This window comes from Thamnophis sirtalis, unplaced genomic scaffold (assembly GCF_051295495.1).
Source record: "Thamnophis sirtalis isolate CommonGarterSnake01/CBP01778 unplaced genomic scaffold, rThaSir2_p1.2 scaffold_3, whole genome shotgun sequence".
Lineage (NCBI taxonomy): Eukaryota > Metazoa > Chordata > Lepidosauria > Squamata > Natricidae > Thamnophis > Thamnophis sirtalis.
In genome coordinates this window covers 90,625,348-90,769,526 of record NW_028261383.1, presented here as the reverse complement: position 1 = coordinate 90,769,526, position 144,179 = coordinate 90,625,348, and the positions used below count along the sequence as shown (strand labels likewise).

The 144,179-nt window shown below is 37.7% G+C and overlaps 3 protein-coding genes and 1 long non-coding RNA gene across 10 annotated transcripts in view; 2 read left to right on the top strand and 2 right to left on the bottom strand.

Moving 5' to 3' along the window:
• Positions 1 to 32,416: 32,416 nt before the first annotated feature.
• Positions 32,417 to 83,423, top strand: CNOT6 (CCR4-NOT transcription complex subunit 6). Of its 4 annotated transcripts, none has more exons than XM_087709485.1 (12): positions 32,417 to 32,561; positions 50,589 to 50,702; positions 55,865 to 56,051; positions 57,906 to 57,991; positions 58,418 to 58,522; positions 58,610 to 58,678; positions 59,502 to 59,659; positions 69,510 to 69,664; positions 72,176 to 72,330; positions 74,056 to 74,286; positions 75,837 to 76,039; positions 79,451 to 83,423. In XM_087709485.1, exons 2-12 carry the CDS (start codon positions 50,591 to 50,593, stop codon positions 79,661 to 79,663), a joined length of 1,674 nt encoding a protein of 557 aa, XP_087565611.1. In that variant the 5' UTR covers positions 32,417 to 32,561; positions 50,589 to 50,590; the 3' UTR covers positions 79,664 to 83,423. The 4 variants fall into 4 exon arrangements, with proteins under 4 accessions (XP_087565611.1, XP_087565613.1, XP_087565610.1 ...); XM_087709487.1 differs by lacking the exon at positions 32,417 to 32,561 and adding an exon at positions 32,673 to 32,751; XM_087709484.1 differs by lacking the exon at positions 32,417 to 32,561 and adding an exon at positions 33,003 to 33,027.
• A 17,160-nt stretch (positions 83,424 to 100,583) lies between these two features.
• On the bottom strand, positions 100,584 to 111,162 carry LOC148048061 (uncharacterized). Of its 3 annotated transcripts, XR_015695955.1 has the most exons (4): positions 111,066 to 111,162; positions 105,060 to 106,853; positions 102,137 to 102,262; positions 100,584 to 101,667 (listed from the first exon to the last, which is right to left on the bottom strand). XR_015695955.1 is itself a non-coding variant. In XM_087709483.1 (2 exons), the coding sequence occupies exon 2, from the start codon at positions 106,849 to 106,851 to the stop codon at positions 105,907 to 105,909; it is 945 nt and encodes a 314-aa protein (XP_087565609.1). In that variant the 5' UTR covers positions 106,852 to 106,853; positions 111,066 to 111,162; the 3' UTR covers positions 104,886 to 105,906. The 3 variants fall into 3 exon arrangements, 1 of the variants encoding a protein (XP_087565609.1); XR_015695954.1 differs by having other exon boundaries at positions 100,586 to 102,262; XM_087709483.1 differs by lacking the exons at positions 100,584 to 101,667; positions 102,137 to 102,262 and having other exon boundaries at positions 104,886 to 106,853.
• LOC148048060 (uncharacterized) lies at positions 106,209 to 119,004 on the top strand. The gene is made up of 3 exons (XR_015695956.1): positions 106,209 to 106,328; positions 114,969 to 115,034; positions 115,386 to 119,004. It is a non-coding gene; the product is annotated as an uncharacterized LOC148048060 (long non-coding RNA).
• A 19,403-nt stretch (positions 119,005 to 138,407) lies between these two features.
• ADAMTS2 (ADAM metallopeptidase with thrombospondin type 1 motif 2) overlaps positions 138,408 to 144,179 on the bottom strand; it is a 262,418-nt gene continuing 256,646 nt past the window's right edge. Inside the window, exon 22 of one of the 2 annotated variants that reach the window (XM_087709481.1) lies at positions 138,408 to 142,321. In XM_087709481.1, coding sequence (XP_087565607.1) covers positions 141,876 to 142,321 — 446 coding nt within the window. In that variant the 3' untranslated portion in view covers positions 138,408 to 141,875. The remainder of the gene's footprint in view (positions 142,322 to 144,179) is intronic. The other variant, XM_087709482.1, reaches the window with a different exon arrangement.

Here is a 144,179-nt window from a genome sequence, read left to right as displayed (position 1 = left end):
AATTTTGTAGACTTTCCATCAAGAAATTTAGACAGTTGCTTAAAACTACAAAGCCTGATTAAGAACTTCCATGGTGGGTCAACATAAGCTAATATTACAATATTTCAAATTTCTGGCACAACATTAAATATTTTTTAACTAAAAGCTTTTAAACAAAATCAATTTTAAAATGTACTTAATGGCTTTATAATAATTCATTGTTGCAAAAGCAGAAATTTTCCTGGTAACAATTATTGTTAATTTCCTAAGATTCTAAAGCCTTTATAATATATTTTTCCATGAATTATAGTATTATCAATTTAATTAACTTAGCTACAATACATATGTAGCCAAATAGCATAAGCCAGACACTTGACAAAGATCAACTAACTTGCAAAAATTCGGTCGTTTGCTGAAGTACAAAACTCTTTCCTAAAATCTCTGGAATGAAAGAATCTCATGGAACAGTTCAGTATAGTATTGACATTAAATACTAAACAGAAATACTGAAAATAAAAATGAAGAGAGAAGAGATGGATTGGCTGGAATCAAAACCACAAGCATTTTTTCCTTTGCAACATTTAATTGCAGCTCTCATTTATATATATTATGGATGGATGGATACATAGTGGTCTTATAAATAAACATTAGTTGAAGTTTCACATCAGATCAAAAGATCTCAGAGTGAGATTGTTGAATTCTTATGTTTCAGTTATCTTTAGCAAGATTAAATTTTGTAAAAATGAGAAAAAAATGTGCAGTGGGACATTACAATTCAAATGCCATACCTGTTACAACATCACAATGCAAATACAAAATAGAATTTGTGTTGCAATACATTCTTCATTTGTCTGCCTGCAGATGTCTGTGGCATTGAGAAAAAATGTCATGGTTTGTCAACTCCTAGTATATATTTTATAGTAAACTCGGTTCTTACAGCCACAGTTCTTACCAGGGGTGGGTTCTGGTAGGCACTACTGCCAGTTTGTTCATGTGCACGCTGTGCATGCGCTTGATATGCACTGCACGCACATGCACAGTACAATTAAAATTGTTCTGCGCATCACAGAACTGAAAAACAAAATGATGGCGCCTATGGTGCAGCCCGGAGAACCAGTTCAGGGGCGTCGCAGGCTTGGGTCACTGCCGGTTCCAGTGACCCAGGCTGCCATATCACCACCAGTTTGGCTGAACCGGTAGGAACCCACCACTAGCTCTTATTTAACTATTCATTCAAAGGAGAGTTACCACTGGATTACAGAAAATATTTAGAAGAAATTCTGAGAGAATGTTGTGCATTCTCATATAGTTCTCTCAGAACTATATCCAGCAAACACAAGATTGTTGGGAGGATTATATAAGAAAGTCAAGGGATGGTACAGAAATTATTTCAGTATATGATTTTTTAATCTTTTTATTGCTAATAAGTCAGGGCTAGAGGTTTAATGTCAGATGAGGCATCTCTGGCATTTCAAACTCCAAGCACCTACTACAAAACAGAAGGCAGAGATAGAGTGTGAAGAACCAGAAAGAGTCTGGAAGATGGAGGCAAAGCATTTAAAAATACGTTTCTATTTTATTAACCCACTTATTGTTCAATGTTGCTTGAGGATACAATAAATTTTAACTAGATACTGTAGCAGATTCTAAGTTCTGATTTTTTCCAGAATTAATTTTTTATAAGTGCAGACCTAATTCAATCATACTGATACGATTACTACAGTATTCAGATATCATTCATAGTTACACAGACACCATTTGATCATTTTGGAAACTTTTTTTAAAAATCAAGAAGTTAAGACTTTTTAAAAAGTGGATTTCATTCATATCTTAATGAATAAATAAACAAAACAAACAGATTTTCATTAGAATCATATTCAGTAAAACCTGAATTCATTAGGATTATATTCACTGAAACTTGAATTTAGTTACAGTGAAGCAATGTAAGTAAATGTTTCCATAAATGAAGATATAATTCATAAAGATCAGTTCTGAATTTTGTGAATATTTTCTTTCATAGTAACTGGTAGCCTAGTATTAGAAATGGAGTAAGCAGACTTGTGATGAAAAAATAGGAGATACAAAAAAATTGACAATATTTTTATCTCAGCCTTATATAATCTGAATTTTTCTTTTATTTATGATGTTACGTATGGGTGGTAGATAGGAATTTAGCCATGCCAAAATTGATTCCTCCAATTGAACAGAGAGCATCTGAGCCATTTGCTTGTAAGAAAAAATGCAGGCACATGAATAAGTATGTAATATGGTTCCAAATGGCATTACAGTCTAAAGTCTGGTTAGATATTTTCAGTTGGAGTAGTACCTTGAATCTCCTAAGCATGATTTTAAGAAAGGTAGATGTTACCACAGGGAGCGGGGAGGGGGAGGGGGGGTTGCCTAGAACAGGTCTTCTTTTGTTATCAAAAAACCACCAGAGGAACCTGTTGTACATATTTTTCCTTAATAGATTTTTGTTAAAAAGAAATATTATGGTTTCTAGGTGACTTTCTTGCCAGACAAAATGGGTGGAGTTTGTGGCTGGGAAATGAGATTTCAGGGTTTTGGGAATGGAGATGAATCATACTCTATTGCATAACAAATCATTTAGATTGAAAAAAATTGGAACCATCACATATTTTAGGACATGGAATATGGCAAAGTTCAGAAAAATTAGAGATGTTTAACCTGATGATAAATATTTTGCTCTCATATAAAAAAGGAAAAGTTGCCAGTGCACATACTTATTTATAGTGGCATAGTCTAATGTATATATGAATGAACAAATCCTTTAATCACTGATAACAAGGGAGATAATCAATCCATGTATGCTTATGTCTATTGTCTATACAGAGAGATACTTGAATGGCATGCACAGTGAAGACCCACTTGAAATTAGGCATATATTTCACACCAGGAAAAGAGCCCTCCTGGGCTTTTCAGAACATGTCCAATCTCACTCCTCATATTGGGAGTCCTTATAGCAAGATACCAGAATATGTGACTCTCATTTAATTGCCTCTTTAAGATTTTATTACTTTATTTAATGTCTACTCAAATGAGTTCCTGGGAAATTTGACCACTTCTTAGATACATTTCTATCAGATATTCAAAGTTTTGAGGCAGTTTTCAGAGTAGCTGCCATCCTTATGCTTACTTCGATGTCCTCTCAAAATAATGAGGGTGTCTACTTGAGGAGATCTCAGAGCAAAACATGTTTTTGTTTTGCTCTGAGGAGGTCTAGCTGGAAAGTCAGAAGAATCAAGGAATTAGTCTTTTTCCTATATCCTTTCTAAGGTAGATAATTTAATCTGCCTGGTGTGCAGATTGGTCCTAATTCATTTTGTTTTATAGAGGAAAATTAGTGGGTGTTCAAGATATTAGATTTACAGCTAATCGGCCGTTCCCCAAAAGTGATCATGGAATAGTATTGCTTGGCCCCATTGGACAGTAGCATTCTTGGGGCTTTGTATTCAATTCTTATGGTTTTAATAAAATTATACGAAACTGCTAGGAAATATCATCCAGTGTTATAAAACTGTATTTTAGGGTGTAGCACCGTCCCTCTCCTAAAAAAATGAAATATCTTGGGAAATATTAAGAAGGCAAAATACTATATTTCCCCGGATCAGAAATGGAGAAACATGTTTTAGGCAGGAAACAGACTCACTCTTAATACCCCTCACTTTCCTTAATGGGCCATTACAATGCCCAAGCCAGGCTATTCTACAGAACAAAGAGTTTCCCACTTTAGCTGCAGTGTGATGGGATTAAGGCATGATAGTATTAGCCCTCTACCCATCTCACCACAGGACACCTGGGAAAAAGCAATGTTCAACCAAACTTGGACTCCAAACAGCCTAGAGAGTTGCCCCTGCATGGCCCCATGGGACTCTGACAATCAATCAGAATACATTTCTTACACAGGAACAGGAAACAGAGAGGTGGGGCCAAACAGACTATTAAAAAACCCAGCAAGCCTCTTCTCGCTCTTTTCTTCTTCTTCACCCAACATCTTGAAGCATGTGATCACCTTTTTCTCCAGGACCTCAAGCCATGTGGTCCTGTCCACCATTAAACCATCTTTCCAAACAGCCTCCATGTTTCCAGTATCTTTTTCACAATTGGAGCTGAACCTAGGAGGACATTTCTTTCAACAAGGGGAAAGATATATAATTCAAGATCTTTTGCAATCCTGAGCCATTGTCTGGATCAGTGGTGGGTTTCCAACATTTTTAGAACCTCTTCTGTAGGTGTGGCCTGCTTTGTGGGAGTGGCTTGCCTGCCATGTGACTGGGTGGGAGTAGCTTGCCAGCCATGTGACTGGGTGGGCGTGGCCAACTTGTAAAATGTGGTGAAACTCACTTAACAACACTCTTGCTTAGCAACCAAAATGTTGGCTCAGGAACTCTGGCATTGAAGTGTGCAAGGCTTAAAGCTGTCAAGTTACAAGACCCCAGGGGTGTTTAAACTTGACAGCTTTAATACTTGTGGACTTCAACTCCCAGAATTCCTCCTCTCGCTCTTCATCTTGATGATGTGCAGATGGGCGGGGGGAGGGAGCTGGAATCAGTTCTAACCGGCACTGTAGATTTGTGGAACCTCTTCTATAGAAGAGGTTAGAACTGGCAGGAACCCCTGGTCTGGATATAGCTAACAATTAGAGACAGATGAATACAATGGGGTTGAACAAGATGTCTTTCAGGATAGGCCTACACAGGACTGGAAGTTGAGACTAAATCCAGAAAGTTGGTTTTTTTTCTTGAGGAATCAAGAACTTTGTGAAATTCAGTTCTGATATGGAATGGTCAGATGGCAATGAGAATCAGGCCAGTATATGCTCAGCTTCAATTTTTCCACCAACTGCATCCCTGCCTATCAAATTAAGATCTGGTCCCAATTCTATTGCATTTACATTACTGGAATACAGGGTCTGCCCTTGAAAAGCATTAAAAAACACAAGTCCAGATGTGGCGGTCAGTTTATCTATTATGTCACTTGAAATACTGCACTTCAAATTTCTTTTAAGCTTAAATCAAGGAGATCCTAGAAGATTAACAGTGAGCATTTGAAAATCTGCCTTCTGTTTAATGTCTAGCATCTGAGGCACAGGGTGGGGTTGATGAGTGTTCAGGCCATAGTCTATGTAGTAATAGCTCAGTAAGTTGTCTCTTTATTGTCTTTCAGATAATATTGTTCCATGATCAATGCTGCTATTTGGAATTCATATCTCCATAAAGTCAGGGTGGGAAGGAAAATCTGAAGCTATTTATTATTTTGCAATTTTTAATGTTTAATTCTTTTTGTTCATTTATTTGTCCTTCTCAAGAATTCATTGAATGGAGGGGTGATCCTATTCCTCACAATGTACAAAATGATGCTTTAGAAAAAATAACTACGATGAAGAGTAGTCTGAACTTTATATTCTTATATTATGGCCAGCAGCTTCATTAGTGTGGCCAATTGACATTTTATGCCCAATGATTGAGGCAAGATTGTCAAAAGGCTTCTTTTCAAAGATACTTTGAAACAGGAATAAAATATTTAGAGGAAGTTCCAAAACTTTTTGTCTTCAGAATTCATGTCAATATGGAGTGACTCTATAATGAGACAGCAATTGCTTCCAGATGCTGAACTTCCTGAAGCCTCTGTCTCTTTCTCCCTCTCCCTCTTTTCCTTTTACTCTCTTGCACACACTTGGAAATTGCTCAGTAATAAATGTCTAACCATAATCACAGATTATTATAAACGCCTACAGATGTTAATAAACCCATTCTATTTCACAGGGCTTATGAGAAGCATTATTCCATGTCTAGGGTCAACTGCATCCCTTCACCTCCTCCCACCACTTAATGAAAGGTGCGTAAGGGGTAAAACTAAGAATAAGACAAATGTAAACATTTTCATTACTGTAAATTCACTCAAGATCTGTTTCAGATTATAAGAATTGTTCCTTTTACTGACTATGTTCAGTTCTTCACTGATTCAATTCACTCCAGATGTGTTGGGTCTACATTTCCCAGCCAGCATGACACTTAAGAGCACTAGTGAGGAAAGGCTGAAGGACAAATTCCTAGGAGCAAGTGTCATCTGGTCTCCTTAATCTGAAAGGGAAAACTAGAGAGGAAACTGTAGCCCTTAATAAAGGAAATATAACCATTCTATGTTCTCCTTTCACTCACTCCATACTTTATTACCATAGCCATATCTAGAATGGAAGAATATTTAACATAATGTTTATGAATCTCAGGCTGGAATATTAAGTCTCTGAGTTAATCCTCTACCATTTGAAGATTTTACAATACAGACTTCAGCAACACATGAAATGCAAACTGCTAGATATATAAGCTGGATTCAGAAGAGGATGGGACACCTAAGTTCATACAAGCATCTGGTGGACAACAGAAAAGCCAAGATAGTTCCAAAAAGATGTCTATGTTTGCTTATATTAAGCTTGTTGGCTGTATAGATTGCAATGCTTTTTTAAATGGATATGCCTTAAAGCCTAGGTATATTGAGTTATCTTTTCTATTGAAGAAAACAGCAGTTAGAGTGATATGTGGAACAATTAAATTGTTTAAAACTGGAAAAAGAGAATGCCAGAGTTGCAAACTATTTCTCTTATTAAATGTATAACTATTAGAAATTGGAATTGTTGGGGAAAGCAATCTCATAATGCTAGTGATAATACTTCAATGTTTAGAAGAAGCATGTAAGATTTAAGCTGAGACTGCAAAAGCCAGTTTGTTGCTCAATATTTTAAAAAATAGTAATGATATGTCAAGAGACAATGTAAACCCAATGCAAATAGGCCAAGAAAAAAATTGAGAGAGCAAGACTTTATTTTCAAAGAAGAAAGGTTGAATAAAGGGGGAAAAAACCTATGTATTTTAATGCTGGATAAAATTATTCAGAATACCCTGGAACCCTATCCCATTTCTTCAAATTAATTGTTCAGTTGTAGATAAAATGAAACCAGACTGCTCACTGGTAGCCAAAGTTAAATATTTTGGACATATAATGCAAAGACAAGAATCAGTGGAAAAGACCCTGATGGTTGGAAAAGATGAAGGCAACTGAAAAAGTAGTCAGCAGAGGACAAGGTGATTACTATCACTAATAACACAAAGCAAGAGCTAACAATAACTCATAAACTCAGTTAATGACATTCCTGGCACCATGATGTCTACTTGGTCATAAAAAGTTAGAGGTGACTGAAGAATAACAATCTTGAAAGTACAGATCAATCATGTGCCAAATTTTCTCTCTCCTCAAATCCTTAGCACCTCTTTCTGTCCCAATGCATCCTTTGTTTGAAGAGAGAATGGAAATTCATAATGGTACATAATTCATAATGGTTCAATTTTTTTTTACTACTGGTTCTCTGGGTGTGGCTTGGTGGGTGTGGCAGGGGAAAGTTACTGCAAAATCTCCATTCTCTTCCCATTCCAGGGGAGGGATACTGTAAAATTTCTCCATTTCTTTCCCACTCCAGGGGAAGGATATTGCAAAATCTCCATTTCCACCTCCCAGAGGTGGTATTTGCCGGTTCTCTGAACTACTCAAAATTTCCGCTCCTGGTTCTCCGGAACCTCTTAGAACCTGCTGAATTTCACCATGGTACGGGGTATAAATTATAACTCTGACACCATTCCAAGTATGTATGCTTTGCAAATTTAAAACAGTGAGGATTTCATTGGGAAGAGGGAGGTGGAGGGGAGTGAAATAGACCAGATAACTTTAAAATTAAATCATCTCTGGTTTACGCATTTCTACATAATTGGCAACAAAAGTCAGAAACTAACGTTCAATTGGCCAGATGCACCAAGATTACAAAGAATGTAAAAAGAGCCTTATACTGGATCAAAGAAATATATATTTAATCCAGCAACCTTCTCCCACAATGAGTAACAGAAGGACCAGAAACCTATACTAAGAGCAATAGCACAATCAACGAATAGTTGCAGGAAACTAGGTTTTTTTTAAAGGCAATTCATTTAAACATTTGATTATACATTTTATTTACTTTTAAAAAATAAATATTTTATTTATTCAACCAGATTGTACATCTGAACCAAACCTGGATCTTCTTTTGCACTGGATAATCACTGCTAGCTTCAGATAAGATATACATTTTAAAAATGTGCCTTTAAGGTTAACAAACGGTTAATAAAAATCAGTTAAAGTAGGCACTGTCCAAATTGGAATATATAAAATACATTCTTTATTTTGGATGTGATCACACATTACTAGAATGAGACATTATGCTGCATGAATAGACAGACATGGTTAGTTCAAATCCTTGACTAAACACTGTGTCATCCAGCATGCTTGTAAATGTATCCATCCTTTAAGGAAACTCTATTTGTGGTTTTGTAAGGACACTATGAATAGTTGGCAGCAAAGCACTTGTTTGGGAAACTTGCATCGTTAATTCTGGGATTTAGCTGGTATTATGGATGCAAAGCCTATTGCCAAATGTTCCACATGAAAGAGTCTGTGAATGAGGAAACAAAATACAATAGATGTGAAGGGCAGAAGCAAAACCAGATTGGAATAGCTTTGAGATGAATTTCTTGCACACAAAAGAAGAGTCAACCACAAATAAGAACAGTTAGGGTTCATAATGCATCCTCAATACCACCTCCCTTCACCCTGTAATCTTGGACTATCTAGCACAAGATAGGCAATACAGGTAGTCCTCAACGTAGGACCACAATTTATGTTGCTAAGTGAGAAATTGGTTAAGTGAGTTTTGTTCCATTTTACGACTTTTCCTGCCACATTTGTTAAGTGGATTGCTCTAGTTTTCAAATCAGTAACACAGTGGTAAAGTGAATCTGGCATCCCCATTCACTTTGCTTTGTCAGAAGGTTGCAAAAGGTGATCACATGGCCCCAGGACACTGCAGCCACCATATATTATGAGTCAGTTGTCAAACATCCAAATGACCATAGGGATGCTGCCATGGTCATAAATCACTTTTTTCAGTGCCATTGTAACTTTGACCAGTCACTAAGTGAACTGTTGTAAGTCAAGAGCTAGCAATAGCAATAGCAGTTAGACTTATATACCGCTTCATAGGGCTTTCAGCCCTCTCTAAGCGGTTTACAGAGTCAGCATGTCGCCCCCCACAGTCTGGGTCCTCATTTCACCCACCTCGGAAGGATGGAAGGCTGAGTCAAGCTTGAGCCGGTGAGATTAGAACCGCTGAACTTCAGATAACAGTCAGCTGAAGTGGCCTGCAGTACTGTACCCTAACCACTGCGCCACCTCGGCTCTACCTGTATAGGACTGCCATATGCCATTAACCCTCCCACATGACTTTTTAAAAATTATAATTATTATTTTTAGTGCCTCCACTTTGCTGTAGTCCTTTTGAGAAAGTGCATATACCATCCTTTACAAATATCAAATATGTCCATAGAAACATAAAATTAGTTTATATTGAATAAACTAATATGCCTATTCCTAATCAAGTGCTAAATGCACACTCAATTCTCATTTCTGTTTTATGCAATACAGGTTAAAATTTACGTATCGCTAACGCTGAATTGTCTTGAATCTTTTGAAAAAATGGATTCTAAAGTTTTTTAAAATTAAAAATGATAATTAAGTATAATTAAAATAAGTACAATGTGGAAGAAGCTGTTTAGAAATATACATACAGGTAATCCTTGACTTACAACCATTCATTTAATGACCGTTCAATGTTGCAATAGCACTGAAAATGTCAGCCTCCGCTTTGCTGCTGCTTCGGCTGCCATTGAAACGGGGGAGGCATGGTATTTGGGAGGGGACTCATTGTTGTGCTGGAGGAAGATTCTAGATTTTGAACTGTCCACCTTACTGCGCATGTGGAGGAGGAGTGTTTCCCGCCAAAGCCAACGGACCAGCATTCCATCCTGGTGATGCCTTTCGAAGTTATCTCACACCTGACATTTGGGAGAATTATGATTGGACTGTACACGGGATGCCAAGGGGAGGGGAATGAATTATACAATATATTATTCGCTTTCTCGCCTAAATAATCAGACTTAGCTTCGCTTCGCTTCTATTTATTATTAATTAGTAAAAGTACACTTGATTTCTACCAATGGAGTCCTGTGGTCTTCTTTCCTGATTTTTGAATGAAGAAGGGCTGACAGAAAAAGTCACTTAGGACTGTTTTTCACATGACCATTGCAGCATACCAAAATTTGGATGTTTGGTAATTGGCATGTATTCTTGAAGGTTGTGATATCCTGGAATCACTTTCTGACAAGCAAAGTCAATGGGGAAGCCAGATTCACTTCACAACCATGTTACTAACTTAACTGCAATGCATTTAACAACTGAGGCAAATCATAAGATGGGACAAAACTCAACAACTGTCTTTCTCAGCAATAGAAAGTTGGATCTCAATTATGCTGTAAGTCAAAGACTATATAATAAGCGAATAACAGTTTAATTTTCATAGGTCTACAAAATTGAAACGGAATCATATTATCATAGCAAAGCTATTAAAACCTGGCTTTTCCGGCAAGCCTGGGGCCGTTGACCTCTTGATTGAGGTCTGGCCTCTCTCTGATTGGGTGTATGTTGTGCTTTTTCTTAACTTTGTTGTGTCTCATTGTTTTAATTCTTTTTTAATAATTTTCATTTCTGTAAGCCGCCCGGAGTCCTTCGGGATTGGGTGGCCTAGAAATTCAATGAATGAATGAATGAATGAAATGAATGAATCAGATACTGGTGATAAATTCAGAAAATGACATCTATCAGATGTTCTATGAGACAAAATATGCACATGAATTTTGGTAACCATCTCCCCACTTTTTACTAGGGTTGTTTGTGCATTTCCAGTCTGACGTACAGTAAGACAAAAAAAATCATAGAATTCATAACTTTTTTGTTGTATTATGATATTGGATATTTCTTTGGCTGTCATTGTTAAATTTTGCTTCTCCTGTAAAGATCAAAATTAAAATATGTTGTATTCTTTAAAGTTCAATAGCTCTATCTATTAAAAATGTAAAAAGAAATTAAATTGATAGTTTCATAATTATCAGAATAAACTAATAAATATTTTAAATGTATAGCTTCAAACATTTTTATAACCATACTACACATAATCCATTTAATAAACTAACCAAATGACTTTCTATTGTAAAATGTGTTAAAACTAACATAGATATTTCAAGTGTCTCCTCTCTAAAAAATGCAAGAAAAATTGAATTATTTTTGTTGCTACAAAATTCTCACTTTTACTTACAACAATATGAAACCTCAATTATAGTCATTATCATTTTTCAATAAGTGTTCTAATTACATAGGCTATTCAGGACATCCATAAGTACATTATTATATTCACATTTTCCTAATAATGTAATGGCAAGATACAGATACATCAGCAGGAAGCATGAGGAATTGATGAGTATAAGGTATAAAGTATAAGAAAAGGAAAATGTAATGTTATTAAGAATAGAAAGCCAGTAGTGATTAATTTAAAATCTCAATTTCAGAATATCTGGTTTGGTTCTCGTAAAAAGCAAAATAGACAGGAAGGGAAAGTCTGGACAGAACCTGGGCAAACAGACAGGCTCTGGGTTAGTAAAGTAGCATGTTTCATAGGCTTATTAATTCAATTTATATGCTGAACATATACAGGTAATCCTCGACTTATGACCATTTAACCCAAAATTTCTGTGACTAAGCGAGATAGTTGTTAAATTGCTAACATAGTTATTAAGTGAATATGGCTTCCGCATTGACAGCTTGTTGAGTTACAAAAGATTATCACATGACCCCAGGACACTGCAACCATCATGAGTCAGTTTCCAAGTGTCTGAATTTTGAATACATTTGATCAAGACAAATTCCTTGTGTGTCCAATCACATTTGGCCAATAAAGAATTCTATTCTATTCTATTCTATTCTATTCTATTCTATTCTATTCTATGACCCTGAGGATGTTGCAATGTTGGTTAAGTAGGAAAAATGACCATGTCATGTATTTGAAGCAGGCTTTACCTTTACTGCATAATATAAATGATACTATTGTTGCAGAATAACAATTATTATGTACAAAAGCAAATAATGTATAGTTTCCGTTTGTTGTGAATATGACAAATTTTATCTTTAGCCTTTTAGCAGCAGCATTCTATCTGAGTGTTGGGAGAAAAAAGGGGTGTGGTGAAAGCTGCAAGGATGAAGTCAGCAGCTGTCAACCATGTTTTTTGTTTAATATGTTTGTCCATGCAAACTTAGCCAAGATACATACAAGGCAGTCAGGATTGTGCCAAGCATCACATCAGTGCAGATAATCCTTCAATGAGAGTTTGAACCCTGGCCCATAGGGAGAAATCCCAGAAGATTCCAATGAAATCAACTGGCCCATTAACCAGACTTAGGGTAGGCACTGCTTTTCAGTCTACAGAGATAAATTATGTCTGTGAATGAAATGTTTCTTTCAAAAATCAAATTTTACGACAAGAAATCACATACGATTTCTTGGATGTAACCCTATAATTCACATTGGAAACACTGGGATTAAGACGGAGAGGCTAAAATTTAAATCCCAGTTCAGTTCTCTAGTTTGCTAAAAGACTTTTGGTCAGCAAATAACAGTAGCCTAGCTTATTTCTTAAACCTTTGATGAAAAGAAATGGATAAATGAAACTATGAAGTGTGAGAAAAACTTTATTTACTGTTTCAGTAAAACTACAAGAGAAATTTAAAACCATATACTACAGAAAATAAAATCCAACACAGAACAATTGATAAAGCAGTAGAAAGCACCAATTCAAAGCAACTCTAAGACAGTGGTCGGAATCCACTCTCCAGTTTAATAAATAAAAGGATCTTTGACCAATTGGCACCTTGAAAGAACCTCTGGGAAAGGCTTTCACAGCTGCTATCACAGCTGAGAAAGTATTTTTCTTCTATCTGATCTGAGAATTTTCAGGAATATTGGGTTTTTTGAATTATGCCTAGGAACAACAGAGAGCCTAGTTTTTGTTGACATTTCCAAAAGCATATTCTCAATTAATAAATTAAGAGCAGTATTACTGATGAACAGAGCATTTAAGAAAGTCAGCTAAGGCAACTTCACATACTGTATATTCCACAAAACAACTAGTTGAGAACACCTAGTAAGTTTTTGAGTAATACAATATTTTACCAGGAATTTCCTACTTGTACTATATTGTTATCTAAGTACACTTTCCAATGCAATGCAAATCATTGTGGCTAATGAAAGAGTGGAATTCTGTAGCAGGAGAGAACAAGAGAACAACTTCTTCTTGGGTTGAGTCCTGAGACCAGCATCAGATGGCCCTTGGCATATAATCCTGTGCATCATTTAACATAGAATACTATGTAGGATTATGTGTTTAGTAAACAGTAAAATATACACAGTAATATGAGACAGATGCTTCTTTCTGTCAGGCAGCAATTTGTAATGACAGAATATGTTCCTCTTTGAAATAAGGAACACCCCTGTGACTAAGGACACATGTCTGGCACACAGATCTTAGAATATTTTTTAAAAAAAACAATTAATCTTGTCTTTTCACTGCCATGATTCCTCAGAATTCACTTTCCCAATGCATACAACTCTATGTAGAAGCTTGTGTTTTTCAATGTTTCTTTTACACTGGTGTTTTATATAAAACAGACCCATAACACTCTGAAATAGGACTGCCCTCCCTTAATAGGAGGAAAGTTGGTGGAGTCTCATCTGTCTCCCGCTTTCCCCATACCAGCCTTCCTTTGGTGGAGAAATTCCAGGGATCTTTCTGAACCACTTCTGTTTCTGAAACAAGTCTTTCCAAGCCACGCCAGTCCTCAACATTGTTGTAACTAGATTCCTACAAATAGTTTCTTAGGCATTACTTAGGAATACTTTCTGCTCTGTTTCAGGATCTCCTCTCCTGCTTTCTTCAGGGCTGGAAATTCCCCCCCCCCCACATTTGATAGTGAGTATCTTAAATCAAATTGGTCTTTTTCCCCCTCTCCTCAGAGTTTCAGTTTGAAAAAGACTAATTTGAAAAAGACTAACCCAACCCCTCAACAAAAAAAGTAAAAGCTACAAACTCCCACAAAGCATGTCAAGTTTTAAAATGTATGTAAATAAAGTCTTCCTGAATTGAACTCAGTTTTAGTGATCACAGGGACATGCAGATTTGTGGCATGAATATGTAAGTGATTTGCCATTCTTTTATTGTTATTTTTATCAGCTGAGCTTATAGATATGAGTCCTGAAATACGAGGAAATCAAACAGCAATCTTATTTTTTTTTAAAAAGCTGAATTAATCCAACACGCATAGAAAACAACTATGTCAGATGAAATTGCTCGTATTGCTGATTTTTGTGTTTATTGGATCCATAAATAATGTGCATTCCTCCAATTAATGAACGCCAATTCAGAAGTTCAGCAATATCTGGAGGGCTGCCTGTTGTGCACCCGTCACCTTAAGAGATGAAGGAGTCATTCAGAATCTTAAAATTATATGGTTTTCTTCCAAGACAATGTGAGATATTAAACTAATTAACTGCTGTAATTGGCAAATATATTTAAACTATGTAACTATGCCCATGCATACTGTACATTCACATCACATTATTCCTATTTGGGTTAAGCAGCATGATGCAGAAGCAAAAGAGAAGTAACAAATACTGTGAGAAATCTACTGCAGCTGTACCATTCTTTTATTTATTTTCATATTTTTTTCTTGGACTCTAACATTTATAACATTTGCCAGAATTATATTCTTCAATGTATCAATGTCATTCCCATACAAATCTCCAAAACACTCTTTCTAGCTTCGTTTTCTTTCCAAATAATTTCATCACTTTTGTTTTTAATTAAGCTCACTCTGCTGGAGACTCCATGGTTAGCCCACTTTACCACTTCCATGTATTTTTTAAATTTAAATATAAACCTCAAAGTCACTCTGTATTTTTTCTGCATCTTTTAATCTTAAATATTTCTTGCTGTTTGATGACATTGTTTAACATTCTTCTATACACAGTATCTTATTTAAATTTGTTTTTTACCATTCTTTTAAATGCATTTTAAAAAATCTGAACCATTCACCATCCCATTATTTCACCAAAAATAAATTTTGTACCATCCATTAGTGAAACGCCATAAACTTCTGTGATACTCTGTAATACATTTTATTCTGTTTTACGCAGCTTCCACATGACTTTTACTTATGTTTATTTTTCATTCATTTTGTAGAAATGGAATCTATTTTTGAATACCTTTTTTTCTAGCTGGTATTTTAATTTTATCTAGTTTTTCTTCACTATCATTTTCTTGCCTGTCCACTTTTCAAAGATTTCACCTTGACTCTATCAAACCTCATAAAGCATGTATTTTACCCTAATTCTTTCAGTTTTTCATGAAAAACCATCAAATTACAATAAGTGATTTTAAATTTCTATTCATCACATTGTCATTGAATAACACGCTACCTAGAAGTACTGTTGTGACATAAATTCTTCAAATAAAATAGAATACAATAGAGTCAATTCGAGTCGAGTCAAGTCAAATAGAATAGAATAGAAATCTTGTCAACAGCTATTCTCATTCATTCTCAGGTCTCCAAATGGCTCAATGGTTTTTAAAAACTCTTCTTGTTTCCACTAATGGATCAATTCTTGACACCTATTCTTGCAGAATAAATTCTTCCCCAGTTCATACTCAGAATGGTGTAGTTTTTCCCAAAACTACACCATTGTTATCCACTATTCACTGTAGTGTAACATGCAGCTATCACCAACAAACATACTCCATTTTCGTAAGTACCCACAGCTTAGATGAAAATGGTTATCATCTCTGACATAAAATTCACCCTTTTATTAATAATTATACCTATTTTTAGATCGCTTTATTCATTTTTCAATCTCAGTCCACAAATCTGAAATACTGCACAGCCCTAGTACAAATAGGTCTCATCTAAAACACCATATAGCTATTGCCCAAGAAACATTACGTACGTATCCTAAATGATGCTACCAACTATAGTTTTTAAGTATGATTTTATTACAAATTGCAAGCAAATTAATTGCAAGTAAAAAGTGGAAGATCGTTTTCAAAACAAACACATTTTGTTCTTGCTAAATAGCAAGAAATGCTTCTTTGCTAAATATCTCCCAATTTTTTATTGACTGTACTCAGTTCAAAAAACATTTGAATTACAGCTGTGTTTTGGATTTAGTTGAATCTTGGATCTTGTCCTGAGGTAAAGTGTGTAATTCAGAACATATTTTCATTCTCCAAGGCAGGGCAGATAGAATTTCTGTTTTGATACATGACCTTAAAAAAGTTTCTAGCCCAAATTCTGTTTTTTTAGAGGCACCAGTCTGCAGAGGCAGGAGACGTGGGGGGAGTGGAGGATTGAACATTTACATAAACCTGAAGGAAAAGGGAGTTAAGTATTGAATTCCACAATTTCTCACAAAGTGGAAGCAGGTAGAGGATCAGAATGATTCTTATGTTTCAGCCAATGTTGGCCAACTCAATCTGAGCATACAGACAGTCCTCAACTTACATTTCATTTAATGACTGTTCAATGTTTCAGCAGCACTGAAAAAGTGACTTATGATGTTTTTACAGTTATGACCTTTGCAGTGTCTCCTGATAAAAATTCAGATGCTTGGCAACTGGTTCATATTTATGACCACTACTGTGCCCTGGGATCATGTGACCATCCTTTGCGACCTTCAGACAAGCAAAGTCAATGGGGAAACCAGATTCACTTAACAACCATGTTACTAACCTGTTGTGGCCCAGCAGGATCTGGTTGAGCTGATGATGGACTCGGATAGCGAGGAACCATATGAGTCTGCCCTGGACAATGTGGAGGACCCTGGGCAGGGTTCAGACTAAGAGCAGGGACCAGAGAGGCTGGTTGGCCACCAGGAGGCACCTGAGGCATGAAGCAGTGGGGCGGATCAAAGGCAGTTTGTCCCTGATGCTAGATTGAGAAGGGCTGAGAAAAGGAAGCATCAACTCCGTAGGCAGACTCACAGAAGATGATTAAGCACAGGTAGTTGTTGATTGGCCCCTTCAACTTCCAAGTGACCTACATCCTGAGTATGCGCAACCAAAGGGCAGATGCCCTGTCCAGGAAACCTGAGTACTCTTGCACTGCAGACCCGCTTCCACCCCGGACAGTTTTGCCCATCAAATCCTTCGCTGCAGTTGACGAACCTGTGGACTTACGGCCTCGGATATGGGACACACAGCGGTGTGACGAGTGGGTGGAGCAATGGAGGGCAGAGGTAGGGCTGGCCTCCCCATGGACCTTCAATGATGACCTCTTTTTAAATATTTTTTTATTTTTATTTTTCAAAACAGACACAACACAAAAAATCATTTTTTAAAAATACTGTAGAAAGTGTATCAGTTGGTTACAAAAAGTTTTCGTGCATTTCTTTCACAGTCACCCATGATTCATATTAATTCTAGTATTTTAAATCAAATATATTTGTACATATTACCATCATCCTACCCCCATTCTCGTTTGACTATAATTGTTTAAACGTCTTTCATCATAAAACATACCAAAACTCAAGATATAACCACATATTGGCATCTCATTTGCTATTTCTAGTATCCTAATAACACTATTCTTTATGGCCTATTCTAGCTAAACATCAATAACAGTAACAAAGGTTTCTAATCTTCCTTTCCAAATCACTGTTTACAATTTACATCTAATTTCCCCATGTTGTACCCATAACTATATATACATTGTTATCATTATCTCTCCTTTATTTGATTATATCCATTATCATAATTTAGTTCTTTTTTATTAATCTTTATATGTAATCAAACCATTTCTCATCTTCCTTTCATCGGTACCATTCAATATTCATATCCAATTACGACTTGTTATACCAATACATATGTATACATTATTATCATTTTCAATTGTTTATTTAACCATATCTATTGTCACTAAATTTCTCTAAGTGCAACTAGTTTTAGATTAAACACTTTCATCTATCAGCCTGCATCTTTCCAGTAGCGAAACAGTCTCTTGTCTTCTGCCATTTGTGGCATCAGTCCTCTAATCTTCTCCTTAATCAAGTTTGTATGGATTCTTCTTTGCAACTCATTGTTTATTGATTCTCTCATGTAATTTTGATGCCCTTCTTTTTCCTTAATCAGCTTGTCTTTAATTGTCAATGTTGTTATTGATGGTGTTACTAATAAAATTTCTCCCTTTAAATCCATAAGTTCTTTTATTTTTTCTTCTTCTGTGTCTTGCCATCTAGGATTCTCATCCATCTAGTTCCCCTTTCCATATTCCACTTTTTCCATTTCCAGACAGAAACCATTCACCATAGATGTCAGATTTGATTTCTTTGTAGTCATTTTTCTCTTTATTGCTTGGGACTCTACCCTCTATTTTTCCCATTTGGTAAGCATCTCCATCCTTTTCATCATATTTTTCTGTTAGGTATTCTAATTTTTCAAACATTTTCTCAAATGTATTTGATAATTTCTGTATTGCAAACATTATCTCTAGCAAGCTCACAGTTTCTCTCTGTTGTTGGAAATAAGCCATTGTTTCCAGCTGTTAAAACACTGCTGCTCTGACTTGGAAGATTTTTACAAGGTTACACTTAGGTTCACCATGAGATCTCTGGTTAAGGATATACTTCAAAGGAACATTTGTATAAACAAATGGTGCTTTACTTCTTATCATTTTCTATAAACAAACTGTGAGACTTTAAAGTTCCAGACCAGGATAATCAGTAGTGAAAGTAAAAGTATTTTGTTTTCAGTACTCAAGTTTCCAGTAGCAGTATTCTCTCTCCCCTTGTTACAATTGTTGCAATTCTCTTTGTTCTTTTTGTAAAAATTATAGAAGAATAAAAATTGATCCATTCATTTCAATTGGTTTGCATAAATTCCATCCATGAAAATAACTTTTAAAAATTAAGATAACACATTGACTAAAACCATCCAAAGCTTAATTCCACTGCTTATTTCTTTTATTCTTAGATTTAAATAAGCTTTTAGTTTTTTATAGGTAGGCTCTTTTAAAATGGATAAAAATTTCTCACCAGCTGTAAACACTTTCTCTTCCGTTTCCTTCCATTTTGGAGCCGTCCCTACTTCATTAGCATGGGGCTGAGCTTTTAATGCCAGCTGAGAGACCTTCTCCTGCATCAATCAGGGACTTTGCGATGTCCCTGTGATCAGCAGAACGCAGTCTTCCTGTTCACCATCTCTACGAGATGGTTTAGATCCGATTGGACCACCCAGCGATAAAAGTATTGGCGGTGATCTCGAAGCATCGAGATCGGGTGACCATTTCATAGCGATGTAGGCTCCTCCTCCCATGATGTCCTCTTGAGGTCCCGGGACAAGCTCTATGTGCCTGCAGGGCCCCTCCAGGGACTTATTCTCTCCCAGTGCCATGACAATCCGATGGCGGGATATTTTGGCCTTTTTAAGACTTTGAATCTGATCTCCCATACTTTCTGGTGACCTTGCTTATGACATGATGTACAGACGTACGTCACCTCTTGTATACAGTGTCGGCAGGCCAAGTCAGTGACGGGAGCTCCTCCAGGGCTGCTTCAGCCATTACCGACCCCAGACAGACCCTGGGGAGCCATGCCTCTGTGTTCAGGGTTTACCATGGTCCTCGTAATGGTGGACATGCTCACAAAGATGGCGCATTTCATTCCATGTCAGAGATTGCCGACAGCCCGCACCACTGCCCGCATGTTCATCCAGCACGTCTTCCGGCTGCACGGCCTACCCGATTGGGTAGTGGGATGTAGTTCACGGTCCAGTTCTGGAAAGGGCTGATGGAGGCTCTGGACATCCAGATTTGTTTGTCCTTGGCACACCATCCTGAAACCGATGGGGGGATGGAGAAGGTGATTGGGATCTTGGAGCAGTACCTGCACTGCTTTGTGAATCAGCAGCAGAACAACTGGACTACCTGGCCGTGGCGGAGTTTGCATTTAACAACTCGCAGAAGACATCCATGTGGACGACGCCCTTCCTGGCTAACGTCGGGTATCACCCTCGCTTCTTTCCTCTTACCCCAGTCGACTCCCCAGTCCTCGCAGCACAGGACTTCCTCTCGGAGCTCCAGGCGGTCCACCAAGTGGTGCGCCGCTATCTGACTCAAGCCAAAGAGGACTACAAGAGGGTGGCGGACAAGTCTCGGCATGCAGTGCCAGAGTTGGCTGTGGGAGATTGCGTGTGGCTGTCCACGTGACACCTTCCATACCACTGGCCGGCTAAGAAGATGGACCACTGTTACCTTGGGCCGTTCCCAGTGGAGGCCGTCATCAACCCGGTGGCCTATTGCCTGTCCTTGCCATGCTTGATGCGAGTGCACCCGATGTTCCATCGCTCGCTCCTGGTCCCTGAGCAATCAGCTTGTCCTCTCCACCCACCTTCTCTGCCCCAGCTGTCACCACACGATGCGGAGAAGCAGCTTACACATGAATTGGCCCGGATCTGGGACTTGAGATGGCTAAAGGGACGATTCCAGTACTTGGTGGACTGGAAGGATGATCGGCCGGACGGGGGGATTTGGGCCGATGCGAAGGACGTGCACGCCCCCACTTGGGTGCGGGCCTACCATGCACAATGTCCCTCGAGGCCGCACCCTGAGCGTCAAATCTGGGGGAAGGGCCCTTCAGTGAGGGATAGTGTTGTGGCCCAGCAGGATCCGGTTGAGCTGATGATGGACTCGGATAGCGAGGAACCATATGAGTCTGCCCTGGACGATGTGGAGGACCCTGGGCAGGGTTCAGACTAAGAGCAGGGACTAGAGAGGCTGGTTGGCCACCAGGAGGCACCTGAGGCATGGAGCAGTGGGGAGGATCAAAGGCAGTTTGTCCCTTATGCTAGATTGAGAAGGGCTGAGAAACGGAAGCAGCAACTCCATAGGCAGACTCAAAAATGATTAAGCACAGGTGGTTGTTGATTGGCCCCTCCCAAGAGAGATTATAAATGAGGCATTGGGAGGGGACATTTGCAGGAAACAACAGTTCAAATTAGTAATTAAGAAAATCTATCTGTGTATTCTAGTCGTGTCTGTTCGTTTGAACTATCTGCGTTGCTTTCTTTGAACTATTTGGGTTGCTACAGAGCTACTCTGTTGAAGGGGGGTTGCCTGGGCCCACAGCCAAAGGATTCGCTATTTCAGTAATTGAACAGTGGCAAACAGCCAAGCCTGTGTTCTGGTTTATTTACAGGCCGGGGGGTCAGAACACTAACATAACAACTGCAGTGATTCACTTAACAACTGTGGCAAAAAAGGCCATAAAATGGGGCAAAACCCACTTAACAAATGTTTCACTTAACAATAAAAAGTTTTGTCGTAAGTCAAGGACTATCTATATTTGAAGTTGAGAGAGATCCTTAGTTTTACCATATGCTCCGCATGCTTTTGTACCAATCAGATTTTATGAAGCACAATAATCTGAAATGTAAAAACAATACTGGTTAGGATTTAATGTTATGAATTTGGAAAAAAATAAATCAGAATCTGAATAAAGTAAATATGTCTATATTTAAGTTATTCTCTGCTTCTTCCAGGTATGCATATGTTCTGTCTGAATTTCAAACCTGGATCATCTTCCTCCTCCTCCTTTATACATAGAATTTTTGGGAAATATATACTATGTCATTATGAGAGATGAGGCTTTGCTCTCACAATATCTTTGGCATCAAATGAAAGGTTACTATTTGCCTAGACATTTGGAGACTTTTTAAAGTTTTCAATAGTATAACTAATGAATTTTATAATTTCATTTCTGTCCTAGTTGTGCAGAATATAAATACTGGAGGTTCATTAATTTGTTCTTAACACTACATATTTAACATTGCTATTTAACATTCCCAGCAAATAGGCATCATCATCATGTTAACAGATGTTCTTTCTTTTATTATTAAACATTATTATCTTTCATCCTTGCAACTTTTAAAAATTGTTTCTAAATAGTTAACTTTGTTAGTTTTCTTAAAATCTGTTTGCTTTATTATAGCTCAGGTTGCTATGGAAATAATGCAATTGCGACAGTTCTGTCTTATTCACAAATCATGACGCAGTTTTGGTTTTGTGCTCTGCATTCTGCTACCAAAATATTTCCAAATTTCAGAGTCCCAAAAGCAATCCAATTTTTTTAACTGAATAGAGTCTTGATCTTCTATGGATGTCTTGATATCATTTAGACCATGATCTTATCTGATAGAAGTTAATAGCCAATAAATGCAAGATATTTTATCATTAACCCAGGGGATCTCCAGATTTGCCTGTATTCAAGGCACTGCATTAACATATAATCAAAATATGTTACCATGAAAAATATCATTTCCATATAAACTTTAGCAAAAACATTACCAGGCTAACAAACTATTATTATATTAAATTACTAATAGAATAAAATGTATGTTGCTGTTTTCTTTCCCAGCTAGATACAACAGTGCACTGCAGAGGTGGGATTCACTTACCTTCACTACCGGTTTGCAAATGTGAGCGCACTCATGCATGCTATGCTCACACATGCAAACCTTTTGTGCATGCGCACTGCCTTCTACGCATGCACAGGTCACGCATTATGTCGGAGCTCCAGCAGCTGCCGCTACTGGTTTGCCTAAACCGGTAAGAACTGGCAGAATACCACCACTGGTGCACTGATGATCTTACCTAGTCAAGTAATGAAATAAACACAGCTCAAAGAACACCAAGAGCTTTACTGTCATTACATTAAGCTTTATTTACTGGCACTCAATCCAGACAAGACTGAGTGGCTACTGATGTTCCCTCCCAAAGATTGCCCATGTATTCCATCTCTCAGGCTGGGGTGTGAAATTATACGCCCCTCAAAGAGGGTTCGCAATTTGGGAGTCCTCCTGGAGCCCCAGCTGACTTTAGAACACCATTTGTCGGCTGTGACCAGGGGGACCTTTGCCCAGGTTCGCCTGGTGCACCAATTGCGACCCTACCTGGATAGGGAGGCCCTTCAGACAGTCACTCACACCCTTGTAACCTCAAGACTGGATTACTGTAACACGCTCTACATTGGGCTGCCCTTGAAGAGTGTTCGAAGACTTCAGCTGGTCCAGAACCCAGGTACACCCACGTCACACCTATCCTCCGCGAGCTGCACTGGCTACCCATTAGTCTCCGGACCCGCTTCAAGGTGCTGGTCGTTACCTATAAAGCCCTACATGGCATCGGACCTGGGTACCTGAGAGACCGCCTCCTGCCGATCACCTCCCATAGACCGATTAGATCTCACAGGTTAGGTCTTCTCCGGATTCCATCTGCCAACCAATGTCGGCTGGCGACTCCCCGGGGGAGAGCCTTCTCGGTCGCAGCTCCAGCCCTTTGGAACGAACTCCCTGTGGAGATCTGGACCCTTACTACCCTCCCCGCCTTCCGCAAAGCCGTTAAGTCCTGGCTGCTCCAGCAGGCCGGGGGGCTCTCGAAATATCCAGCCCCACGGAAACTGTGACTGTTGTGTATTTTAAAGTGTTGTTTTGTGTATTTATCCCCTTCCCTTGTTTATTGTAAGCGGCCCGGAGTCCTTCGGGAGTGGGCGGCCTACAAGACCAATAAACATCAACATCAACATTATTGTGGCAGTTTGTTTTGTATTTCATGTGAAAATATACTTTTTTTATATTGTCAGTTCATTTGTTTATGTAATTTAAGTTATTCCCTATTTACCAGGCAGCCTTTCAACTGATGGAACAGATTGGAGTCTTTCTGCATCTTTAAACCATGATAGAACTTAACCATTGCTTAACCACTGTGCAATGTTAAACATCCTTTTGTAGAAAGTATCCAATTCTAAACTTAAGTCTTTATTTTAATGCCCTAATTAATTTTTCTCTTGTACATATTCTAATACACTACAATGACATGCAGGATCGAGCAGCTGAAAATGAAGCAAAATGACAACTTTCACATTTTAAAGGCATTTTTAAAATACTGGATGAGAACAATCTTAGGAAAACATTATTATCAAATTTCACAATGACTATGGATCATCAGTCAGAAAATAAAAACCAGGATAAGTTCCTCATTTAAATTCACATTTCTCACCCTTGAATTTCTTTTAAAATGAAACAAAATCTATTATGGTTTTTTTCTGCATTGACTAGTTTAACAATAAATAATAGTGAGCAAAGATGCTTGTTTTTATGAAAAGGAAAACAGTAGCCTCTAGTGGTGCACACTGGAATCTCTCTGAAGAAGTGTTACAAAAGATGGCATTTGGATGTTTTCTTTATTCATGGAACTAGACAAATCTATAGTACATCTCTACTTTGAGGCGATATATACAAAATACACTGTGGAATTCAACAATGATCCAGATTTATAATGAAAACAGTGGTTTGGATGTACACTCTTTGTACCTCCTTACATTCATTGTCTATTTGTGTTGTTAAGTGAATCCAGGAGAAAATAGTTTCTTTAAACACAACCACAACCTCCCAATTGTGTTTTCCTTTCTAATCTAGAAACTACATAGATCTATGAAGTTATGCAAAAGTAGTATTTAATTGAGTACAGTGATATGTACTTTGGATATCTTTAGATTTAAAACCTAGCTTAATTAATTCCAGAGTTGGGAGACCATTTATTTGTGAACCAATAATTGTTCCTAACCCACCAGTTAATAGGTCTTTTGAGAGTCCAGCATTTACCTTTACCAATAATATATGTTGGTTACTACAGTGTCTATCATCCTAATATTTAGTCCTTGGTATAAGCCTTTAATTGAAAAAATACATAACAATTGCTTTAAAAAATGCAACATAAAATGTGTAAAGTATAATGTGCTGCTCCAATAAACAATTTCAAATCTCATACATGAAGAAAAGAGACCTCTTCTCTGAGCTGGGTAGAAATGGTAATCCAAGCAAAACTAAAGAAAACTGGATTGCCCAGATATAGGCTTAAGCTAAGGACTACACTGTAGCCTAGAGTCTCACAATCTGAAGGAGCCTCTCAAAATGTCTGTTGTTTTTCTCTTTTGTTATCCTTTCATTATAATTTCATATAGTACATGAGAATCTCTATAAATTAAGCACTCCTGTATGACTCACATTCTTCTTATTTAATTAAGATATGCTTAGTTTCTGTGCACATTCATTTTCTGTTCCAAGAGGGCCCTTTCCCACTCTATCAGAGTTGTTATGCATCTTCAGGACATTCTTGCCAAGTTCAGATGTTATATAATTTTTATTTTCTGTTAGTATTTGCCAATAAAGCTTCTACAGCTTCAGTTAAGTTTAGGGCTTCCTCATCTCTAAATCTAGCCTTGAGATTGGGAAAGCTAGGCAGTAACCAGGATGTAAGAGAGCAAACACACTTTAGTGAAGCCAGCAGACTCTAATCTTTTGTACATGTTCTTGCTAAGAGTTTTCTCTCTCATTCATTATCACATCATTATTACACCAACTTTTCTCTGCTTCTTGCATCCTATGTATGTTTACCCAGACACAAGCTGCATAATTTTGGTAAAGGATGAAAGATAAGCTACAAGATAAAATGATGTGAAATTTTGTTTTTGACTAACAAATATGTCCTAGAATATGTTATGTCGTATTTTGATTCCCCCCCCAATTATTCTTCTATGCTGTATCTTTTTTTAACCTCCCACAAAACTTATGGGGTTTCTATATAAAGCTACTTCATTAATAATTCCAATCATCTTCTGTGTATAGAGAGGCAAACTTTGATCTCAGTTACTTTGTTTACATACGCACACATTGTAATTTGCTATTCCAAACTAGCTATAGTGGTAGGAGTTGCAGAACATGTGAGGTACCAGGTTGGGAGTAATTTTTGAGGAGATGAGAATCTGCAGATGAAAACCCTCATAGATTTAAATTTGAAGGTAGCGGTTGAGACCCTCTTGGTGACAGAATCTGAGCAATATAAAAAAAAAAATCAGAACATGCAATTATTTAAAAAAGAGGCAATGGATTCATCAGAACATATTGTCAAGGTAAACAAGAAGTGGCTTATAGGTATTTAAAGTTATAGGTAAACCAATATTTTCTAGTTCTAGTTTCGTATAACATATACTGTATGCATATTTTTATGATGAGCTTTGAAATGAAGTAATCAAAACATCTGGAAATATTTAGGTTTAAGGAACATTGAGCAAGACATTCAACAGACCCTGTGATACACAAAACAAATCATTACTGTATTAACAAGATTAAAGAAAAAATATAATTATCGACATTATTTGGATATGTTTTTTCTTAACATTTAAAATGGATAGAATTCCTCCAGCAATGCTCTCCTGTGAAAAAAAAAGGCATTATTACATTCAATCCAAATAGGTTTCTTCAACACATTAATAATGAAGCAAGTGCAGTATTCCTATTGTACATTTCAGAAAATTCATTTTTCCCCTTCCCCAACCAAGAGCCTCAATTAGAACTGTGTGAAAAAGTGGTCGTGTATGAATCACATGAAATGCTCATTGTTATTCCTAAATCTGTATCATTTTGTTCAGATTTCATTTTAATCAGGTAGGATCCAGATGTTGCAGAGAATAATTGAAATAATCCACTTTGTTTAGCCTTTTCCATACTTCCCAATCTATTTATTTATATGAAAATTTCTGCATTTTCTTACACTTTTAATCTTAACAATTTTCCTTCATTGCATTCTATACATAAACACCTTTTTTCTGTGTAGATTTCATTATCTTCCTCTCAATTTCATTTTTTGCTACAATCATTTTATTATATACCATTTTTTTCTCTTCCACAGCCTTTTTCATTTTATCAAACCTTTTTCATACATTTGATTATTGTAACCGCATTGATTTATATAATACATAATTATTTTTACCATTTTAAGCAGCTTTCATATTCTCTTTCCTCTGTGGAAATTAATAGATTCTCTCATAGTCTTCATGCAGGATTTGTACTTGTTTCCTTTTCTTCCAGTAAATTTGTTCCCAAGTTACACTCTTAACACTACTAAATTGTGTCACACATTTAGAATTTCTCATCAGTCTTAATTTTCTTTCTCTGGACTCCTAAAATTGGTTTTAACTGCGAGCTTCAGTTTGGGGAAGGAAACAAGGTAACCAAATAACAGGCACTACAGGAGCTTTTTCTTCTTCCATATTTCTGATTGGCACATTTTAGTAGTTCCAAGCATGCTATCCCCAATTGGCAGAGGATATATTTTGAAAGAAACTTATTAGTATGGAATTGAGTCCAGCAAAATGTATGTTGAGTTGTTGGAAAGTTGTGGTGCTGTGGTAAGGATATATGATGTTGTATGATTTGGTTGGTCTTATTTATTGTTTTATTGGAGTGCAATGTGAGCTGCCTAGAATTTCATGTCTTATGTTATCATGTAAGATAGGTATAAGATGGGCAACCAGATAATTTTTCTAAATAAGTATGTACATACATTCTTTCATTCCTAAGATGAAAACAGTAACATTTAAATACTGATTTTTCTCACGTTGGTCAATCAATTAAATTGATTGTGGTGACAGACCAGTGTAAGATGACTATTCTATGAGGGAATATATACGTTCTATCTTAATAAATAAATTATAAACAAAATAAAGTTTAAGACATAATTAAAACTGATAAAACAAACATACATCTATAAATGAGGCATAGAATTAAACTTATATTGAACTATAAGATATATTATGTAATAATTGTTTCGTGGTGGTGAATATGCGAAATATTTTAGATTTATGCCAAGGTGAAGAATAAAACCCAGATCAAAGGTTAAATCATGGTTGTCCAATGTTTTGGCTTGCCTGGACCACATTGCTTGAAGAGGAATTGTCTTGGGGTACATATACAATATATAACATAGTTAATATATATAAATAACAAACTTCCTCTATTTTTCAACATTTTTAATTATCTTGTGGGGCTGCATTACTAGCTGCCAAGCTGCATGAAGTCCCATGGGCCATAGATTGGACAGTGGCGAAAACACTGAGTTTGTCGATCAGAAATGTTGGCAGTTTAGCGGTTTGAATCCCTAGTACAGGTCTCCTGCGAGTGCAGGGGGTTGGACTAGATGACCTCCAAGGTCCCTTCCAACTCTGTTACTGTTAAATCTCTCTGGTGGGTTTATGATCTTAGCCCCTTCACAAATCCAGACTCCTCTTTCTGTTGCAGGGGGAAAGAGGTTTCATGTAAGAGGATCTGGAAAGAAATAGCTTGAGACTCTCAACTTTGATCTAATTTTCTATCGGTTACTTAAGAAAAACGGTTGGTTTTCCTTAAGTGTAGTTTGATAATTGATTATTATATAGAGATGTCCATCTTATTTCTTACTTTTCTTTACTTTTTTGAGTTTGCTTTTAAATAACACTACAGCAAATTAAATAATTATAATACATAAGAATAATAGTAGTACTAGTAATAATCATCATTTGACTGAAAAAGGGAAAATCACAGTAGTTCAAAAACAACAGAAAGAAAAATTCCAACAGATAAAACATTTTTAAATCAAGGAAGTACTGTATATACTCAAGTATAAGCCTAGTTTTTCAGCCCACTTTTTGGGCTGAAAAAAGCCGCCTCGGCTTATACTCGAGTCAGTGAAAAATTTGCCCGAAATGGAGGAGAAAAAGGGGCGGGGCCATGCCGCTGGGTGACACTCGTGAATGGCCCAGCGCCCCTGAGTTTCCCCTCCCTCTGTGTTAGTTTGCCGCGCAGCGTGCACCACACCATCCCCCCTCCTCACGTTCTAATGTAATGCAGGGCTATCTTACGATTCCCCTTCCTCCCCCTCCTGCCGCTCTGCAACGATGTCCCACCTCCTCCTTGTTATGGCAAGCAGCCACATAGCGATGTCCCACCTCCTCTGGTACAGTGATCCAATGATAGGAATCACTGTGCCGTGTGTCATAGGAGGCGGGACATCATCATCACAGCGGGACATCAGCATCATGAGGTGAGTGAAGTATTTCATTGAATACACTGGTATTGTGTGATAATAATTTGTTATGCAGAGCAAATTTTTACAATGGCTACTGTATATTTAATGGGCACAGGCAGGCTGTATATGTTATTCAATGGGCAATGGCATTATTAGTATCTATTTTTATTTTTGAAATTTATCGGTAGCTGCTGCATTTCCCACCCTAGGCTTATACTCGAGTCAATAACTTTTCCAGTTTTTTCTGGTAAAATTAGGTGCCTCGGCTTATATTCGAGTCGGCCTATACTCGAGTATATACGGGTAAATAAATCAGTAACCTTTTTACAAGAAATAGTTCTAATATATTATTTACATGTTCTCTGGACGAATGAGGTTATATGTCAGTGGAGGTTGCTTTAAGCAATTGAAATTAGCTGCCTCTGATCTTAATATGAAGCTAATACAGAAAAGAATGATTTTTGTTTAATTGTTATCTAAAAACATATATAATACTGGAAGGATTATTTGCAATTTTCTTACTATTGGAAGTGAAACTCGGGAATTGGTACAGAAAAATTATCATTTTGCTATATACTTAGTGAAATAAACAAAACAAGACTCAAGGAAAACATTGTGTATTAAATATGTTATGATCATCTTGGGAAGAATTTACCCTTGATTTGGAATAAAAAATTATGGATTTTTAGGAATGAGGACTGGCCAAAAGACTGATTATGCAATATTATAAAGATAGATTTGCAGTAAAAATTGTTGATAGATGTAATTGTCAATAGTTGAACCAAGGGTTTTCAAGGAAGGATCATGTTTAAATATAGTCAATTCTTTTGAGGTTTTCTATTTATAACATAATCAGCATAATTTTTCATACCTTGTCTTTTATTATTTTATTTTGCTGATAACTAAATTTGAGGTTACATTGTATTTCTAATACTGTATGCATACTTTTCTTTTAAAAATTAGTCTCCTGATGAGGATAGTTTCTTCAATAAGTTGGTGGCAACAGCCTAGACAACTGCTAGATGATAGGAAAAGGTTAGGCTTTTTGTATCTTTTTATCACCGCTAATGGCCATCCAGACTACTAATAAATAATTAGTGTATGAATACATTATCAAGCAAGATCACGTGATCAGTAAAGATTATTCTTTTGAATAAAAACTGGTAAGCTTTGACAATATTAATTTTACATAATATATTTAGGGCAATTAGTCAGATTCCATTCAATGTACGAACCTGAGACCTATTCTTTCCACTAATTACATTCTCATTTGGCATTATATCATATACATATATGCAACAAAACAGATTCACAAACACCATGTACTTTTCATTTAAAAAACCTTCTGGTACCGTATTGCAGTACCATATTCTATCCCATATTTTACATTTTCTAATGGCAAGGTCCAGCTAAAATGCTTTAATGAAATGAATTCAATATTTTCAAAATTCTGAATATTATAACCTGTAACTTCAGAAAACTAGAAATTATGTTGCATACCATTGATCTGTGAGTGAGGTGAGCCTTGAGCTTAAATAGACTCCAAGGGATGGTAGAGGACAGGAAGGCCTGGAGGAACGTTGTCCAAGGGGTCATGATGGACACGACTTCATGACTAACAACAACCAATGATCTTACCATTGAATTTAGTTGTAGCATAATGTAAACAATTAAACAGACCTATTTTTTTAAAAAAAAGATCTGATTTTTTTCAGTTACTGGCTTAAATAAATAGCATGTAATTTCTTTGCAATATTCAAATGACCTGATCATTTTCATGTGATAATTAAGTGAATTATGAAATCCCGATATTTCTGTAATGTTTTTTAAATACAATAAAAATTAGTTTCATTTTTTTATTTATGAAAAGTTGCAGCAATCATGGTTTTTAAAACAATTCCCCAAGCATTTACAACATTTGATTTTTATAGTCCTCTTAAATTCATTTTCTCTTTGAAAAATAGCTTAGCCAAATATTAAAACGAAAGATATAAACATTGAGACAAACTCATCTGTTACATTAAAACAAATTAATGGTTTAATATTTTTCCAACTTAAGTAAGTAAATGCAGGTAGTCCCTAATTTACGACCACAATTGAGCCCAAAATTTCTGCTGCAGACATGTAAATGATTTTGCCCCATAACAACCTTCCTTGAAACAGTTAAGTGAATCACTGCAGATGTTAATAACAGGTGTTAAGTGAATGTGGCTTCCGCATTGACTTCTTTTGCCAGAAGATCACAAAAGGGGACGATTCAGGACTTTGCAACCATCCTAAATATGAGTCAGTTGCCAAGTGTCTGACTTTTGAATATGTGACCATGGGGATACTGCAATGGTCATAGGTATGAAAAAAACATGCCACTTTTTTCAGTGCCATAGCTTTGAACGGTCAGTAAATGAACTCTTGTAAGTCGAGGATTACCTGTACTTTTGTTGGTTTTAATTTTTTTGATTTATGTACAGTAATTAGAGTTTGTCATGGCTTTCTTCATTGATTTTTATAAAAATTAATATCTAGAGAGACCTTTAAATAATTAGGTTCTATGCTGATTTGGTGCAGGAGTGACAGACCCCAGGCACTTCACTTCCCGCTGTTTAAGGCACGCTGCCAATAAGTAAATCCACGAACTATGGTCACTGATCTTCTTAGCCAGTCTTTTTAAAACCATCTATTACGACAATCATAGTACAGGCAGCCCTCGGCTTACAACCACAATTGAGCCCCACATTTTCTGTTGTTAAGCGAGACATTTGTTAAGTAAGTTTTGTCCCATTTTACTATTCTTGCCACAGTTGTTAAGTGAATCGCTGCAATTGATAAGTCAATAACTAGTTATTAAGTCAATCTGGTTTCCCCATTAACTTTGCTTGTCAGAAGATCGTAAAAGAGGATCCCATGACCTCGGGACACTGCAACGGCCGTAAGTATGAACCAGTTGCCAAGCATCTGAATTTTGATCGTGTGATCATGGGAATGCTGCAAAGGGCGTAACTGTAAAAAAGGTCACGAGTCACTTTTTTCAGTGCAGTTGTAACTTTGAATGAACTGTTGTAAGTCGAGGACTACGCGTACACGATTCTTGCTTGCTAGAGTAGGCCAATATTAGTGCCCATGCATCTTTAGGCCCATAGCTTCAAGTCTACTCAACACAGCCCTGAGATTTCTTGATAGGAAGTCTCTCCAACCATTCGGGTCCCACTGACACCCACCCATCCCCAACCCGGGGAATTCTCTCCCGAGACGGGCAATGCCTCGACTTGCAAGCGCTTCTCTTCGACGCGGCTTCTTCTTCTCCTCCGCCGCCGCTTCGTCCCTCTAAAGGCCCGTCCTCCGGCCGCTTCCCTCTGGCTCTGCGTAGCCATAGCCGGCCGCCGAGCCTGCCCTGTGCCAGCCGTCCAATCGCGGCGAGGAGTGGGCGGCCGAGCCGAGCGATGTGGGCCGGGCCTAGGCGCTCCCCGTGCCGTCGTCGCCGCTGCCGCCGCCGCCATGATGCTTGTTTGCTTTCAATGAGTGTGAGAAGGAGGCGGAGGAGGAAAAGGAGGAGGAGGCGAAGAAGGAGGCGGGGGGAGCCAGTTCTCCTGTCCGGCCCGCGGCAGGAAACAAAGAGCCAGGCCGGCAGCTCAGAGACGGGGATGCTGCAGTTACAGGTACGGGGGAAGGGGGGGCAAGGGAGGGGGAGGCGCGGGCGGGGCTGTTCCGCTCCCTTCCTCCGTCCCCCCCCTCTCTGGAGGATCGATCGGGCGGCGGGGGGGGGAACGACGGAGGCCGGCCTGGGGGCAGACGGGAGGGCAACCGAGGAAAGGAGGGAAACGGTCGGGGCTCCTCGGGGTTAATGAAGTGAGTCTGCTGGGAGCAGGCGGCGGCGGCGGCGGGGGGGGGGATAAGAGGCGGAGGAAGCGGGCGCTGATATCCCGGAGCTGGGGAGGAAGCGAGGAAACCCGACCGTTGGGTCGGGTTGTCCGGGGGGGGGGGAGGCGGAGAAATGATAGGTGTTGTGGAGGTCAGGGGAGCAGATGGTGAGCGGAGGTTGGGGGCTGTATTCGAGGGCCGGGCGTAGTAGTCAGTGCGGGTTTGTGGAAGAAGAAGAGGAAGCGAGAATTACTACTCTGAAGAGTAAGAGAGGTGTTGTTCTCAGGGGAAGAGTGGGAGGGGAGGGGAATGAGGACGAACGCCAGACCCAGCCAGCCGGGAGAGGTGGGGGGGGGGGGGGAGACTTGAATTGGGTGGAGCGGTTGGTGAGGAATTCTGAAGGGGATGCGGGGTGGGGGGGGGGAGAAGGGAAAACTCCGAGGTGGGGGCTGCTGCCAGCACTACCGGAAGGAAACGGGGGTTGGCGACCATTCGTTCGAAAGGGATCTATTGCCGTCGGGGGAGGGTTGTGTACAAGGTCTCTTAGATCTTTACGAAGGGGTGTGTGTGTGTAGTATGTGTGTGTGTTTGTGTGTGTGAGAGAGGGAGAAATATGGTGGTGTGTATGACGATCCGGGGAGCTTTAAAGCTGACGGAATTGGATCCAGAAAGCGGGGCTTTTTTTAAAGGGGAAGCGAGGAGCCTTCTTGAGGGGGTGGCAAGCACCATCCGAGTCCCTAAGAAGAAAAAGTTTTTTGAGTCTGCGAAAGAGGATGGATGTTTTGCACTAAAAGGGGCGGGTGAGCCTTCCTGGAAGCTATGGGAAGGTTCTGGAGGAAGTGACGTGTGCTCAGTCCTTGTTGACAAGAGCTGGGGTGGCAGGGGCGAGGAGGGGAAGAAGGGGTGGGCGGGGGAGAAGCTTTTCCTTGACGTTTTGGAAGCTCATTAAGTAACTTGGTCTGCCCTCCCCCTCAAAAGACCCTTGGCTCCAGTGCACAGATATCCTTGAAGTATCAGTTTATACTAAAAAAAAAACCCAAAGCAATTGAGGGAATAATGGCATGAGATGAAACTGGTTTAAACAAATGGAAGGCTGCTGCAACTCTTTAGGGCTATTTAGGAATAAGTAAAGGAAAAGAGGGGACTCCAACCTCTAAAACAATGTCTCTTCCTCTCTGCCATCTGAAAGAAAAATAGATTATGGCTTTAAGGAAATTTGCAGACGAATAAGCCCGATTGCTGGATCCATAGTTGGTGAAATACTGAAGCTTGTTTTTGCGGTGGTGGTGCTGAAAGGCCTAGTTGGTAATACGGATGTGACAATAGAAGGTCTGTGTCTGAAATAGAAAGGAAAGAGCATTAGCTGAAATGATTGGCAGCTGTGCTAGCCAGTGTAATAAAACAAGGGCAGGAGTTGAGTATGTGTAGAAAGACAGCTGGCCTACAGAGACAGCAAACCCCACATATAGGTATAAGCTGGAGAATTGAAATGCAAATGTTTGAGGCTAGAGTTTAAAAATAAGACTGTTTCCTGTTCTTTGAGTAGAGAGAATTATTTAGTAAAGGCTAGTATGTTGGTGAGAAACCTGAACTTTTTTATGGTTGGGAATAAAGGGAAAGCCTACTTGGACAACAAAAATGGTAAATTGCATTTTTGGAAGCCATGTTTTATGTGATATTTCTATATGCAGTGTTATTTTCATATTGGCCGTTTTGAATATGTAAGCGTTTAACTTGTAAATGTTTGCTAATAAACTTGTGTTAACTTATCAGTACCTGTTGTCTGTTGCAACAGTGTAATTATTAATCTTACATGGTATGTGGCAAGAGCGTTGATAACATTTTCCAAAATATTATAAATGTTATCTGGATCATTTCAGGATTTTTTAATATCTTAATAAACTAGATAATGATATGATTATACTCTTAACCCTTGTGTTCACGTGATTATGTTAAACATATTTCAATGAAGAAGATGGGAACTGTTCTAAACAATTATAAATTTTGGCATTTCAAAATTATCAGGTTGATAACAGACTTAAAATTTAAGAGGATTAATGTTTTGTGTGAAAAGTTTGCAAATATTGACTGGTGATTGTATTGTATTTTGCATTTGTTTTTATCCTAGAACAGGTGTCATAATTGGGGATTTATCAACATTTTCACTAGGGTAATTTTACAGAATTACCTATCCACCTTGTCTTCTCCCTACTGATTTGAATGGACTCTGTAGTGTGTTGCTAGGTATGAAGCCTTCTCTAGAGATTTATTCATATACTTGAAATCATTCACATGTGGTTTAAAGCTTTATTCCTTTTTCACCTGAATCTCTTGGATCAGTTCATTTTTATAAAGATGACTGATATGTATTTCTTGATATTTTCAATATATTTACTGAAAGAGCCATTTTTCTTCATGAAGCATAGAAACCAGGCCTTCTTCCTTTGGTCTGTCATCCATTGTGAACCATTTTGTTTCTTCCTTAACCTATGATTTTAAGTACTGACTTATGCATCATAAATGACAAAGGAAGATGGAAGGAAGGGTGCATCTTCCCTTTATCACAGACTGATTTAGAAAGTTAAGTTTGTTCATGCAAGACCAGCAATTACTATATTTATAATATGTTCAAAAATTCACTATCTGTGTGTTTAACATAACGATACCTCATGCTGGTAGCAGAGGAAAGACATAATCCTTTATAAACTTTGCTACCAATTCCTTGGATCTTACATTAGACAAATAAAAAGGACTTTTGCATTATCTATGTTCAAAATGGAAACAGCAGATTGGTAGATGAAGATGGATGAAATCCTTCATACTATTGTCTGAACTCGTCTATTTTCCATGATGAATGTGATTTCTGTCTTCAAATAGAAACTGAATGAACCGTCGGGGGCAAAGCATTCCAGCCCTCTTTTAGTAATCTCGCTCACCTAGATGAAACATTTATTGTAGCCAGGAGAGTGAGTCATATGTTGCATTAATCCATAGTTTACACATTTATAGTGATGTGATTCACATATAACACAGATCTAATGGCTAGCCCCACAATTTCTTAGTGAAATAATATATATTAGCTTATATTATGATATAAGCTTAAAATACTCTAGACAATCTGGTTACTTCAGACTGAAATATGATACTAAACAAATATTACAAAACATACAGTAATTTAGTGGAGCAATGAGGTAATTTTAAACTAGATTCATTTACAATGAGTTTAAAAATAAAATTAATTTTGATTGGCTAAACAACTAGCATCCTCCAGTGTAAATTAGGTTAAACTGTGGAAATATATGGAAGGCAGTGCAGGTAGTCCTCAACTTATGACTACAATTGAGTCCAAGATTTCTGCTGCTAAGCAAACTTAGTAATTGAATTTTGCCCATTTTATGACCTTGCCACAGTTATTAAGTGAATCTGCAGTTCTTACATTAGTAACATGGTTGTTAAATGAATCTGGCTTCCCTATTGGCTTTGCTTCTCAAAAAATCACAAATGGTGATCAAATGATCCCGGGGCACTGTGGCCATCATAAATATGAGTCTGTTGACATGTGCCTGAATCTTAATCATGTGACTATAGGGATACTGCAAATGGTGTGAAAACTGTTCATAAGTTACTGTTTTCAGTGCTGTTATAACTTTGAACAATCATTAAATGAACTGTTGTAAGTTGAGGACTACCTTTATATTAAAACTTGTATATTTCTATTCCTAAAGCGCTTATGATTCAAAATGACTATTCAGAGAAAAAGCATTAATAATTCCCCAGAATGTCTAGCTTAAAAATAAATTTGACAATTTAGTCTTGGCGAGCTAAATATATTTCCTAAAAAAGCTGAAAATAGATTAATGCTTAGTTTTCTTTTTCAGAAAGCAAACATTTTGATAAGTTCAAACAACCACTCTTGAACAAGTATTTTTTGTGAGAACACTTCTTGTTGCATGCTTACTGGACAACTTGAGCTTTATGTTCAAAACTGGAATTCTAAGTCAGTTTTCCTCATACACTTGCATATGAATAGGATAGGATCATATCATATTCATATCGTAGAATATGATATAGAATATGAAATTAGTCATTTGAATCCCTATTTTTTCAGTGGATGCTTTCCCCTGTGTTAGATGGAAAGAGTGCAAATGAAAAAAAAATGATGTGTGTTCACTTACCTGTTTTGGGAACTAGATTGAAAATTGGGCCTAGGATGACACATGCAAAGTAGGAATTATTTTCCCATTTAAACAGATATAGCAAAATTTGTGTAAAATTTAGGGAATCGTTTATGCTAACACCAGTAGAAAAAAAACTGCATTTTTATTTAGATGTCTTGCTGAATCTGCAGTAATGTAAAACTACAAATAAGAAAAACAGATTTTTCTTTAGCAAAATGAATCATGGTCTGATATAATTAACATTTGAGAAACCAAATTTTCTCAATGAAAATTAATGAAAGTAAATGTAATGGATAGCGTAGAATTCTGTTTTAATATTGTAATCCTTGGTAGCAGGCTACAAACATTAGTAGTTTATTGAAATTGCATCTTTTTATGCAATATAAAATCTTTTTTATACTGTAGTGGACAGTTGTTAAGATTGTTGCATGACATGAAGCTTGCTGAACCTCAGAACTCTAATACAGTACCTATTATGTTTTGCTATATTGCCACAAATTGAAAAAAAAAGTGTAGCACTGATGTTTGCTGCAGGAGTTTGCTGGCAAATTAATTGAGAAGTCAATAACTCGTCCTTGCTTTTCTATATTGTGTTTAGACACCATTAATAAATTGTAGGATATTATATAATGTGTGTAACAAGGTTTCAGAATCAAAGTTATAATAAACCGTATTTGATAACATAGAATTTGAATGGGGGAAACATTCTGTTCTTTGTGTAAGAGAGAAATTGCATGATGCAATATGAAGTTTCTTAATTACTCTGAAAAGAATTTCAATTTTTACATGAGTCTTAAGCCAAATATTAATTTCACTCAGTTTTGTTTTTGTAATAGGTGCACAAACAAATGTCCATGTGGACAATCTCCTGTCCAACATCCGCTTACTATCAATACTATTTGTCTCTCTTAATTGCTTGAAGCACAGTCTACTTATAACATAATTAGGTCTGGAAAGAAGCTTAACTGGGGCTGTATTTTGCTAGAAAACTAAATTCATTTATGTTGTGCGCTGGAAATAGCTTTCTTGTTTATTACCACAACATCTGTTTACTCGAATATCAGTTCCTCATTTTTCTATTATTTATTTCTACTACTTAAGATTGGAAATTGCTTGCATATGTATTTATACCCTGTTTTCCTGAAAATAAGACCTCGGGATAATAAGCCCAATCGGGCTTTTGAGCGCATGGGCTCAAATAAGCCCTCTCCTGAAAACAAGCTCTCCCTGAAAATATTGCAACACAGCAACAGCCATGAGGTGACCACACTCACTGCCTCCTGCGCCTCAAAAATAATAAGACCTCCCCGAAAATAAGGCCAAGCACTTATTTCGGGGGTCAAAAGAAAACAAGACCTTGTCTTATTTTGGGGGGGGGAAGAAAATAAGACCCTGTCTTACTTTCGGGGAAACACTAGTTATTAGCAATAGCACTAGCACTTAGACTTATATGCCGCTTCATAGTGCTTTTACAGCCCTCTCTACACGGTTTACAGAGTCAGCATATTGCCCCCAACAGTTATGCTCTTTCCTACTAAGGTTTAGTCGCTTCAATATAATATTTTCTTCTGCTTTTTGAAAGAATTTTTTCAGTGTTACATGATCTCTACTATGGGGCCATTTTTATATAGGTTCATAGAATCTAGTGAAAGACAGCTTGTCTTGTTGGATGTCATGTCTTCTTAACACAGAAGTGATCTATTTCCTTTTTCTGTTTTTCATTATGTCCAAGATTGTCATTACTTTACACTTTTCTGGATTTTGTCATTTCAGGTAATTATTGGAAATATGTCAAAGACTCAATGTAAACCATAATAGTAAAAATCCTTTAGTGTTTTACCATCTTAAACTATAATACACCAGGTCTTGCAGATATAACTCATATTGCTATCCACCATTATATCAAAAGGTATTGTTATCTATAAAACAATTCAAGATTCCTATATCTTTTTAAAAAAATAATATTGTAATTTATCCAAGAATGCTTGCATTTTGGTGAAGTTTTCTTAAAGACCAAGTATTTTTCTATAAGATTAATTTATTTATGTCAGTCAATTATCAATCCAAATTTTAAAAAATGGTAGAGAGAAAGGGTGCAATAAAACCAAGTGTACAAATATGTTATTATTAAACAAATAAGTGATACGACAGTGCAACTAAAATTCTTGAATAAAAGTTGTATCTCAATCAAAAAGGAGAAATAAATACTCAATTTATAAAAGGATTTGACCAAAAAGCATAGATCATCCTATTAAAATTTAAAAGTTGTATATAAATCACAGCATCTACGAGAATTATTAGATACAAATATGAAGTAATTAACTAACATAAGCTTGAGACCAGTTGTTTATGCACATGCAGGGCTATAACACAAAATGTTGTTACAAGTCCACTTGTATAAATTTTCATATCTATATTTTTTTCAGTTCTTTATTTAATCATCATTAACATTTTTATTGCATTATAAAGTAATGTAAAATACAAAATACAAAGTAAATAGGAAAGCAGTGAGAGAGGGAAAGGGGAAGGAAAAGTGAGGAAAGATAAGAAAAAAAAAGAAACATTGACTTCCGACTCTCTCTGTCACTCTCTACCTTTGTTTTCACATGGACGCCACTTCTGAACTTCGTGCTTGTTATGGAGAATAATGAAACTCTGACTTTGGGTTTTAACAGTTAGACTGATAGATCTTTATAGAAAAGGCTTGTTCATATTATTCTGAAAAAGCAAAAAGTTGTGATTTTATTATATTGCCTTATTTTACTGTAACGGAATTTTCATATCTAAGAGAAGAAAATGGTCTTAAAATTCCTCAGGCCAACCTGGAATATAGGATGACAGAGGAAAGATTAGACTTTTTTGAATATCACAGTGTAACAGCACATGCAGGATGGGTTCAATTGAACCCTCATCAAAGGGTAGATTCAGCTAGGCATATAATTTTATTAAATTTCCCATGTAGAGCTGGTGAGGGAAGGCATTTTCTTTAAAAGCTATTTTAAGTTTCTTATCATTTTCCATATCACAAAAATATAATACTACAAAGAAAATAAGCATATCATTTTACATATGCTGACTGCATTCTCAGTCTTTAAAAGTGTTAATATCTAAGAAATTCTTCCAATCAAAACAGGGTTGTTGTTTTTATTAGTGTGTTTCTTGCTTGGTTGCACAGATTGCTTGACTTGCATTGTGCCCATTTAGTTCTTTCAGTGAAGCTTATCCATGCATGATGTAGTGAGTAAACCAGCTTAATGCAATGCCTGACATTGATTGGGATGAGAGGGAGTGACTATGCCAAGGTCATCCAACTGGCTTCCATGCCTAAGGGAGGACTAGAACCTGTGTCTTTATACTCTTCATCCAGCACATTAATCATTAAGCCATGCTAGGTCTCATGTTTCCAATCAGAATATTAGGAGGAACTGGTCTGCAAAACCAAATAGAAGTTCTTAACAGTTACCCTTACCCACCTAACCCAAAGCATAGGTAGTATGTCTATATAGGAGATTCCTAAAGAGAAAAACACTTTTCTATTCCATTTGACACATAAAGTTTGTGCTTTTATTTCTATGGGTAGGATAACTTTTGAGTACAGTTTTCCAGAGATGAAGAAGTTACATGGAACTCTGATAAATTCTATGGAGTCACATCATCTTAAAAACTAGTTTTCTTTTAATCAGACCTACAAAACAGGTTGCCAAATAATCTAAAATAATTATAAATTATAGAACTAGGAGATGGTATAGAACATGAGTATGTGATGGCTAAAAGAGCTCTACTCTGCTTGTAAATTGTTTAAACAATGCAATGCACAAATACCTAACGCCAGATTAGGTCAAGCCAGAAATTAGTCTGGAATCTTTACGTAGGTCAAGAGGCCAAGGTCTTTCTCACACATCCTTGAATGCCATTGATCTAGTCTAGCCCAGGTTCAATCATCAGTCTAGGAAGATTCCTGTAAAATAGGCATGAACAATAAAGTACTCTTTATTGAACTCTTCACATGTGGATCTGGTTTTTCACACCTGACATTTGCTGATTTTAAATTGGCGTTTGATTTAATTTCAAGGCCTCTCCTATGGGCAAAACTCAAATGTTTTAGTACTGTCTTGAGATTACTATTTCTCAAAGACAGATTCAGGATCTACCATCTAAGCTAATTTCAGCACAGAGAAATGTTGGGCATGGATGTATCATTGTCCCTACCCTATTTAATGTATCATGTAATCAGTGCTAAAGAACTCAAGACCCAAGCTTTTATCCCCTCAGAATTGCACATGTGAATGTCCCTTTATTACTTCATGCAATCATTATTTCCCCACTGCAGCTGGCCTTAACCACATTCTTAACACCTTAGTGTGCTACTGCAGGGAATATCAACTTCTGATTGGTTACCATTAAAAGACCAAAATAACAGTCTTTGATAAAACATTTAGGAGTCTCCACTGGATAACAGATGACCAAGGAACTGAGCAGGAGAATGTTTTTTGAATACTTAGGTTTGATCTTCAAGACATGAGGTCATGTCGTGAATATTTTAGCCATTCTAAAGTTCTTTCACACTAAAGACGAAGGTATCCCTGTGGCTGTAAAACTATTAACAGCTAAATCTCTGGCTCAGCTGCTTTATGGTTCCCAGCTAAGTCCTTGCCCAAATTATGGGTAAATGGAAATGATGCAAACTAAGTTGATCAGAATTCTGTTCCATGTCTCAAAATGCATATCCAAAAGTAGGTTAAGAGCTTGGTTAGTAATTATTAATTACTGGGTCAAGTGCCACTATATTCCAGCGGCTTCCATTGATTCCATACATCCTATGTGATAAACTACATGGTTTAAAAAACCCTCCCTTCCTGTGGCTTTTCTTTTGACTTCTCACAGCTTTTTTGAATTTATTCAGACTAAGAAAGTAATTAGAGAATGGCTCCTGGACATTGATTATCAGAATAAGAAAGGTCTTATTCCTAAATCTATATAAATTCAGTTTAATTATTCCAGAGGGGAACCAGCCAATTATATAAATTCATTAATCTCCCCATCACAATTAAAGTTCTTTTTAAGAGCCAGATTCAAATGCCTTTGAGGTTGTGGACAATTGACAGATGACAATTATGCAACTGGGAAAGATAAGAGACAGAAAATGTATATATTGTTATTTGAAATACTTGAGCTATTAAGACACTATACAGATATAATTACATTCTACACATGTTGTTTGGATATTAGAAATTATATATGCCACATAATGACTGATCCAAAGGGACAGTTCTTGTTTCTCCCTGTGTTCTTTGTATTGTTGGCATATATGTATTCTTGATTTCAACTCTCAACCTCTAACTAGGCTACTGTATGATCTGATTGATGTGCCAGAGTTGGATTGGTTGGCCTGTTGATCTAATGTGTAATAGATCAATTCAACTTATCACTTGTTTGGTATTTCCACCTTTCTTGTTGATTGTTCTCCCAAGTGATCTGATGAAATTTAAAGTTAAAAATGACAGAAGGAACTTTATGATTCCTAGAGGAACCATTGTTTTTCCTTATATCACTACCTCTCCTAGGCAGGCTGCCTGATACATCATGCTGAGTTCATGCATCATGCTAAGTTATGTGGTTTTTGGCTTCTGTTATTGTGTGAAGCTTTTGACTAGATTTGCATATGCAAAACATACTTTGCCTAACTATGATTTAGTGTATAAGCTACAATTGTGAAGGTTATTGTTAAGCCATAAATTACATTTTACTAACAATGAGGTCCACACATATGCTAAACCAGGAAAACCTATAGTTGAACATGTTGTGCAAATCAGATTGCTGTTTTAGGTATTCTGTTATCACCTCCATTTTCTTATCTTTCTTGCCTTGCATACAGCTTATGGACCTATTACTTCTTCCACAGATTATTAAGTGAATTAATTATAAAGTTCATAATGATTAACTGGATTTTAACTCTGATTTAAGAGCAAAAAAGAAAATGAAGTACAATTTTAAATTGTATTACATTAATAGGCTTTATTGTAAAAGTTCACTCTGGTGATTGAGCTCCATGTTAGAGATGGTGACCTTGACTTTCAATTTTTTTTATTTTCTAAAGAAGGCTTAATTTACTTCACCAATAAATATGAATTATTTGAAAATCTTTGGTATACAGCAGTAAAAATGGTAGGATTTCAAATATTCTGCCTTAAGTAGTTAAAACAGTGCAAATAAGTTCTTAAGATTTCCAATTTTTAGCATATTTGCCCAAATTCCTTTTATTCCAAATAAGAACATTATTCTAACTGGATTTTCTCTTGTTCTTAATGTGGTTTTTGCAACTCTCCAAGTGATCAGCCATATGTTGTTTCCAGTGTGGCTTAGGCTGGGAGTACTGCAAGTCTAACATCAGGGAGTGTTAAATACAAAGAAATGTAAACTTTCTTTAATATTCTGGCGCACTTTTACCAGTAAATATTGTGTAAATTTGGCAGCTTTACAGCAATTGGGAGATAGAACTTCAATGGGAAAATCTTTGTTTAAAAAAATCATAGGATACTGTAAATATACCTGAAGTACCAAGAAGCTAGGCCTGAACTTTAGAGACTTGATGCTCCTCTTTCTTTTTATTCAAAATAAATAATTATTTTACAAAAATACCTTTTAAAATGTTCATTCCAAATGTTATATGGTATAACATTTACAGTGTCCGTATGATATTTAGAAAGAGAATTTCTTTTCGTGCTCTAATAGGATTCTGTTTGGACTTACTGAAGTGAAAAAATAATAAGAGCTTTATGATAGCACAAAAGCATCACTTTCATAAAAAGTTAATGGGTGCTAACATCTAATGTCTCAATCAGTTGTATCTATTTTTAAAATTGAAGATAGCTAGGAATTTGCTGAGCTGTTTGAATGAACTCTTTGTTTCTCTTAGCAAGCTATATTATATTCTCTATATTGTAGTTGCTTTGGAATTTAGTATTTATATCTGAAATCTAGTTTTTGCTGACATAGAGCTAATTTATTTAAAATATAGTGCTTGCATATTTTGGAGATATTTCCAAATGCAACTTTCACTGAACTGGAATTGTCATACTCTTGGAACTGCAATGCCCAGAATTAAGAGTATTTTTAATCATGATTTATTATAACGTAAAATAATTTTTGGTGCATTGAATTACATGTACCCTGGTATCTATTAATATTTTTATGCTTTTGATACTGTGAATTGCAGTATGATTTGCTTTTTGGGGTAATCCTGGCTAGTGAGCTTCCAAAAGCTAATATGGTATGATTTGTTTTTTTCCCATTATTTTTGAATTTCCTCATCCATTTTAGTTTGTGTATACAAAATAAGACAAGTATAATTAGGCAATTAGAGTTAAATCCACCACATTGCTTACTGAATATCTAGTTATGGCTGAGACCTTATTAAATTGACTGAATTCATGAAACATAGGTAATTACTAATGCTATTAACTTTATAGTGATTTTTTTTTGGTATTTCTTCCATCTAATTTAGATCTACTAGGAATAGTTGATTGTTTAGAATATACAAACAACTGAATAAATAGTACTGTAATGTAATATGTAAACCTAAAACATAATTGAAGATTCAAGTAATTGAGTTTTCAGTAGCTCAATGTTTGAAGGGAAGTATCCATTCAACCACATTTTGTGAACTTTCCTATATATTTTGTAGATCAGAAATGTAGAATTGTGTTTAAAAAAACTTAAAGGAAGAAAAAAATTAAAATTAGGCAGAAAATGAAAAATACAAAACTTATTTGGCTACATTAATATGGCTGTTAATCATATTTATGGATACATGATTTATAAAATCTGAAATGAAATGGAAAAGGGAATTTGCTTATGTTTTGCAACAAATAATCCACCAATGTCTATCAGTCTTCAATATCCTGTAGAGTTTTAAGCTAGACTTAAAGTCTGAAATGCATAGCTTCATGATTCCTCCCCCCCAGATGATGCAGTTAAAGAAATGCATAAATATGTAGATAACTAATGTTGTTAAATGCCCAAAAGTCAAACCTGCAACACTACAAACTACAAATTTGTACAGGAATTCCTACAAGTGAATTGATCGGTCTATTTTGCTTCCTCTTAGGATGGAAAGTAAGAGAGTTGTGAGGAAATTAGAGAGATATAGTATGTAGTCTTGGGTTTAATTAAAGTTGCTTTTTGTTTCTTTGAAACAACATTGTTCTGTACAAAGAAATTTTATCACTAATGTTACATTCCATATCATTTCCATATCAGATTACATAATATTAGTGAAATATTACAACAGTAAACATTCAAATTGATAAAATCTGAATCAAAATTATGTCACATGATTTCACTGTATCAAATAATTGTGGACTATGCAAAGATAGACTAATTAAAGACACATCAACTGCTCTGACCACATTTTAGCTAATGAAATCTAAATGGTCTCTGTTTTGATTTCTTGCCTTAAAAATTAAAATCTTGTAAAAAGGAATCTGCTGCAGCTTTTTTTACTCTTTTATATTATGTGGTATTTTGCACCCAATTTAGATTAACCTGTCTTCATATTAAATTTAAAACAGAGTCTACTAATTGCATAAATGCTAGATGCTTAAGAGACAACTTTTCAATCTATGTGTATGTTTTTATTGTTTTTGGCATGGATAGCCTTCTATTGTTGAGCCTCAGACACTCAAATTGAGCCTCGTTTGTTAAGCTTTTCCTAATCCAGTGAATCATAGGCATAGGAGAATGGCCTGTAATTCTTGCTGTGAAGCCTCCCAGGGCAGGTTATACTTTCTGTGTTCACTGTAAGTAGTTTCTTGAGGTTGATAGCATTGATTATATGTTGGGCAGGTATAAGGTGCTAGATGTACAATACATTTGCTTTTCTGGGCTTAAAATAGATATAGCTGTATTTTCATAGTTAGCCCACCATTTTACACCACATATTTTTTCAAATACAGGTAGTCCTTGACTTGCAACAGTTCATTTAGTGACCATTCAAAGTTACAACAGCACTTTAACAGAATCCCCGTGATCCTGTGATCAAAATTCAGACACTTGACACTACAGCAACCCTTGCTGTATCTCAAGGTCATGTGATTCCCTTTTGCAACCTTCTGAAAAGCAAAATCAATGGGGAAGCCAGTGTCACTTAACAACCATGTTACTAACTTAACAGTTGCAGTGAATCGCTTAACAACCGTGGCAAGAAAAGTCATAACATGGGGCAAGCCTCACTTAGCAAGTGTCTCACTTAAGAGCAAAAATGTTGGGGTCAATTGTGGTCGTAAGTCAACTACACGTAAATGCATTTACAGGACGCTTTTGTTTTTGGGTAGGCTTCCCTGAGTTCACATTTGCAATTTTTCTTTTTGTTTATGACGCTTTTCTCTATCTCCAAAGTTCTTCTATAGGGTTTTTAAATGCTTTGGAGCAAATTCATAGGAACACAGGAGCTACAGAAAAAGAGAAAATCAGGAGGGAAATTCTTTCCTCTTTCACTTAGGGATATTTGAATTGATTCATACATCTTTAATCTGTTGACACAGTTGATTTATCTCTTACTTTATATACCTGAAGAAATGGAATATGAAACAGCTATAAACGTAAAATTCTAGTATACAAAGAGAGCATACAAAACTTCTATCAGTGTCTTTCCCATTTCAGTAGTTTTCAGGATCTATGTGTCATTCAGTGTGATTTGCATAGTAGGGAATGACTGAGAGCTATACCCCCCCCCCCCTTTAGAGGTTAACTGGAAAGAACAACCAAATAGAAGTAGTACAAGGCAGGCTTCTATACCTTTACCTGTGTACAGGAAATTAAATTTAACAGCAGAATAATTGCTATTACTTTTTTATCTAATTAAAAGTATAGAGTTTTGTTTGCACTTAGGCACTGATAGCAGTGTTCCGATATCTCAGGAGTTGCCACAAAGAAGAGGGAGTCAAGCTATTCTCCAATGCACCTGAGGGTAGGACAAGAAGCAATGGGTGGAAACTAATCATGGACAGAAGCAACTTAGAACTGAGGAGAAATTTCCTGATGGTTAGAACAATTAATCAATGGAACAGCTTGCCTCCAGAAGTTGTGAATGCCCCACCACTGGAAGTCTTTAAGAAGATGTTGGATAGCCATTTGTCTGAAATGGTATAGGGTTTCCTGCTAAGGCAGGGCGTGAGACTAGAAGATCTCCAAGGCCCCTTCCAAGTCTGCTATTGTATTGCATTGTATTAGGCATTTTAAAAAAAGAAATACAGTATTGGGCTGTCAGAATATGTATCAGATTTAGCCAATTAACTGAAAAATGGGATAAATTGATAGATGCAAGAATTTGGATTTTATTCTGTCACTTGTTTTACTGATGGATGGATACAAATTACATTCACCAGAACAATTCCTTTTTTACCCATCTCTGCTGAGATTTATATTTGTCCCACAATTTAGATTGACCCAGATTAGATCAATTTACATCTGAGAATCTAGGTATCTTCTGGAATGTAAGGATAACGGCATTCCACATGGACTTGATATCTAAAAAAGAAGTTGAGAATACCCTAGATAATAAATTCTGATTTATGCAGCAACATTTTACATAACTGCTGTAAATAAGGTCATTGAATATATTAGGATGGGTTTTTGGCTTGACTAATTTTTTAAAGTTATCTGAGCCTTTTAGAAGGAAACCCTTATCTAAAATCTCTAGGAATGCAAACTGCTATTGATAGCGCACACACACACGCCCACACCTCTTAGGAAAGAAATTGTAAAACGTAGCAGACATCCCAAGATAAGAGTGTAGAAAAATATTCTCTGCCTATTGGTAAAGGGAATGTCATATTGTCAATAAAATGTCATACCGACATTTTCAATCGTTCATTTTCTTATTACTTCCGGGATCTACGGTGATATTAGATGATGATGTTTTATGTTCTCAACCTCAGAGATTCCAACATATAAACTATTAAATATTATAAGTTCATTGCTTCATGGTTAGTGGTATAGAATTGTTGGAAATAAATGCATTCCAATGGCTTGCAAATGGCAATTTGTGTTATAAATTTTGGTATGGCTATGGAATAAATTGTTTAATATGCTGTCACATTTGGCAGTTTCATTGAAAACAGTTTGATAATTTAAATCCATGTCAAAAGGATTTAAATTTATGCTGATGATAGGAATGGAAAGTAAACCACATATTTATCAATCATGTGCGGATAATATAAATTATCATTCATAGCTTTTTTCTTATCTCTAATCCGTTTAGTTTGAACAGAAGTCAAAGAAGCAAATGTGCAAATCTGTAAGATTTTAGAATTAAAATTAATATTATCTACAAAGCATTCTTAGGTAATAAATTTAACTAGCAGCAGGCCTGGTCTCATACCACACCCTAGCATTCTTTGTGAATTTTTTATGCTGCTTCACAAAAAATAAGCCAGGAAAATATACCTGAAAATCTCTCTCTCTCTCTCTCTCTCTCTCTCCCTCCCTCCCTCCTTCTCTCTCTCTCTCTCTCTCTCCCTCCCTCCCTCCCTCCCTCTCCCTCTCTCTCCCTCCCTCTCTCTCTCTCCCTCCCCCTCCCTCCCTCTCCCTCCCTCCCTTCCTCCCTCTCACACACACAAGAGTACACAGTAGTGCAAAATTTAAATTGAAAGAAACAAATGGGAACTGATTTCTGTTTGTGATTTATATATTACAGCAATAATATGAATGTCAGTTTTTTTCTAGTTTTTTCCTAAGGAAATCTTCACCCATTTTACTGCAACCCTTTTGCTTTATTTGTTAAGGCAGTTGTAAAATAGAAACAAAAGAGGACAAAATTCTTTATTCTGCAAGCAGTGAAAGGAAATCCCCATTTTCAGAAGTATATTTTCACAGTTTGAACAGTAAAGAATTCAGAAGTACGGCTAAGGGTTGGCAGCACAGTTGGAAGAAAGGGCAAAGAAAGATAAAAAAACAAATACAGAAATAGAATCGCAAAATTTATTTCTCTGCCTAGTTTTTCCCCATAAGTACGGAGATGACTTTTTTCAGATCAACTAACTGTTGATTCATTGGTTGCAACTGGAATTGACCAACCAGCTTGTTGCCTGACTCTGATGTCCTGGGCTGGGAGATAATGACTGGGCCAAAGTCATCCAGGCAGCTTCCTTGCCTACGGTGGGACTCAACAGTCCCCTGATTTTTAGCCTTGTGCCTTAAGCAGTAGACCAAATCAACTACATCACAAAATGTAAGTAGCATTACAAATTAGGAAAATGAATCAATACATTAATTTGGGATTTTGATAACCTTCAATATGCATTTGAATTTTGGAGAACTTTTTTTTCCGTACCTAAATGAAGGAACAACCGATCATAAATTATTTATAGGGCAGAAATTCTTCATAATCTGTAATTCATCAAACTCCGCCCCAATCCCCAGTCAAATATGAAAGCCTGGTAATGTCAGCTCCTATTTTTTGCAATCCCAGGCAGCCAATGGTAATAGTTTAGCAAGCCCCTGATGAGGCACAGGATATGTCTGGGAGTCTGTGTTCTGTTTGATGGATCACAGCAGGCCTACGTTAAGAATGACATTAAAACTAGCAGGATTAAGGAAATGAAATGGAGCAATTTAATATTGGTGTTAGCTCTGAAGCAGAATGCATTAATTAACAAAAGAAATAGAACTACATAGGCAGCACTAGAAATAACTGCTATCATTTATTTTGCCAATGATTTTGACTACTCTGGATCAGATCTTTTGTCATTCAGTGAAAATTGTCTTTCATTCTGGGCTTTCTGAAATCTTGCCTTGCTGTGGTGCCACAAAGTGCTAAAGGATTTAAGAGCAGCCCCTACCTTGAATTCTTTTAGCACTTATGTAATATATGTGAGTGTTTCATTTTCTGTCTAAAATCAATGGTCTCAGCCATATAGCCTTGGTAAGAAGACTTTTTGTCATTGATTTATAAAGGTATGTTTAAAAACATTTTTAGCTTCATAGGTGGTGTTCTTTCATAGAAACAGATTCTTCTGTTAGAATTCATGAGATCAGCTTCAAAGTGGCCATTAAATCTAGTAGGTACTTTGAAATACAAATGTTTGTGTGTGACTTGAAAGACATATCACAGCATATATTTTATTTCGGTGTAGACTTAGAAAGAACTGCCAAAATCTGTTTTTCTTAGGTGGTGTCCCAGACGTCTATTTGAGAAAAACATAAAATAGTGATTTGGAGACACTTATTAAAGACAAAGCAAAATGAAAACATTTGAAAAGAAAACAATATAATTAAGTAGTACAAACTAATTTAAAATACTATATACACACTGATATCTACAGGGGGGTTCTTGCATATGTCTTACAAGATTTTTAACTTACTGTTGTCAAACTTTTCTTTATTACTTTATTTCTTTTTAAAGCATAAAATTTTAAAAGACCAAGAATTTTCAATGTAACTTTTGTAACTGATTTATATGGAACATTAGCTGTTATCGGTACATTGTCATGACTGATGATTGATTTCTTGATTAAAATTAATAGTGATCATTGCCTTAATGAAAACAACATGGAATGACGCTGTCACATGCCACATGCTTCTGAAATACTTCTCACAAGGTTTGTTTTTCTATAAACAGTTTTGATTCAACTTGTATTTTTTTTCCAGGAATGCCCAAAGAAAAGTACGAACCCCCTGATCCACGGAGGATGTACACAATTATGTCCTCAGAAGAAGCAGCCAATGGGAAAAAATCACACTGGGCAGAGTTGGAAATAAGCGGTAAGAAAAAAAAAGGGTGGGTCCATGGCAAAAAAGTGATTTTGGATTAATTATTGACAAGTCCGACCTCTTCATTGTAACTTCAGTTATAGTAAATATTCTATTAAAATTTAATCTACTTCAAAATGAATGTAATATGCTGATACTGATTTCAAACTTAGAACTAGATTCTTCACTTGGATTAAAACCGACTACTGTACTTTGTTAAAAAATACAGGTAATCTTCAATTTATGACCATTAGTTATGGTGGCACTGAACGTAATGACTTACAATTGGTCTCCATAGTTATGGCCATTGCAGTGTCCCCAAGGTCATGTAATCAAAATTCAAGCACTTGTCAGCCTTTCCACACTTATGACCACTGGTTTTCTTCAGCTTTCCCATCCAGCTCTCCCCCCCCCCCCATTCTAGACCCTTTTGATACCATGCACTCCCTGATGCCCTACCTGACTTTTTCCATCCCCTCCCCACTAACGCTGACTAAGCCTATCTGAACTGTCCCTTTGCAAGGCAGCTACTGGCTAGACTTTCTTCCTTAGATTACACATGATGGTTTCCTTGAAAGACCTGGGAAAGATGACTTTCTGTGGCCAGCAGCTGCTTTGCAAAGGTCTGAATGCATCTTGTCAGCAGTGGAAAGAAGAGGTCCATAGGTCAGGTAGTGTGGTGGAGCACAGGATGACAGGAGCCTCAGAGTGGAGGGAGGCAATGGTGTCTGTGCCTGGGCTGCAGCTTCATGCTGTATTACAGCTCAGAGGCTTCTTATAACCCCAGAGCCATGGGGTGCCAAGAAGCCCCTTCTACTACACTACTGGACTTGGCTTTGCACTGAGCTGTAGCTCAGGAGCTTCTTGCAGCCTGAGAGCTGTGGTGGTCAAAAGGTCCCTATGTGCTGCCTGTTGCATGACATCTTTGCACCACTGGGCTTCCCAGAGTGTAGTGGGATTATGCTGGGCTGGACTGGAGCAGCTGAAGTTTCCAAGGGTGGCACATCTTCACACTGCCCTGGGGTTCAAGGGTTTCCAAGAAAAGTCTCTCTCATTTGCATAGATCCATATAACCTTGCATGCTTTTTTGCTGGTCTCCCTGAGCTTGCACTGCACTGCACCACCTCCCAGGTATTGCATAGCCTGCATACTCCCTTCCTCCTTACCTGGGAGCTTCCTGCTTAATGACCTATGTGTCCAGAGCTGCAACAGCAACTAGGACTTCTGAGATTGCGACATAAGCGATGTAGTCACATTATAACCTCATCACTTAATAGAAATTCTGGTTCCATTTTTTCTAAGTCAAGGACTATCTTTATGAGTCCAAACATTATGTATAAATCTTATTGGGGCTTGCATGTGGTATTACTATTTAAAAAAAACACAATTATGGGTCTGATCCAGTCCTGCTTTGTTCCCTTTCACAGGGGGAACAAAATAGATATTAACGAACGCCTCCATTGTAGTCTTCTGTTACTTATATGGTAAAGCAAGAATAAAAATAACTTGTATTGAATGAAAGTGGAAAATTGGAGAAGGATAAGAGAGAAGTGTGTGCTTTGGAAATGGTCTCGTACTGACAGTCTTTGACATTGCTGCTAGAAAATTCTGAATTATAAGTGCTTTTGTTCAGTGTCTTAGCTAGAGGACAAAGAGAGCAGAAAAAGGGGTCCATCTTTGATATTTATGTTGACCTTCCCTAATATACATCAGTGAGAGCCCTGTTCAATCAGATAAATAGGTTATCTAGCAATGACCCATCTGTCTCTCTACAGGATATTAAGCCTACACAGTACTCCAAGGCTTATGTTTCTGAATGTAGATTTTCCATTTTCTTTTATATATTTTTCATCCAAGCATTCAATTCCTTTTCAAAAGCAACCAAGTTAGTGAAGAATGTTTTTTTTTTCAGAGGGATGAGTGGGTTTGTTCTGATCTTACTGAAAGTCTATATCCTAATTTTTCCCCCCACCTTCGCAGAAATGCCTTCCATTTACTGTGTTTTCATACAAAGCTTGTACCATTCCAGATACTGTTTAAACACAGTTCCTAGTATCCATCCTCCCTAGCCTTCATAGGAATTGTGGAGGTTACTGATGAATAACTTCTGGAATGCCACAATTTATTTCCTATGCCACTATTTTGCTTCAATTTATTTTAAAATGTTTTAAAAAATTAGAAAATATTTTTTAAAACGGTTCTTAAATGAATTGTAGTGTTTTTCTGTCTGATTATTTCTTTGGATTTATTTCTTTGGATTCTTTGTTTTCATGTAATCTCTGGCTTTGTCTCTTAATATTTGCTGGATTACTTTTATCCATAAGATTTTATCCACAAAATTAGAAGTGTGTCAAAGAAACTTCCCTTTGCAGAAATCATGTTGGATGTTCTTTAGCTATTGGTTGGTTTTGCATATGTTTAAAATTTCTACTTAATATAAACATATTTCCAATTAGTTTTCTGATTTAAATATTAAATAATCTGTAATTTTTAAATTCACGGTACTTCTATCTTCTGGTAAAGAGAGTAGTCTTAATTATTTGTTTTACTATCACAGTAATTTTGCATTTAAATTCTTCAAGAATTTTTAAGAATGTGCTATATATACTGAATGTTTTGTTTTCCAGTTTAGATATTCCAACTTTTCCTCCTTAAAGATTTAACATTTAATATTTTATTCTCTCATTTGCATTCTATTTATTCTTCTTTGTTCATGCTTTCATACTTTTCTAATAAACCTGCCTGCCTTTCGAGGGAGATTGGCTTTACATTCAGTAATTTTATTTGCAGACTCTTTCCAAATACAAGTGGCTCTTGACTTATGACCAAAATTTCCTTTGCTAAGCAAGACAGTTGTTAAGTGAGTTTTGCCACATTTTATGGACTTACTTGCCACAGTTGTTAAGTGAATCACTGCAGTTGTTAAGTTAGTTACACAGTTCTTAAGTGAATCTGGCTTCCCCAATAACATTGTTGGAAAACAACTAGTGATTACATGATCCTGGAACACTGCAACCATCATAAATACATGCCAGTTGCCAAGCATCCAAATTTTAATCATGTGACCATGAAGATGCTGCAACTGTATAAGCTTGAAAAATGGTCATAGATCACTCTTTTTCAGTGGCATAGTAATTTGAAATGGTCACTAAATGAATAGTTGTAAGTTGAGGAGTACCTATAAGAAGGGCTCATTTTGCCAGGGGAAAATAGCATTCAGCAGAACTCGCTGCTTGAGGAGGGCAGTGATAATTTTTGCTATTTAAGGATAGCCCTCGACTTAAAACCACAATTGAGCCCAGGAATTTATGTTGCTAAGTGAGAAATTTGTTCAGTGAGTTTTGTCCCATTTTACAACTTTCCTTGCCACGTTTGTTAAGCGGATCACTGCAGTTGTTAAATTAGTTACACGGTTAAGTGAATTTGGCTTCCTCCATTGACTTTGCTTGTCCGAAAGTCGCAAAAGATGATCACATGACCCCGTGACTCTGCAACTGCCATAATTATGAACCAGTTAGCAAGCATTTGATTATAAATCACGTGAGCATGGGGATATTGCAAGGGTCATAAGTGTGAAAAATGGTCACAAGTCCCTTTTTCAGTGCCATTGTAACTTCAAACAGTCACTAAATGAACAGTTGTAAGTTGAGGTCTAACTATCTGGTTTTGCTGATTACCTCTCTAGTTAGTGTTGACCCTTTTCTCAGCCAGAAACAGGAGAAATAGTAATGGTATTGCACACCCCGTTTCTCATTAGGAGGGTCAACTCCAGCCAAACATTTCCAGCTGGTAATTGCTGCTGCTTCTTCCACCCATGGGTTTATATGCCCTTTTTGTACCATTTCTTTGGGATGCATTAGTTTAAGTGATTGTAATTGAACTCTTTATACTCATTTCTAATGTTTTCCTTACTTACCTCTAGTCTGATGGACCAAACTACCATTATACCATTATCTTTTGATTACGGTGTCATCTTAAGCCAAGCGTTTTCATTTTTTGGGGATGTTTCAGAGAAACCAATTTGAAAAGCTCAGTGACCTTTTTGATGTTAGCTACTGGTTGTTATCCAGTAAATCTGAAATTCTGATAAGGAATATAGAAATGACCATGTCAAAGTATAGGCACATACTTTTTATTAGCAAAATATTCAGTATACATTCATTTGGGGACTGGAGTAAACATTCTTTTAATCTATCCATGTTGGGTGCTGTACCAGTGAATGTGATATATTTATTTGTATTACAGGTAGTCCTCAACTTACAACCACAATTAAGCCCAACATTTCTGTTACTGTGAGACAGGGCAGCTTCCAAAGGGCAACTGGGCAGCTAAAACAGATAGTTCTTAATTTACAACAGTTTGTTTCGTGACAATAGCACTGAAAAAAGAGAGCATCTCCACTCTCATGTGATCAAAATTTAGATGCTTGGCAACTGACTCATATTTATGACAGTGACAGTATCTTGGGGTCATGTGATCTTTTTTTGTCAACTTCTGACCAACAAAGTCAATGGAGAAGTCAGATTTACTTAACAACTATGTTACTAACTTAACAACTGCAGTGATTCACTTAACAACTGTGACAAGCAAGGTTGTAAAATGGAGCAAACCTCACCTAACAAAAGTCTCACTTGACAACAGAAATGTTGAGCTCAATTGTGGTTGAAAGTGAGTTTTATGATCTTTCTTGCCATAGTTGTTAAGTGAATCACTGCAGTTGATAAGTTTGTAATCCAGTTAAACCCATTGCCAAGAATCTCAATTTTGATCACATGTTCCTAGGGATGCTAATAATGTCATAACAGTGAAAAATGGTCATAATGGTCACTTTTTAAAGTGCCATTCTAACTTTGAACAGTCACTAAATGAACTGTTGTGAGTTGAGGACTACCTGTATACTTTTTAAAACTATTTTTAATATCTTTTGGGGCTGTATTACCCAGGTTTGAGATGCCTGCTTTAAATTTTATGTTCAAATTTGCTTCCCTTTGTAATGTTGTTTTGAAGAACCATTTGATTGCTCCAGGCATTGATGAACTATGGCTCTCAGCAGCCTCAACTAGCATGGCCAGCAGTAAAGGAAGCTAGAACTTAGTAACATCTAGATGCCGCTTTGCCACAATATATTAGAAGTGGAAATGATCTAAAGTAGCCGTATCGCTTTTGTTTTTTAGGGAAAGTCAGAAGCCTGAGTTCATCCTTGTGGTCACTGACTCACTTGACAGCTTTGCATCTCAGTGACAATTCCTTATCCCGTATTCCTTCAGATATTGCCAAGCTTCATAACCTGATTTATTTGGATCTGTCATCTAATAAGATTCGCAGTTTACCAGCTGAGCTCGGAAACATGGTGTCACTCAGGTAACACAATTGTTTAGACCATTGTGAACTCATTTCAGGTTCTGTGTCCTTTGGCATTGTGATTTGGCAGAAAGCTTCCAGTTCAGTAGGTGTGAAAATATACACTGAATCAAAGCTAAAGTATTTGTGGGTTTTTTTTTTTTGAGATTTCAGTTTCCCTGTGCTTACTAATCCGTGTTAAACTTAATGGATCCGACTCATTATTAGTTGCAGACTGAAACCTGCTGTGTATTTAATTAATAAGGCAAATAGTATATTTTGTAAGAATTAGAAACAGTAACATTTGAGAGGCGGGAGGTAATAAGAGATAAATATTCTGCACATTGACCTCTTCTCCCACTCTCTATCCACCCCTTTTGGACACTTTGGGTTATGCATTCCTTCAATGTTTTCTTGTGAAAACCTCTTCAAATTATTTGTACTTTCCCAGTTAGTTATCTTTATTGTGCACATGTCCACAAATATAGTCCTATCCATATAATACCTAGTTTTGTTTTTTCCTGGTTTATCTTCGGAGCTGTGTCATAGGTTGCACTATGAGCAGTGCAGTAGTAAATAGAAACTTGATTTCAGTGAGTTCTATAATAAAACACTGGATGAAACATGTTCCCTCAATACTGAGTGTATATATTTTAAATCACTTACAATTTTATTGTTGCTTGGAATGAATTTATTTGGAATACTTGGGATAAAAAATGAGCCTAGTCTTTCCCCTTTTCAAACAATGCTAAATAACCCTGTGATCCATTGGGCTAATCCTTTGAGAGAAAGGTGATCAGAATAACATTAAATTTTAGGCTGACCAATTTTTTTTTTATCCCAGTCCTTGACAATCCCATGATCATCTCAAAAGAGTATATATCATAAATACAAAAGCAATCACATTGAAAACAATCTTTAATAATAAGTCCTAAAGTTCTTACCAGAACAGGTAAACAGAATGGCCACAGATGGGCAAAACTGTGGAAATGAGAGTGATGTCCAACTTCCTGCCTGCTTCCCCATTGACTTTGCGTGTGAGAAGCTGAAATCACAATCACATGACCACAGAAACCCTGCAATGGTCACAGTTTTACAAATAAAGTTTATCTGAACATTGCAGACATTTGAATTCCACAGGAGAAGTGGATCTTAGATTTTTAGAGCATTCTTTAACTTAAAAGGATTTTAGATACCTTGATTCAAAAATTGTTGTGGTATTCCTGCACCTTTTCGGCTAACTTGAGGTTACAAACAAATAAATGAAATGAAACTTTTAGTAGTATATAAATGGATCCAAATGATGCTGTTCCTTCAAGAAGAGCAAAGGATGAAAGTCTGGACTTAAAAAATATTCTGGTTTTGTGTAAATATCTAATTTACTGTTTTTGAAGTAAGAAATATTTATGAATTTTATATAGTTTTGAATAAGTATTTTTAAGTTATAATATGTGTTCATTGGATTAGCACTAGGAGATCTGGGTTCAAAGTCCCATTCAATCATGAAATCCTCTGAGTGACCTTAAGCCACTCATTGTCTTTTGGCTACCATTTAAAAACTACTTACTTTTTAGCTCCTTAAATCATTTTGATTAGTAATGCTGGCTTAGGAATTATTGCTTCATTGTTTTACTTTCCTAATAGTTCTAATAGGATTATGTTTAGAACACTAACGAGTTTGTTTTAATTCATCGTGTTTAATATTATTTTATTAATCATAATATTCTGTAGTCTCCAATATTCCTAATCCTCATGGTTCAAGCTTCGTGTATTTTTGATGTGTGCTTTAATATTGTTTCTATTTTTCACTGAAAGGTTTAGTTTAATTAAATATGTTATCTTACTACTTTTTTTCTTTATGTGACTTAACATCAGGGAACTCCATTTAAATAACAACCTGTTACGAGTTCTACCATTTGAGCTGGGAAAACTGTTCCAGTTACAGACCTTGGGTTTGAAAGGTATGCATTTTCCATTTTGTACTTTTTCTCCATTTTTCATTTTGTTTTATCTTTAGCAGCTGTCACTTTCTGTCTGATATTAAATAAACAAGACTAGATTTAAACAGCTTTAAATTATATTAAAAAAATCTTTGTACTGCATTCTATTTCTGTTTTTAAATTTCCCCCTTTTAAGGCACTAAACCAGTCTTGTTTTTTGTCACGCCTGAACAAAAGTAGTGTGTGAATTTCTTCTTCTCCCCTGCCCCCCAGCTGAATCCAATCTGGTTTACTGATAATTTTATGAAGTGAGAATCTCAGGTTTTCAGTAATTACTTGACTTCTGTTATTTTGAACTGAATTTCCCAGATACTAGCCATAATAATAAAACACTTAAATTTGTGTTCTTGAGCTTTCATTCTTCCTTTTGTCTAAACATTTCTGCAGGAAACCCACTTACACAGGACATTCTGAATCTTTATCAGGAACCAGATGGAACAAGAAGGCTACTGAATTATTTGCTTGATAATCTGGCAGGTACTGCAAAAAGAAGTAAGTAGTGCTTTCCAAATAAATATGTGTGTATTCTTTATCACAAAAACTCTTTTATTGTTGAGATATTTTTGTTTTCCTCATTAGTTTCAACAGAACAGCCTCCTCCCAGATCTTGGATTATGCTGCAGGAACCAGATAGGACAAGACCAACAGGTAATGGTGAAGCAATCTTTTTAATAGATTTGCTTGACCAATTTCTTCAACCATGTTCTTCCATTTTAGAGGTGCATATCATATGGTAGCTTGAGGCTAATCGTGAAACAAAACTTCAATTATTTTAGGTCTGAAATACAGGAAGAGTAATTTAGTAGTATAAACCTTATCTTTTTTCTAGAGAAAAGTTTCTTTAGTTCTTAAGTTAAAGTGGTCTTGGGTTGGCTGTTACAAAAAAGATTTTGCAAAATTTTGCAATTTATTCTAAACACAGTTGTGTGGCAATACAAATTAAAACCCCAAATGGGGTTGGTGTATGTTTATATGTGTTTTACTTAGATTAAAAAAAGATATATTCTTTTCTGATTAAAAAATTGGTGATGTTTAAAAATAACAATTTCACAAAAGCTACGATATAAAGTATTTAATTTACAAGATTTGGTCAACAGTTAAACCAAAACATAGTATATGAATTATATTCCATAATTTAGTATTTATTTGTTTGTTTGTTAAATTTATCTCCTGCCTATCTCACCGTAGAACTACTCTGGGCAGCTTACAACAATAAAAACAGAGAAATAAAAACAAGTGTAAACATAACAGTAGCAAAATAATAAAACAATGTAAATACAGTAATGTGAGATTTAAAGTTAGGTGGAAGAAGCAGCAATGTGGGGTGGAGGTGAGGTTTGTTTGATATGGAGGGATACTTGCTTTTTAAATATAAATTGTAGTACAATTTAGACAAAATATTTTAAAATATATTTATTAGAATATATATTTATTTATTAAAATGGTCTGAGTGAAACTTTTTTCTCTCCAGCTCTGTTTTCTGTCATGTGTTACAATGTTCTGTGTGATAAGTATGCTACTCGGCAGCTATATGGATATTGCCCATCATGGGCACTGAACTGGGAATACAGGAAAAAAGCTATAATGCAGGAAATTTTGAGTTGTAATGCTGACATCATAAGTCTTCAGGTAAGTGCATTTCCTTTTGTAATACGATGATCACCTTTTAAAGCTATTAATATATAAGTTATAATGCATTTTTGTCATCTGTAGTATCCCTCACTGCCTTTATCACTAAAATGAGCCCTTAGCTTCTGCTTGTGAACTATTTGAAGGTAATCACAGACAAATGAATAGAGCAATAGTAAACAAGTACAATGAAGCTTAAATATTTTCTACCCCACCCCATAGTGAGAGGCACTGAAAGTCATTTCCTGATTTATCATTCATCTGTTGTGATTCAGTTGCTTTCCCATCTGTTTTAAGGATGGGCTACATGGTCACAGATGATGTGCCAAACTAACAGATGTATTGAAAAAAATAAAGTTGCAGAGCTTCTCTGCTAGGGATTACATGGGCCTTGAAGCAGAAAACAGGAATTAGGGTCAACCCCGCTGGCTAGTGCACACTTCACCAAGCCACGGAAATGCTAATTTGTTTTTTGTGTTAAATGTAGCTTGTCATCTCATGAGTTTATATTATATTATAGCTTGTCATCTTATGAGTTTAAAGTGTCCATCAATAGAAATAAATTGGATGCTTTCTAAATAGCAATTAAATGGGCAAAAATAGTCCAGATTTCCAACCCTGCCTTTTGGAGTTTCATTTCTCTTCTGTTCTTCAAATGTGTAGCTTTTCATTGTCACCTAGGTTTTTTTCTGTTATAGACATATTTTTGCATAGGTAATCTAGTATTTTTGATCTTACCTTTTATGTGATGCACTTACCACTAGAATTCTGGCATAAATAAATAGCTCTCCTTCTTTATCTCCTAGTTCAGTGATGTGAACCTTTTCGGCATTGAATGCCCAAACCAGAACGCATGTGCATATGTGTACATGCATGTGCATGTGTGGGCCAGCCAGCTGATCTTCGGGTTTCTGGCACGCACATGCCTGCCGGCCAGCTCATGTTCACGGAGCACTGGAAACCTGAAGACCAGCTGGCTGGCGCACATATGCCTGTTTTTGGGGCGTTTTTGGTTGATTAGGAGCTGTTTTCAAGCTGTTTTTTGGGCCATTTTCCAGGCCACTTTCTGGCACTCAGACACCTGCGAAGACCAGTGCGCCAGAAACCAGAAGAGCAGCTGGTGACGGCATGTGTGCAAACAGAGAGAGGGCTCTGTGTGCCACCTCTGGCAGTCGTGCCATAGGTTCACCATCATAGTCCTAGTTTATTGAGGAAACTACATATTATAGGTCCCAAGTTTCTTAAGAGCTATTCTTTATTGATCTGGATTTTTCTGATCTTGAAAAATGCTCAAAAATATATATTTTGCTCCATAAATATAGAAGCTTTTATACCTGCATATTTTGCATATTTAAGTACTATCAGTGATCACTTAAAAGATTATTGCAGTTGCTAATGTGCTAAATTGAAAAGAATTGCTTAGAATTGAGCTCCTCAATTTTAGGGTCTAGCTGCCATTCAACTAGATTTTTTGTAAGTTCAGTGGACTCTAAACTAAATTCTTGATTGGCTGAAGTAACGAAATAATTGTTTTGTAATGATAGTTTAGTTAGGGCCTACCATGAGATCTTACAAATCGCATGTATTGATTGCTTTTGTATTTTGTATTGTTCTTCTCCGATGTTTTTATCTTCTAATTTTATTTTTCACTCAAATAGTTATTCTATTGCTGACTGATACCCTTACATTTTTGAGGCTTTAGACTATTCAGTCAGTTACTATTAGTTTAGTTTAATTAGATATGCACCGTGTGCTTTAGATAGATAATGTGCTTATTTCATGCTCAGTACAAAAGAGGCCCATATTAAAGCAGATTGAATTGGAATCTCCTCTTCACAGCAGAGAGTGTCATCCTTGTATTGTTAAATAAACCCATGAGACATACAGCCAGCATGCAGAGAACAAAGGGAGCTAATCGCTCATTGACAGTCTTTCTATCAGCACCTAGTTTTAGCAGTTAACAAACATTTAGTTCTTTAACAGAGCAGGCCTACTGTTTGTCTGGAAAGACCAGAAGAAGCCTGGTAACCCAGTACAGAAACATTGTGTATTCAGTGTGAAGCTTTGTTTTGTTATTATAAAAATTACTTTGAAATTATTGCACTGTAACTTAGCATTGCACTTAATAATTCTCTTACTATGGTGCGTTGATTCGGAAAGAGAAATTGTACGGTACCATAAAATAAACTGTTCTTTTGTCAGCAAGAAATAATGGAAAACTCACAACCAAACAAAAACATGGTCTCACATATACAGGGCTCAAGTCAAGAAAATTACACTGAGCAGAAGTCTAGCAACACAAAAAGATAAGAAAAGCTCACTGAAAACCGTAAAACAATATTGTCTCTGTTCTGACATTTTTAAATATTTTGGAACCCCAATACAATAGGAAGGCAATAGGAAGGCAACCTGAGCATGCACAGGTTGCTCAAATATACCAAAGCTTAACAAACTAACATGGTGTACATGTTAGTATTTGCATTTACACAAGCTCAATATCACTAGCAATATGCAAACACATATTTGAGTTATCTCAAGACACAGCAATGATTAGGCTTATTCCGTTAGTCTACATCAGAGGTGTCTAACTGAAGGACTGTGGGGTGCTTAGATCTGCCCTGCTAAACTGCTCTGGAAGCAGTGAAGAATTGGCCCGCCGTGCCTCTCCCAGCAAAAATGGGCTCCCAAGCTCCGTTTTCACTGGCAGAAGGTTGCAGGAGGCTGTCGAAGTCGAAAACGGAGCTCGGGAGTCTGTTTTAGCTGGCAGAGTGCTCGGCCCACCGCAGGCACCAACGTGAGTGACATGCCTCCCCCCCCCCCGGTCAAAAAAAACCCCTGATGCGGCTGTCAATGAAATCGAGTTTGATACCCTTAGTCTATATGTAATTTCAGTTATCTATCATTCTTAGGGCTCATGTTTGATTTAAACTAAAAGCATCCAGAGGGGACTGCGGGAAGGGATGATGCACTGATATAAAATGAGCTCTGACCTTTTGTATATAAGTAGCATAAAAGGATTAGTACAGACAGTGTGACAGCTTTTATCATCTTGATGAAAGTTCTGGATCCTGTGGATGCCTCTGGTTTAAACTATATTGTCATATCTTAATTTTTGGACAGTTATATATCATTTTCTTATAGCAATTTATATGAAATTTAAATATTTCTACATTCTTAGGCTCTCAAGTTATTCAAATAGTGCCAAAACATCAAAAAATAACATGTAATTTGCTGAAGAATTTGTCTAAAATTAGTAAATAAAGTGTAATGGACGAGTCCTGTATAACTTTATTTTCCTCACAGAGGCTGTCACTAGAGATGTGCAAAATTATTCAATTTCAAACTTTGTGTAACAGAACACAATGGTTTCAAGCGCTAGTTAAGAGGTTTTTGACTGTTCAGAGCAGTATAATTGGGCAATAGTTTTGTGCTGTAATTGAGTTCTTTTCTCCATCCATTTTCCAGTCTAGCCAGTCATATCTTAGCTATTAATGCTTTAAACTCAGGGTGGGGGGTGGGAATACAATTAAACACATGATCAGACAGAAGAAACCTCGTCAAAGCTTCATGGCTGGCGGCCTGCCAAGTTCCTGCCATTAAAAAAAAACAGCGACTTTGCTCTGTGGAAATTAGAGTTCATGTAGGAAAGAGAGAGCTCTGATTTATTTTGCAGATAGGTATGATTGCAAAGGTATATGTGTGTTTGTACTTTATACAGAAATGTTCATATTAGTAGTCTTGACGTATAGACAGTGTTTTGGTTTGTTGAATCTTGATGTACATGGGTGTGCCGTGCGTACTTTGATACCTTGTAAAGTTAATGATATGTGTTCAATTATTTCTGCAGCCAGCAAGTGGGACAACAAAGTTTCTTTTGTTATGCTTGCATGTGGCATAAGGCTATGGAAGGAAAGGGAGGAGGAAGGAACAGTGACTGCTAAAATCAGATAAAGGGATTATTCTTTTAAAAAAATAACCCAAATCACTGCAGATTAATTAATTGAAAGACATTTTAAAAAGTTGAGCACTTTCAGTACTCTATTAACTGAAGAGGTTTATTTAAAGAACTTGAAAAGACAACTGTCAGGTTTGATAGTACATTCTAATTTAATCTAATTTTTCAGTTAGATAAGAGCAATATTTCCATTGTTTCCTGCGGGAATTTATGCTATTAATAATATTGAATAGGCCCAGTTTTCTGCGGTTTTAATAGTAGGTAGCATTCAGCATACAAATGTCTTCAATCTACTCTGGAACCATGAGGGAACAGAAACAAGCCCCAGAGTTTCATTATTGCATATAGTCAGAATACTTAAAAATAGAAGGCTTCTGCTGCTAAGGATTTTTTTCCAATTTTGCAGTAACTTGTGTCTATATCTGAAGTTGGACATACTTTGGGCCTGTTGCTGGTGTACTATCCAACATTTTATCTAAGAACGTTTAGGCTATCAGTCTTTTCCAGACCATATGCAGATGAAATTACAGCAATGTCTTGGCCAGAAGTGGATTTCACATAATTTTATCCACCGGCTCTCCACACACCAAAACTGAGTGTGCACACACGCTTTGTGAGTGCGCACGCATGCTTTGTGAGTGCGCACGCATGCTTTGTGAGTGTACGCATGCTTTGTGAGTGTGCATGATTTCTATGCATGCGCTTTGCTCACGCACATGGTTTGCACGCATGCACTGTTTAGAAAACGTGGCTAAATAGGACGGCATAGAGCCGGGGCGGATGGGCAGACCCATACACAGGTTGCCACTACTGGTTAGCATAGAGCGGGGCAGATGGGCAGACCCATACACAGTTTGCCACTACTGGTTTGCCCAAACTGGCTGAATACCATTGCTGGTCTTGGCAATATTATTACAAGAAAGTGTATACGATATTTTGTGGTGTGAGCTATGAAACCTGTGGGATGAATCCATACCTCTTAGGTACTTTAGGCAACCAGGAGGGAGATAAGGGGGAATGGATTCAGGATATTATTAATGCCTCCTTGATACAGGAAGTAAGTGAAAGAGGGGTTAGGTTGCATGTTCTTAAAATGACTCTCAACCACATATTGCTCAACTTCTTTTAGGGGAAGATTTTGATGGTACTTCAATTGCAAATTGTTCTAGGTAAAGTGGACTGACTGGATCACTTAGAATCAAGATTCAGACTTGGACATGAGATTAAGACTGTTCTGGCTGGTGAACTTGTACAAACTTCAATGAAGAGAGCACACCTGCCTAACTCCTATTAGGTAGAACTTTTAATGTTAGGAATTAGTCTGAGTCTTCAGATTCAGAAGCTGAAGAGCTCAACCACTGACCCTAAGGCTACACTGCCTATAGGGATTAGCTGAAGAGATTACTAAGAAGTCACAGTGCAGCTGAGTCAGCTGATCCAGAGCCTGAGTTAGGCAAACTCCTAAACCCAGCAATGCATCCCAAATTGCGAAGAGAAGGCCAAATGAAGTCACACCACACTGAAAGAAAGAAGCATGGCTCAGCAAATTAATCAAGATGATAGTAAGGGCTATGGAAAGGAAACTTGACAATTACCAAATCAATCTGCATGCATGTGATCATATATTAATGCTTCTTTGGATTGTCTGGATGAATTTAAAAACCTGATCATTCTAGGATCACTTCTGAATTGGCCTCCACCCCACCCCTCTGGACTACTGTTAGTTGTTATGTTTTCATTTTCCCTAAGCCGAAAGTCTGCTGATTGCAATGTGTTTATGCCACTACAGTTAAGGATTTATGACTACAATAAAGACCTTGAGTTTGTATCAAAGCTGGCTATATGTGTGCAGTTGGCAGCACAAGATAGATGGAAAGTAACTCCTTTAATTGCAGTCATTGACAATTGAAAACACAGCATTTCATCTGATCATACAAATTGTACAATGTAGAATGTAACAGCACCATTTCAAAAATGCCCTGCTGTAGTGCCTGAAAATACTTTAGCCTTTTTAGCCCAGTGCAATTTGTATATGAGTTTTTGCATTGAAAACCTCCCATACACCATCTTCAAGCCAATTTTGTTTTTACTATCTAGTTCAGTAACAAAATGGGTTACACCTCCATCGTTTCCTTGTTTAATTATAGTGAGATTATCAACCATTTCAAGTTGAAATAGACACTGGGCTGTAACAGGGAAGTTGCTCAGTCATTATGCAAATGACTGTGACATCCTCTCACAAGAATTGAAGTGGAATGAGATAGCTGAGATGAACTAGTTGCAGAAAAGATTGACAGACAGGATCCTGACTGAGTTGGCCCTAGTAAAGTGCCCGATCTCTCTGCAGGACCTGATTCACTTATACCTGTGTATTGATGGATGCTTTCAACAATATAGAGGACTAGCTGAATACCTGCGGTCTGCTACGAAACTATGTGATTGGGCTTGATAAATTGACACAGGTTGAAAATTAGTGAGTAGTTACCATCAACCTCTCCTCTCCCCTTCTCTCTCTTAGGCTTGCCCCACAGAATCCTCCCCTATCCTATCCCCTTCTCTCTCTCAGCCTGGCCCCACAGAAGCCTCTTTTTCTCTCCTATCCCATTCTCTCCCTCAGGCTTGTCCCACAGAAGCCCCACCTATCTTATCACTTTCTCTCCTTCAGGTTTGCCCCACAGAAGCCCTACTTATCTTATCACCTTCTCTCCCTCAGGCTCCTCTCCAAACTCCCAGCCAGCAGGCCGGGTGAGTCATACACTGGCCACATCCATGTCCAGGTTTTCAGGTTGGGAGGGGGGAATAGAATATCTAACTCAGGGGTCCTCAAACTTTTTCAACAGGGGGGCTAATTCACGGTTCCTCAGACTGTTGGGGGTCTGGACTGGCTGGGTGTGCGTGGCTAGGTCATGTGACTAGGTGGGCATGGACAATTTAACAATCCACTGAACAATGCACACAAATTAAACTTTAGTTTGTTTTGCTCCAGGGGGTGTTTTATTTGCTTTTGTTTGCATGTTGCTCTTTTGGTTGCCTTTTCTTTTTACTAGATCATTTTTTCAGTTGTTCAGGAGTCTAGTGGTCCTATTCGGAAACTCAGTTTTGCAGCAATTCTTCTCAGCCCAAGGAGCTTGAGAAATCTCTTTTTCTTTCTCTCTCTCCCTTCTCCCTCCCTCCCCCCTCTTTCTGTCTGTCTGTCTGTTTGTCTCTCTCCCCCCTCTCTCTTTATCTTGTGGAGGTGAGGGAGGTAAAGAACAGGCTGTTTTCGCCAGACTTTTAGCCTCCTGGGGCGTCTGCGCCCTGTTTTTCACCCCCCTCACCTCCAGAAAATGTCTGCAGGCCAAATTTGTTGGTCTTAGCTTTCCGTTCCAGACCGTGGGGCTCGGAAGGTAAGTCCTGTGCTTGGCCAAAGTGTGGGCAGGGCAGTCTCCTGGTCCTGCGTGGGCCTGATTAATGGCTTTTCAGAACTCTCAACTTCTTCATCCTACCATCTCTGAAAAAGTACACCATCCAGATGATAAACCTCAGGCAGAAAGGTTTCCAAGATTTAAATGACTCCTTCTCCACCCAGGCTATATTCTAACATCCTAGCCCTCCTGAACTATTTGCAATGGAAACTAATAATTCTGATACCACAATAAATGTTATTTCAACTAGAAGAGAATAGCACTATATCATCTGGGATGAGAAACTCTTAGCTATGTAGGTAGCCTTTGTAACTTGGAGGCATTTACTGGAAGAAGCTCAAAACCCTGTTGAAGTTGGAACGGATCATTGTAAACTGGAATACTTAGAAGCAACTCAGAAGTGCTACTAGCTGTTGTCAGAGACCAACCAAGGAAATGCACATAGCTTTTATTTCTACTACCTAGACCCCAGAAAAGTGTATCTGTTCTTCATTATTGACTTATCAAACCCAAAGATGTTGAACAAAAGTGTTGATACTTTTTCTAAAATGGTACACTTTAATACCTTATTCATACTTACCAACAAATTAATTCAATTGTTCCTGAACCACATCCTCTATATTTATGCATTGCATAAACATTTTATTTTGGAGCATGAAATTCCATTCACATGAGAACTAGTTTGGTGTAATGGTTAAAGGCACTGACTAGACATCCAGGAGATTCTGTGCTTCAGTCCTGCCTCAGGCATGATCTGGGTAACTTTTGGTCACACATTCAGTGCTAGAAGGCTGGAAAGACTGCTTGTTCTGTGCCAAGTTTTTGATACAAACTTAAAGTCAAGCTTTATTATGGAACATAAGCCAAAATCCAGTACATGGTAAAAAGGCTGCAGCCATGCATAAACTACTCTGCTATTAACAATATGAAATTCTACGGGCTACAAATGTAAATGTAGCATACATCCACAGAAATAACATCTTATTTTGCAAACTGGCTAAACTACTTTTTTATCATTTGCCTACTTTAAATGCCAGCCTTCGAATCTACACAACTGGTGCTTAAGGATCAGACAAGGAAATGTGCAAACATTTTGCTGACTGACTCAACTTTGTCCTGCTCTTTCAGCTGGTCTGGTTATCATCAGATACTATAAGTAATTGGTCTGGATCTGAAGGAACAGGTCTATGACTTGAGGGGTTTCCTAAACTCACAACCCTATGCTTGAGTAAAAATAAAGGCACCATGGTCATGGGAGTCTATGCCCAGCTTTGACTGGCACTTCTGTTGTGGTAGCTTCTGAGTTATGAAGCCCTTAACCTGATTCTTCTGCCCCCATAATGCTGTATTTAGACTATTACAATGGGTCTGTGTTTGGAGATAATTCAGAAACTGCAGTTGGCTGAAAACATAGCTGCTGGCGAAATCTAGCAATTTAGGACTATAACGTCTGATGCTTTCATAACTTCAGTGGTTACTAGTAGACTTCCAGTTCCAATGCATACTTCAGTATTCAGCCTATAATCGTGATGGTGAACCTATGGCACACAGAACCATCTCTCCAGGCACGCCAGCTGTCACCTGTTGCTCTTCCGGGTTTCGGCATACACATGTGCACCAGCCAGCTGGTCTTTGAGCATATGGGAGTGCCGTAAACCAGAAAGGCAGCTCCCTGGCATGCATGCGTGCACCTGGAACCAAAAGATCAAGTGACCGGCGCACATGGGCACACCAGAAACCGGAAGCTCAGATTCCCAGCGCATTCATTTATGGTGGGAAACTGCTCTTCTGGTTTCTGGTGCTCTTGTGTGCATGCACACCTGCTCCTGTTTTGGCCCTCGGTGCCAAAAAGGTTTGCCAACACTGGCCTATAAAATCACAGCCATCTATTATAGCAAGAATCGAACCATTCTGTCTATTCATCCCAGGAATACATGTTTACAGTCTACAAGAATTAAAGAGAGGTGATGTAGGAGCTGACCAGGTTGAGCCCGAAGGAGAGGTCAAACATGTCACCAATCTTGAATCCCTTCATCCCTACCAGTGATCTAAGTCCAGTCCACCTTGAAATCTATTGACTCTTTGCTTTGACTTATAGTAGTTCAGATTCTTGTAGAGAGCATTAGCATATAATAAACCATTTTAACTGCTTGGATTCCTGATTTCCTGCATTTGACAAGCAGTCCTTTTTGATCATGGCAGTTCCAAGGTTATGGAACAGCTTTCGTTCACAAAGCCATTCATGATGATATTGGACTGTCTTTTCTGAGAAGGGTATGTTTTAATGTTTTGCTGGTTTTCAGTCAACAGTTTTCAGTTAATGTGATTTTTGTTTTGTTTTGTGGGTCTCAGGTGGTTTTGAATATTATATTTCCATTATTACTTTTAAAACTATCTGTAGTATTTTGGAATTGGGTGATATTCAAATCTTTGTAATAATCACAAATGAATATATCGTATTCAACTAATTATTTGCTTTCTTATATTTTAGGAAGTTGAAACTGAGCAGTACTACAGTTTTTTCCTAGCAGAATTGAAAGAACGTGGGTACAATGGATTCTTTAGTCCAAAATCCCGGGCTAGAACAATGTCTGAACAAGAGAGAAAGCATGTTGATGGTTGTGCAATATTTTTTAAGACAGAAAAGTAAGCAAACACTTTTTCCCTGGATAACATGCATTAACTTGCATAACAAAATCAGTTTTCCCCCCTGCAACAAAAACTATTGCTTTAGCTTTAGTTACTCTACTAAAAAAAAGGTCTTTTTATAAGTTACTGGTTTAAGAATCTTATAATATCTCAGCTGTTAACAGCAAAACTGTTCATTAATGAGGTATGAAGAAAGGGGACTTTGGATTTTAAAGTATGGATGTGAAATACATTTCAAACTGAGTTACCTCAAATCTGAAACACTCATGTTGGATGCAAAATGGCCCACATAAGGTTGTAAAATACCTGCTTCAGGTATGAGATGGGCAGTTTCAAGTGTTTGGGGAATGTTACAAACGAGAACAGAATTAATTTGAGCTCAAAAAACTTCAGAGCTATATAAAACAACCTGCTTTCCATTCAAGATGGAGCACGTCATATTTTAATGAGATGTTTGGCAGTTGAAACTATTGGAGTCAAATATTTTGCACACCAGTTTCTTCAGCATTTTTTTCATAATAGCAAGGAGATTTGATTGCTATTGAAGAATCAGTATTGATTCCCCCCCCTCCTCGATTCAGATGTATAGAATTGTTGAAAGCAGTTTTTTGTTTTCTTTGTAGTTTGTGTGTGACATGAAATGCGTATTCGTTGCTGAAAGAATATGAATGTTCATCTTATATATCCTATGTTGAAGTTACACCATAAAAGTGCTGGTGTAGCATTGAAACTTTGACGAAGCTATGAATTGAGACATCTTTGTTTGCCACTTTAAATTATTTGTAAATGTATTTATAAAATTAATAAAGGTGGGATACAAACAAATAAATATAAAAACTCTCCACCATAAGATTGCCAGGCAATCTTAAGCAATTGTCTTCTCTCACTTTTTTTAATCTCTCCAGGCACAATATGAGACATGATGCTTAAACAGTTTTTAACTTACTGTCAATTTTAATAAAAACCTAGTGTGGTATACAGGTAGTCCTTGACTTACAACCACAATTGAGCCCAAAATTTCTGTTTCTAAGTGAGACATTTGTTAAGTGAATTTTGCCCCATTTTATGAGCTTACTTGCCACATTTAATCATTGCAGTTGTTAAGTGAATCTGGCTTCCCCTTGTCAGAAGGTCTTAAAAGACCATGGGACACTGCAATCATCATAAATATATGCCAGTTGCCAAGCAGTTCAATTTTGATCATATGACCGTAGGGAAGCGGCAACGGTCATAGGTGTGAAAAATGGTTATAACTCACTTTTTCAGTGCCATTGTAACTTTGAATGGTCACTAAGTGAACTGTTGTAAGTCGAGGACTACCTGTACTGGTTAAAGTATACCAAATCAGGATCTGGAAGATCCAGTGAAGTCCATCCTTAGCCCTGGAGTGGTGGCTTTGGGCCAGTCACATTGTCTCATTCCATTCTATTGAAAGGTTGTGATTGTTGTTGGAAAAATTATGTAGGAAATGTTGTGTTTGCTACTTTGAGGTCAAAAGGCAGCCTATGAATCTAATAAATAAATAAGCTGTATGAAATGCTCTTTATATTTAAATGCTATCTGTTTTGGCAAAATGCAACAGATTATAAAAAGAACTTTTTACGTCAATACATTTCCAAATCACTAATTTATATCCTACCTTGGTTATGAAGCTATTAATATACTGAATCTTAAGTGAATTAATATATTGAGTTCATACTGCTGCATTATATAGTACTGAAGCACTAGCATTGACTAATTTTTTGAAGGATTCACTAAAATAATTCTGTAACATTTTAAAATTCACTTGGTTCTCAAATGAACAATTCAAGGTAACATGCAAAATGAAGTGCTTCTATTTTTAAAGAAGACTATATATACATCAGCTATTACAATTAATTATAACAATTATAAATATAGCATTTTTTTAGTTTGGACTAGACTACAATTTAGTTTGGTCTTTTTTTTGGTAGGAATAAGTAAAGTAGCGTCTTCTTCAACTCCTGATGATTTCATATGTCTATCCAAGTTGTTTTCTTGGCAACAGTATGGAACTGGTTTGTCAGTACACTACTTGTTTTTGTTTTTTACTTTATTAACTTTATTAAAATTGAGCACAACCCCAGACTTCCTTGGAGTGAGGCTATTTATTGGCATAAAACTCCTTTAAAAATTTATATAGATTGAAAATGAATGCTAGCAGCCAAATGCTGATATCTCAGTGCATATGTTGGTAACCTGGTTATTTGTTTCATTCTGCCAAAGAATCGCTCTTTTTTGCCTACTCAGAAATTCAGCCTGAGGTACCTTTACTTATATATGGCGTAAGCTATCACTTCATTGCTCTATCTATATTAAATACATCTAACTTCATTGACTTCATTGCATCGTCTGTATTAAATAGATACTGCATTTCACTATATCTTTTCTATATTTTAAAAATCCTGTTCTTAAGTAAATAAGATGCATCAAGTGTGTGTGTATAAAAAATGGGAAATGACATCTTTGTTTCTGCCGTGTTCTTTTAAGGTTCACCTTGGTTCAAAAACATACTGTTGAATTTAACCAATTGGCTATGGCAAACTCTGAAGGATCTGAAGCAATGCTGAACAGAGTCATGACGAAAGACAACATTGGGGTTGCTGTGCTATTAGAACTGCGAAAGGAGTTAATAGAAATGTCATGTAAGTTTTCTGTTAATCTAGTAATAGATTGGACTGACTCATTTCTCTCTCTCTCTCTCTCTCTCTCTCTCTCTCTCTCTCTCTCTCTCTCTCTCACACACACACACACACACACACACACACACACACACACACACACACACACACACACACACAGTTTGGGCTGTTCAGAAGGGCTGTTAAAAAAACCCAAAACGATGAATGACCAATCAGTGGTGCTTTGACGTTTTCTGTGTTGTGATCAATTTAAGAATGAAAATTTATTTTATAATACCTTACTAGTTCTAGTTCTTACAGGTAGTCCTCATTTGACAACCAAAATTGTGAGCAGCATATCAGTCATTCAGCAACACAGTTTTTAAGTGAAACTGCAATTTTGCTTACAATCTTTTGCTCCCTCCTCTTTCTAGATCTGTAAATGTCTAGAAACTTATTTTTTTCATCATGGTTGTAATTGTGAACAGTCACTAAACAAGGCAGTCACTAAATGAGGACTTCCTTTACTGCAATTTACAGTTGTAAATAGCTATTTACAGTTGGCTAGTTGTAAGTGAAAAACACATATCATAATTTCCTAGCTTTCACTGTTACTAAAAGAGGAAACCTTCAACTCTTGTACCAAAGAAAAATACTTTAGCTGACCCAGCTACAATTGACAATCTTACCTAGTACACAAGAGATGGCTCTACATCTAATTTTTGCAGTACAAAAGACCCTATGATGTCAGAAAATTGAAAGTAAACATGTAACATGAATATTCCTGTGAGTTGTTAGAGCTTGCTTTTCATGTCATCATCTTTTCATATTTCTGTGTATGTTTTGTTAATATCTAATGAAAATTAGATCATATGTTAAATGCTAAAAATGGACATATATTCAGTATTTCATGTAACTATGTAAGGAAGCCATTTTTGAATTGCTTTATAGAAAATGCTGATCCCTTGTACTGTTAGAGGAGAACAGATTCCTTTGGTAGTGCTACAACAGATTATTTAGTTATTCATACAAAGGGGCAACTTGAATAAAAATGGTTGTAGAACAGTTTATTAGCATTGAGTCCTGCCTCTAAGTAACACGGCACTTTCTTTTTTATTTGTGAAGGTATCTCTTCTGCAAGGGAGACCATTGTCTATTCATGGGAGCCGCTGTGTGACTTAGAGATCTGATATTCTCATATTTCTGTTCATGTAGGGAGCCTCTATGAAGAGAAAATGTAGAAGTTACATTAGAAGATAGAGAGTTCAAGCAACAATAAGGGTCATGTTAAAGATATGCTGCAGTCCCTTTCTATTGCTACTGTCCCTTAGAGGGTGTATAATTACTGGTTAGTCCGAAGTTCTTTGGGTTTTTTTTTCCATTTACAAAATTATCACATGTTGCCTCTGATTTTCTGAGCAGACAGTGCAGACTAAAGAATCATCTTGGCTACATAGTTACAGATAGCAGCAGCAGTTGTTTTAAAGCATCACAATTTGTGTGCAGACTATCACCATGTGGCTTTTTGTTCTTGATTAGTAATGTAATGATGCCAACAAAAATGACACTGAGCTCATTTTTCTTTTTAAATGGTAAAATGGCTAACTAGGCTAATGAATCCTGGTTGATTTCCATTGACAATCTCAATTTAGTTGCCCAGAAGTAGGCTAGAATGAATTAACCGTTAATATTCATACAGTGCAGTTCCATTCTTGCTACATTGTATATGGTTTTTGTTTTTGTTTTTAGCTGGCAAACCACACTCTGTAATGGATAAACAGCTGATTCTGGTAGCAAATGCACACATGCACTGGGACCCAGAATATTCTGATGTGAAGTTGGTTCAGACAATGATGTTCCTTTCTGAAGTAAAGAACATAATTGACAAAGCCACACGGAATCTCAGGCCTAGTGCTTCGGGGGAACATGCAACAATTCCACTTGTACTGTGTGCAGATTTGAATTCCTTGCCAGATTCTGGTAAGCAGATACATATTCTAATTAATTATTGGAACAATGATATTATTAATTATTTTTTTGTACAGTCTAAAAGAGTTTACATTTTATTTACTGAAATATCTCTGAAAGTGTAGGATGGCTTCCTTGCTGTTAATTAGGACTTCAGAAGCGTCAAGCTGTTAAGGTCTTCTTGCGCACACTGTTGTGCAGGAATGATCAGTTCTGAATTCAGGTTCAATTAGTGCTTCTAAAGAATAAAAAAAGGCAGAGAGTAGGGTACCAAATTAAAATGTAAGAGGTGCCCTAATAGTTGTAATAATAAACCATACTGTAGATGGTTCAAAATTATGAGTAGCAAAGGTCCAAAGCACTCTGAATTCTCTGCTTGACCATCACTTGTTCAGATTCTCAGTTAAGAGGGCATTTAATTGAGGATGGGTGTGTACAGCTTTTTATGGATTTAGCATTTTGTATTAGATTTTTGTTCCACTTTTCTTCCATGGATATTCAAGGTGACATACATAACCATTTCTCCTTCAGTTTTCCCCACAGTAATAATATTGTCAGTTAATTTGGTGAGCTCAGATGACTCTCCCAAAGTGACCTAATGAGCTTCCATGGCCTAAAGTCACTTAATTCTAGGTTTCTCTAGTCCTAGTCCAGCACCTTAACTAATAACGTCTAATAAATTTAGTTTCAATTCAATCGCACTGCACCCACTGGAAATTTTTTCTAATCTTCTGTATGTAGCATGGAATAATACCGACCTTCAGTAAAGCATTACAGTATTTGTAAAGTGGAAGAATTTTGAAAACTGAAATTTGATATGAACACTTAAGTACAGGTAGTACTTGATTTACGGCTACAATTGAGCCGAACATTCCCATTACTAAGCAAGACAGTTGTTAAGTGAGTTTTGCCCCATTTTACAACTTTTTGTCACAGCAGTTAAGTGAATCACTTAACAGTCAAGTTAGTAACATGGTAACTTAACTGTTAAGTGAATCACTTAACAGTCAAGTTAGTAACATGGTAACTTAACAACTGTCAGTCTGGCTTCTCTATTGACTTTGCTTGTCAGAAAGTTGCAAAAGGTGATCACATTACCCTAGTTCACTACAATTGTCACAAATACGCCAATTGCCAGTCATCTGAATTTTGATTATGTGTCCATGGGGATGCTACATTTTTATAAGTATAAAAATGATTATAAATCACTTTTTCAATGCCTTTATAACTGCAAACCATCACTAAATGAATGGTTGTATGTCAAGGACTACTAGTGATGGAGTTAGACTTGTTTTATTAACCTTTGGCTCACAAACACGTAGAACATCACTGTCTCCTTAATTTAATTGATTTGGTCCAAATCATATATTTCATGCTTATTGTTGTATAGAAAACAAAAAATACAATCAGCTGATAAACATTTCCAGCTTCTTAGTCAATAAAAGCAGTATAAAAGTGAATGCATGGTAATACTTTCCTTTGGCCATGATGGAGCAATAGTACTGAAATGAACAAATTTGCTTTTTTATTAATTGTTCTTTTGTTAATTTGCATTGTAATAGGTGTGGTTGAATATTTGAGTACTGATGGCGTAGAAACAAATCATAAAGATTTCAAGGAACTGAGATATAATGAAAGTCTCACTAACTTCAGTTATAATGGGAAAAACGGAACTACCAATGGAAGGATTACTCATGGTTTCAAGTTGAAGAGTGCCTATGAGAATGGTTTAATGCCTTACACAAATTACACATTTGATTTCAAGGTAAGATTGATTTTACACAGAGATTATGACTCCTTAAAACAAATTCCCATTGCACTAATGTTGCTTTAAGGTTTATGTAGGTTCGCTGGAAAACCCAATCCAGAAACATTATGAAATATGAAGTAAATTATGGTAGGAATTAGGGATCTGAGAGTGTGCAGGATTTTGGAAACTGAAAAGAAAGAGAGAAATAATTTCCTGTTGTAATTATCGAGAAGTGTCCCGTAAGATTCTGTTATTTTATATGCATATGAAGTTTCTGGAAATGATCACAGAATTAGAGCTAGTTGTTGGTAACATGTTTATTTTTATTGTTCTGTAAATTCAGGACATCTCAGAAAATCTTGAGCATTTCCAGGTTATTTGGGAGAACAAATTGAAACTAAATCAGGACAAGACGTATTTGTTACTGAATGTGGGAGATGGACTTAGAATTTTGAAGAAACACTTATTATGAGTGGAGTGGGATGGCATTTTATTCTTAAGGATCAGGGACGGCATGAGGTTATTCTATTTTATTCATCATTGATGAAGGATAAATCATATAGCATCAGTGACCATATGGATATTTTATCATTTTCATCTGATAAATCAGACCTGTCCCTGCCTGGTGAGAGAGACCTGGCTTTGGTGACTCATCTCCTATTGACCTCAAAGAAGCACTTACTGCTTATCTTGCCAGAGATGCATTTGACACTAGCAATTACTTCTGCTTTCTGTAGATATTACAGATGGCCTCAGGAGATGAAGCCAGCTTCTTTCTTATTACAGCTTAGAGGGGGCTCAGAAAATACCTGAGTTTTTATTTGCTTTTTAAAATAGGGTCTGTTGTTAAAGGGGTAGGGGGATGGGGGGAACCCACAAGTAAGGAAATGACCAAAACATGCTATGTTACATGTAAAACCTTTTATTGCTTCAATTTATATAGCTCTCACTTTTATGTGACTCTAGGCAGATTGCAATAAAATAAATAAAATGCATAAAATATTCAATATAAAAATATATAAATTCATAGCAGCTAGCATAATCTAACCAATCATTCACACAGCCAAGTGATAGATCGTAATACATGCCCAGGGCACCAGGCTAGGCTCCAAACCAAGATTTCAAGGCTTTACAAAAAGCCAAGAGGGCCAGAGCCAATCTAATATGGGAGAATGATGTTCCAAAGGATTGATGCCACAGCAAAAAAGGCGTTCTTGGGTTCCTCTAGCCAATACTTCTTAGCTGAAGGTACCTAGAGCGGGGGTCCCCAACCCCTGGTCCGTGGACTGCACCACATTGGCATGCCAGAAACCAGGCTGTGCCAAACAAAGCCCCATCTATAGAATGCAGGCAACACACAAACCACGCCTCTTCCGGTCTGTGGAAAAACCTGTCTCCATGGAACTAGTCCCTGGAGGTTGGGGACTGCTGATCTAGAAAATGCCCTGCCCTGCCAGATCAGTCAGGACAATTAGCCCAATTTTTAAACATGTCATTAAAATTTGACCCTATGGAATAATATCAGGCTTTCCATTGCATTTATAAATAGCCAGTTTGCAATCATACAACAAACATATATTGACAATTCAAAGTTGCAAATTGGAGGTCACACTGTTTTTACAACATGAAGAGGTATTGTTTGTTGCTGCTCCACTCCAAAGCTCAGTAAAATCAGTAATTCTTGATACCGGGAGAACTTGCATTTGGTGTGTATGTATAATTCAAGAATATATTCCCAGTTTTAAATCACATTGATGTTTATAACAGTGCAATTACAAACTTAATGAATATTAAACCAAAATTTGATGACAATGGATCAGAACCAGATCATATGACTTAGTGTCCTGTCATCTATTTTACTCTTCTAAAACAGATAAACAGCCAGACCGCCTGTGTTCTAATGTTAGGAGTTTGTTGTTACAATGTTTAATATTTTTGTTTTTAAGCACACCTTTGTAAGCTGCCCAGAGCCATTAAGTGGATGAGAGTATATTAATTTGTTGAATATATAAACTCCAGATTAGGAATTCTATTTATAGCTAATACTCTTACTTCATATTATCTCATCATTGCTTCTCTCGTGTCTCTTCTCTTTTCCTATACTGATTTTGGAGAAAAAGCCCTTGGCTCAGCAAGGTTCAGATATTAGATTCTGATAATAAGATGAATGTTTTTTCTGCTATATTGGTTCAAGGCAATATTATTATGTACATTGGCTAAATTATTGGTATTTCTCAAGAACTACTGGTACTAGTGTACTATGAAAGATGTCTGACAAATGGGGAATTAGTTTAGCCTCCATTGTCTCACCTAGTCTAGAATTATCTGTAGCTAAGTAATCTGGTGTTCTCCAGATGTTTAGGCCCCAACCATTGTAGTCAAGGCTATGAGATTGTGTACATTTTAGTTCTAAGCATTTTGAAAATGTCATATTCTGTCCCAAGAAGTAGAATTGGACGTAGCATGAAGATTTCTGTTCTGCCTGTGAGAGCAATAAGCCTCACTAATTCTGAAGGCCTTAGTATGGATCTCATGTGCCATCTTTTGAGATAACGTGAATGTGTCAAACCAATTCAGATTCTATGGCTATGCTTACATCCCCTCTCCTTTCTTGTCTAGATGTTGTGTTTTTTAAAATCTTTTTGAAAAAGGATATCGTAAACATTGCCATCGCCACAGATAGCTATCCCACTAGTTTTACAAATGAGTTTATGTGACTTCAGTATCATCTCTGGCAACTGTAGCTTATTTTCTTCTCTACATACCAAAATATCACACCATATTTTATGGTGTCATAAACCTGATCTTGTTTTTCTGCAAACAGTCTTTCTCCTTTCCTTTGATCAGAAAGTAATTAATCAAATTTGGCACCTGAAGTTGTGACCAGGGCCATTTCTTAACATCACAAATATAAGACAATAGATCATTTTAAAATGTCCCCTTTCAAAGTCCTGCATTTCAGCCCACACACATGCAGGGTAGCCATTCTGATGCTACATATGCTACACCAGGTAGCTAAGAAAGCATGGCAAAAGCCATCTTTCCTGGCTCATGGTTCCAGATATTTAAATGGTTTTTACAATTTTATACCTCTCCTATTCAGTAGTTATGTGAGCTGATTTATTGCACACATCAGCTGTGGATAGAGAGAACTGTAAATTAAATGTTACAGGCAGATAGGATTGGAGTGACAACCTGATAGCTACAAGCAGTGGAAACTGAAGTAGTAATGCCACATATGATTTTAAACTATAGGAAAATTTATATTGGAGTAGGCATTTTTCTATGTCTGAAAACTGCATAGGCCAGCCATATAAAAATACACCAGTGGATATTTTAAGATGAAATTAATGTTTTCATACAAACCTGTAGTTTATTAATGTAAAGATATTCATGCAGTTCCTTTCTCCTTTCTTTTTTTTTTAGGGTATTATTGATTACATCTTCTATTCTAAACCTCAGCTGAATATTCTTGGCATCTTAGGACCTTTGGATCATCATTGGCTAATAGAGAACAATATAAGTGGCTGTCCACACCCGCTCATTCCTTCTGACCACTTCTCACTTTTTGCACAACTGGAGCTGGTGCTGCCTTTCCTGCCGCCGGTAAATGGAATCCATCTGCCTAGCAGGAGGTAGTCAAGTACATTTTAGAGGACAACCTCTATGTAATTTGTAAAATTGTAAAATCTGAATATAGAGGAGTGAGGTATGGCCAACAGGGATCTTTCTTAATGATCTTAATTTTAAATCTAATAATTTGTTAAAGAAATAGTAAAAGCCAGGTGCTATCAGACACACAATTCTGAGCCCAACATGCTTTATATACTGTTAGACAGGGATTGGTGCATGGGCACCTTTCTTAGATTTGTTACCAATAATCTGTTTGTTTTATCCAATGTAATATTTCATGCCTTGAAAATAGGGAATTACTATAATAAATTCTCTTTTGCACAGATATCTGTAGCACTACTTTTTGAGGCCAGTAGTTAAAAATCAAAAGACCATTCTTCCATACTTCACTCCCTTCTTTTTCAGACTTGTTTGTTTGTAAAATATAGAATTTGAATTTAGCCTTTATTGATTGTATATGAACAACAGAAAACCTGATTTATGAGATTTTGTACTTAAAAAAAATCAGATTTGGAAAATGATTGTATTGTAAACTAAGGCTAAATTTTTATCTGTTTCATGTGTTATAAAGGCCAGCTTGTAAAAGAAGTTGCACCAGATTTTCTCTGCTAATGATTTGCACTGTTAGGGCTTTTAGCCCATATGTACTACTTCATTTTTTTAAAATTGAGAACACCGCTTTTAAATCTGAATTTGGTTAATTCATAGTTAACATGCATCCGTTTCTTTCTTTCTTTTAACTTAAAGTGGCAACTTTCACTTGTTTTTGGAGCAGATAAGCTAAGCAGTGTCTGATTAGGCTTTTTGTGGATGGATAGCACTCATCAGTATGATCACTAGCATTTTTCCTGTCAGAAGTGGGTTGGGCAGAACATTGTGTACAGCTCTTTAGTTTCTGTGTTGAGTCACCAATTTCCTATCTCCACTGTGCCTGCTTGATTTTGTTCTCAATTAGCACTGCCTGTGCATGCAGAGGGAACCTGGGCATCCTCTTTTATTTTTTAAAAAATAATGTTAACATTTTGTGAAAATTTTATGAAGATACTTTTGTATAAGCTGTGGCATCTATTTTGTTTTCCTTTTGTGAAGCGTTGGAATATCACTTTTATGAACATGCTCAGATGGTGGGTACACAAATTCTAAGCTTCTGATACCCCTGCACTGCTTCTTTCAATGTTATTGCATAATGCTGTTTCTTTCCTAGCCTCACTTCCCCACTAAATATCATCATGTGAATTCCTTTTTCAATTTAACTGTATTCCTCAGTCGCCATTCCTTGAAGATTAAGTATGCCGTCTTCTATTTTATGAAGCAGTGTAATTAGAAATGCTTTTTCAGTACAGGTTCCCTAGACAACATTTCAGATCAATCATTAAAGTGACCAAGTCCTTTTCTGTAAAGTGTCAACAAAAATAAAATTGTGTACCCACATAGTGCCATTAGTGTTTGAAAGCCGTGTGTGTGTGTGTATTTGTATATACACACACACACAGAGACACACACACACACACACACACACAATCTGTTCCAAAGGGGAATTTTCTCGAATCCTTAATAGGCATACCTTCAATATTACCTTATATAAAGAAAGAACTTGGTCAAACTGCTTTTGTTTCAACTGCAGGCAGAGAAATAAAAGCTCGCTCTTGTATTGAGATTCTGAAAATAATGACTTTTAAAAAAATAAAAATGGATCTTAATTGAATATTTTATAAAGAGGAAATTATCTGCACTTAGAAGTGCTTAACCATTTTGTTTTGAAGAGAACAATAATAAATTTGCAATGAATTCATGTTTAAAACATTTTAAAGTTTCAGTAGAAAAAGGGGAGATCTTGAATCCTTGTCTAGGACCTGATTTTTTTTCTTTTGTTGTTGTTGTGGGGTTTTTTGTTTTTTGTTTGTTTGGGGTTTTTTGTTTTAGTTATTCAAATACCAAACATGTCCAGTTTATAATCAGTACATCGGAATGCTGGTAACAATTGATGTAGTAGATCCAATGAATAGTGATGTTTTTTTTGTTCTTTTGTTCTTTTTTTGGTTCGGATTATTTTGTAAAAGTGTGAATAAAAGGTGTTTTACTCATCTTTCCTTAACAATGTGTTGGTAATGTATGTCATGACAATTTTCTCTGACAGTGGAACCAATTTAGCTTGTCATATTTTGCAACTCTTTGTTTCCTGATCATCTGGATTATTTAGTAGTATGTCCAGAAAGCTTTATAGAAGGGAAGCACTTATACATTTTATATTTCTTGGAAGGAGTTGATTTTTTTTTCCATTTAAGTTGGAGCTTGAGTGCACTTGGTAAATCTTAAAGGTTTAAGCTTTACAAATCCATTTTCACCTTCACTTGTTCCGTCTTAAATACATATCTGTATGAATTTGTGGTAGCATATTCAGTGCTTAGAAACCTATTCAGGTGCTCTTCTATCCTTACCTGGGCATATTGCAGTCTCCGAGCTGCTCAAATTAATTTTCTATGTTTGGATAAGAAGAATAAAATCTCCTCAGAAACAATAGAGCCCCTTTGGCATCAGTGGACCTTTGGTCAAATCCTGCAGCAATGAATTGAAGCTCACATTGAGGAAATATTCTGCAACTTTACTGAATAACATTAATTGCACCAAGTGTAATACTATTTTTAAATAATTTTCTGCATCAAACAAATTCAGATATTTAATAAATAAAATGCAATAAACGATGTCTTCACAAAATGCTAATTTCCAGTAACTTTAACAATTTATTTACTTAAGGTGGCTTTGGATGTTGCCATAATATATGTTCAGTATTTCTTATTAATGTAACCACATATATTAAATCAAAAGTATAGAACATTGCTGGGCATGAAGTGTCCTGTCCCTGTCCCCTAATTTAAGAAAAGAACTACATATGTCTGTCTGGTTATGAAATGGACATACATTCAATTGTTAACAGAACTTAAATGGAAAATATAAACGTTAGGGATTTTGAAATGTCAAGATCACCGAGAAAAATATAAGAGGATATGTGTGTAATTATTTTGTCCCTGTTTATTTGTGGGTTTAAAACATACAAAGTCTCCATTGTAAAACTAACCATTCAAAATGCAGACTTGCACCCACTTATGTAAATCTCTGATAAAATTATATGAATTTTGCTGTGGCTTAAACATAGAATAGTAGGTTCAGATGTCAAGTTCTCACTTCATCCATAGGACAAAGAACTCAAAGACAAAATAATTGCACTACCATTTTTCAACAGAGTTAATCACTGCAAATTTCCAAGTCAAATTTACTGCTTAAGTAGTGAGTCTGTTTTATTTTCCCCATCCAGCCTGACACAGTATTTTCATATATGTTAACTCCTGATATACTTTTCAGTTGTGTAAGCTTCTTTAAAATGTAGGTAATCTTGGTATGTTTTAAGTAGTGTCTAAATTTTAGGTAGTCTCTATTCACAGTACTTCTGTATAACGTGTAATGCACTGGACTAACTCTTGTTTACCATATGTGTAACAAAAAAAAAAAAAAACCAGCACATCATCTGCACTAAGCTCAAAGAATGTTGCATTTGTCCATAGGCAGCTCTTCAATATGATAAATGGGAAATTGAATATGGTCTGATGGTAAACAAGGGCTTTTACTGTTCTCTTCAGTGGAACTTTCTTCTTGGTCAAATTTTAACTAGCTAGTATTATATTTATATACAGGGTTGTCTTTTTTTTCTTTACCAATGTATTTTCCTACTCATAGCTGACCAATAAATTCAATATCTGTTTCAAATCTCCTTGAAGTCTAATTTTCGTATTTCATCTGTGTATGAATATAATTTCATTAGATTGTTCGGTTGTTTTTACAGTACGGGTGAATCTTTGTCTTAAGGAAGATCTCTGTTTGACATATCATAATTCCATTTAATTGACCAGAGCAATTGAGACTGAAAATGCAAGTAGGTACACTTTGAATCCTTGGCTTTCAATCGGAAAGGAATGGCCTTTCTATTTTGTTTGCTTTCTGCCTTTCATTTTTGCCATTTAAACAGGGAATTACGTTTTTTAATATCTGTGATAAATTTAAAAAGGAAGAGTACATCTGATAAAAAGAGTATAAATGTTGACCTGATTATTAGACTACAAATAGAATGGCATATGTTTTTCAAGAACAGGAACAGGGAAATATTTTCAGAGCTGTCATTCAGTCTGAGGAACAAGTTTCTTTCAAGGGTCTTATGGTGAGGAACTTGTAAAATCTAGAATTTACATTTCTGAGAACTTCATGCTTTGGAGTCACGTTTGATCCTACAGGATTGTTACCTCTGCTGTTGATGGAGAGCTGTCAATTATGGTATCAAACTTGTATGAATGAATTTTGTTGTCTCAGCCTTTCTTCTGAATATGGTCACTGGTAAAGGAGCAAATTGGGGGATATTGACCATGAGAATGATCTCACAGCTGTTCCTACATTTTCTAGCCAAATGCTAGACCAGCAATCTCCAACCTTTACACCTTTGTGGACTGGCGGCGGGGGAGGGGGGAGAGAGCAGCTCCACTTGTGCCACTTGCACAAGTGGAACTGTGGACACAAGCCTGCTCACCCGCTTCTTGCATGGCCCAGGGGTTGACCACTGCAAGTCCTTCATTGTGTTTGCATCTAATCCTGAGTGAATATATATCGTCTTTTTCTATAACTGGTTTTAATGCTCTTCCTTCCCCCCTCTAGATGGGTAGATTTCATGAGTGACCATATCCTCGGGGACATAGCTCTTGTGGCTCTGGGGAGGTTAAACTCTTGCCCATCTCTTTTTACAGCCTCCCCTGTGTGTGTATGATATCCTGACATGTTTTGCTCTCCCCAATTTCCAAATTTGAGGGTCATACAGATAAATTTTATATTCATTATTTTTAAACCATGTTAAGTTTTCACTCATATTCCAAGTTGGCAAATACCTTTACTGAGCCATACCACTATGTAAAACTCTGACTTAGATGTGTTGTTCTATTGTTTTATGATTCCTTGGTCCAGCAAAGCCCAGGAAACTCGACCTGTAAGTAGCCAATTAGGAGCAAGAAAGCTCTTCACAGATTAATTTTGGAAGATGGAAAATGGGCTGTTTTGGATGTTTGTTCTATAATGTATCTTCCGAACAGGAAGAGGGAAACTTTGCTGGCTTGCTCCTCCCAAGGGAAAACCAATTGTCCCAGTCCTGGAACGAGGATTGGAAAATCAGAAGAAGTTAATCCTCTGCAAAAATATGGGACTAGATCCAATTATGAAGCTTCTAACAATGTGTATTAAAGATTGAACTGAACTCTTCTTTGTGTACTTGCTATATAGTCCTGTTGTGGACAGGATTCTCATTTCCTTGTTTTCCTTTGTCTTTTTAATTCTAAATTGGTTCCTTAACAGTTAATACATAATCTTGAAATATCTTCTTATCCTGACATTCATTCTGCCAGAAAAGAACGCTAAAACACCTTGCACTACTGATGCTATAGAAGAGAATGAAAGGAATAATAAGCAGGAGGACTTTTCACTCTCTTCCAGAGTGTGGAAAATTTGATGCTGTGTGAAAGTAGTAGCAGCACTTCAAAATTGTGGTGGTTCCAGCAGCAGCGTATGTAAGAGAAAGATTAATATATTCCAGAAGGTCCAACTTGCTACACTTTGGTGCAGAGGTGTCTGAATATACTCTACTGCAGTGAGACACAAGTCAGTGAAATATTAAGGAGCTTAAAAACTTGAATAAAAAAATAGAACAGAATGCTTATAAATATGTGCCTGTCTTTTTCAAGAAATAACTGGAGCATTTCTATCATAAAAGGAATCTGGTTCTAGAGATCTACAGTTACATAGTAACTGTATGACATAGCCGTGACATAGATATAAAAAGCTACGAGCTAGTGATCTAAATTGCATTAAATACTTTAAATATATTTATTAACTCTATGGGTGTATTAAAAATGATTTTAAAACAAGGACTGAAATTTTTACAGCTTTGAGAACACTTTAAGAGTACTGTATTTTAAAAGTTAAACCTAAAAGGGAAAATATTACCTACTTAATTTTTCTGACAAATGGAAAGATGTATCCATGCCTTTTCTCTGGTACATCCCCATGAGAGAGAGGTGCTCTAAATATCTCCTATGTAGAGTAACTGTTCTTTCTTCTTCAGAAATATTCAATTTGTCATTGTTCTGTTTTTGAAAGTGGCGCATTTTGCATTTCCTTTAGGTCAAGTCTTAGGAAGGCTTTATATTCCTTGCAGACAGCTGGTCATTTGCATTCTTTTAGCGAGTTGTTGAGGTTTATCTGTGTCATCAGGGTCACCTGAATGGTATAAATGGATGTGGAGCCTTCTTGGAACTGCTGAAAGGACTGTGTTGTAGACTGGAGATAGATGATGTTGTATCCTGCATTCTTGCTAAGAGAATGCAAATGACCAGCTGTCTACAAGGAGTATAAATCCATTCCCCACCATCCTGTCAGAACAGAAGAAGCTCCTTGGATGAGAAACTAAAACATCTTCAAAGAAAAACCAGAAAGTCCTGTTGCCTCTTGAAAAACCATACTATACATGTTAAAAGAAGGACTGAGGACTACCTATGGCATCCAATAAGTCATAGACTATCTGGTCTGCCACTCATTCCCCATTACAATAGGCTGGAACCATCTACTGATGAAGAAAGGGAACCAATCTATTCAATCTCCAACCTTTATAGGTGATCCAATATGATATGGTTAAAGTACCTAGGGAAGTGTGCAATCCCCATCCAGGTCCTGACAGGTCATCCAGGACAGCCATTTCATTCATAATCTGGCAAGATTATTGTATGTTCCTAGGAATACATTACTTAAAAATCAAAGCAAATCACAGCACATTGAGCTCACAAACAGATTAGACTTGGAGTCAACTTCAGGTACACAGAAAATGCTTTGTACACTACAGATTTCAATCCCAGATGGGATGAAATAACATTTCAACAGTTTTATTTTTAGAAAACAAATCTATTAGGGGCAGAGTTCAGTTTACAAATCAGAGTTTTCCCTTCACCTGAACGTAGCAAGTACACATTTGAATTACTTGAAGGACCACCTCTCTCCCATCTCATCAGATCTGGCAGGAGGAGCATAATGTGGGGATCCCATCAAACAATGAATGTCCAGAAGATAGTGTTTTCTGCTCAAACATCCATCAGGTGGAACATCTTCCCCCTGGAGATCCAGTGGGCCCTGACCCACCTGGCTTTTTGCAAAGCCCTGAAGACACAGGAAAACTAGCCAGTGTGGTGGCTATGCTGAATTTGATGAATGGGAATATGAGCTCTGAGTTTTATGTATCTTACAATGCTTTTTAAATAGGCTTTTATATTGTTTCTTGTTTTTAAATTGTATTGGGTTCTTTATGTATTTGTTTAATTGTTCATAACAACAGCAACAATATAAAGACTCTGCTTCACTTCCTAATTAATAACTGGGCTAGTTTTCACAGCATTATGTATCTGCAGATTAATAGTTATGAAAATGTTTGGCATTTTAAAGATATGTATATTTATTTTCTTCAATTTGGAATATCATGCTTCCGAGATTTGTGTCAGAACTATCAAATCAATCCACTAGAAACTTGATAAACATCATTCTTACTTATCCAAGCTTGAGCTAAAAATGGAGCCTAAATCTTTAAAATGGTTAGCAAAGTCTCATACTTTTTCACATCAAGAAAATAAAAATGTATTAAATCATCTTATCAATAGAAAGATAAGAGAATATTAACATTTTATTTCTACTTTTTAAAGTCACTGAGGAATGCAGATTAAGGTACTTGATAAAGATTAGCAAAAATTTTCCAACCATGTTAGGTATCCATCATATTAAAATGTTATCCATCATAAAGGTGAGGGAGGTCATTTATTAGTTGCCTTTGGTATTTCATTATTTTTCGTATTTTTCATCCTATTTTTTATAATCGTGCTATAAAACCAATAATGAGGGAGCCATCATAATTAAATTTCTGATGCAACTATGATATTATTATTTATAGAGTTATCTGCGCTGCAAACATTTTCACCAAACTTCCTGAAACTCAGTTTTATAGGCATCACGTCCCCCTCATTTATTACCCACCCAAAACTGACTAGTGGAAATGTTTTAGAAGCTCTCTATGCATGGATAACACAATATTGTGTACGGACATAAGAAATTGCTTACAATATTTATGCCTTAAGCTAGTGGTTTGTCTGTGAGATTCAGTTTGTTCATATTTTATATTTCTGCATGTTTTTTAAAAATAATAATAGGCGTTTGGATTTCATATAACATGCAAACCACAATTAATAAGATAGAAGTTGTGTTATTAATATTAGACATGTTGAATTGCTTATAGAAAATAAAAGAGATATAAAGAAAATAGATTAATAAATTAATAAAGAAATATATTAATAAATAAACACAAGGATGTCTTATGAAACTTGAAAACATAAGATTCAGTATTATATTTTGTTATCTCCCTTTAGATATCAGCAGATATCACATGAAGTTCTGACGATGTTCAGTGGTAAAAGTATTCAAGCCTTCAGAAAATCTGAAAGAGGCAAATTATTTTTTGCACCAAAATGTACATTACTTAAAGCCTTGTGCAAAATGCTACATTACCACAAGGTGGCAGAATTGATGTGTATATGCATAATGGGAGGACATTAACCATTTTTAAGTAAGGGGAAATAGTCTAAAGCATTGGCCTAATAAATAGTGCCATCCCTGTCAAAATGCATGCCCTGTAATCCCTCATCAGAAACATTGAAATGTTTATTAGCTGTCACAAAATAAAGTTTGTTACCAGCAAATTGTTCAGTTGCAGAAAATTGTACTATTGCTCAGAGATACATTGTGTGCATGCAGAGGAGAAGGGAGTGCATCTTCTCAGAGATTGATTTCATCACTAAAGTGGATTTCATCAGAGCTGTTCAATCTCTCTGAAGTAAAAGATTCTATTGTAGGGTGAAACATCGGAAGTCTCAAATGCCTTGTCTATTAGGTAGAGGCAGAAGATGTTTCACAACCAGGGCTCCTATTAGCACTTTTCCTTCAAACACTCCATTTAAAAAATACCAGGAAAAGGAAAGGGGAAGTAGGAGTATGTAATGGATGGGAACAATCTTATTGGGTATTTATTTCACTAAATCATACCTGTTTTAACAGGGATGCTGGGGGAATTTCCTATTTTGTGCCAAATGAGAAGAAGGCAAAGTTGAAACACTTTTTCATGCATCCTAACTCCCCAAATGTTGAATCCATTTTTTCCTGAAATTTGACAGGTTATTGGCATAGCAATCTCGCCATTTTATATGCTATTTTGATTTAAAAAATTTACACAGGAATTTGAATTTTAACCTCTTTTGCTCCCAAACATCTGTGGGAATCCATTTGAAATCTGTATGGCTTCAGCATCTGAAGGCATTGTGCTTGCAAGCATTTCCCAACTTTATGATAATGGGAATTTTATAGCCATTTCTTCTTCATCTTAATTAAACGGGAAGATATACCAACCCCACTGTTTTTAAGATGTCTCTTCTGCTCTGGTAACCAGATTAAGTTCATATATCTGGGAGTTGGTGGGATGTGGGGAAGCCTACGTTAATTTACAAAATAGACTTTAGATCAGAGATTCTACCTTGCATAAAATAGGGGGAACATACTTTGGGTAAATTGAGTTTTGTTTGTGCTTTTAGCACACCTTGCCCAAACAGGCTAAAATTGTGATTGTCTTCCCAACTAGCTGGGAATACTGCAGCTGGCAGAGGTGTGACTAGGTCTAGGGTCTAATCTCCCCCTTCTAAATAAAAAAAATATGTGAAAGTTTTAATGGGTGCTAGAGGTGGACAACATTGGTACTAGAGTTTGAACAACTTTTTTAGTTTGGTGGAAGTAAATTTGGTTGATTGAAAAATTATGTCATCTATACTATTATTATTTTTTTATGTTGCTAGCAAGTAATGTTATGTGAGAAAGGATACTGTGAAATGTGGAACAGGAATAAAATCCTAGAAGATCGATTCCTGCAATAAATGAGGATGAAAGAAGGATAATACGTATAAAGTGCACATAGAGAAAATGTGCAAAAGTATGTAGCCAAATGAAAGCAAGAAATGGTTAAAAAGAACAGAAAATGTAGAGCAATTCTGATGGGTTGGGGGAAATGTAAGCAGATGAAGTATGCTAAATAAGGAGGCTCCAGCAGTGTGGGTGGAATTAAGAATAAAAGCGATGATGTGATTTGGGATGAAACTGAGGGAGAGAATGCTGAAAGAAAGATATTAAAGATTAGATGAGAAGATTGTTAATATCTCCAAGAGTGGAATTGAACCAAATGCTACAAATGTGATTGTACGTGAAAGGCTACATCTGTGATAACTGGAAGAAGACAATTATAGTTCCCCTATTGAAAAGGAAATATAGTAAGGGTAAATGCAGGAAAATGAACTTGCTAATTGTTCCAGTCTCAAGACTACCTTTCCAGCTTCTTCAATCTCCTTAAAATATCTCCTGTTTCTACCATAACATTAGCTTCCTATCTTTGATATTCCTCTTTGCTAAAGAAAGGAGGTGATAGTATGCAGAGTAAGAGTACAGACAGGATCTTAATTTGATTATTTCTGAGAAATTATTTATGCCTTTTTTATCCTCAGAGAGTTTGTTAAACTAAGAAGAGTCAAATGTCACTCTGGAGAATCTCTTTGCATTCATTATAGGAGTCTGTAATCATTATGTGCACGTAACATTACCCCAATGGCCTTTTTAAAGCTAGCAATGCTTGCAAATCCAGACATAATGGATTCATAATATGAATTTTCATTGCTTCAGTACTCCTTTTATTCAAAATTACACACAAAACCCTTATTATTTTCGCCTGAACAATAAGATATATTTTGAGGTATTTTCCAGGCTAATATTCTATTCTTAAAAGACTAGTAGCTGCAAATTATTGCTTTGCATCCTTACTCCATTTTACTTCACACATTTATTTATTTATTTGTTTTACTTAAGACATATATCCAGCTGACCACTGACTAGCTTACAGAAACAAATTATCAAAACCTAATGAAAAGAATACAAAATCAGTATGCCTTTTCCTATAAAAAGGCAGGCCGGCAGGCAGGCAGGCAGGAAGGAAGGATGAATTACATGGCATATCAAATGATAATATTCCCCTCATCCATCCAGACACATCACAAAAGACCCAGAGAAAAACTCAAAACTTGGCAGGTTTTTTAAAGACCAGTAGGGTTGATATAATACAGTACATTACATTTCAGAATTACGGATAGAGGTGGTATTCTATCAGATTGGTTTGCCCGAATGGGTAGCGGAAATCGCTACCTGCCCTGGCTCTATTTCGTCCTATTTAGAGACTTTTGAGCAAAGCGCATGCACGGAAGGCCGAGCACATGCGTGGACACGTGCACACACATATTTGCGAACCGGTAGGGAAGGTAAGTAAAAACCACTCCTGGATACGGGGCATCACAAAAATAGAAGCCAACTACCCGCTATTATGTCCACTTTTAAAAATAGAATTAGGCTGTTCAAATGATTTAATGAAATGTAAAAATGTGTAAAATGCAATTAGCAAAATATCTGTGAAATTTCTACTAATAAAAGGTGTGAAGAGCAAAATGATTCATTCATATTCTTTGGAGTTATGTGAGATTATAAAATTTCTGGAGAAGTTATAATTAACTGGATAAGTAAATATCATAATGGAAGACTCAAATCCAATTTCCATATGTTCCATGCTGCAGTCTGAATTACTACCTTTTCATATAACTCATTCCATATTTGCTTAACTGTGATTCAATAAACCAAGCAAAAGTTGCTACTTATGCCATACTAAACCATAAACTGTGGTTTATATTGAGGGGCTTCTATAACATGCTAAACCAGCACCAAAGTCAACAATCTGGACTCAGGATTTCTTTTGACAGAAGTGGAAGGCCAGTGCCTGGAGGCTGTTGGGGTCTGGATGGGAACGAACAAGCTTGCGCTCAATCCCGACAAGACTGAATGGCTATTGATGTTCCCTCCCAAAGATTGGCTAATTACTCCATCTCTCAGTCTGGGGGGTGAAATTATATGCCCCTCAGAGAGGGTTCGCAATTTGGGAGTCCTCCTGGACCCACAGGTGACTTTAGATCACCATTTGTCGGCTGTGACCAGGGGGGTCTTTGCCCAGGTCCGCCTGGTGCACCAATTGCGACCCTATCTGGACCGGGAGGCACTTCAGATAGTCACTCACACCCTCGTTACCTGAAGACTGGATTACTGTAATGCGCTCTACATGGGGCTGCCCTTGAAAAGTGTTTGAAGACTTCAGCTTGTCCAGAATGCAGCCGCACAAGCGATTGTGGGTGCACCTAGGTTCACCCACGTTACACCTATCCTCCGCGAGCTGCACTGGCTGCCCATTAGTCTCCGGACTCGCTTCAAGGTGCTAGTTATTACTTATAAAGCCCTGCATGGCATCGGACCTGGGTACCTGAGAGACCGCCTCCTGCCAATTACCTCCCAAAGACCAATTCGATCACACAGGCTCGGCCTTCTCCGGGTTCCATCTGCCAGCCAATGTCGGCTGGTGACCCCCCGGGGGAGAGCCTTCTCTGTTGCTGCCCCGGCCCTCTGGAACGAGCTCCCCGTGGAGATCGGATCCTTGCTACCCTCCCGGCCTTCCGTAAAGCTACTAAGTCCTGGCTGTTCCGGCAGGCTGGGGGCTGTTGAAGTGTCCAGCCCCGCTTCAATTGTGACTGTTGTGTATTTTAATATTGTTTGTACTGTCTTATTTATCCCCTCCCCGGTTTTATTGTGAGCCGCCCGGAGTCCTTCGGGAGTGGGCGGCATACAAAACCAATAAACGAAACGAAACGAACGAAGGCCTTCCAAATACTCCTGGCCCTAAGTTGCTTTGTCTATTTTATTTTGTTTGGAGAGTGGTGTCAGCCTTCTGTAGCAGTCTAGACAAGAAGCACATCCAGAGGTGGGAACTCTAACTTTATTGTATGATTATGTTAATGGGATGTTGCAAGTCAGAAAGTACATTTTTGTTACCTTTACAGTCCAAGAAATTGGGGCATTTCTTCTGAGATATTTGTCTTGCCCCCATTTCTTCTGCAGGCTCAGCTGCTTCTTGTTAGACAGTCATCCACAACATGGAGGGAAGAAAGGAACCATCCTAAAGAAGGAAAGAGTAAAAAAAAGGCAACTAACTAGCAATGCCTGATAAAGGCTGCCTTGTCTTTTTGTCATCTCAGAAGATAGGGTATGCCGGAAGATCTCAACAGATCTTTTTTTTTCATATTCATGTTGAGTTGGAGAGTGGGGGTGGGGGGTGGCAGGGAGGGAAGAAGAATAGGGCTTAGTGAGTACTTTAATGGTGTCAGAAGGATCAGACACCCTTTTCCAAAGTTCATGCTGAAGGCAGGAATCCAATAAAACATGCCAGACAATCAGTGGAGACCAAAGAAAACAATGTTTATTCAACCCAAGATTGTCAGGTAACATTGGGTAGTGAGCATGAAGAGACTGCTCCTCTGTTTCCCTTCTTATAGGCTTTTAATCTAAAGATTTAGAAAAATCATTATCAATAGAATGGAATGCATTAACCTATTTCTCCTTCTCTGCAATCCTTCTTTTCATATTCTCTTAAAACAGATGTGTCCTTATCTTCAGTTAACTACAATGTGTATATAAATGGGTATTTTGTCTTTCCCATATACATGTCTTCCTCTACACAAGTTTTGTTATGTGATGTACTCACTTGTTTATAATGGCAGGAATCAGTCCTTTTGTTTTATAAAATGGCACTACCTATAAAATCTTTCATCAATTCTTATTTTAAAAATTTTATGAACATATAGCATAAATATACCAAATATAAGAAACCATCACAAAATCATAGAATGTAAGAATGAAGAAACCCATAGCAAATGGCTTCCCTATTGTTGCCAAGCTTCTGTCAACCTAGCAGTTCGAAAGCACATAAAAATGCAAGTAGAAAAATAGGGACCACCTTTGGTGAGAAGGTAACAGTGTTCCGTGCACCTTCGGTGTTTACTCATGCTGGCCACATGACCATGGAGACGTCTTCGGACAGCGTTGGCTCTTTGGCTTTGAAACGGAGATGAACACTGCCCCCTAGAGTCGGGAATGACTAGCACATCCAGTATGTGCGAGGGGAACCTTTACTTTTTTATTGTTGCCAAGACACATGTATGAATTGAAAATTTGTATGCTGTAAACAAACTATATCAGGTGATATAAGCCTGCCTAAAAAAATAAAAACAAGCAAATATGTTGAGACTTTAGAAAGAGTGCAGAGAAGGGCAACAAATATAATTAGAGGACTGGAGGCTAAAATACATGAACAGTTGCAGGAATTGGTTATGGCTAGTTTAATGAAAGAAGGACTAGGGATGACATAGCGGTGTTCCAATATTTCAAGGAAGAGGGGTCAATCTATTCTTTAAAATTCCCGAAAGCAGGACATAAAGCAATGGATGGAAACTAATCAAGGAGAGGACCAGTGGTGGGTTTCAAAAATTGTTTGAACCTACTCTGTGGGTGTGGCCTCCTTTGTGGGAGTGGCTTGCGACCCATGTGACCTGATGGTAGTGGCTTGCCGACCATGTGACTGGATATGAAGATGCCGACGACACTTGTCAGAACCACCTTAAATTACCTCACACACAGCACTGGCATGTTTAAGAATATGATGTAAACTTGTTTTTTAAAAGGCATCTTTGGTTTGCGTTAAAACAACTTCAACACACGCAATGTTCTGATTGCACCACAAACGCAGTAGTCATCCTTACCTTTCACAGAGGCACTGAGTTTTATAAATATGAGCATGATAGTGTAGAATAATCATATCCAAGGACCAATGGTGGGTTTCAAAAAGTTTTGGAACCTCTTCTGTAGGTGTGGCCTGCTTTCCGAGTCCACTGGTGGAACCTCTTCTAACCGGTTCAGTAGATTTGACAAACCGGTTCTACCGAATAGGTGCAAACTGGTAGGAACCCACCTCTGGAGAGGACCAACCTAAAAATAAGGAGAAATGTCTTGACAGAATAATTAATCAGTGGGGTTAGTCAGAAACTGTGGGTGCTTCAACACTGGAGGCTTTTAAAAAGAGACTGGACAGATGTTTGAAATGGTACAGAGTTTCCTTCTTGAGCAGGGGGGTGGACTAGAAGACCTCCCACTCTTGTTATTCTGCCTGTGAAGTTAGGTGACTAGTATATGGTTCATTCTAGGTTTCCTTTTTTATTTATTGAAATCATGTGACAATTAAAGGCCTCATTAAGGACTGGTCCAGAGCAATCCCCTGATTTACCTATTCCTTAATCCAGGATTTGTAGGTAGGACATGGCAGCAGTGAAGGCAAGACAGAGGCTCCCTTTTTGACATCATGCTCAGTTATACCATGAAGTTGAGCAGAGTGGAAAAACCAGGGCAGAACATTTCCAATAGCTTCTTTATCTTTCACTGATAATGAACATTGCATAGGATGCATGGGTCTCTGTTTATTAATACTGGTTGTCACAGGATTAGTGCGTAAATGTCAGGAGTTACAAGCTTTGGTGCTGTCGTGACCACTCAGTTTACAGAGTATATCAAGGCACAGTGATCCAGTCATAATTAGTCTAGCGCAGTGGTCCCCAACCCCCGGTCCGCGGACCGGTGCCGGGCCGTGGAGTACCTGGCACCGGGCCGCGCAGCGGCCAGGGGCCATGATCGCTCTTTTAAATCCGCTCCTCTTAAATGCATTTCTCTCCCCCCCCTTTGGTCCCACCCTCGGCTCTCCCTCCCTCCCTCGCCGTCTCCTCCCTTCTCTCTCCCCCCCTCCCGCACCGATCCATCGCCAGGGAAAGAGAGAGTGAGAGAGTGAGAGAGGAGAGAGAGAGGGAGAGAGGGAGGGAGTCAAGAAAACTGTTCCGGCCGCCGCTGAAATGACTCAGTAACTTTTGCGCTTGGATCTGCTTTTTCAAACCTCCCCCAATCATCATCGCCACCCTCTTCCTCCTCCTCCACCACCACCACCGTTTGTTCCGCTAAAGCTCCTAAAGCTCTCTCCTCGGCTTTTCCTGCTTTCTCCCTGTCACCCAGATGCATGCTGTGGTTCGAGAGTGCGGCTCGGTTTTATGTGTCCGCTTCTCTCCCTTTCTCTCCACATACCCCCCACCTCCATTTAATTATTTTTTTTTAAAAGAAAGAAAACCGTAGTTCTGCCAATTGCAAAAAAAAAAAAGTGTGTGTGCGTGCATATCTGCCGGCGGGTGTGTGCTTGTGTGGTGTGTGTGTGTGTGTGTATGCGCGCGCGGAGAGAGACTGGTTGGAAAGGAAGGACAGGACTGGCGGTGTGTGTTTCTGCAGCCCCTCCGGTGGAGGCTGCACTAGCCGTCAGATCTGGTGTTTTTTTTCCCCCCTCTCCTTTTTCCGGCAGGTCGTTTTAATCCTTGCTAATTACTTTCTGTTCTTCGCTTGCCAGCTTCCTTCCCACCCTCCTTCCTCCTCCTCCCCCCCCGCCCGGGTGCGCCTCCCCGCTTTTACTCCCAAACAGTTATATATTTATATATATATTTATTTTCTCTCTCTCCACGGCATTCGCGCGCGCGCGCTCTGTTCTTTGCCCGCCGAATGTGATGGGGAGGGGGAGGGCGGGCAGAAAGGTTGGTCCGGGTTGAGGGTTCAGGATGGTCTTTGAGGAACATAAGTCTGTCCGGGTGGGGGGGGGGCATATTAAAGCACTTTATATTTATGTAATTGTATTTTATTTTGTAAAATACAAGTTTACATAAATGTATGTAAACATGTTTAAATACAATAAAATAAAAGTTGTTTAATCAAAACAATCTGATATATAAACAATCAATGTGTCGTCGCGAACAATGCCCCCCCACCCCTGCGCGCGCTCAGCGGGCCACGGTAAAATTATCAAAGGCTGACTGGTCCGCGGCAATAAAAAGGTTGGGGACCACTGGTCTAGCGTGTTGTGAAAATCCAACTCATAGGATTATTTTATAGTTCAGTATGTTGTGAGAAGAGCTTAGGTTAATTCAATAAAACATGGTTTAATTAAATGTTAATATAGCCAATTAAGAGGATTGTGGTGGTAAAAATATGGTTGGCAAGATGCAGAAACCTAATGTGCTTCCAGATGGTATCCTAATGTTTTTCAGACATTGCTCTTCTCTTGAAAGCTAATATAAAAAGTACAGTACAGTAGAACCTCTAGTCATGAACGCTTCTCACCACGGCCAAATCAGGTTCCAACCAAAAAATTCATTTTTTTTTCATGGCTGATTTCCCCTTTCACGCCATTTTTTTTTTGTAAGAGCCAAATTTCCAAAATTAGGTTCAGGTTACGACCAAATCGGTTTGCAACCAGAGTTATGGAACAAATTATGGTTGTGACAAGCAGAATTACTGTTTATTTTTTCACTCTGGTCTTTCCCCAAAATTGAGGTATTTATTTATTTATTAGAGTTATATGCCACCTGTCTCACTGCAAAGTGACTCTGAGCAGCTTAATACAATTCTTTCCACCAGATTTTTCACTGTATGCTTTCCTACTCATGTCACAGGGAAATTGTGTTTTTATTTCGTGGCATCGGCGGCGGCGCGAATTTCGGCCTCGCCGGCGGCGGGGCACTTTGCATCGTAGGACCTGCCAAGACCCTTTGCTGCAGACCCGGGCCAGCCAAGCACCATACCCGGGTCTGCAGCAAAGGTGCTTGGCGGCTCCCGCGATGCAAAGTGCCCTGCTGCTGAGGCCGACATTCACGCCGATGCTGCCGCCCGCCTGCTGCCCCGGCCTGCAGCCAGCCCAGCAGTTAAGTCTTTGGCCTTTACTTCTCAGTAGCCCCATATTCTCTTACCATATTTGTTGGCCATAAATTCCCAAGTGGCTTCCATATGCAGATTGCTTTAATTTCCCATGTCGGGGATGATAATAACAATAATGTCTTAATGCAGACTTAATCATTCTTAAGGGAGAGTTTTTGAAATAAGAGACCTCTAAGTCTTATGACTATAGATGGTTCTGCTCTTGGCGGCTCCCGCAATGCAAAGTGGAGAGTTGAACTTGCTCGGAGCATGAACTTTTCCAACATAGGCGCATTTTACAAGCAAGGCTCCTGCTGCTAGATTGCGCAGTCGCTCAACTGCAAGGCATGATTTGCTGCTCCCAGATCAGGAGGCGGGAGAATCAGTGCCTCCTTTGCATATGAAATTTTTCACTTTTTAACCCTTGCTTAACTCTTAAAAGGCGAAAAATTCCTTATGCACAGGAGTCCCATAGTTCTCTCGCCTCCTCCTATAGTTAACACTAAGCAGACTCCAAGCCACTGTGTCTTGGAGTCTGGCAGCAACTACCTTGGCTTTAATTATTTTTTAAAAATTCTTTAAAATTCTTTCCTTTACCTCATGACTGGTGAGGCCACGCCTCCTCTGCCTCTAGTGACTGCATGTCCCTGCTGCTATAATGTTTTTTTTTTAAAGCATTTAAAACCTGAAAACAGACTTCACCACAAAAACTTAACCAGACAAGAATACTATGGAATACAGGAAAAGAAAGGAATGTAAAAAGTGAAGAATCAGGGGTGGGATTTAAAAACATTTATACTGGTTCTGTAGGTGTGGCTTTGTGAGTGTGGCAGGGAAGGTTACTGAAAAATCCCCATTCCCTTCCCTAATCTGCTTTCCAGTTTCCTCTTCAGGTCAACAAAAGAAGATCAGCTGGGAGGCAGCGGAGGTGGGGCCAGCCTATTTGCTGGTTCTCCGAACTACTCAAAATTTCCACTACTGACTGGTTCTCCAGAATACCACCTCTGAAGGACATGTATATTTTTCTGTTTTCACAACAGTTGCAAAGATATAGTTTGTGGTCTGTGTTTGAAGAGAGATGGTAAAATGAATCCTACTGATTTTGGCATTTGAGGAAGATAATACCTCATCCCCCCAAAAAAGGAGCCCCCCACTTTTTCCGGTAGCACAGCCATCTCTTAGTTTCTAGAGAGATTGTTACAGAGCGTGGAAGTAAGGCTTCAAGCCAGAAAATATGCCCAGATGAGTCTTCTGATTGACTTTACTATTCACTTGGGAGATATTCCGAGAGAAATATTTCCAGAAATTGCATGTGCTTTTATGTCTTCACAAGTAGACATTTTAAGATGCTTTGCACTTCATTAAATTTATACTTCTTGGAATTTGCTTTTCAACCTGGTAAGATTGACAGGAAATATAGCAATATCAATAAACAGTTAAAAGTACACATAAGTAAAGTTGACTGAAAAATTAATTGCAAGTGCAACTTTTCAAGACCTAACAAAAAGGAGCTCGTATTTTTGCAAAGAAGTTTTGGATCAAACCGGAGGAGGAAAAAAAATTGCTTGACGTTTCTTCTGTGGAGCATAAAGGTGTTCAAAAATATTTTTTTTATCTGTTTCAGACTGCAGCCTATTGGGTGTTATCTAGAAAGAAGCGAGCTTCACAATCTTATGGTCTTTTGAATTCTGTCAAAGAGCTGATTGAGATAATATATTGCAGACAACTGGAAATATGATAATCTTGTCAGATTTATCTTTCAGACTCATACAGAAAAGTTCTCTAATCTTTTCTTATGATCACAACCAAGAATTACACATTTCTTTCTATATCCTGTAAAATTGGCCTTATTATTTATTTAATTTCTATGGCCACCCATCTAAACCAAATAACACTGGGTGGCTTACAGTTCTTGCCTTGGAAACTGGCATGAGAATATTTTATAGTCTTGAAAAACCTGTAAATCATTACATAAAAGAAGCAGCTTTCCCATCTAGTTGTAGGAATTCCATAGCAGAAAGCTATGTTGGTTTGCAGGATCTATGGTCCTATCAATTAAATATAATTTCTCTTTGTCTCCTTTTTTTCTCCCAGTTTTCATTCTGTTTACAGCTTTGGTGGACAGGCAGAGAAAGAGGAATCTGGTTAATTGGCAGGCTTCATCTGGTAATCCTGACTGTTGTTAATTTTATCTTTTATTTGTTCATTATTTTTATACTTTTAATAGTTTGCTATTTCGGATTTTGTGTAAGTGTGTTTTGTCAACACAGTGTGCTTGAATAAATCATTTTTAGCAGATACACTTTTAATTCATTTCCTTTTTTCTATTTTTCTCCAGACATTTTCCATAAGTTACTTATTGGTACGGGTGTTCCTTTATTTCCGATAAATTATATGATTATTATTTGAATTTTTAGTTACTTTAATTTAGACCTGAAGCATAGTCTGGTTGCCACTCCTATATATTTATATTTACAAAATAGCCACATTTTTCTCTTGGGTGCCAAGGGCTTGAGAGGGAGAACTTAAAGACATATAAAAAATAAATTGAAAAATAGAAGATAAAAGCTTAGAGAAAAGAGGGTTTCCCGGGAGATATGTGATGACACAGATACGAGAAACAAAGTTCTGAGAGAACAGAAAACAGAATTAAAAATAAATGAGTTTTTAAAAAATTCAATTGTCCCTTGAGTTAAGTTTAACTCCTGGTGATTACATGGACCAATTCATGTTGTTTTCTTTGAAATACAGCAGACATAATTTGCCATTGTGCTTTCTTTCTTTCTTTCTTTCTTTCTTTCTTTCTTTCTTTCTTTCTTTCTTTCTTTCTTTCTTTCTTTTTCTTCCTTCCTTCCTATCTTCCTCTCCCTCTCTCCCCCTCCCCTTCTTCCTCCTCCCCCTTTCTCTTTTTCAAGCTTCCTACCCTAGCCTACTTTCATGTTTGCCCTATCTAATTATTCCTTTTCCAAGATTAGCCAAGAAATACTTCAGTGCAATTAATATGGTGGTGTTCTACTGAATTTAATAAAACACAAAAGGCCTTCCCCTAATAATCTTAACTGAATTCTATTATTCTAAGAGTAGCCCTCAATGTATATAAATGTGGCGCAGTTATGTATGCACCATATTCTATGACTCTTTAAACAGTTGCACAAAATGAAAGTTTATTTGTATATAGAACAGAAATGCCATGCAATTCACTTTTTATCATTTTTGGAATCTGGATTTTACATGCACAACATAGGACATACTGGCAAAATGAATTTGTGTTTAACGGTAGCTACCACTTAATGTTTTTCGTCATAGGTACCAGCAAGGCTTGTAAGATTGACTTCCTAGTTTTTGTTTTGTGCTTTATGTACTATGATAGGAAAACATAATTTTAATCAAGACAATAAATGCAATTTTTCAATGTTTATTTGCATAAATTTTCAATGCATATATATGTATCGTTTTTAGACTTATCAAACTCATTAGCCATTAACTGTTCCAATGTGTTTGAAGTTGTGACAAAGCAAGAGCTTCTCATTTTACAAGCAATTCTTTAAAGCATTCTTTTGAGCATTACAAGGTACCATTACACAGCAAAAAGCTTATGGGGGAATCTCAGACTGGAAAAAACCTCCAGGAAAAAGATCAAAGTCAGCCATCAGAGATCCTCCAACTTCTTCCATATATCCAAAGGAGAACGGGGTATTGTTTTTTTAAACCATCCAACCTTCATATCACATAACAAGTCACTTTTGATATTTGATACTTATTTAACTGTAGGTAGGTAAGTGTGCCTGAAACAGTTCTTTGATTGTCATCATATTAAGTCCGCATGAGTTCCATGAGATGCTATAATGGTTCATAGGCTGTGATGCTATGAGACACTGTGATGGTTCAGTGGCTTTTACACGGCAGAAAAAATCCTTTTGAAATAACAGGAGTTTAACAATATATCATTCTGAAGGGTTTCTCTGTCAATAGCATCTTAGTTCTTTTGAATACCAGAATATTCTGCTTTTTTTGGAAAGCCATTCTAAGGTGCTAAAGGTCAGTTTGGATTAGCAATACTCCAGTATCCTTCTCAGGTCAAATTTATACTCCACTCTTTATGAATACCGCCCAATGGATATATTCCATAGAATATATTTCACAATAAATGTGCATCACAGCTCCAGGGAAAAAAGACATTAAGGTGGTTATCTATCCATCTGATGTTAACACAAACAGAAAAATATTCCAAACACACTTTTAAAAATCCCTTTTCCAGAAGTGGGATTCAGCTGGGTGAACCGGTAGCCACGGCTGCGGGAGGCTCTGCCCACCTGTTCCGATGTAATGCACGAGCACTGTGCATGCACAGAAGGTGGTGCCCATGCAAAAATGAGGTGTGTGTGAGCGAACCGTGCTCGTGCCCGCTCACATTTGCAAACTGGTAGGGAAGGTAAGTGAATCCCACCTCTGTCCTTTTCATTAGGTTATGGGTGAGCTGGTGATCCTTCTGCTGCTGCCATAGATTTTACCTGCTTTTTCATAACAACGTTGTTTTCAAAACATCGTTATCAATTACATCATTCTCCTAAAAGAATCTATTTGGATTTCTGATAGGGCTTAGTTCTCAGTAATCCTAGGCAAGCTTACCTGGAAGTATTTTATATTGATTATCACGGCATTTTTTCTTCCCTAGGCTGAAGCTTTAGAACATAACATTGATCTGCATTTCCCCCTCCAGTTTGTGATAAAATCCTCACTGGACAATTCACAGCACTGCAAATGAGAAGATGTAGGCTTTCTTAGGGACTCTTGCAGAAGTTAAAGCACATACATGACGGTAACATAAGTGCTGGGTGTTGACTACAGGAACAGACTTTGCATGTCCCTTTAATTTTTCATTAAAGCAAAAGCTTCAATGAACATTTATTCCTTCATGTATTTTTTAGTATATGAGCATCGGGTAAAAACAAATATTCCCATCCTCATGCAATCATCTGATTCACCACAAATGTGTACAATAAATAAGCTATTAATTGAATTAAGAAGCTTTTAAAATGTAACAAAATATTTGTCCAGATCCAAGATGAAAAGACGGTAAATTCCTTACTTTTCATGCAGTTTAAATCTAGAGTTACAGCAAACCAGAATGTGAAGGAGAAAAATTTGATCCTTTCCCTCTATTTCTGGCTGACTTTCTATTTCTATTCCAAGGAGTTAAGACTTAAAACTTAGGATCATTTTATTGTCACTTTGAATGTGCACTAATTAAAATGAAATTTTGTTGCATACAGCTCTCAGTTAAAAACCAAACAAGACTCTTTTTTTTTTTATTAAAAAAGAAATATTTAACAAAATGTTAATCCTCTAACTCACATTGTTGAACGTCCCCCAACTTTCCAGAACTAATGCGATGACTAGCTGGAGGCAGAAGAAAGAAATTCTATGGATTGGTAATCACTCCTTCATGTAGTTCAAACTTTCCAGAAAGAATTAATTTCCTCATCTGGTAGAGCTCCCACCATACCTTTCATACTGAGTGGACAAACTCTTTTGCAAAGATTTTCTAATAGCAATAGCAGTTAGCAATAGCAGTTAGACTTATATACCGCTTCATAGGGCTTTCAGCTCTCTCTAAGCGGTTTACAGAGTTAGCATATTGCCCCCAACAACAATCTGGGTCCTCATTTTACCCACCTCAGAAGGATGGAAGGCTGAGTCAACCCTGAGCTGGTGAGATTTGAACAGCCGAACTGCAGAACTGCAGTCAGCTGAAGTAGCCTGCAGTGCTGCATTTAACCACTGCCCCACCTCGGCTCTCTCTTAATACACCAGGAACAATGCCTCTACTGTCTCTATAGGAAATGCTGTGAGATGATATTTCTTTCTGGACCACTATAGGTATCACAGTTTTTCTCCCAATTAATGTAGCTGAGGAAGATGGGTTGTTGAGTGAAGATGAAAGAGAATTGTGCAACTGTCTTTGAGTTTGATATTTCCTGATTACCAGCACAGCATTTTATAGTGATGGAAATGCAATTCTCCTGAGAAAAAGGAGGGTAGTAAGGATGAGTGGATCCTGAATAAAGCTCAAAATGGACATTTGTGGAGGTCCATGAAGGAATAACTTTACCAGACAGCATGCAACTTCTGATTTATATAGAATAACACGAAAAGCATATGATTCCCCTCATGCCCACTTCAATCCTCAGAAAGTTAGTGGATATATTTAATTGTTTGTTTGCTATATATGTATATTGCCTTTACTCCAGGAACTCAAAGTGGCTTTGAAATGGAACTCCTTTCATTTCTTTCCCATAAGAAAAATCTGTGAGAAAAATTAGGCAAGACTCCTCAGTAAATTTCCATGACTAAGAATCGACTTAGACCTGGATCTCACTATTCTTAATCCATCTCCTTCACCACTATAATACACCACAAACTATATTCAGCAATTAATCAAAGTGCTACACAATTTGTTGTGTATGTATACATTTCATGCAAATGCTCAGCCCACATTACATTTACCTACAATAAGAGGAAAGAGCGGTATACCACAGTCACAAGTAGGAGACTATCAGAACTGAATTGAGACACAATTACTATTTAAATATAATATGTAAAGCAGTCTCTTGATATCATATGTACACCATTGATTAAATATTGTAATTTTTATTATTGTGAATTTCAAGAAAACAGTGCAATTTGCTTTGGGGGTGGGGAAATGATACGCCACCATCTGACCAGCAAAAATGCAGCAAACCAGAAATATTTGTCAAGTATAGACTGTTGGATTTCAATTTATGTCAGGAAAAAATAAAATTAGCTCTACCCAATTAGAAGAGAATTATGGCAGAAGTATTCAGTTTACTACAGCCATGTACTGGAGTTGGATTATACCAGCTTGCAAGAGACCATTGCAAAAGTTTCTAGAATTTTGCACGCCAGCTGAGCAGAGTTGAGTTGTCAGGCCTTGTGCGCCAATCAGTCCTTCCTTCCTTCCTGGGCAGCTAATTTACAAACATACCACAGTTTGATAACAAGTCTTGTTTTCATTTAGAAGAAGTATTTTCACCTATTCACACTAGATTCAGGAGTAAAGTATACGAGGCATAAATCTATCACAATGCAATGATGTAACAAAAAACTCATGAGAAATAAACAATGTAAATTCATGACAAAAATGGAATGCTCTAATTGAAAGGCACTGTATTTTTCAATAGCTATTGATGACCTTTAACATTGTTAATATACTTGTTTCAGCCAGGAAGCAACCACCTATAAGTAGACTTCCTATAAGAGGAGCTAAAATCTTTCTGTTATTTCTTAGATAAGCACAAGCAACTGGTATATTTCTGAATAATCAAAAGGAAAGCAAATGAAACACACACACACACACACACACACAGAGAGAGCCAAAACAATGAAACTTTCATTGTTATGACAATAGAACAACAATAAAAGTCAAACAAAAACAGTATTTTCTTCTTTGATTAAACAATGTGACCCAATAGGCAGAAGACTCTGCTAAAAAGTGGTTTGGTTGCTACCTAGAAAACAAATGAGGACTTACTTTCTCTTAGGAAATTGCAGCAGAGGAAAGAGATTTAAGTTCTGTAAAAAGATGATAAAAGCTTATAAGAATGGGCTTATAGTCTAATGTTCCCTGATAGTGTTCTGATGAGATCAAGGCAAACAAAATCTTCTTGCAATAGTTAGCATATGGGATGTGTTGATAAGCAAGGTACACCAATGGCTTTCCAATTAATAGAATTAAAATGGAAGCAGATAAATCAGGGTAGATGCTGTGATCAGTGATACTGTGATCAGCGGCTCTTTGGAACCTTGAGATTTAGTTAGTTGAATATAGATGCTATGGAGGAAACAAAAGGATGGGAGGGGGACATTGCTGTCCTGATTTTGAGCTTTTGCTGAGCCATTGTGCTCTTCTAAAGTAGTAGATCTTTGCTTCTTGGTTCTTCCAGGCTCTCTTTTTGATTATGATAAAAATTGAACAGAATAAATGCGATCCTACTATTAATATATTAAACATTTTTTTTCCTGTTGAATGTTTTGGAGTGCTCTTTAGCTAAATTCAAATAGACTTCAGTCCCAGCATGTTCAAGCTGGATGTGTTTGGAATGTCTCCTGTTCCCACAGTCAAAATGACAAGAGATTAGAAACGTGTTTAACAATTATGGCTTATTATCTGAATGCCTAAGGTACAGAACCCTCATTATGTCTTCTATGGTGCACTGCTGCTTGTTCCTCTTGATTGTCTGAAGATCCACACATCTTCCTGGTCATTTGCACATAATGAAGCATTTCTGTGCCATTAACAGGAGGAATGCTACAGATGCTCTTCACAATAGGGAAGTAAAGATTTATATATATATTGTTGCTGTTAAATAAAAAGAAAACTATGACTCTTCTATGGCAGGGAGTAGGCATGCTCTAACCTTGGCTTCTTTCCAAGCACTTTGGTATTCTGCCATCCAATCACGACCTGTGATTTTCTTATCAATATGGAAATATTCCACCCAGCTATTTCTCTTATCTGCCTCTCCCTTCAGAGACTGTTTATGAGTAGAAGACTTCAGACGCTCTTTTTCAGGAGATCCAGTTGTCTTCGAACTACGCTGCCCTCTTTGTGAAGATCGCCAATCCCTGGCACTCAGTGGTGCTTCTCTGGTGGGATGCAGCCAGATTGATTTACCATTAACAGGAAGAGAGTTTGGATTGGAGCTGCTTTCTAAAGCTGGCACCTTGTCTTGATTGTAACTATATTTTTGTTCCTGACAACCACTTTCTCTTTGTGATGGTCTTGGGGAAGGGTATCTTGGTAAGCTCATCATGTATTGTTTTTTGCTTGTTTTTTGTTGAGGTGTGACTGCATAGGTGCTGTGAAAGTTGGACTGTGTGCAGTCAGTTCCTGTGTTCTCACTGCCAACAGGACATTTCCATCCACAAGTCTTCTGGGCTCCTTCATACAGGTCTTCTAATGCGTTCCTGCCCGAAGCGGAGTAGGTTTTGATATAATCATGAATGAAACTGTTTGACAGCACTTTAGGAAGAGTGCATCTAGAAACCATTTGTGGTGACTCAGACAGGTTTAAGATTGTTTGACGGTTGGGCAGCATTCCGCATCTCTCTTTGTCTTGGAATTGATGCTTGCTCTCCGGAAAAGCAGATCTTGCTAGTTGAAAGTTTGATTGACAGTGATCTTCAACTGAACAAGAATCTGGATTCATGTAAACATTTCCAAAACCATTTGTGTTGCTTGTTATGCCTTCTAGAATATCTTCAAAAGCTTCATTGATGGTTGGGAGAGGCTTTGCTAAGCTCAGTCTTATCCAAGGAGCCATTACTGAAAATAATATATAGGATATCATTAACCAATTTGAATGTATCACAAAGATATATTGAAGCCATTGTATTTTGTGAGCAATATATTACATCAGTGGTTCCCAAACTTGGCAACTTTAAGACTTGTGGACTTCAACTCCCAGAGCTAGCTGGAGAATTCTGGGAGTTGAAGTCCACAAGTCTTAAAGTTGCCAAGTTTGGGAACCACTGTATTACATTAATGCAACCCTTATGGAAGCAGCAAGCATAAATACATTTTATTTAGAATAAGCCTTTGTCTTATTATTTTTACTCTTTTTCACATAAATTTATTCAGTACTGAGTCCTCTTTTTTTGCTTATTACAGACAACTTTTTATAGGCTGCCCATAAAGCATAAGCGTGCACACAGACACAAATGCATGCATACATACATACGTACGTACGTACGTACAGGTATAGGTATAGGTATAGGTATAGGTATAGGTATATGCTTATTTGGGTCTTTTCCCATGTAAGATTGAGACTGTCTTGGCAACGTTTTGGCGAGGTCTCACTTGCCATCTTCAGGCTGTTGTTTTCGGCTTAAACCGTGGTCGGAGCTGCCGTCTTTCTATAAATCTTGGTGAAGACGTGTGTGGAGTGCTGGCTTTGTTTCAGTAAGTGGATTGATTGGCTGTGTGGTTGTATCATGATTGGTAGATTGGTGCTGATTGGTGCTGGTTATGTGTCCGTTGTTGTTTTGTGTTGTAACGGCCTGGGTGGTGGGTGGGGCTCATTTGTTGACTAGGGCTGGTTTCCAGATGTCTGGTACGATACCTTCTGCCTACCAGACATCTGGAAACCAGCCCTAGTCAACAAATGAGCCCCACCCACCACCCAGGCCGTTACAACACAAAACAACAACGGACACATAGCCAGCACCAATCAGCACCAATCTACCAATCATGATACAACCACACAGCCAATCAATCCACTTACTGAAACAAAGCCAGCACTACACACACACACACACACACACACACACACACACACACACACCAAGATTTATAGAAAGACGGCAGCTCCGACCACACTTTAAGCTGAAAACACCAGCCTGAAGATGACAAGTGAGACCTCGCCCAAACGTTGCCAAGACAATCTCAATCCTACATGGGAAAAGACCTGAATACAACAAGACCAGCATATCTACACTCGTGAAAATCTACAAAAACAAATGCATTTCTTTTATTATGTTTTCTCCCTTTTCTACGAATATTTTTCTTAAAACTGGGTAGACAATTTTATTACAATGGGGACAAGATAACATTTTGTACATTTTTCACCAGATCTGTGGTTCAGGGCAATATCCCATGAGACCCAGGTTTCTGAAGAACACTCCCACCTAACAACTACATGATTTGCCTTTTAGAGAAGCAAAACCAGAGGCCCATTATACAATTGTGTTATGCCACTGACTGAAACTGATATATCAAGCTTTGTTTATTAACAATATTGTTATTAGAAAGTACTATAAAAACCTTAGAGTTGAAAATATTTTTGCATGTAAAAAAGAAATTGTTTCATCCATATTGCTGGTATGTACCCCACAACCTGCTTCTGTTCTACAATGCATTCTTGAAAACTTGAAATCCCTCATTTTTAAGGGAGCAATGTTTATCCATTCCTGATTTGACCATAATACTCTTTAGTGCCCTAACACAGAGACTATTCCTTCCTCTCCTCCCTCCCTCCCTCCCTCCCTCCCTCCATTCCTTCCTTTCCTCCTTCCTTCCTATACCCCCAACAGTGTTGTTCTTAACCTATTGATAAACTAATTTTGGCTTCATAGAATTGAGTTCATTCCTTATGATTATGTCAAGAAACAATCATGTAGGAAGGGTGAAGATTATTTTAAATATTAATAATTAAAACAAACAAACAAACAAACACAGACACTTTTTGAACATATTATGTGAAGATCTAACTCCCTTGAGAAGGATATGATCTTAAGAAAGATGGAAGGAAGAAAAGAGGATGAGAGGAAGCAAGTTGGATGGACTCAGTGACAATGGCAATGAGTGCATTCTTGCAAGATCTGGAAGACCAGCTCAGGGACAGATTGTCAGGGAGAAAATCTATGTATGTGGTTGCTAGGAGTAAAAAGCAATAGCATATAATGTTCGCATATAATCTATCTGTCTGTTTATCTCAAAGTAATACTTGGATATTTGAATTCATTTTGAGTATCTGTTATCTTTCCTTAATGTGGAGATACTAGCTGGGAATTATGGGACCATAACAGCTGGTGGGCAATTGTAGAATATGTGAAAAAGCTGAGCAAATTTTAGGGATGGAATGAGTAAGGTATGAATCAGAAATACCAGCAGCCAATACCTGGAAATGTTAACCTATTCAATAATCTCAGGAGGAAAAATACAGAGCAGAGCCATCACAGTACAGTTCCTAGAAGTGCTTTTGAGCATACAATTCCTAGCATTGATAGATAAAAGGCATGGCATAATAAACAATCCATTAATGAGGCATATCCGCTATACAATAAAAGCCTCATCTCAAAATCATACCTGAAAGCCAATTCCATATAAAATATGAAGAAATGCCTCTGATGCTCCTGCATAGTAGACCCACATCCAAAAATAGCCTGATCACAGACAGCGAGGAGACTGCAGGATGCAGTGGGGAATCATGATTATAAGAAACTTTTGTCCTTGACACATCCTGCCTCAAGAGAATGGCAGTGCTGGCACAAAGTGACAGAAGTGGTCAGCAGGCAACCAGGATTGATCCTGGTCTAATAACAAGTCATTAAAATAACACAAAATGTTGTAGACAACCTGATGCCCACTCACAAAGTAATGAAAACAACAAAGAGGTACAGCCATTTAATAGCCTCTCTTAGTGAAAGCCATGGAAATAATGCACCCAAGAGTTACAGAACTAGCAACACCCAGTTCTCTTGAATTTTTTAAATCAGCCCTTTGGTACAGCAGACCTACAGCTCTTTCAAGAGGTAGTGAAGTGATGTTTCTAAGGAGTTTGGGGAAGAACCATCAAGTACTTTGGAAGATCAGGTATTCTGTGAGAAAATGTACCTATGGATACCAGGTGTTTGGTCTTGGTAGCCCAAGTCAAAAATGACAATGGAGAGGGTGGATGCCAGCAGTAAACTAAATTGACCCTGGGGCCAATAAATCACTCAAAGTCTCCAGCAATGGACAGGATATAAATTCTAGTAAAGAGAAAGGCAGATAGATATTCAGGACATGCTGGGCAGATCTCAATCTGCATTATTAGTGAAGGAAGTCATGACAAAATTAAGGAAAACAGCTTTAATAAGGCCCCAGATGGGGAGTGGGGAAGATAAGAAGGAAATGCCACAAAGAAAAGGGAGAAAAGGCAGTTTCCAAAGGATGTTCATGCTGTGAGGAAGAAACCCCTCCCCACAACTCTTCAAAGGTGAACACAAATCCATTGGTCCAGGGATATTTTGAAGCATCTTGACCCAAATGCTGTCAAACTTACTTTCTTTTTCTTTTTAGTTATTTAAAGGAAAACTACCATTTGCCTTTAGGAAACCTTCAGAATTCATTCACTGAGATGACTCTCCAGCTGAGTTGGAGAAAAGGCAGACCTGGCTTATCACGACTATGATCTCAGTGGTATTTTCTCACCCACCTGCTCTGGTCCAAGAGTCTGTAGAACACAGAACTACAACAGAACAGAGACAGAGAATTTTCCACTAGTAATGCCAATTTCTAAAAAAGCCTCATTAGTACCTAGTCATTGTTTTTGGTGATGAGGAAATAGTCTGATGAGCAAAACTAACTAATAATATTGGCAGTGAAAAACAGTGAATTCAAAAGAAACTGAATCTGTGCTATTCATCGCTTTATTTTACCCCCTTCCATTCATTCACCATGACTGCTCTAATCCAGTCTTAATTGGTCTTTCCACATCCTGTATTAAGCACAGAGCATAATCATAAGCCATTCTGAAATCCACAGAACTGACAAATAGGGCATACAGAGCAAAGGCACGCAAGCATCGGAGCTCCTAAAATAGTCTGCTCAGTGACAGTTCCCTTGGGTCTCCTTCTGCCTTGGCCACACAAATAGCCAGCATATCCAAGTGGCATTAGTGTCCATACCTTGACTTGGTATTGCTTCTCCTTCATCTCTCCATTCCAATCCCTGCATTTATGAGCACAGATTCCACTGAAATGCCCTCTTTCTTACCTGGATGTGTTTGTTTCAAATACAGCTTGGCTGTTTGGAAATCTCCAGATTCACTGTCTCTCCTGCACTGTCGGTTCTCCTTCACTTCAGTACTGAATATGTGCTAAACCAAGACAGAGCATCAGGGTAGTGGCTTCCAGTCAGCTGATTCAGCTGCTTTTTGGTTGTTGTTGCTAAATATAGATTGGTATATGTCATTCTATTCCCTAAGAATTCTAATTTGATAAGTGCCTTGTATTACTGGAAAGACTCGAAGCAGCAAATTGGGGAGACAACTTTCAGATAATCTCCATGAAAATAAATCATTGTCCCCTGGCACAATAAAAGCATTAGGTTATGCTTTATGCTCTGAATTATTCAAGAGGTCTGGTGCACCAGAAAGGGAATGATTTTATGTGCGTTGCATTTGCATCCGTGGGAAGCAGTTAGTAATGCATCAAGCTAAATTCTAGGCTGCTCCATCAGCAGATGTAAAGCAGCATCATTGCTTAAAAATGTAATTAACAGGTGTTCTGTTTCTATGATCAAATAATAGGACAGGACTAAAGTCACTGTATTTCCTAATCTGTAAAAAGAGTGCCCATATAAATTAATCTCACCATTCATATATGAAAGAGCCTTTAATATTATATAGGCTATAACAAGTAGAATGTCATGAATGAGGTGTTTGGGATGAAACTGGTTTCTAGTCTTCAAACTCCCAGCCACTCTCTGCTCAATTGTCCCCTCTTTTTTGTTCCCAATATTCTGACTCTCCCCATTTAACAATTTTCACTTTCTGTTGTCTCTGTCCTTTCCAAGCTCTGGAAAATATTGAGTAGTCGACTTTTTCTATGCCCAGATCTCTTCATTTAGGATTTAGCCTCAAACAGGTTAATTCTTGACATGAATTGACTGCTTTTTGACAAAAACCCAAACCAAGAATTGATTATATTCTGAAATAGCTTTCCCTGTACAATATTGTGGGATCGGACATAAGCTTCCTATTTATAGGCAATTACTTTCAGTCTCAAGGTGAAATTATTTTGACTTTCTTTAGGCACTAAGAGCTGTAAGCTACATCAAGCTAGTTTTACTCATTTGACATACGTCCTTAATCAAAATTCATGGGCAATGGAAAGGGATCAAGGTTGGGGGCAGATGATAAAATATCTGTGATGACATTATCATCACACAATGCTATAACATCCATGTCAGACCAGGGGATACAAGTACATAATCACAGGATTTACCTAATGACATGTGAACATACATGCCAGTATGAATTTCCCACAATACAGATGACTTTGAACATGGTTTCTGTTTTCCTGACATTTTGTTATTTTGAGATTCCCAAACTAGGGGGAAAAAGATTTTTTCTCATTAAAAATGTTTAAGAAGACTTTGGTACTATGCAATTTTATACACAACATAATTTAAGCATAGTATTACATATGTCTACTCAGAAGTAAATTCAAATTAGTTCAATAGGGCTTATGTCCATTAAGTGAGTATACAAATGGACATTAATTGATTAAAGGATGAAATAAGTGCCCTAGATATATTTTTTTATTGATCTGCATTCAGAAATAATGTATTACATATAAAATAATGAAACATTTTCTCTATATATCTCTGCTTCTTTTAATTATTGATGGCCTAAAAGCATTTTTAAATGTTAGAGTCACATGCATATTTAAAAAGGCATTCTGTTTGCATCCAAAGCATTTTTTTTCCAGCTAGAATAAAAGGGGCTTTTATTTACCTAGGCTTTTCTCTCTGGTTTCTTTAAATGATCATCAAAATAGTCGATTAAACCTCTGAAAAAGTCCTTGTCTTAATCCCTGAAGATGTAGAATATATCAGTATTTATACCTTTTTCAAACACAATAAATCAGCCTGAGTATTAATGGCAGGAATGCAACTGCCTGGTTCAGACAAGCAGATAACTAGTTAAGAGACCTGGAACAACAGGGCTATCCTTTAACTTGTAATTTTGCGGGTATTTACTTTGATTTCTAAGTGCCACTTTGGTAAATGAATAAAGGATACATTCTTAAGATGCACACCGTATCCTTAGTTTGAATAGAAAATATGTATGCTGTATACCATTAGGATCAGGAGACAATTTAGCTCAGGTAGAGCCTGACATGATTGTCCCGCTGTTTCCCTTCCTCTCCCACCACATTCCAGATCCAAATTTGGATCCAAATTTGGCCCTCTTTTGTATTTGGGACAGTTTAAGTATGAGAATGAAATCTTTGCATCTGTGGTGCCTCAAACACCCATTTATTTCCCCCAAACCTTTTCCCAAATGGTTCTAGGCCAGCGTTCTCCAAACTCAACCCTGCTGTTCTAGACCCGTAACATTAGCCAGATATTAAAACGAAAGAGAAAAACATATAAATGAAAATATTATAAAGAAAAGCAATTTAGAATAAGTGTATACAATTATGATTGTTGTTAAAATGTATGGGTCACCTAACTCCCAGAGATTCTGGGCAGTTTACAACTTGCTAAAATGATTTAAAAACAAAGAACAAGAACCCCCCCCCCCCAACATCCCTCCTCCCAGAAGACAAAAGAGCAAAGATGGACGAACCAAGAGGAAAACTAAGAAAATGAAGACAAAGAGTGTCAGTCATCCTTGCCAAAAGTCCTCTGGAAACTTAGAAATACTAGTAGGATGGGATTCTTTGAATCTTGGGATGATCCTTATTCCAAAGGGCAGGTAGTATAACTGAGAAGCCATGCCACTATACACTATACTGTTTAATTGAAGGAAACCATAATGTGCCAACCTTTCCTTATGGACCAGGTCAAGCAGAGACTATTGGAGACAGATTATTCTTCAACCATTAGGTCTCTAGGGCTTTATAGGTAGTTACCAGCATCTTGAATCATAATTGGAACCAAACCAACAACCAGTACAGTTCACAAAGTGGAGATATTACATGGGCATACCAAGGCATGCCCATTCCTGCCCATGCTGCTGTATTTTGGACTAGTTGAAACTTCTGAGTCACCTTCAAGGGCAGACTTGTGCGGAGTGGACTGCAGTAATTAAGCTATGAGGTGATTAGGGGATGTATGATTGTCTGAAATGTCCCCTGATCTAGCCTTGGGGCAGAATCTCTACAGCCCAGTGGTGGGTTTCAAATTTTTTTAGAACCTCTTCTTTAGGTGTGGCCTGCTTTGTGGGAGTGGATTTTTGGCCATGTGACCGGGTGGGAGTGGCTTGCCAGTCATGTGACTGGATGGGCGTGGCCAACTTATAAAATGTGGTGAAACTCTCTTAACAATGCTCTTGCTTAGCAACCAAAATGTTGGCTTAGGAACTCTGGCATTTGAAGCACGCAAGTCTTAAAGCTGTCAAGTTACAGGACCCTTGCATCCCTAACCCTTTAGAAAAAAAAACCCCAAGGGTGTTCAAACTTGACAGCTTTAAGACTTGTGGACTTCAACTCCCAGAATTCCTCCTCTCGCTCTTCATCTTGATGATGTGCGGACAGGTGGGGAGCTGGAGCTGGAACCAGTTCTAAATAGCAGGAACCCATCCCTGCTACAGCCTCACTTGGCTGGACAGAGTTGAAACGTGTAATTAGGTATCACTAGCATTCTCATGATATCAAATCTCAAACTAGCAGATGACCTCATCCAGCAGAGGTTGAAAAGGAGGGAAGAGGCATAGAACCTTGTGGCACCCCACAGAGCCAACTCAGAATGATATCATGGCCAAGGGTATCAAAAATGCAAGTAATTAATTAATATTAATTAATAACCTTATGAATACGAAACCCAAACCATGTCACTTTAGAAAAAGTCTAAAACATGTGAAAAAGTGTTTTCTCTAAAGCACGGTGTCAAACTCACTGTGTCAAGTTGCCATCATGTGACGTATCATTACATTTTTTCCTTTCACAGAACTGGCATGGGTGTGGCCTGCGCGTGACGCATCCGGGCTGTGAGCTACCAGTTTGGCACCCTGCTGTGAGTCTAAAGTACTACATATGCAGGCAGCAGAAACCAATTCTCTATTACCTGTCATCGGAGGTGTCCAATAGTCACAAACAAGAATCTTCTATTGTGTTCATTAAATCTTCAGATAGGATGCATGTTTAATGTTCTTTCATACTTTTATCCCATTGACTTGTTAAAAACAGGATATTTCACTAATATGCTCCATTTTTTTTCAAGATTCTCATTTGATTCTTAATGGATTTTTTCAACTGTGCTCAAAAGTTTAGTTGTGGGTTGGGAATTTCTAAATATTTATTCAATAATGTTAATACTTCAATAATTTTTTCCTATATTGACTCTTTTTTCCCTTGATTACCTCAGACTTTTTCATCCTGGAAGCTTTCCAAGTTTTAACTCTCAGAACGCTCATCAGGGGCCATGCAAACTGGAAAATTCTGGAAATTGAAACCCACGGAGTACATCTGTAGTGTGTAAATGTTGGTGTATTGTGATCAAACAATAATTTCCTTGCATCCATATTTCTTTTTCTGCTTACTGAGTTTAGATATTTATTAGTCGAAGCTTAATTGAAATATCTAATTAACTTCTGGATTTTGTATTAATGTCAGAGCTTTAATGTAAACACAATGTATGTGTTTTGATCCAAATCTAATCAATAGCCTTTTTTAATAGCTAGTTTTTTTCATAACATAAGCATCAAGTACAATAATCCGATGCCATAATTCAATATGTCTATCCAATAGTTGATTGTATAAGTGTGTATTTGTACGCTGAGTGCAGCAGAAACCAGACAAAGATGGTAAAAGTACAATTTCCTAGGCATCCAAAATTAGGATTAAATCCTGCAAATTCCCAAGGTGTAAATTTGCTCCTTCCTGTGACATGATCAAATTGGTTACTGAATAATATCCTTGTTTGGTTTAGATCCATCTTCAACTTCAGGTTTTGTATCCTTATTGAAATCCAATGATAACCATACATCAATCTCTACTCCATGTTCCAAATGATACATAGGATAATAGAAAAGACTTGGAGATCTCTAAATAACCTCATCTGGCAGTTTCATGTGGCTATGAAATAGAATCTGAAACAAGATGAGCTCTTGTAGCACTCAATCAGCCGAAGAACATAGAGAACAGAATCCTTCTCAGCTTAGAGGGCCCTGGAGACTGAGTGCCACCGAGAATAAATATTCCTATTATCTTTCAAAGTCTCATGCAATATTTTTTTTAAAACATACTCTGAATTGGGATCTGACTTAATAGCTTGTTCTGAAAGCTTGATTTAAAATTTGAGCTTTAGCCTCCTTGTCAGGAACTCTCATCCTAAGAGGAGAGAAAGCAAATAGCAGACAGTTTTACAGAGATTTCATTATCCACCCAGCTCTCTGGATGGAAGAGTGAGCAAAACATGAACACATCATTATGAATATGCAGCATTTGGAAAGAAAATAGGAAAAAAGTTATCCCACATTAATGATAAATTAAAACTGTGACTCTTCAGTCTCTTTTTAAGAAGAGATTGGACAGCCATTAGTCTGGAATTGTATAATGTCTCCTGCTTAAGCAGGAGATTGGACTAGAAGACCTCCAAATACCTTTTCAACTCAGTTATTCTGTACTATAGATGAGAATAAACAATATTATTGGTCCCTTCTTTTTCATATATTATCTTTGATTTCTAAGACATCACTCCCTTGAGATGCAAAATCTGAGCCTCAAGAAACTTTGAAGAGCAGGTGGAAGGAGTTTTAATCAATTCCACTTTCCAAGACCAGATGGATTGCATCCTAGGATCCCAAACTTTTAAAATAAGAAATTGTCTGCAGGAGGGCAAATTTGGTGTCTATTTTCAAAGAGGACCCAGAAAGCTGCAGTCTGCCAGCAATACGTGGAAAGATCCTAAAGCAGCACCAAAACTATTTGTCTACAATCATCTTGAAAATAATTTGGTGATTTCTCACATACTGCATAGTCTTGCCAGATTAAGCTTAGGCTATATTTGTCTATAGTTTTTCCTGAGGAAAACCATGTCAATACTGGGGATATACAATTAATGTCAACTTCAGTAAAACATTTGACCAGATACCACCAAGACATTGGAATCAGTAAGATAATTAAATATGGGCTGACTGGCATCCCCCGCCTCTCCAGGAATGGCAATCAGGTATCCTCATAAAACAGGACTGAATATTCAATAGGATGCCACAGTTCTCAGGCATGACTAGTCAACCTTTTCCTTATGATTAGGTGAAGAAATAGAAGGGATACAGATCTTTTCAAATGTGCAAATGACACAGCCGAAGGTGATAGCTAGAAGAGGAACAGAATTACATAAAAATGATCTTGAGAGGTTAGAGGAGTCAGTTGAAAAAAATAAAATGGAATGGAACAGAGAAAAACAAATGACAAGTTTTTCAATGAGGAAAAGTAAAGAAACGGACAGGATAAAGAGAATATATGCGAAAAGGGTCTCGAAACTGTAATTGAGCAGAATGTAATTCAGTAGAATGAAATGGCTGCTTAAAAAGTGAAATACAATGTTTGGCTGCAGTAATAGAAGTATATTAAATTCTGATTAGAGTCCAGCTTATCTCTTCACTTTGGACACTGGATTCAAAGGAGCACAACAAAAATGATAGTGTGGGAAGGTAGGTATGTTTAGCTCAGAGAAAAGATTACTGAGGAGATAGGACAACATGTTGTCAAGTACATGCATTAGTATTACACTGAAAATCAATTCCTGTTCTCTCAGAGTGTTGTCTCAGAGTGAAAGATAAGAAATATTAGTTTTAGGCCACAGGGTTGCAAATGAATCCTAACAGGAAATTTTTTCTAATGCTGCAAACAATTTCACAGGAGAGTCAATTACTAACAGATAGTTGATTCCCCTTTACTATGTGGGTTCAAGCACATAATGGACAGAAATCTTAATTGAAGTCCCTGCACTGAGCTGAGAGGGGATTAGATTCAAAGGCAGAAATGGCCCTTTTCAACATTATGATTCCTTAAAGTGAATGATATTCAATAAATCAGTTTGGAAATCAGATGTTCCATGAATTGACTCCCAATCTGACCTAAATTCATCCATCTTGAACTATAACACTCAAAACCGTAGAAATGATAGAAGATTTTATGAGAAACCCTAGTATATTACCACCTCTTACAATACTAGACAACACAGTATCTCCAGTAGAGACCTTCACGTTTCTAGGTTCTATCATACCTCAAGATTTAAAATGGACACCTAACATCAAAAATGTCATCAAAAAAGCACAATAAAGAAAGTTCTTTATGTGCCAATTCAGAAAGCTCAAACTGCCCAAGGATCTGCTGATACAGTTCTACATAAGAATTATTGAGTCTGTCATCTGCACTTCTATAACTGTCTGGTTTGACTCTGCAACCAAACAAGACAGACACAGACTTCAACGGATAATTAGAATTGCAGAAAAAGCAATTGCTACCAACCTACTTTCCATTGAGAACCTGTATACTCCACAAGTCAAAAAGAGGGCTGTGAAAATATCTACTCCTCACATCCTGGACATAAACTGTTTCAACTTCTTCTCTCAAAACAATGTTAAAAAGCATTGCGCACCAGAACAACTAGACAGAAGGACAGTTTTTTCCCTGCATGCCATCACTCTGCTAAACAACTAACTCCCAAAACACTGTCAAACTATTTACTAAGATTGTATTACTATTCTTCTTCTCATCCTTCCTATTACCCATATCCTCCCACATGAGTATAACCTTGTTGCGTGTATCTTTACAATTTTTATTGTTTTATTTAGTTCCTAATATGATTTGATTGCTTATTTAGTATCCCATGACTATCACTAAGTGTTGTATCTTATGATTCTTGATGAATGTATTTTTTATGTACACTGAGAGCTTATGCACCGAAGACAAATTCCTTGTGTGTCCAATCACACTTGGCCAATAAAGAATTCTATTCTATTCTATTCTATTCTATTCTATTCTATTCTATTCTATTCATATTTCCAAATGAGTTTATCCACTACCAACTTTCCTTCTGACATAATGAAAAAAATGTAAATATTTGATTTGTACTTGTTACAGTCAAACAAGACTTTCATCAGTTTATGTACATCCGTAAAAATAACAACAAAATATCCACAAAATGCAAATAAATGTAATATCAATAGTTATAGGAATTAAATAAAGCATCAATATCAATTCTAGTTTGATGTCACTCAAATCCTTTGAAAGGCATGTGTGAATTCAACCTTCAGATGTATAAAACCGAACATGGTGAAACTCACAAGTGCACTACTGCTTTCAGTTATTTCCAAGGTATTTTCATCAGTTAGGGGTCCCTAACTGATGCCTATGATATATGCCAACCAGGATACATGGGCTTAGACAGTGCATATAGAGCTGATTGCACTAATGTGACTCCAGATTTCATTAGCTTCCGAGCCTTTCAGTGAAAACGTTGCTAAGCTGACAGCATCCCATTTTGCACTGATGCATGCTCAGACATGCCTACATATTACCCAAGTCAAGCATGAGGAGACAAGATGGGGTAAGCAGGAGGCCTCTTTCTCAGATAAATTATTCCAAGCTCAGAACATTTCTTCAAGAGACATTCCTGCATGTGGCAATGACCCCATTTCTCTCTCTTGCTGCAGAGAGAAATAATTCTAACATTGCTTTTAAATTAAAATGTCAACCTTTGCCCAAATATTCCTTATTGTTTATTTCTATACATATTTAATGTGTTTTTAAAATCCTTTTAAATAAACGCATAAATTGACTAAGTCCTTTAGAAATCAATATGACAGAAACAAAATGAAAACGGAGTAGCTTTTTTCAGGTTAATACTGTGTATTAATAGAATATGTGGCTTTACTAATTATATGCTACATTTACTTTAAAGGTCAGAAGTCCAGGAGTGATGGTGGTTGCTTTGAAGGATTATTGAATCAGTGGCTGTTTATTAGTATATATTTGGGCATAAATTTACCGGGCTTCAAAACACACTGCTAATTTCAGAAATAGTATGATTGAAAGATCACCAGGGACACAGACCTATATCAGGAAGTCATTCTTTTTCAAGAAAGATAATTGGAGAATTCCTTATTAATTTCTCTGTAGGTATAATAAGGTTGCTTGTTATAGATCTTCAAAAGAAGATCCAACCAATTAAACTCAGATATTTCCTGGCCACAGAAGCAGTCTTCCAACTTAACTTGGAAATCCTATCTGGTCATTCTTTAGATTAGATTATACACTTATGAATGTGACTGTATACCTACTCACTCTTAACACTGCTCAAAACTTTCTGTCAACATCCCGACTGACAATCTCAACTAAAGCAAGTACATTTAGGATCTGCCAACATCTCAATGCAAAACTTTATTGAGTACATCATTTTGGCACTATTGAAGGCAAAACCAGCTCTAGTTTATTCCTGTGCAAACCCACATAGTTACAACTTAGAATTCTCCATCCCTCCTATTACTACAGGTCACATTGCCCAACTGAGTGTCATCATATCGTTATGAGAAAGAATCTCTGATTTTGGCCAACACCAGCAGATGTGTCCTTGGCTCTCACAGCTCTCCTCCTTGAAGTCTGGAACCCGCATTCCTTGTTAGCCTTCCCTCCCCCATAGTCTGTTGGCTATGTTGAGAAGCAATAATTGTTGCAACAGCATGAACATGCTTCAAACTTGACACTTTCCTTAAATGGTATATTTTAATACTGTTTAAACAAAGGAGTTTAACTTATGCCTCTCTTAGTAGTACGATAACAAAAAGCAGAACACCGAACCATAGAATTACAGGGATAAGGGGATGTTGGTGCTCTCTGAGCTTGCTTGTTCTTGCAGACGTTCCATTACCCAAACTAGGTAACATCATCAATGCTAGTAAGAAGTGCTGTTTTCTGTCAGTTTATATTCTGGTGACTTGCTTGTCTGTGTGGTTGAGGGTGGTCTTAGAGATTCTTTGGTTGCTTTACTGATTGATCTCTGGCAGTTTCTTAATTGGGGTACTGTTTACTTGATTGTTGTTCCAATTAACCATGGAATTAATCTATGCTGATCTGGTTGCTGATTACTGGTGAAAAGGTTCTGGAGTCTTTTTGTTCTCTTTTGGGCTGGCTGATTGTCTCTTTTGCATAGAACTGGAATTATAGGGTTGGAAGGGAGCTAGGAGGTCTTCTAGTGACTAGTCCAGCCCCCTGTACTAGGTAGGAATCCTTATCCTTCTCAAACAAATGGTTGTCCAATTTTTTCTTGAAAATTTCCAGCAACTCCAGGAGACAAGCTGTCCCATTGACTAATTGTTCTGACAGTCAGGAAGCTGCTTCTTAGTTCCAGTTTGAACGCTAGTTTGAATAAAAAAAACAATTCTGTACTTTCTATGGCATCATTTAAATTCAGGTACTACCATCTAGTGGCTGTTTGATTGCAAAGCTTCCATTTCCTAAATTCAGCATTAAAGCGGAGATCTGATGCTTAGTTTCATTTGATAGTTTGAGGATTTCTTTTAAATTTGGTTTGAATAGCATGGTGACATGAATATTCAGATTAATGGCTAATCACATTTTTTTTTGAAACACGACTTGGCAAATGACCTTTTAATCAAACTGGTTGCTTGCCTTGCTATGTAAAAGAGACATCATCTCTGCCTGCAGGGGAACAGTTTAAATCACAATTATGAATGCAGTTAAACTGCTTGAATTGTACTATTTTCAAGTTGGAAGATGGGAAAAGAAGACAGAAACTTTTCAGATATGCCCACCCTGTTCTTCTCTATTTACAGTGATTTTTCTGATATGAAGTGTGTGTTATTTCATGGAATACAAATTATGTGTAACCCAGCTACAGTAGAACTGAGAAAGAAAGGGCTTAAAAGCTGATGGAAATTGCCAAAGGGTGGCCAAGACATGCAAGGGAATTATTTACTAATGCTAAACTGGTTGCAAGTGGAAGTAGCCAGAAACAAAAGTAACAGGATCTTCAAAGACAACAATAGCACTAGCACTTAGACTTATATACACTGCTTCATAGTGGTTCACAGCACTCTCTGAGCAGTTTACAGTCAGCATATTCCAACTATTTTACTAACTTCAGAAAGATGCAAGGCAGAGTCAACTTTGAGCCAGTCAGGATCAAACTACTGGGTTCACCGACAAAAGGGCGAACGACTAAACCGCAGTGACAAAACCGCATGTTCTAAAGCGCTCCGACGAATGAGGGCTGAATCGCGCTGATAACAGCACGGTGACAGAAGTGCGCTGTAAAACTAAACCTAACCCTAACCCTAAACCTAACCCTAAATGTAACCCTAACCCTAACCCTAAACATAACGCTAACCCTAACCCTAAACGTAACGCTAACCCTAACCCTAAATGTAACGCTAAACCTAACGCTAAACCTAACGCTAAACCTAACGCGAAACCTAACACTAACGCTAACGCTAACGCTAACGCTAACGCTAACGCTAACCCTAACCCTAACCCTAACCCTAAACCTAAACCTAACCCTAAACCTTAAGTTAAATTGGCTTTCTGTCGACGCACTGTTGTAAAGCGCCCTTCTGTCTCCATGCTGTTGTCGCCGTGCTGTTGTCGGCGCGTTGATGATGTCGCGGTTTTAGCGATGTGGTTTAGTCGGGCGTGGTTTTGTCGTTCGCCCTTTTGTCGGGTCACGAAACTCCTGGCTATGGGTAGAGTCAGTGTAAAATACTGCATTCTAACCCATTGGAGTCAGAGGTGGGCTGCTGCCGTTTCGGACCGATTTGGGTAAACCAGTAGTTCCGACCACCGGCTGGGCCCGCTCACACACCTGGGCACTAGCTGTCCTATTTATCTCACTCTCTGGCTTTGTTCCCCACCCATGAAGCCCAGCTGATTTCTGCACCTCACCTGCTCTACTCACCGCGGCTGCCTGAAAAGATTGGCGGTGTGTTTGAAGCCGTGCATGCTCACATTTCCAGTGAACCGGTTTTTAACATATGTGCAGCTGACCTCTGGTTAGAGTTATTGTAAAAGGAAATTATGGGAAAGATTTTGTTAGACTGTTTTGAACCCCTAAAGAAAGTCCAAATAAGGAATCTCTGGCAAGCGAGGGGGGTATCCTAAAGGAGTAAGCGATTACATTTGAAAGAGTGAAACTAAGGAGTTGTGAGAGCATTGAGACACCATGAGAAAAGGCATATCCTGAGGATCAAGCAAATTTAGTTTGGGAGCATGGCTAAGCATCAAAGGGCAGTGGGAAGGAAACCAAGTTCACCAAGAAAGAGGCATCCAAGGAAAATAGAAGGAATAAGAATCAAACCTACTGTATAACTTAAACGAGAAACAATACTTCTGAGAAAGCAAGAAATGAAAGGAAGCCTGAGACTTTTCTCTTGATAGCATTTTGTCTAGCTGGAATTTCATTTCCTGCATCTAATAAGAGAAGATGCTAGTCTTGGAGGGTGAAACAGTTTTTGCTGTGAACAGTTTGCTGCCTCCTCTGCTTTTGAAACTTTTTGCAGCTTTAGGGAGTTGATTCAGTTGTGTATCAACTGTTCATTGTGTAGGACAAGGTTCTCCAACCTTGGCAACTTTTAAGACTTGTGGACTTCAACTCCCAGACTTCTGCTGTGGAACAGGAGATTCATCCCACTGAGTCTAGCATTGTTTAAGTTTCTATACAAGTACAATTCTTCCAGTACAATTATATTTTTAGAGCAAGCAGCTTAGTTATTTTTGACAGTTGAAAACAAAATGATGGACATACATCTAACTGGATGCTCCTAAAGGGAGGGAAAAGTCACATTTAATGTCCCCTTTTTTGCTGGTTAAAAATCTAGCAAGGCAATTTAAAGCAAACGGCATAGCAGCAGTTTGGATTGTGCATTGGAGGTGCTGAGTTGCCCCATTAGTATTTAGAAATCGCTTTACATCATCGTGGCTTTAAAAAAGCCCAAGATAAAATTCAGCTGCTGGGCTTCTCTATGGAAAGTCTGTTTCCATAGAGAGCAAGAATTGGATAATGCTAAAACTGCCCTTAAGCAACAAATCTGGGCTATATATTTTCAATAGATTTTTCTTTGTTGAATATTTTAAGATGCTTTTGTGCATCTTCAGTTATATCCATGTGGTGATTGTTTAATAGAATTCTAGGCTATATGCTATTATACTGTTCCCTATATAAAGACTCTAGAAACAGACCAGAGGTGGGTTGCTCCTGGTTCGGCTCAGTTCGGCCGAACCGGTAGCAAAATTTAGACTTGGATCGCAGAACCGGAAGCAACCCAGGTTGCCCCTGAACTGGTTCCCTCGTCGCCACTGCTGGCATATTGTTTAGAACGGCAACCACATGCACAGTTCACTTTAAATTGTTCTGCACATGTTTGAAGAACCAGGAGCAACCCATCTCTGATATATAACCTTATATATCATATCTTGCAGAAATTTCTAGGTAGGGAGTATGATTTCTATTTAATACTATTCCTCTAAGATAAGGCCTTGAAAGTAACCTCTCAAATCGCCCACCTCTGTGTTGCTGTTTATATAATATGGTGTATCATTATTTAGGATTGGCATTTCTTATAATAGTAAATTATTTGAATTTATTTTAGTAACTATGTTCTTAATTATTTTTAGACTCCATTATATTTATTGTTTTCCTCATATATAGAACGATATAATACTTTTTAAATTCAATATCCTATATCTCTCTCCTCAGGTCTATAATAAATTTGATTTAGATTTAGAGATGCTGAGTTTTAACCAGCTACTAAAACCCAGAATATTTTATCTATTAAACTGTTACAGGAAGTGCAAACCAAAATTGCTACTTTTGGTTTTTCATCATGATTTCTTTATTAATGTATGGACTGCCAACATGTGGATACAGCTTTTTTATTTTTTGGTTTTAATATTTTACAGCACAGCCCAAAGCAGATCTAGATATTAAAATATAATATAAATATAAATGTTCAGTTTAGATTTTTATTTATAGATAGTCCTCAAATTACAACCATAATGGAACCTCCAGTCATGGTCATAACCTGTGATGGTCGCTCCCATGACTGGCCTGAATTTTATGACCTTTTTGTGGCAGTCATGAAGCAAATCCACAGACGTTAAGTGTTAAGCAAACCGATGGTCTGCTATGTTTGTGGTTTCACTAAAAACTGAAGTAAACCAAAACATCATAAAAAACAATCACATGACTGCAGGGTGTTGCAAATGGCCTAAATGCAGCCCTATTGCTGAGCACCTGAAGTGCAGTCACATGACTGAAATGGAGGGCTGACCATTGGAACTTCAAATCATGTTCATAAGTATCCTCCCAGGAAAGTCCGTCAGAACTTCAAATGGTCTTAAGTCAAGGACAGTAGTTAGCATTATTTATTTTGTTTCTTGAAGCCTGTGTATCATCTCTGAGCATCGCTCTGACATTCCTGCTCAAGAATCCATTTGTTCCAGTAAAAGAAACAGAACCAATAATCTGGAGGCAAGTGGACTTCCTTGTTTTTTTATTTTCTTTTGAAGACATTTGCTTCTCATCCAAGAAGCTTCTTCAACTCTGGCAGGATAGTGGGAAGGGAAGGATTTATATTCCTTGCAGACAGCTGGTCATTTGTATCCTTTTAGAGGGTCGTTGAAGCACTTGGGGGTTTATCTATGTCCTCAGGTTCACCTGAATGGAAGGATTTATATTCTACAGACCTTTAATATATAAGAATGGAGGATTTTTATTCATTATATCTTCCTGAAGAAATGCATAACTGCTCTGATACTTTTGAGAATTCACAGGCCTATCACCAGCAGAGCTCCAACAGAAATGTTGAAATTTCCTAGTCTTAAACCTAGCAAGAAACATTGCTCAGTTTTGAAGTATGAACACTTCTTGACATTTCCTAAAGCTTATTTTCATTGATCAGATGAATTTTTTTCTCTTTTCTACTGACAAATAGAAAACAATATCCTTCAGCCACCAGATCTTTTACACTTCTGGTTCAAAATAATATAATTGCCCTTAAATCTGGAGCCCCTGGGAGTGTCTTTTATGTGTTGAAACTATTCCATATGGCCTGCTAATTTTTCTGTTCTGTCATTGCAAAGAAATAGTTTAGCGGGATGTTGCTGGCACTTCTGTCTTAAATATGCCTTTTTTTCCTCGCTCTACTTGTATCAGTATTCCTAGAATAATCATAGTCTGATTTAAGTGTTATGGAACAAAGGCAGCAAGAAGGAATAAACTATATCTTAGTTAAAACTGCGTAATATGCTCATTATCCAACACTTATTGTTTGTGAGCCCTGCCTGTCAATTTGATATAGGATTCCTAGGTGGTAATTCTTTATATTTAATTTATCTTGAGTTTTGATAGTTAAAATCAAAGCTTTCTTCTTAATAATGTATCTACTGCAGGGAGATATTCTATATCTATATCAGTACATCATATATATTTCTTAGCTGGGCAACAGTATGTTGGTCTGTAAGGAAGTATCTAGGTTAGAAATCCTGCCATGCATCAAATAGTGTGTAATCGCTTGAATTTTGATTGTACTTGTGGCATGTTGTTCAAAATATGCTAAAACTGTCCAATATGTGTCTTACCATTACCCATGTAGTTGGCACATGGGCAACTAAGACTCTTAACCTGATCATCACTTTTCTATCTTTCAAGAGTGCTGAAATTCTCAGTCATCCAGGTCCAGGGATGGGCTTCAAAAAATTCAGCAATGGGTTCTCTGCCCAGTTGCTGGGTGGGTTTGGCCATGGTGGGTGTGGCCTTATCGGCCTCCTGTACCATGGTGGGGAGTCATTTTCGCCTTCCCCAGGCTCCGGAAGCTTTTTTCAAGCCTCTGGGAGGGCAAAAACTGCCTTCCCTGGGCTCTGGAAGCCCATTTATAGCTTTCTGAAACTTCCAGGAGACCCATTTCCCACCTTCCTTGAGCCTCCTTGTGGACCCTGCACTTACCTTGCATCCAAAACAGGCCACATGGAGACTCCTGGGCGGGGAGGGGTAGGCAGGACCATCCAGGAGTGGGATTTGGAGGTTCTCTGGACTGGCCATAACATTAGCTACAGATTCTCCCGAAACGGGCAAACCCATAGCAGCCCTGTGGCTGCAGCATTGCAATTCAAGCCCATTTTGCATATGCACTGACAATGAATGTACCTACAAAAAGGTGGGGTTTTCATTATGATAGTTCAATCTTTGCTCTTGTAAGCTTTGCTCTTGTACCCATTCCCTGTGGTTCCCAAGGTATGGGATTAGGCTAATGGAGTATACAAAAGGGATGGTTGTTTATATGAGTAAATGGAATAAATGAGAATGGGTTACTTAAAAAGTTTATGAGATAATTTCTTTGTGAAAGTATGATGTGTGGTGTAGGGCATAACTGTAATGTAGTACAGTGACCCCCAACCTTTGGGCATCAAGGATCGGTTCTACGGAGAACGGTTTTTCCAAGGAACGGAGGGGGGCATAGTTATGCATGCTGCCTGCATCCTGCAGATGGGGCTTCAGTTGTTTGTGCCGCCTGATTGCTGGCATTTTGCAAACCAGTGCTGGTCTGTGAACCGGGGGTTGAGGACCCCTGATGTAGTATATGAATGATCTTGGGGAAAGATGCTGCCTAGGAAACAATCAGACAAGAGAGATAGGAAGCCCAAATGGCTTAAACAGTCAAAGTGTCCCGAAAGTGGAAGGGAGCAGAGAAGACCAATAAATATGATTAGATGGCTGGAAACTAAAATATATGATGAACAATTGCAGAAAGTGTGTATGTCTAGCCCAGTGAGGGTGAACCTTTTAGGAACAGAGTGCCCACATAACTGCTTCAAAGGACATCGCTGCTTTAACACTACAGGGCATGGCCTTACTTGAGCTAACTTGCCTGCAAAGCACATGTTCTGAATGCTATGCATCCCTTCCAGGTAAACCAGACAGGAAATACTACTAAATGATCTAATTGTATTACATTAAAAGACTAATTAAAAGAAATGGGCAAGTCGGAAAGTACAAACTTTCCACTCCCACTTTTAATTCAAAGAATAACAGCATTGGAAGGGACCTTGGAAATCTTCTAGTCCAGCCTCCTGCTTTAGCAGGAAACCCTATATTATTCTAAGTGAATAGCTGTCCAATCTCTTCTTTAAAACCACCTGGTGCATCCATAGCTTCTGTAGGCAACCCATTCCACTGATTAATTATTCTCACTGTCAGGATTAATGTTAAAAGAAACCACCTAAGGGGGCTGTGGAATACCTTCTTTGCAAAGTATGTTAACAAAATTATGGATTACAACAGCCTCATCTTTAGAAGGCTCAAATTGCTTCAAAGGCTGTTCGTGTGTGTGTGTGTGTGTGTGTGTGTGTGTGTGTGTGTGTGTGTGTGTGTGTACTTGTACAAGAAGACAACAGTTCTGCTGGGAACAGGAAAAAGTGGCTGTGTAAATACATGTGTGATCAACACTGGAGACAGCATATACTATAAACACTCACATAACTGCTTCAAAGGATATATTTGAAGGGCTTCACAAAGAAGATGGTGGGACAGTCTATTCTCTAAAGCCCCTGAAGGCAAGACAAGACGTAACAGATGGAAACTTATCAAAAAGAGATCTAGTTTAGAACTGGGGGGGGGGAATCCTGACAGTGCTCCAGCACTCATGCCCTCACCGGCCATCTGATTTTCAGCCTTTCAGAGGGCTAGGGGAGGCCGTTTTTCCCTTCCCCAGGCTTCAGGAAAGCTTCTGGAGCCTAGAGGGAGCAAAAAATGGGCCCAATGGGGGTCATGCGCACATGCACAGGTGGGTAGGGTGCATTGCATTGTGGGTGTGGGCACATGCACACAATTTTGGCATGCCTTTACAAAAAAGTTCACCTTCACTGGTCTAGGCAGAAAGCCACGGTATCCTGAAGAGCTTGTTTTCTTTGGGGGGGGGGGGCATGAAGTGAACAGAGAAACATTAAATAGCAGTTTTGGCCATGGACTAAATATGTCCTTTATACATTCTGATTTTTCCTTTTTAATACTAGCACCCAATCACCCCCCACCCCACCCAATATATGTGATTTCTTTACTTCTCAGTCAGTGTTATTGAACCTATTGGGGATGATACTCATATTGTGGGATATATCTGTTGTCAATAAGCGTATCAGATAAGAGCTGCAAAAAATCTGGACATTCACCAGACGGCAACGATACAGTCATTATTCAGAATTTTGCAGCCCAGATCTGATTGCCACATTTTCACCCTTTGGAAATGAAAGACATTGGGCAGGAAATTCTATTTATCTTTATGCAAAAGAATGAAGCAGCTGATTTATTGCATCAAGTGACCAGTTGGATAATCTTCTGGGAGTTGAGCTTTGTATTAAGAAATCTCGTTAAAATATTTATTACCTTCATTTTCTGGCTGTGCTCTTATATGATTCAGATGGATTTGCAGAAGTCCACACTGGCAAAAGAACTTCAATGAAAATAGTAAATATACTTAAGAAATTGGCAGGGGGATGGATGAGACTTGTCTGTCTTTATTTTTTTTTCATCAGACAGGAGTAGATGTTGATGGTAGGTTTAGTTGATGGCCTTTGAGAGTGAAAAAGAAGTGCTATTTTTCTCAAAATAGAACAAATGTTTGTATGAGGCTATGAAGAATTCTATAAAATCAAGAAGTTCTATATACTTCTTTTCTGGCTATAAGCTAAATGGATATAATTGGGTAGATGGAACTGTTAAAATGCCAACTAAATTTATTGTTGTGCTTTATTATCAGGGAAGGATAACATTTTTCTCATCAGATGCTCAAATTCAAGAATGGGGCTATTGCCCACTGATTCCCTGTAGTTAGTTAGTAAATTGTTTTGACTTGCTTCTTCCTACATAGAACATCCCAAGTTTTTAAGATTTTCTAAAGCTGAAACCCTATGCACATTTATATGAAAATCATCTGCATTGAAAGCAACATTTCAAAGTAATTCCTCATAAATAAACACCCATGAAATTAAATAATGAAAACTTGGGAATCATGGTAATAGCAATAGCAATAGCAGTAGACTTATATACCGCTTCATAGGCCTTTCAGGCCTCTCTAAGCGGTTTACAGAGAGTCAGCATATTGCCCCCAACAATCTGGGTCCTCATTTTACCCACCTCGGAAGGATGGAAGGCTGAGTCAACCCTGAGCCAGTGAGATTTGAACCGCTGACCTGCTGATCTAGCAGTAGCCTGCAGTGCTGCATTTAACCACTGCGCCACCTTGGCTCAGTGGTTAGAATGCAGTATTGCAGGCAAACTCTGCCACAGCAGATCCTGGTGGGGCTCAACGTTGAATCAGCCTTCCAGCCTTCTGAAGTCAGTAAAACGAGAACCCAGATTGTTGGGGCCAATATTCTGACACTGCCACTAGTCTTTAAAGGGCACTCAGAGTGCACTGCAGTGGTGGGTTTCAACATTTTTTAGAACCTCTTCTGTAGGTGTGGCCTGTTTTGTGGGAATGGCTTGGTGATCGAGTGGGAGTGGCTTGTTGGTCATATGACTGGGTGGGAATGGCTTGGCAGTCATGGGCATGGCCAACTTGGAAAATGTGGTGAACTCACTTAACGATGCTCTTGCTTAGCAACCAAAATTTTGGGCTCAATTGTGGTCATGTTCTCTTTCTTTCCCTTTCTTTCTCTTTCTTTCTTTCTTCCTTTCTTCCTTTCTCTTTCCTTCTTTCTCCTTCTTTCTCTCTCTTTCTCTTTCTATCTTTGTCTCTCTTTCTTTTTTCTCTCCCTCTCCCTCCATTCCTTCCTTCCTTTCTTGTGTGTATCTCTCCCACTTTCTTTCTCTCTTCCCTCCTTCCCTCCTTCCTTCCTTCTGTCTTTCTCTTTCTTTCTAAATCGCTCTAAGGCAATGTTTCTCAACCTTGGCAACTTTAAGTCCTGTGGACTTCAACTCCCAGAATTCCCCAGCCTTTAAGTCCACAGGACTTAAAGTTGTCAAGGTTGAGAAATACTGCTCTAAGGTTTGATGAAAGCAGTCACAAGTTTAGGGTGAAATAAATCTTTCTCCAAAACTTGAACCAGGATTTCAACAAAAATTTCTAGGTCAGCATCAAGCTCAGGTTTTATCCAGAGCCCACCAGCTTCAAAAGTTTGGGACAGACCAGGTCTCTCCAGCTTGAATTTCCCAAATAGCCCTGGCAATCAGGAAACCACGGGTGTGTGCCACCTCTGAACCTTCAGCCACCCTTGATACTTCAAGAAGACTTATTGATGCTCAACTATCATGGGCTTTGGGAGAGTGGCCACTACAAGTGATGGAAGGTAAGCAAGGCTGGAAGGCATCCGAAAGTTAGGATAAGGGATGTCTATGGGGATTCTTGGTCATCCAGGATGTCCCAAAAATGCTTTTCTCCCAAGATGCTTTTTTCCCAAGAGGACTTTCTGGTTTTTCTTTGAAGATGTTTTGCTTCTCCTCCAAGAAGCTTTTTCAGCTCCTCCAGAAGCTTCCTCAGAGCTGAAGAAGCTTCCTGTAGGAGAAGCAAAATATCTTCAAAGAAAAACCAGAAAGTCCAGTTGCCTTTTGGAGGAAAAAAAGCACCTTTGGAGAAACAGATGAGGGCACGTGGTCCTCGCCTGTGCCCCTTGTGTATGGGCATCCATCCCATGAAGGACTCAACCCAGCTTCAAAAAGGGCCCATGCTTCACAGCCAACCAATCTGCAAAAGCGTGGAGGTGTCTGTCCAGAAGACTCTCTGTCCAGCAGCCAGCCCACCATAGAGAGCACTCCTAGAGCAGCTGATTCTGGAAGACTCAGCCCCCAGTTTTGGAATTTGGAAGTTATGCTCAGAGTGTGGTGGCGGCGGGTGGCGGCAGCCAGGGCGGTGCCCTGGGAGAGCTGTGCAAGGGCTTGGTGAGGCTGGGGGTGGAACAGGCGCTCACGCAACCCCCTCTCCAGCCGGGCAGAGCTCCATGCACTGACCTATGGGGTATCCCGAATGTCCAAGCTGCGGGACCTGGGGGGCAGGCAGAGCGCCATGTGCCTTGGTGCCTTAGGGATACCCCCTAGGTCAGTGAATGGCACTATGCCCGGCTGGAAAGGAGATTTGCCGGGTGGCTGCTCGTGAGCATGCTTACCTCATGTCTGCTTCGCCCCTGAGGCTGTGCCCAGCTCTTCGAGAGTCCACTCGCAAGGGAGCAGCTGCCTGGCAACCCTAAAACAATAAGCCCTCCCTGATAATAAGCCCAAGGCCATATTTCGTGGGGCAAAAGAAAATACGACCCTGTCGTATTTTCAGGGAAACACAGTAGTATATTAAGTATGTAAAAGTAAAATGTTGAAGCTGTGCCTAATGTTTTTATTCAACTGTTTTGAAGGAAGTTGGAAGTTAACACTCTTTTCTTCTTTTCTCACCACCCCACACTTCTCTTGCCCCCCCATTTCCCTTCCCCATTTCCATGCTCTCTTTATTTCCATTTGTATTTTATATTATGAAAACGTAGTAAAATTATTAAGAAAAACTTACTAGAGACATGGCAGCCAGTTTATCTGCCTAACCCAATTATCCTTGTAGCCGTATTCTGTAGCTTACAGCTAAGGTCATTCCTTTCCTTGACCCCTTTGATTAAAAATGCTGGCGAGAGAATGTGACAAGTATGAATATGCTAAACATGGTCACAATCACACGAGACGACATTTTTTGGTCTTCTTGTCAGAACAGATATTTTGCAAAAGACTGAGATCAGCAGCAGCTTCCTTCCCTACTTTATTTTAATATTGCCATATAAGAATTTGCCTATATTTTCCAGATGGTGACACTGTTTCCCTACTGTCTCAGCAAAACTCAAAGCAGGCCGCTGCATTCAGACAGAGATGTATATAACTAATTGAATAATGTTTGTAACAAGAAGACAGTTTGACAAATAGGTACCCAATTTTTAAACAGTCCATTATTATAGGAAAACAGCTGCCAAAGAATCCTAATCACAAAGCAATAAATAATCCAGATATCTTTTGGATGTCTGTGGATCTGGAGGAAGCAGAAAGATGCTGCCTGTTCCTGTCAGATTTGAAGAGATATTCAGAAACATAATCAAACTGACCTAAATAAAAACCAAGTCATGAGCATGACTTATAGTTCATTGAGCTTGACTTGTCACTCATGACTTGAGAGTCACGAAGAGATGTTTTTGCTTTAGGAATAAAAGCTAAATTAAAAACTAAACATTTTCTTTTTCAGTCCTCCTGTAACAATCTGAAGTGAACCGACATCCTCCTTTTTCACAGATGGTTAATTCTGTTATTTATATTTCTGTCCCCCAGTGAGGGATTCTTGACATATTCTCAGGCCTGTCATACAGATCAGAAAGAAGGCCACAAACTGGGTTCCTTCTGCTTAAGAGCAAAGCCCAATTTTTAATTTAAAATGAAATTGTTAAATGAAGAATCATCTTTCCTTGGCGTCTATGTGGTTGAAGAGGAGACAGTGAACAATTCTTCAGCTGTTTGTCCAGGCTTTGCTTTTAATTAGGCAAATTGAGTTGCATCTGTGTTCAATTTTTATTTTTCAAGAAATGTTGGCTATTTTAAGTACAACATGTGGGTTTGTTCTTTCCATTTCTCAAATACCATTTAATATTTAGAAAGATATTTTAAAACACCAGAGACTAATATAATAAGCCCCAGATTTGCAGTTTAATAGCCCTAATACACATTTTATTTGCTCAGAATTAAATTCCCCTTTGCATCCAAGGGGATACTTAACTTTCTCTATCTCAATTTAAATCTGAAGGTGCTGATTCACAAGTCAGGGTATGGATGGGAGAAAATTAGTAGACAAGGTAGTAACAAATATTTGTGCGATAGGCTAGATCATAGTTTTTCAAGGTTTAGAAAGAAATGGCAATTAATAGTAGTAATTCTTAGACTTATATACCACTTCACAGTGCTTTACAACCCTCTCTAAGTAGTTTACAGAGTCAGCATATTGCCCCCAACAATCTGGATCCTCGTTTTACCAGCCTTGGAAGGATGGAAGACTGAATCAACTTTGAGCTGGTCAAAATCAAACTCCTGGCAGTGAGCAGTGAGTTAGCCTGCAATACTGCATACTAACTACTGTGCCACCACAACTCTTCAAATAATGCTTCTCTAACACCTCCAACGAATGGGAAGATATATTTCTGAAAAACTTTGGAATCTAATAGCAATAGCAATAGCAGTTAGACTTATATACCGCTTCATACGGCTTTCAGCCCTCTCTTAGTGGTTTACAGAGTCAGCATATCGCCCCCACAATCTGGGTCCTCATTTTACCCACCTCGGAAGGATGGAAGGCTGAGTCAACCCTGAGCCGGTGAGATTTGAACTGCTGAACTGCAGATAGCAGTCAGCTGGAGTGGCCTGCAGTACTGCACTCTACCCACTGAGCCACCTCGGCTCTCCAAAAATATACCTAAGTAGATTTCTAAACAAATTATGTCAGTATTTTTGTGAAGATAACCAGCAACATTGAAGCTTTTCCTAGGATGTTAGCATCACATTTTAAACTCCTGAATAATTCTTCTCCAGTGTGCCACAATTCCTAAGAATGGCTTGATAGATAAGAATCCATAGTCACTGTATGCAAGGGGATGAACCCAAATTTGAGAATAAGTGCTTGGTTCTGTTTTTCTCAAGAGACTTGCCATTCACAAAATGGTATGCAGCTATTGGTTCTGAGAATATGGTTACAGAAAATGCAGCTACCAATCAATGGGGAAGGATTTGGCTTCCCCAAGGTTATCTTGCTTACTATTGTGAAGTATTAAAATATAGTGACATGAAACATGGAAAAATTGGATTGGCGATATTGACTTCGGACGAACTGATAGATAATGAAGATGAATTTTTAACACATGCTGTGCTAAGATATAACCCTGTGGCAATATTTACAACTACAACATTTGTTCATAACATTATTTGAACCAGCAGAATTTTCATCTTTGTAGATACACAAGATACTAGATCAACTTGATAATTCTTTAAAACTAAAAAAACCCCAATAGTTTGTATGTATTATAAATTTATTTATAATATATCTTAATATGTATCAAATTAGTTTATTTATATCAAATAAACTAATTTTATACATATTAAGACATGAATGGAATAAAAAACTAGAGATTCCTCTATTGCTTATGGGAGAATGACTTAACTTCTATAGCAAGAGAGTCAGTAAATCTTAAACTATGACTGCAGTGGTGGGTTTCAATTTATTTTACTACCGGGTCACTCATGCCCGCTCACATGCTCCTGTGATGCTTCTGCGCATGCACAGAAGTGTTTGGGCAGGTGGGCGGAGCTTCCCACCATTGCCACTACCAATTTGCCTGATCTGGGCTGAACTGGCAGAAACTCACCTCTGTATGACTGGTACAAGACAAAATACTGTTTAAGATTGATTGGTCCTCACTACTTTTGTATAGAAAAGGTCTGTTTATGGCAGCATTTTGTTAAAGATGTAATAAGGATAATACTTCTTTAAAAACATGTTTTTTACAATATGATATACTTACTAAATTCTCAGAGAAAATAGTGAATTATATGACAGTGACAAAAATGAAATTTTTTAGGGGACAATATTAGTTTGAATTATTTATGTATGACAAAGAAACTAACAACTGGACAATGTAAATGGATTATTTGTGCTATTGCTATGGCTTAAGAGACTGGTTTTGGAGCTTTGGAAAAATAAATGTATGGTCCCTTTCACTTTATGGATTGAGGACCTGTTTTTACATGGGACCTAGGAGCAGATTAACTATAGATATAAACTTTGTATGGACAACTGTAATAAAATATGGAACTCTTTATGCAAAACATAGTAAGTTAAAGAGGAATGATTATTATATGCATATATTAGAAATAAGTATATATGTACTTTAATATTTATTATAAATTAAATAAAATAATAATATTGTAACAATATAGAATTGTTTGTTTTTGTGTTCTGTTGTATTTTTTTTTCATTTTTTCACACAAATGGTCAGAAATGAACTCCACTAAAAAAAAATCAAGCATGAAAAAGCGGAAAAATATGTTAAATACCAAGGTTTCCCAATTTGTTTCTGTCTGGGGCATCTGTTTCTTAAAAATAAAGCCTGCAGAACCAAGAAGCAAAACTCTAGTAATGAAAAATTGGCTGCATTTGAGTGAATATTTTTAAAAAAAATTTTTTTTTTGCCCTTAGTGCCTTGTGGCACTAAGTTTTTGTGGGTTCTGTGGGAAACAATTCGAAATATCCTGTTAAGTATGATCTTTTCTTGAAAAACTGCATTACTGAGAAAATGTATCTTATTACTTCTGATGATGGATTTTATGGAATTGCAAAAGGAAACATAACCTCACATGAAAAGCCATGTGGAATCTCAGTTTGAATCCATTTCCATGTCTTTGCCAAAGAAGAATGCCTTTGGAATGCTTGGAATGCTTCCTTGGTATAGGAAAATATCTACATTTTACTCACTGAGTGCATACTACTGCATATTGTCAACAGTCAAACAGAGTCAATAAAGTTACAAAGTCATACTCTTTGCTAAAGAGCCCAAATATCTTGATTTTAATAAATTAAAAAATTAAAGGTTTGGATATATATATATGTTGTGACTCAGCAGACGTATTCTGTGAGTCTTTTCAGGATGCAAGATTAATTATGCAGCTGGGGCTAGTTAGGGGATATTCTGGGGATAAAAGGATGGATGGTGCCACGCCCTAGTTACAGGAGTCAACGTTCCTTGATTCGTTCAACATTGATTGATCATCGGTTGTGGTTGTGATGTAAGAGCCAAGGTGGCGCAGTGGTTAAATACAGCACTGCAAGCTACTGCTAGATCAGCAGTTCAGCGGTTCAAATCCCACCGGCTCAGGGTTGACTCAGCCTTCCATCCTTCCGAGGTGGGTAAAATGAGGACCCAGATTGTTGGGGGCAATATGCTGACTCTCTGTAAACCGCTTAGAGAGGGCTGAAAGCCCTATGAAGCGGTATATAAGTCTACTGCTATTGCTATTGCTATTTATGTAAGATACACTTGGACACGTGCTTTGTTTTCCTGTAACTCTGATTCAAGGCTACACTTGGAGAAGTGCATTGCTTGTAAGAGTTTTTGTTTGGTATTTGGTTATCTCGTTAGAGACTTTATTTATGTTATTTTTGGGCTCACAGCCAGTCAGAGCTAAGAACTGATAAAAAGTGTTCCTTTTAAGTTGCTTGCCTGTCATCTGTTATCGAGCCGAGAAGGGGGGACAGAACCAGGGGTGGGTTTCTCGCCCCATTCCAACCGGTTTGGTTGGAATGGGGCCGGCGGCGTCCTCGTGCACGCGCGTGGTGCACGCATGCGTACTAGTGTCTGTGCGAGGCTCCAGCTGCTTCTGGAGGATCGCGCAGGTGCTGTATGCGTCCTGTGCATGCGTGGAAGCACAGAACTCGTCAAAACTGGGTAAGGAGCGCGGGCGGGCGGGTGGGCCCTTCGCCATTCCCGGAAGTTACTTACTTCTGGGTTCGCCGACCAACCGGTTTGCAGGGACCGCCGCAAACCGGTTGAAACCCACCCCTGGAGAGAACATATATATATGCAGAAGCCTGTGTAAGAGTGCAGCCATATTTACTTGAGTACCATTCAAATGATTAAATGTCTTCTGATGTTTAAGAGAATACATGTCCAAATGCCAGGATGTGTAGCAAATGACTGGAATTGGAACATGACAAATAAACGTGATAAAGGGCTATTACATTGCTCAAATGTGGAATCAATCCTATGTTGTCTGTTAACTTCCTCAAGTTGATAACTTTCAGATTCTGCCTATGTCCAGCATTTGCTATTTTTTATCTCCACCTATCTGACCTGGCTATCTGATGCCTCCAGGCTGATCTCGTTCAATAGGGTATAATGTGAATCCCTATACACAGGTCAGAGGTGGGTTTCTGCTGGTTCGCCCCATATCGGGCGAACCAGTAGTGGCAGTGGTGGGTGGGCGGAGCTACCGGATACTTCTGGGCATGCACAGAAGCTTCTGGACATGAGCAAAAGCTTCTGGGCATGCCCAGAAGCCTTATGTGAGTGTGCAGGTGCGCATGAATGAATTGATGATAAAATAAATTGAAACCCACCACTGATACAAGTTGTATGCAATACAAAAAGTTTGGTCTGTTTAAGCAAACCCTAACCAATCATTTTCTCTCAGCCTGGTCTTCTTCACAACTTTATTATAGCAGGAATAAAATTGAGACTCCTGAGTAAGGGGCCTTCAGCTACTCGAAGAAAGGCGCAATATCAGCCAACCAAAGAAATAAAATAAAGAAACAAACCAAGAAACAAAAAGAGCAGATTTCAGTGATTATTTATTTAAAACCTGCAGTAATACAGGTGCTTCTTTAGTTAGATTTTGAGGGTAAGGACAGCAAAGGATTTCTTTTGTATGCATTGTTCAGATAAAGACAACAAGTACATCAGTTCAATCAACAGGGGAAGTGTCCAGGAATGTAATGAAAGAATCATCAGTTGTTGAGAATAGCATGCAAACTATTTGCCTATCCTTGGGTTTTCTCACCAACCATTGAGGTAAGCTGTTTTTAAACCTGCTACCAGTTTATGCTGATACCTACTCTCTAGCCATCAAGATGGCTTTAAATGTTTTTTGCTTGCTTGATTTTGTTGGCAGGTGAAAAGGTCTATAATCAAACCAAAACTATATTCACAAGCGCATTTACTAAAAAAAATTCTGGGGGAGAGGATGTGTTACCCATGAATAAATGCAGCATTCTCTTTAAACCAAGTGAGCAGTAACATACCCATGATGCTGCTGATATCCATGCACGCTTTCAGAAAGTGCTGTGCAAGAGAAAACCTCAAAGGGCTGACAAACAGAGGTTAAAATCCAAGCAGATTCAGTATTGTTATGCATTTGTATGCATAATGACATCTGTTCCCTTCTGCAACAATACAGTAGACCTAATTACCTGCTGATAGCACAAATTGTTCACTACCCCAGTTGATATGTGCAATAGGTAGAACATAAACAAAAGCTACACTTTCTTCAGACAAAAAGCACCAACTGAAATAAAAAAAAGAAAATCCAGTCGTTTAAATCATTAAGATTTGAATATAAAAGCAATCATTTTACCTCAAGCTTTTAAGAGTATGAAATGCGGATATTCGGCCGCGCAGGGAGGGGGGAAACAGTGACATTAGGATTATTTCAGCTATCTTTCCAGTGAGGTAATGTATACACTTTAATTTCAAATAGTTTTTGAAAATGTGATTCATGGGATGGGGGGGTCATGAGGATTGCACATGTGATTCAGATAAATTCCCAATCATGGCCAAATCTGCGATTAAGGTCAAAGAAGACCCAGGCAAGGAAAGTCAATTTGAGCCAGAGTGTCTATGAGTGCCTCATGTTGCTGGAGACAGAGGCTGTTTACAAAATCTGCTGTTTTGTTTCCATAACCACCAAATTGTGGAAGAGAAGGAAAGGAGAGCAGAGTCAAGAGACTGTCCCATCTCCCCTCTAATCACAGGATGACTTCATAAGGAGGACTTCCAAGTAGAAATCCTTGCTTACACCAATTTGGAGACCACCGAGTGCTCATTGTAAGCTTTTGAAGAGATCTCCAAATCAAAATATTTGCCGAAGGAGAACATTACTTGTTTTAATGAAGTATCATCTAAACAAAGTATTTGTTTAAACAAATACCTTAAGCTTGTATTTTATGTAAGAATCGCAACAAAATAAGAATGAATGTTAGATATTGCTTGCCAATTCTGACACTAAAAACAAACAAAAGAGCACTACTGCATCTCTTTTTGAAATTGAATAAGCTTCACTCTTAGAGGGTTCCACTGTGCCTATAAAGTTAATCACTTTTGGCAAAAAATTACAAAACCTCGATCTTTGTTTTTGCTGCAGTTATACAGTTTGATGCAGGCTCATTCTAGCTTTAGAATAAGCCTGCATCAAACTGGGCAGACACTTTTTACTCTGAGTCGGAGTGATTATTGTCTGTAGTTATTGAATGGCGTTTCAAATCAACATTTGTGGCTTAAGCACACTCTTAGAAGACAAATTTGTATATTAAAAACACGTACAAGATGTATTACAAATTAGTTCTTTAAATGTACAATACAAACCACATTTTTATAGTGGAGTTAGATTTAGTACGTGGGTAATCTACCTAAAGTTGATGGGCTTAGTGGGGGCATTAATGGGAAGGAGAGAAATGACAAGACTGGTGCAACAGCAACACAATTGCTGCCATTTATATATTTGAATCAGAGATTGGACTCAAGTGTGTAAGCCTGGCATTTGGTTGACGATACCACCAAGTATCTCCTTCGGGCTTCTTCACAATTTGCTGAAGATGATGCAGGAGTTGATATATCATAAATAAGAAAGGGATTTTTATGTGTGTGTGTGTGAGAAGTTGAAAAGTCACACAGTGATTGGAAGGGACTTGCAATCCTTAAAGTCAGAGCTATAAATCTTGAGGTCCACAGCCTCGTGACACCTGTGAAAAGTTGGGTGCAGTTCCCAGCATTCTTATAAAAGAGTTTCCAGCACGTCACTTTTAAGCTAATGAAAGGGAAACTATTAAATATATTGGGAATCATCTTGTCTTGCAGTTTGATTGTATATACTGTACATTAAATTAATATTGAATTTTTTTCCTGCCCTTGCCCACTCTTTTGTCCTGACCCCATCATCATTCTGGCTCTCCAGCATACTCTTTAAAGATGAAATGTGGTCCGCATAGTCAAACATCCTATGCACCTATGGCTCTAACATTACTTCTTCATGAATGAGATGGGAAACTGTGATAGTTGGACAGAGATAGACTTAGAACTCTTTCTTTAATGTTCTGTTACTGTTTCTGAAGAACATTATTTTTCCAGCTGGATTTTATACAATAATATCACCAAGTGCGCTTTTCAAGTGGTTATTGCAATCAATTGGGCTTGGCTCCCAAAATCAGATTGAATTAATTCCTCAACACTCCAGTTAGACTTTTTGTCATCCCTGAGTGTGAAAGTAGCACCTCTGAATTCAATGAAAAGATTAGTATACTTGAGTTCAGCACAATGGATATCAAAGTTGTTGTACACGGAACAATTTGAGCTATTCAAATAAATGGCAATCATTTAAAAAAAAACCAGACAGATACTTCCTTGTTACTGAAATTCTATAGGCTGTTTTGTAGGCTTATTAAGTATTTTGGATCAATTGATAAGACTTTTTTTTTGTTGATAAAAATAGTATCACCCAGGTAGATTCCATTGGATTCAAACATACACAGAGCTGGAGCAAGATAGAAAATAAAAAGAAACAACTCTGCTGACCTTTACTACAAGTAGTCCTTGTTTAGTGACTACAATTGGGATCAGCAACTCATTAAGCAAAGTGGTTGCTAAGTGAAACTGCAACCATGCCTATGATCTTACTTCAATTTCTCTTGCTTTATAGAACAGTGAAGGTCATAAATATGAGGACTTGTTATAAAGTGATGTTTTTTATTATGGTCATGACTACAAATAGTTGCTAAAGAAGACAGTCTTTAAACAAGGACTACCTGCATGCAGCACTGCTGCATAGCTGTTAAGCTATGATGCTATTGTACAATTTTCAGTGGATATTTGTAACCTAACATTTGTTATGCTGTTTATCTTTTCTTTAATTAAATAAGCCTACATGTCTATTTATTGCAAGCTGTAGCATTAGGCATTTCTGCCATAGCACCGCTATTTAAAAAAATTAGTCTCTAGGGTGGCATGGGCAATACTGCAGTACTGTAACATCTCTATAAGAGAGAAAATATATATCTGTATATAGAGTTATATTTCCAATTTAATGCAATTCCCTGAGCATTCCTTTTTCCCTTTTTTCTGCAATCAGCTGCTGAATTCTTTGGTTCTTTGTCCTTTCATATGGTGATCTCCTCCTCCAGATGATGTTGTGTTGAGGCACTTCATTTTCCGTCTGATGAATTTTATAGGGAGCATCCACTGTGTTGCCTTCTGGCTGCTCTATGGTTACATTAGAACTGGTGATATTTACCTTGGCAACATCTGGTGGACCTGTTGCTCTATATGGTGTGTGATCTTCAACAGATGTTGCAAGCGTGGGAGTGAAGTCCTCTTCAATATCATTAACTGTTGAGTTGTCATGCCCTGTTTCATTAGTGTACATACCACAAGACTTGCAACACAGTTTATTATATCCAGGAATGGTACAGTACCGATGGAGAACTTCCATGCGACAAAACATTGATCTGTCTTCTTTGCAATGTTCTGCTGGAAGAGAAAAATAAATTTAAGTGTATGCTTTACATCTGAAACAGAATCAAGTAAACTTGGGTCTTAAGGGGCCCTTACATAAATAAGGTATTATATGTGCTCTTAACTAAAAGCTCTCTCATGTTTTTTGCAGTGATCTAAAGCTATAAAAAAATAAATTTTATGCACTGATTCAACTTTCAACTGGGAACACAGTGACAATTTCTGAGTGATGTACATTTGTGGGTCCCCAAAAGCACACATTAAAATTATACAGCAGGGGTGTCAAACTTAAGGTCCTTGGCCCATGAGGTGCTTAGATCTGGCCTCCGGGGCCACCCTGGAAACAGCAAAGGACTGTCCCACCATGCCTCTGCCAGCAAAAATGGAGGTAGAGGGTTGCAGGAGGCTGTTGTAGCTGAAAACAGAGCTTGGGAACCCGTTTTCTCTGGCAGAGCACTCAGGCTACCATAGGCGCCCCCAACACGAATGACATTGAGCTGGCCACACCCACCATGGCCACACCCACTCCATCCCCCCGAGGTCAAACACAACCCTGATGCAGCCCTCACTGAAAATAAATCTGACATCCCTGCTATACAGGATAAGTTTAGGTATGATAGTGACTATATGTTAGAACCACCTGTCATCTGGATCACCCTAGTTACATGCTGGGTTTTCCTAAGCTCACGTCAACAGCTTGTCTTGACTATGGTACATCCGTGAATGAACATTATTTATATAAGAAGCAGCTTTCTCATTGACTTTCATACGTTCTGTCAATCTGACCAAACGAGGTTACTTACTATATTTGGCCTAGCACAGATTACACACCAGCATACCTGCACTTATTTGACTTATTACTTCATTGTTTTATTACTAACCACTGGAGAAAAATATGCATTGGCAATGATGATAATGAAAGACCCCATTCACTATACTATTTATAGTACTAGTTGAAAGTTTCAACTAGTACCTACACAAGTCACTGAGAATTATACCATCACTGAGTACGCTTAAATCTTCATTGGTCTTTGATGCGGAGGGTAGAGTTTACTGTTTCCCAAAAGGTTTCTTGGGTATCGTTTTGACTCTGTAATAACAGGCACTGAGCTGAAATTATTCTCTTTTTCTTTCTTACCATGACATCAAGATAAATTGCTATCAAAGAAGCAAATTCACTGGGTTTCATTATTTTTGGTTCTATTATTTTATAATAATAATAATCTCTCTATATACTGTATATATGTAAATAAAAAGGTGTGTGTGTGTGTGTGTGTGTGTGTGTTCTAGCATAACTCTGGAGTGCTTCGAGAACTTTCAACCAAACTTGGTATTCAGATCACTTACTCTCTGGAAACAAATACTGTGGGGGTAAGACACCTCTAACACCTCTCGGGTGTGTGTTCTGTTACGATACAGCCTGTTGTGCCTTCAAATGGCATCTACTGTACTGCTGTGAAATGGCTTCTACTGTGCAGCACAGTGGAGTTGCCATGGTAATGGCTTCACAGTATTCCACAAGGGGGCTCTCTCTGGTAAGGGGGAAAATCCAACATTAGGAATTACGTTTGGTCTGGACATTTTCCCCCTATAAATAAATACCCAGGCAACGCTGGGTTATCATAGTATATCATAAAAGCTAAAGGAATCCCTGTGGATTTTAGTCCCCTAGTCGTTGTTGACTATAGTGGGTGATGTTCATCTCTGTTTCAAGGCCATTTAGCTAGCACTGTCCAAAGACATTTCCATGGTCATGTGGCCAGCATGACATCATGGAGCACTGTTACATTCCCCGTGGCACGACAAAACCGCGCTATGCAAAATAGCGGAGATTAAATCGCGTCACTAAAGTCGCGACGTCATCACCGCGCGT

What these genes read in the sequence shown, in the direction of transcription:
- CNOT6 (XM_087709485.1), top strand. Translation starts at nt 50,591, where the DNA reads ATGCCCAAAGAAAAGTACGAACCCCCTGATCCACGGAGGATGTACACA. An exon ending in GGCAGAGTTGGAAATAAGCG is followed by an intron (nt 50,703 to 55,864) that starts GTAAGAAAAAAA and finishes TTTGTTTTTTAG; the next exon opens with GGAAAGTCAGAAGCCTGAGT. An exon ending in GGAAACATGGTGTCACTCAG is followed by an intron (nt 56,052 to 57,905) that starts GTAACACAATTG and finishes ACTTAACATCAG; the next exon opens with GGAACTCCATTTAAATAACA.
- LOC148048061 (XM_087709483.1), bottom strand. Translation starts at nt 106,851, where the DNA reads ATGGCTCCTTGGATAAGACTGAGCTTAGCAAAGCCTCTCCCAACCATC.